A 140,804-nucleotide genomic window follows, 5' to 3' on the forward strand; every position below is an offset into this window, starting at 1 on the left:
AGAGGACGACTTGGGATGACCCCCAAGGTTGGACAACCCCGGGGTTCGAACCTAGGACCTTCTTGCTGTGAGGCAACTGCGCTAACCACTGCGTGACCATGCCGCCTATCCGTGTTGGCATGCTACATTATATGTGCGTGTGTGTGTGTGTGTGTGTGTGTGTACACTGAACAAAAATATAAACGCAACACTTTTGTTTTTTGCTCCAATTTTTCAGAAATTGAAATCAAAGATCGAAGACTTTTTCTATGTACACAAAAGGCCTATTTCTCTCGAATTTTGTTCACAAATTTGTTTAAATCTGTGTTAGTGAGCACTTCTCCTTTGCCGAGATAACCCATCCACCTGACAGGTGGTCATATCAAGATGCTGATTAGACAGCATGATTATTGCACAGGTGTGCCTTAGGCTGGTCACAATAAAAGGCCACTCTAAAATGTGCAGTTTTATTACACAGCACAATGCCACAGATGTCGCAAGTTTTGAGGGAGCGTGCAGTTGGCATGCTGACTGCAGGAATGTCCACCAAAGCTGTTGCCCGGGAATTGAGTGTTCATTTCTCTCCCATAAGCCGTCTCCAAAGGCATTTCCGAGAATTTGGCAGTACATCCAACCGGCCTGACAACTGCAGACCACGTGTAACCACGCCAGCCCACGGCCTCCACATCCGGCATCTTCACCTGCAAGATCGTCTGAGACCAGCCATCCGGACAGCTGATGCAACAGCTGGTTTGCATAACCAAAGAATTTCTGCACAAACTGTCCGAAACCGTCTCAGGGAAGCTCATCTGCATGCCCGTCGTCCTCACCGGGGTCTTGGCCTGACTGCAGTTCATCATCGTAACCGACTTGAGTGGGCAAATGCTCACCTTCGATGGTGTCTGGCACTCTGGAGAAGTGTTCTCGTCATGGATGAACCCCGGTTTTCACTGTACCGGGCAGATGGCAGACAGCGTGTATGGCGTCCTGTGGGTGAGCGGTTTGCTGATGCCAGCGTTGTGAATAGAGTGGCCCATGGTGGCGGTGGGGTTATGGTATGGGCAGGCATATGCTACGGACAACGAACACAGGTGCATTTTACTGATGGCATTTTGAATGCACAGCGATACCGTGACGAGATCCTGAGGCCCACTTTTGTGCTATTCATCCATCACCTCATGCTGCAGTATGATAATGCATGGCCCCATGTTGCAAGGATCATCCACGCCCTCCTCCTCAAGGTCTGAGAAAAGAACTTCCCTCAGCGCTCAGGGATGCTCTTAAGAGTGGCCATATTCAAGAAAGCGGACAAGGCGGAGCGTGTAAACTACAGGAGCATCTCACTCCTGTCGCAAATGGGCAGAATCCTCCCAAACCATCTGCTACTGCTGGCTGAGGAAGTATTCCCAGAATCTCAATGTGGCTTCCGCCCACCCAGAGGTATAGCAGACATGATATTTACAGCACATATTTATGAATGATTACATAACAGTCTGAATTTAAAACTGTCTTACCAGCTTTGCAGAATGTGTAACTAATGTTGGAATTTTGTTTTTTACCCGCGGCCCTGAGAACAGGATAAGCGGTTCAGGTAATGGATGGATGGACGGACATTATATTTCCTCGGTTTCGTCCCACAGTCCAAAAACATGTAAGTCAGGTGAATTGGCCGTACTAAATTGTCCCTAGGTGTGTGTGTTTGTGTGTGTGTGGGCCTTGTGATGGCCTGGCGGCCTGTCCAGGGTGTCCCCCCGTCCAATGACTGCTGGAATAGGCTCCAGCATCCCCGCGACCCTGAGAGCAGGATAAGCGGTTCAGATAATGGATGGAATGTGAACTGGTCTAGCGGAAGGAAAATGCTTGATAAGATGAACCAAAAGTCATCTCAAACATATTGTCCGCAACTGACCAACTGATCCCTCGACAGAAAAAAAAAAACAAAAACCTGCAAGCTAAATTCTTGGTTTAAGACCAAAAATTAAGGCTTCTGTGTTCTGTAAAGGTAGAACAAGTAGGATTTTCTTAAAAATCAGTGTTGACTCATACAAAACCAATCCCTCTCGGTCATCACTGATGACCCACTAGACGTGTGTGGCGGTGTCTATCTGCAGAGACCCAGTTGTCTGCCTGTATTGTCTTATTTTGCTGTGTACGGGACATTTCTGGGCGTTACTCTTTGGGCAGCAGGACTATAAAAATGTAGAGACCTGGGGCCTCGTGTATCAATCCTTACTATGGGCAAATTTGTGCTTACGCACCCATGGGATTTTTTAGCCCTGAGATTTGTCTCAGAGACGGTGTAAAACCTGGGAAACCCCCGGATTTAGACACCGATTGGCTAACACTGATGTCTTTGCAGGCCTGGGTGATTGTTCGTTGCAAGAGGTAGGCAATAGATGTTAGCAGGGCGGAATTACAAATAACCATCATGCTTTGCTACTATCTGTCAGACACTCCTAAGGGCTGAAAAATTCCATGGGTGTGGATGCACAAATTTGCCCATAGTAACGATTGATACATGAGGCCCCAGATCGAGATTGTAAGCACGCATCGAAGAGGAAGCTATGACAGTGGCAGACACGGCGCCGAAAAGACGCAAATATGTCAAACGCAACACCAAGTGGACAAAGCTCGTTCCAAAAGGAGAGCGGATGTGGGGTTTTGGTGAGCACTGAAGAAGAGGATGGCGATGAAGAGCGACGCGGAGTTGGCCCGTACACTAGGCTGTGTTCTGGTAACTGCGGTCAGGGGGTGCACGCTGCTGGCATCGCTGAGCTGGGGAGGACGGGCTAACTTTGAATGTTGCGTTTACAAACCGTCACTGACAAATCCTACTCGTTCTACCTTTTTAATTTTTTTTTTTCCATTTAACTTGCACAAGATGTGTTATGGGCAAAAGCAGGACCCTTACCACTTCCAAATAAAATGTGAACGTTGCTAACCGGCTCTTTGGTAGGCCTGAGGTTTGATACCATCTTTCCTTTACAAGCTCTTACGTAGGGTGCTCACGTTTCCTTTATGTGCCCTAGTGAAATTTAATTCAGCTTCGCTCATTACAGAGAGTGGGAGGCAGTGATAGGGGAACGAGGGAGCTAAGGGAGGGCAGAGAGAGAAGTAAAGAAGTAGTGAAAAGGAGGGAGGGCAGTGGAGAGCTGGAGAAGGAGGGAGCTCTGATCAGCAGGTCTTAACTAGGTCAGAGAATTGATGACCCGAATACCAAGAAATGAAGAAAGTGACATGAAAAGGGAGGGAGGGAGGGAGAGAGAGAGAGATGCAGATTTTGTTCAGGGAAGAAATGGTGAAAGGAGAGATGTGTTAGAATAATATTGCAGTCAAAGATGAATGGTGAAACATACCCCTGCCTCTTTCTACCTCTGGTTACCTTTTTGTTTTGTGCAGATCTTCTCAGCCTACTTTGTGTTCTGAGTGTAAGACATCCACCTTTCTCTGCTTATACACTGTTGTCGTCACACTCTCTCATCAGCAAAATATGGGCTTTCCCTGTTCTTCAACACCCTACACACATGCACACACTACTGGTAGCAACAAATAGGGCAGTGTGAACAGTATTACAAGCACTGAATCGCAGTTTAGTTTCCATAGCAACAACAAGAGGAGGAGAGAGAGATGATGGGGGTGTAGGTCCTCATATTGTCTGTCTTTGAAGAAATATTTGTTAATTACCTACAGCTTTTTGCTGATGCAGAGTCCCCCGTGTGCCCTGTTTTGTTGTGGGGTATATTTATGTAGTTTTTCTGTGTATGTATATTTATGGGACACTCACAACACACCCTGCAGAAAAACACTTTGATTGGACAGTTAGAAATTTACCATGGCAACTGCAGCAGAGAGCCCAGTGTGAGCTCAACATGAAAAGGGAAAACAGCACTTGATCCAGTGATAATACAGAACAGGTCTACCAGACCGACTGATCACCTCACCTCTGCAAGACGGCTGCAGATTTAAGTGGGATGTGTCTTCGTCTTATCGGGCTGGGATTCGTACTGGGATTTTGCAAATGAGGGTTTGGATCAGGCTCGAAACATCTCTCTCTCTCTCGCTAAATGAAATGCAAGGAAAACATGTTTGAGACAAATGAAAATGTAAAGGTCCTCTTTCTGAACAACACTAAACTTGACCTTCTTAAGCAGTCTGACTTAACAACGGGCAGCTTTTGCATCGTTCGTCATCATTGAGCTGTAACCGCCACCCGAGTCGCGCTCGTCTTGCCGCCAACAAAAGCTGCTGGTTTCCGTTGCGAATGTGAAAGACTGAATCAAGTTAAGTGGAAAATCTACCATGTACATGATGTGATATTGTGGATTCAGATTCTGTCCTTGGGATTTCTGAGCTCGTTCCTCGCTTCTCTCCTCTCTCTCTCTCCACTGCCTCCTGCTTATAAACATGTACTGCCATAAACATCCTTTTTGAACTTAAATCTTCTTGAGAAGAAAAAGTTAGTAATATTATAGAGAAGATGCTTTTGTCCACTTTTATTATAAAGATTAAGTCCAATATATCGCCACTAACCAAGGCTGTATAAAGTCGCCGTTCTCTTAAAGCAACTCTATACACCATTTACCTGACAATAGGCTGCAGTCACCTCTCAGTGTGTCAGTGTGTCTGCTAATTAAAAATGTCATAAATGAACTTGAGATAACATATTTCAATTCAATTTACTGTCATTAAAAACAATGTGCAGGCACATGTTAAAAACGAAATAAGGGCTGTGGCTTCGCCAAACAGTGCAAGACAGACATTGACAAACATAGCAAACATAGTACAAGTTATACACAGATGAAGACTAAAAGATAAGTTAAAAAAAAGTGTGAGGATGAACATATTTACTGACTTTCGGTGGGTGAGTGTGGTAGTGCAGGCTCTGAGACTCCTGTAGTGCCTCTCAGAGTCTAGGATGGAGAATAGTCCATGGTTGGGGTGGGTGGGATCTCTGCTGATGCTGAGACTCCTTCGAAAGCAGTATTTGTGATAAATGTCTTTTATGGCTAGGAGCTGGGTGATATGCTGGGCCACCTTGACGACCTGCTGCAGAGCTTTCAGGTTTACTGATGTGCAGTTGCCGTACCACACTGAGATGCAGCTGGTCAGGATGCTCTCTATGGTGCAGTGGTAGAAGTTATTGAGAATTTTGGGGGATAGACGGGCGCTCCTCTGCTTCCTCAGGAAATGCAGGTGCTGTCGAGTCTTTCACAAGGGCCTGGGTGTTTGATGTCCAGGAAAGTTCCTCGCTGATGTGGACTCCAAGGAATTTAAAGCTGGAGACATGCTCCAGTTCCACCCCACTGATGTGTATGCGGGAGTGGCTGCAGCTTCTAGACCTCCTGAATTCCACAATCAGCTCCTTCGTCTTCTGCACATTGAGGACATGATTGTTGGTGGTGATGTGAGGTGCTGAATCTCGTCCCTGTAGGCCGTATCATCGTGGTGATATAGCCTACGACTGTGGTGCCATCCACAAACTTAACTATTACATTTGAGGGGTGAGTTGGCAGGCAGTCGTGTGTAAATGGGGAGAAAAGGAGGGGGCTCAGAACACAGCTTTGAGGGGCACCTGTGCTGAGGGTCAGGGTGGAGGAGGTGTGGTCACCTAACCTAACAGACTGAAGTCTGTTGGTCAGGAAGCTCAGGGTCCAGTTACAGAGGGCAGGGGTTGAGGCCAAGGGAGGGGAGTTTGGTGGTTAGTTTGGCGGGGATGATCGTGTTGAAAGCAGAGTTGTAATCTATGAACAGCATCTGGATGTATGTGTTGTTAAGCTCAAGGTGAGTCAGAGCAAAGTGCAGGGCAGTGGCATCCTCCTTAGACCTTTTGGGACAGTAGGCGAACTAATGTTGGTTGAATGTGTGTGTGTGTGTGGGGGGGGGGGGGTATTTTAGATGTTAGCCAGAACCAGTCTCTCAAAGCACTAAATGGCTATGGGGGTGAGTGCTATGGGTTGGTAGCCATTCAGACATGTGTTTGTTGATTTCTTGGGGACAGGAATGATAGAGTTGGTCTTAAAGCATGCCGGGACTATGTATTGGGACAGTAAGAGGTTAAATATAGTTGTGAAGACCTCAGCCAGCTGGTCAGAGCATTTCCAGAGGACCCTTACCGGTATGCCGTCCGGTCCGGCAGCCTTCCGTGTGTTCACTCTGTGCAGTGATTCTCTAAACTCTGCGATCGATAGAGTGAGCACCTGGTTTTCTGGATGGGTGGGGATGTTTGTTGCTGGGTCAGTATTGTCCTTGTCGAAACAGGTGTAGAAATGACTTGGCTCGTCTGGGAGGGAGGCATCATGGACAGTGGGACTGCTATTGGAACTTCTGTAGTCTGTGGTAGACTGAATGCCTTGCCACATTCGCAGGGGATTAGAGTTATTGTGAAAGTGGTCCTCTGTTCATAGGGAATAGTTGTGTTTCGCTTTTCTGATGCCTTTTTGAGGTTGGATCTGGCTGCGCTGTAGGCCTCGCAGTTACCTGACTTGAACGCTGCATCCTGGGCTTCCAGCAGCTGCCAGACCTCACTGTTCATCCAGGGTTTCTATTTGGAAAGGTGCGCATTGTTTTTGTGTTGTTTTTTTTGTGACACTCAGTGCAAACGTTAATGTAGGATAGCACGGTGGATGTCTGTTCATTAATGTCTATATGGGAGCCATAGGTGGCTAAATGTGCAAAAATACTCCAGTCTGTGTTATCAAAACAGTCCTGGAGTTCAGAGACTGCTACTTCTGGCCATACAGTGATTGTCTTTACTGCTGGCTTGTTCCGTTTTATGAGGGGTTTGTAGGCTGGGACCAGGAACAGGCAGAGGTGGTCAGACTGCCCCCACCTGGTATGAGTACTTAATGTTAGTATAGAGATGGTCCAGGGTATCATCCCCCCCCCCCCCCCCAGTGGGGCAGGAGACATGCTGATGGAATTTGGGCAATACAGCCCTGAGGTAAGCCTGATTAAAGTCACCGTCCGGGTGTTTGGTCTGTTGTCTGCTGATGGCACATTGGAGCTGCTTAAGTGCTACCTTAGCATTAGCATGTGGGGGGGGGGTGTAAACAGCAGTGATAGTAATGGCTATTAGCTCCCTAGGCAGGTAAAAAGGCCTGCACTGAATCATAAGGAGGTCGAGATCAGCAGAGCAACGCCTTTCAACGACCTTCATTTTGTTGCACCAAGAGTTATTGACATAAATACTCAAACCTCCTCCGCGGGTCTTGCCGGAGTCCGCTGTCCTGTCGGCACGGAAGGCTGTGCGGCCCGCTAGCTCGGCTGCCGAGTCGGCTACGTTGCTGTTGAGCCAAGTCTCCGTAAACATCAACAGACAGCAGCTCTGCAGCCTTTTCTGAGAGGACAGCCTGGGTCTCATCTCGTCCATTTTGTTAGCTACCGATCGGACATTAGCCATGAAGATGCTGGGGAGGGAAACTCTGAAGGGAGCGCTACTTAGCTTAGCATGTAGCCCGTCTCGCTTCCCCCTCTTCTGCTTACGTTGCCGACGGGGCAGCGTTTCCACCGCGAGACCGGTGAGCAGATAATATGGATGGGGTAACGGTCCGTGATGGCGGAGGGAAGCGAGTAATCCGTTCTGAGTTTGGAAAGTTCCTGACGACTGTAGACGATCGCTTAACCTGCACTTGTAAATACATGTAAAACTAACATATTGTAACGCGCATGGATAAGAAGACACGCTGGCCGCTGGCTTGCGGGTCTGACCCTTTAGTCTAGTGGTTAGCGATGTCTCCTGCGGTGCGGGCGATGCGGGTTCGCTTCCCGGCCGCGGCGGTTCCTGTGGTTGCGTTGTTCCCCGAACTCGCTACAATATAAATAACAAAGAAAACAAGGCACCGATCGATCAGGGAGCCTCGGTAGCCGCTATCTTGGATATTATTTACCACAATTGTAATTGGTAAGTTTGCTGAATAATCATATTTAATATTTCTGGATTGATATGGAAAAATGTGAGTTAGCGACTTCATCTCGATAAATAATCACAAAAAGGTTAAAGGAGTCTGGTGCGCTGGAGAGGAAAAAGGAGGAGGAAGATGGGAGCTCGTTCCAAAGATAAAGTTAATGATTGTTAACTGGCGTTTCATAATATCATGAAATAGCGCATGTTCGCGTGACGTCACACGTTTTCAATACGAGACCCCGGCCATATTGGAGGACTTACCGTAATTGAAAACACGAGACTAATGCTATCTTAAGCAGATACACTCGAAGGAGAGATGAAAAGTCGCTACCAAGAGAAGATAAAAAAAGATTGGAATAGATCCACTGCTCATTCCTGCTCAAAAGTTCAGTCCAGAATGTTTAACACCAATTGAATCTTGTGACATTCTTTCATATTGTAGCGAGTTGGGGGGGCAGCACAGGAACCGCCGCCACGGCGCGAACCCGTATCTGCTGCACCGCGGGCGACAACGTTAACCACTCGACTAAAAGGTCTGTCTCCATATCTGTGCACGTTACACTCCCCCCCTTTCACACCAATGTAGCGAATTAGGGGGGCAGCCCAGGAACCGCCGCCACGGCCGGGACGCGAACCCGTGTCTCTCAAACCGCGGGCGACAACGTTAACCAGTCGACTAAGGGGTCCCACCGGGTCCCACCCCGGTAGCCGAGGGCTAACGTGTCTACTTATCCGTGCACGTTACACTTTTTGTGACGGCGGTTCCTGGGCTGCCCCCCTAATTCGCCAGAATTTGTATCCGAGGTGGGATGGTGAGATCGTGAAGGACCGTAAGGCCATCGGAAGTGTTTCTCCAAGGAGGGGGTAGTGTAACGTACACGAATAAGTAGACACGTTTTAGCTAACGGGTCGGACCCTTTAGTCGAGTGATTAACGTTGTCGCCCACGGTGCGGGAAATCCGAGTTCGCGTCCCGGCTGTGACGGTCCGGCCGAGCTGCCCCCCGAATTTGCTACATTGGTGTCACCTATCCGTGTACGGTACACTACCCCCCTCTTTCGGGAAGCCCGTCCGCGCGCCTCGGTATATCGACCCCCTCACGCCTCTGGGCGCACGCGCTTCTGACGACCTCACGGTCTCACCATCCCACTTCTGACACCAATGTAGCGAATTCAGGGGGGCAGCCCGGGTACCGCAACAGCCGGGACGCGAACCGAGACAACGTTAACCAGTCCACTAAAGGGTCCGACCCGTTAGCCAAGGGCTAAGATGTCTACTTATCCGTGTACGTTACAGTATTATAAACAAGACACATGTTTTGGTTGCGAAAGGTAGGCATTCTCAACAGATGAATGGTCCAGCAGTGGATCATAACAACTGAAGGTAGTGTAGTTCTTTCTGCCCACTGTACTGGTTGTATGGCCGGATTGGGTGAATGTTGCTCGCACATAGCAAGTGTCTTGTTTTATGTAGAAGTGTGGATACGACTTAATGGCAAAATATCATGCACTCAGGTGAAACGTACGTGGCTTTTGCCTTCACATGTCAAGCACATAGAGTATGCAGAGGTAAATGCCATTCGTTTTAAATCTGCTAAAAAACTGAAGGAAGATATGAACATCAATGGAGCTGCAACTACAGAGAAGAGCTCTAAGAAGGCAACAGAAATTAAAGAGCCAAGTAAAGCTGAACTCCATCTCTAGCATTTTGCTAGCCAGTGTACAGTCTGTTGGCAACAAGCTAGATGAACGCCACTGCTGTTATTAGCTCCCAACGGGACACGAGGGATTGCGGCACGTTCTATTTTACCGAGACGTGAGTGGCCTCGAACATCCTAAAGTGGTTTCGGCCGGGATTAATGCCTCTAGAAGGGCACTATAGGAAAGGAAGGCATGGGGAACATCAACTCCAATGGAGTTCAGCTTCTTAGAAAATGTGCTCAGTACGACCTCACCACCACTAACACCGTTTTGCCAGAAAAACAAATTTATGGCATTTTGGAGACACCCCCACTCCAAACAGTGGCATCTCTAGACTATGTCATTGTACGAACCAGGGACCGCCGTGACGTGAACATCACAGGGGCCATGATTGATGCAGATGACTGCTGGACAGATCGCCTCATCCGCTCCACAATGTCCATCAAACTCAAGAAGAAGAGGAGGGTTCAAAAGAAGCAGATCCGGCCTAGACTGAACCTTGAAAGCCTGAATGAAACTGCCAACCAGCAGTGACTTCAGGCCTCTCCTGGGGAAGCACTGCAGCCTGCTCAAATCCACCATCCTCAACACCTGCAAAACCACCCTTGGGCACAAGTTCAGAAAACACCAGGACTGGTTTGATGAGAATGACAGAGATAGAACAGCTCATCTCCAAGAAAAGGAAAATCTTTCTTGCCTGATGAAATTATGTGACCTGCGAGGCTAAAAGAGTGGCTCACTCCAGAGCCAAGGCGGACGTCGAGAGATGGTTGAGGGAGCTTAAGAACTCGTGATGAACAGAAAAGGCTCTGGAAATGCAGCGAAGATGAAACGACTGGCAAGGTAAAAGGTGGGGGAGTACGTTTTCTGGTTTACAACTCGTGGTGCACCGATGTGGAAGTAATCTCCTAGTCATCATTGATGGCATGCTCAATAATCCAGGTAAAAAAAAAAAGTCACAGAAAGTTGAATCAGTTCATATTGGTCACGTTTCATCACTCATCCAAGTAACCTCTTCAGTCTTAACTGACTGCAGGTATCCCCACCGTTATAAACAATAGAGTGGCATAACGACCAAAAACAACGATGGGCTTCATATGCAAATTACCGTGACCATTAACTAGTTTCATTAGCCATGTGTACTATTCAGAGGATTTGGGAATGGTTGCAATCACAGCCTTGTAAGATGGCGACAAATGTACTCTTAGCCCCCCCTCGGTTCAGGGATGGTTGTTCCCTCTTCACATAGATGGCCTCTGACTTCCCGTTCAAACCAGCGTTCCTCCCTATCAAGGATGTTCACATCCTTGTTTTTGTTTTTTTGAGATTACAAGACGATTAGATCTGTTGCAGCTGATGCGACGTGAGCATTGTTGTTTCAACTTCAGCTGACATGAGTAAAGAAGCATTATAAAGCCACAGGGGGGAATTTGAGATGAAGACAGTAAGAGCTGAGAGACGGAGTGGAGAGCAGAGTGATAGAGAAGTTTATTGAAAGACAGATACAGTTGACAGCAGAGGTCAAACTACACATACACAGAAACCAAACTTGGGCTCATTGGTAAAAAAGACACTTTTAATTTGTACCTATTTTGACTCATCACAAAAGAAACTAAAAGCAGATAGAAAATATACAACATAGAACAATCTCTGTAGCTGCTGAACACGCGGTGAGTTCAAAACACCCTTTTACCCATGAACTGCATGATAAATGACCGCTTGTTTCGAGAAACACAGATAGTGGTACAGAGATTCACCTCAGCTATTCTTAAAAAAAATAATAAAAAGACGGCAAAGCAATTTCTATGAGGTTCAAGCATAACTTGATAAACAAAAAGTTTTGCAGTAAAATGATCAAATAACACTAAAATCCAACCATAGACTAAAGGCACATGTAATTTGGTCCCAACTGGTCTCATCTTTAAGCCAATAAGACACCATAACCACATGTTAAAACCTTGATACAAAAAGATGTCATTTGCATGCAGTGTTTGTGTACATAGACTTGGGCTTAGGTTTTAAAGACTAAATTGGTTTGCAAAAGTGTGCCAAAAGACTCATTCATAGGGCCACCTTATTGTATTGTTTAACTGACATCAAAATCCACTGGCCATCTCACATTGCTACACTACGTGCAAGGTAAAATGGGCAGGGAGGTCGAACCTGGACTCATTACGTAACCTGAAAAGCCAAAAAATGTAGTTTGAGTCATGAGAAGTTGTCGAAAATGCAGGCTCAGACAGTTTGACAACCGCTGCTAAACAGTGACAAACACCCGAGAGAGAGAAGAAACATTAATAGAATGAACTTTGACTACCACAAGCAGTAGAGAGAGGAGGGCAAACTTCTCACCTGAGGATAAAATTTAAGTTCATGAGAAGCTCAACTGGCAAGGGACACTTTGAGCCCCAGGTTACATATTTGACAACACTATCCTCTTCCTTCTTTATCCCTCTAGCTTGGCTTTTAAAAAGATTCACCAGTTCCCACATACTTTTAGATGTTTTGTGCAGCACACAAAAAGGAACAGTCTATTACGGTCTAATAAACAACCCATTACATACTGTAAAGTAGTGTCTGCTTATATGATGATGACAAAGTGGCCTCGCATGCACAAAGGGAGGGAGGTCATTTCAGTGGACAAGGGATTACAATGGGAACTGCTATGGAGCTGTGAGAAAAGGACAAATGGTTATCGGTTTAGATGGTGGATCTGCAAAAGAGCTTAAAGGTTGGTTTTCTGTAGTGTTCTCATTACACATTATGCAAAGAAGTGCATGCTCCTTCGTCTGAGCATGGACTGTTAGAAAAAAACGGGGGCTTTTGAGGTGTAATGATACGTTTCAAGAATTAAAACTCAACCATGAATGAAGAATTAACCAGTCAATCTGAACTGGTCTAGTGGAAGGAAAATGCTTGATAAGATGAACCAAAAGTCATCTCAAACATGCTGTCTGCAACTGACCAACTGATCCCTCGACAAAAAAGAAAAAAAATCTGCAAGCTGAATTCTTGGTTTAAGACCAAGAATTAAGGCTTCTGTGTTCTTAAAGGTAGAACAAGCAGGATTTTCTTAAAAATCAGTGTTGACTCATACAAAACCAATCCCTCTCAATCATCACTTATTACTACCCACTAGACGTGTGTGGCAGTGTCGATCTGCAGAGACCGTCGTCTGCCTCTATTTTCTTATTTTGCTGTGTACAGGACATTTCTGGGCATTAATCTTTGGGCAGTAGGACTATAAAAACGTAGAGACCAGGTACCAGACCGAGACTGTAAGCACGCATCGAAGAGGAAGCTGTAACAACGGTAGACACAGCGCCAAACAGACACAAATATAGCAAGCAAAACGCCAAGTGGACAAAGTTCGTTCCACAACTAGAGTGAATCTGGGTTTTGCGTTCACCCGCTGGCGAGCACTGAAGGAGAGGATGGCGATGAACAGCGACACGGACTTGGCCTGTACACTGGGATGTGTTCTGGTAACTGCAGCCAGGGGGCGCGCGCTACTGGCACGTTGAGCCGGGGCTGTGTTTACAAACCGCCATTGACAAATCCTACTTGTTCTACCTTTTAAGTTGTAAGAGTTTATTTTCAAAGCAGGATCCTTACCACATCACAATAACACGTGAACCTTGCTAACTGGCTCTTGGGTAGGCCTGAGGTTTGATACTATCTTTCCTTTACGAGTTCTTATGTAGGGTGTTAAAGGCCTTTTTTTTTTTTAACCATGACGTTTGTTATAACGTGACACTTAAAATATACATGTTAATGGTTTGGTGCATTCATGTCCCGTTTGAGATTTTTCAACCCAGTTGGGATTTGATCTTTTAAAAACTCAAAAACATTACAAAAGGTCAACCAGATTTAATTATGGGCCAAGTGAGTTTCAGGCATCAACGAAAATGAATACATTGTAAAAAATGGAAGGTTAGGGGATCAAATACAATGAGTAATGGGGGTAAATGATAACTTAGAGAAGCAGGTAAAGATAGTAACGCCTGCCCATGTCACAGTTTTGAAGGATAGGGAGTCCGCTGTGAAGGTCAACGAGGGTTAGATGGTAGACTTGGAAAATGAAACTTTAAGATGGTGATTCCTGCCCATGTCATAATTGTGAAGCTCAATCAGCCCCTGGATAGCTTCTTCTACTGACGACATCTGGATCAAGGCCATTTTGCGGTCTCTGAGAGAAGGAAGAGGAGGATTGGGGAGAAAGTAATGGAGGAGAGAACAGTGGTGAAACTTGTCTATAGAAATCAAGCTGTTGAGTGTTTTACATTTTGTATTATTCTTAGTTACCCTTCAGTTTTCTTGGAGGCTTGTCTTTCCTACCAGTCTATTTTGTAACCCCTGGTATATTATGTTACAGTATACACCGATGAGCCAAAAGATTATGACCACCAGCCTAATATGCTGTTAGTCCTCCGTGTGCCACCAAAACAGCGCTGACCCGCCAAGGCATTGACTCTACAAGACCTCGGAAGGTTTCCTGTGGTATCTGGCACCAAAATATTAGCAGCAGATCCTTCAAGTCCTGTAAGTTGTGGCATGGATTGGACTTGTCAGTCCAGCACATCTCACAGATGCCCAATCAGATTGAGATCTGGAGAATTTGGAGGCCAGGGCAACACCTTGTAACACTTCATGTTCTTCAAACCATTCTCAAACAATGTGTGCAGTGTGGGAGAGTGCATTATCCTGCTGAAAGAGGCCACTGCCATCAGGGAATACCATTGTCATGAAGGGGTGTACCTGGTCTGCAACGATGTTTAGTTAGGGGGCACATGTCAAATTAAAATCCACATGAATGGCTGGACCCAAGGTTTCCCAGCAGAACATTGCCCAGAGCATCACACTCTCTCCACCGGCTTGTCGTCTTCCCACAGTGCATCCTGGTACCTTCACTTCCCCAGGTAAATGGTGCACACATACATGGCCATACACGTGGTCAAAAAGAAAACGGGCTCATCGGACCAGGCGACCTTCTTCCACTGGTCCAGTTCTGACACACACCTGCCCATTGTAGGTGTTTTGATGGTGGACAGGGGTCATCATGGGCACTCTGACCAGTCTGTGGCTACGCAACCCCATACACAGCAGGGTGCGATGCACTGTGTTGTGACACATTCCTCCCGTAACTATCATTAAAATTTTCTGAGACTTGTGCCACAGTAGACCTTATGTCGGTTCGGCCCAGACGGGATAGGCTTCCTTTCCCTCACGCATTGATGAGCCTTGGGTTCCCAACACACTGTCGCTTGTTTGTGGTTTATCCCTCCTCAGACCACTGTCAGTAGGTACTCACCACTGCTGACTAGCAGCACCCCACAAGCCTTGCCATTTCAGAGATGCTCTCGTCTGGCAGTAACAATTTGGCCCATGTCAAAGTCCCGCAGGTCTTTATTCCTGCCCATTTCTCCTGCATCCAATACATTTGACTACTAGAACTGATTGTTCGCTTACCATGTACATTTTTTTTCTCCCCAATTGTACCGGGCCAATTAACCCACTCTTCCCAACTGTCCCAGTCATTGCGACACCCCCTCTGCTGATCCAGAGAGGGCTGCAGACTACCACATGTCTCTTCTGATACACGTGGAGTCACCAGCCACTTCTTTCCACCTGACAGCGAGGAGTTTCACCAGGAGGACAGAGTGCGTGGGAAGAGCACGCTACCCCCCTCCCCCCAACAAATAGGCGCCCCGACCGACCAGAGCAGGTGCTAGTGTAGCGACCAGGACACATACCCACCCGCAGACACGGCCAATTGTGTCTGTTACCTCCGGCCCGACCAAGCCGGAGGTAACACGGGGATTCGATCTGACGATCCCGTGTTGGTAGGTAACGGAATAGACCGCCACACTACCCAGACACCCCCTTTACCATGTAATCTACCCAGATCTTGTTTGGAGATGATCAGTGTTATTCAGTTCACATGCGAATGGTCATAATGTTTTGGCTCATCAGTATATAACAATGATTTTTTTTTAAAAACAAAGGAAGATTTTCTCAGATCTTCCCAGATCTTTTTTTTTTTAAAAGTTCGTACTCAATATGGAAGGGGGAAAAATCTAAACTTTGAACTTGTCTTCAAATACGGCCATAAAACATACCGAAACAAAGTTCAAGAGACATGTAGAGTCCATTACCAACACAATCTTAGGTCAGCAACTCCCCCCTGCCCAAAAAAAAAAAAATCATATTTGCCACTAGTTTTGAGGTGGTTTGATAAATTCCTGCAAAATGAAATTGGGTTATGAAGCTGATAATATCTGCATTGATCACATTTCTGTCTTTCGCTACAACTCAACAGGGAAGCATCGACACCGAGAGAAGGTTTCTCAAATCATAACTTATCAATACGTCCATATTGCTGTTTATATGATGTGGTTTGAAAACATGTCAACAAAAAGTTAGCAACATCCTGGTTTATCTTAATGACAAAAAATCTGGCATTCAATCACTGGGAGGGGGGGGCAACTGGAAACTAGGATGCAACAGTCAAAATGATGTGGATTCCACAAAGGGATGGAATACAACGAGATGCATTGTCATTTTCACATGGTAGAGAGTAATGAAATTGGTCCCTACTGGAAAAACTTGAAGGCCTTGACAGTTCCTCCGCCATTTGAGAAGAGAAGACGCAGATCTTCCTCTGTTACACTTGCCCTGCACAACCAGAGAGACAGACACTATTATAGCTTTAAATTATTCTTTGTTTTGCCCAAAAAAAAAGAGAAAAAAAAGAAGAAAGAAATACACTTACGGTATGTTACAGAGGTGTAGCGTTGGTGAAGGAGGGAAGATGTTTTGAAAGTTCTTGGATCCAGGCTTCTTGAAGCGATGGAGTGGAGAGCCTGAGAAATCTACAAAAATAATTTTGAAATGATCAAAAAACGTCAATTCTTTAATTTTGCACCTTTTAATTTTTGGCATGGACAAAAGTTTTATGCCAAAACGTGCTTGGTTGGATACTGACAGATTTGCTCAACTTCAGCGAGAGTATTTAAAATGAGATATAAGACAAACACAAAATAACTTCCACTGTACTGTTCATCTATTTTGTTTAGTGCTCCTAAGTCTACTTGCTTCTCTTTAAACTAGGACCATTTAAAAAAAAAAACTTTCTGTCTTCGAGTAATGAAACACTAACTCACACAGGGCAGACAAGTAGCGTTGTACTGGCTTCTGCAGGTCGAGACTTTCAACTAGGTTGCACTGCTGCCTCAACCTTGATGCAATGGTAATGATTTTCCACAGGCGTCAACGGGGAGGAAAAACGTTTACTATTACATCAAGACTCGGGGTGTGGCCAGCAGGACCCCGTCAGATTGACCAGCACTGGTTTATGACACAGTTTAACTAAATTTAACAAACACCATCCAATACTTAATTATACAATGAATAAGGTCTTTGGGTCAGGTGCTGACCCTTCAGGTATGAGTGATATTTGTTCTGAAAAACTTCTACACACCACAGGTTGACGGTCACTAAAGAATGAGGTCACAGCAGATCCCGTCCTACCTTTTGTGAGAAGCTGATCATCCAGTCCTTCCCTGGGCAGAGCAACGGTCTGATGTTTAGAAAGTGTCACTCTCATCACTTTACCAAACACCTTCTGACCATTCAGATGGCTCATGGCTGAGAGAAGCAGGAGAGGGAACGTGCAGTAGGTAGGGAGGGAGAGAGTCAGAAAGCCAAAATCACTTCCGCTGGCGACAGATACTTAACAGCTCTATATCTTTTCCCAAAAGACTACTGTCAGTGATTTTGTAACTGACTGACATTCTAGGTCCATTACTAGGAGTTTATAGTCACTGGAAGCTGTGTTTAAAGTTGCTGGTAATAAGACTACTTGGAGTCATGATGGGGACAGAGCTGCTGCTCTCTGAATACTTTTTATAGAGTAGCTAGGAACTGTCCACCACACTGAGCCCAGAACACGAGGCTCAGGGACTTTAAGGATAGCAGTTTAAAAGCGGAGCTTTAGTTCGGCTGGATGTAACAACTGTAAATCTATGGAAATAAAATCAGATCTCGATCATTAAAGTGCAAACAGAACAAGCTGTGAATGCATACTTAAAAGATTTGTGAATTTGTATTAACGTGTTGTTCTGTATAAACCGGAGTCAAATTCCTTGTATGTGTAAGTTTACTTGGCCAAATAAAGATTGACAAATGTGTATTCAGAAGCTGGAGTGTCGACAGATTTGTGAATGTGTTGTCATATCTGACTAAATGTATAATAAAATGTTGTTTACCTTTCTAGCTCTCACTACATTCACAACTCAGTTCCCATATACCTGGACTTACAAATCAGTGCTTGGCTTTTTGGTAAATTCCTGGTCCAACTTAAACTGCAGCCTAATTTCTGCTGCTGCACAGAATCAACTACCCACCAGGCAAGGAAGCATAATTTGAGAGCTCGACAGGTACAAAACTTAAGACATTTTCATACAAATCTAGTTGTACATCAACAATTGTGTGTGCATTCAAAAATCTTCTAATGCAATTACAAATCTGGATCCTTTTTGGAGGTTACGATACAATGTACAGATCTGAATTCGCATTTACATATATAAATACCCACTCACAGCTTGTCTTTTACACATTCTCAAGAACAAAGTTCTGCATTTATTTATGTATAACTTACCCAGCTGAGCCTGGTTGCCATCTGACAACTGGATCAGTGCACTGTCCTTCTTGTTGTAGAGAATCTTCACACGCTGCACATCACCATAAACACCTGAAGACAGACAGAGAGACAACAGGCAGAGCAAGGCGGAGAGGAGGAGATGAGGAGGACAGGAAAGACAGAGCAGGAGAGATGGAGCCGACGGAGAAAGAAGAGGTGTGAAGGATGGAAGGAACAAAGTTAGTGTTGAGAGACACATGAAAGGAAAGATGGGGCCTTCAACGTGTGACTTCTGCTAACTTATCACATGTTTTCTACCAGACAGCTCCCAACCAAATAAGTTTTTTTGTATGAACGCTAACCGGCAAGAAAAGTTTGACTCCCCAGCTTTGACTTAGAAATGGACTTTTAACTGCCCTGGCTGTTTTATTAACATGCTTATCACCTGTTTGCCAATAACTGTCTGACTGCATGACTGATAAAAGTGAGATGCTTGCTGGGTGACAGGTGTATTCAGAAAGCTTCCTAAATGGCTTATTAATGGGCAGCTCGACACTGGCTCAACTGACTGATTAAAAGACTGTGTGGCAGAAAACTAGCTGCACATGTCTAACCATTTGACCTGCTCTAGAAAACAGGTGCTCTAGGACTGCACTAAATATTCACAATTCTTGAGACAAAGACGGAAGAAAGAACCATCTAGAGAGGTGTAGAAGAACTAAGCTAGAAAGAGTTCCTCTAGAGACAGAGTGGAAAACAGACTTTCTGAGACAGGCACAGAGAGATATAGAAATGAAAGCGATACAGAGCTCAAATATACTGGGGAAGCACAGAGACTTTGATAGAGAGATATATAGGTAGAATAGTAGAGGTTAAACATACCGAAGAGGTTAAAGAGACTTTGAGGCGTGACCATCTTTAGAGAGAGAGACCGCAGAGCAGAGGACAGGAGAGGAGGAGCAGAGGAGGAGAGGAGAGACGGAGGTAGAGAGCCATGGACAGATCAGATCGCCAGCAACGGAGGAGAGGAGAGGTGGTGGTTTCCATGACCATGGGGGGAGGGGTTGAAGTAAAATACAGGGCATGGAGATCAAATGGAGAAGCAGTCAGTTAGACCAATCCCATTAACGAGGTAGACACAGGGTGGGATCAGACAACAGAGGTGAGGAGACGGAAGTAGAGTGAAGAAAGAGGGGAAGAGTGGAGAAAGGGAGTACAGAGAGACGGAGAGAGACAAAGGCAGAAGGAGAATAGAGTGGGAAAGACAAGAGAGGAGCAGTAGGGTGTGGTTCAGAGAATGAGAAGAGATGCCAGTGGAATGAGAGGAAAGGGGATATTGACAAATGGAAAGGAAAAAATGGAGGAGGGCAGGAGGAAGGGAGGGAAGAGAGAGGAGGACAAAAATCAAAGCAGAGGTCAGTAAACAGCAGTGGAACATTAACGGAGTCTGAATGGTCGCTGAATTCAAAAACAAAACAAAACAAACAAAATAAAAAGAACACACACACACACACACCCAACTCCTTCAGCACTGGTAGCACACTCTCTGCTGGATGCATCAATGATGAGAAAAAGGATGGTGGGTAGGAAATAAAATATTGAAAATAAAGAGCAGAGGTAAAACCAGGGCTAAAAAGATGAGTGAATTAAAGAGTGGGTGGAATCAACAGCAAATGAGGTGGCAGCAAACATTGTGCAGCATACAGCCAATCAAACCCGATGTGGCTTCAGCGCCTCGATAGCTGCAGGCGCTGGGTTGAACAGTTCACTAACAGGTCTGATAATTGCTGCTATGTCAATGAGGGAATCACTAACAGGCCAATCAGAATAATGGACAATTAACAAAAAGGGGTTTGGACCTTAAAGCCATTAATAATTTGGTTTTCACCTTAAAATATTTTTTCTGATGCAATATTAGCTTTGGATTGTCCTTCCTGACTAAAACTGATTTCTGCATAGCAACATCAGCTTATTCTTAGTGACATTAGACCTGTTATTTAATTGGTAGAAATAACACAATAGATGGTTGTTATAACCTGTTCCGTGGGCTTACGGAACAGCTTCTGAAGGGATCGTTCAGAAATTGAACAATGAATCAACTTGTTCTTAACGGAATAAAATCACATTTTACTGCAGATTACCTTGACTTTCCTCAGACAAAATAGAGGAAAAACACCATCTTTTATGGAGACAGAGCTATTTCGCACAAGTTTTAAGTCTGTGGTTGCAGGTCATTCTTCGCCGTCATCCTGTGTGATGGTGTTGAGCATCCTTTCAATAGGATGCAGGGGAACGCTGATCTCAAAACTACAGCTAAAAATTAGTTATCGGTCTGAATACTCAGGTTGTCCGTGACATTTAACATTCTGCTGTAGTAGCAAGACATAACCGAACGGCAACGCTGTTGTGAAAACCACCACTGTACAAGTTAGTCAAATCTCCGAAAAAAAGAGAGGGGAGAGACACAGATATTGATGGAAATCAAACAGATAAAAATAGAAACTGACTACAAATTGGTCTACAAATAAATGATTGAAGTGATTAACAAATATAGAATTTGCAAGATGACAGAATATACAGTCTGAGAAATCTAATATACTGCATAGATGTACAATACCAACCAACACAAGTGTACAAATATAGATAACAAGATACAAGTCTAGAAATCCAAATTAAGTTAAATTGTACCATTACAGTTGTTGTAAAACAGACGATAAAACAACACAGACTAGTATGTCGTTTCCACACGTAACTATGCATGTACACACACATCAGGATAGCTCAATTCAAAATGGTAAAAAAACATTCATTTGCAAATAATGGAGCAGTCAATCTCACTGGTTTTGTAATAGATTAAGGATAAACCAACAGTTCTTGGAATAAAAGCAACCAGCCCTCTCTCGCTCTCTTTCTAATACCCCAAACATACACCATTTCATCTGGCACTTCCATGTGGTCTGAGTGGATCCATCCTAGATGGATCCCATTACACAAATCACCTCTAAAATGTCAGGAATCTAATCGGCCACATAAATGCAAGGGCGCTACATCTGACTGCCCTCTCCATTTCACAAATGTGTACAATAACAAAAGTTATTATTAATACATTTATGCATGGAGGCTCACACACAGCACCAGACGAGCAGCTCAGTAAGTTACTTAGGAGAGATTGAAGAGATAAAAACATGGTATTGTCATAATCTAGTCTGAAATAAAGTGAATGGGAAATACAAGATGAGGTATTGGCCATCAGTTTAGACTGAGGCAACAATCAAATACAATGACAGCTTTCTTCTCAGCTGTTGCTCACAGTACATGTTTTCTCATACACATTCTTCTCATGTTCCACAAGGAAAAGGCCTATGGAATATGGAATACTGCAGTCTATTGAAGGCTTGCCTGCATCCAAAATGAGCAATTATGAGGCAAAAGTGATCTGTGCAGAATTGTGCGTTTAAGCAGGAAGAACCAGTTCAATTTTGGTGTCGACTAGGGTAAATTTGGGTGTCAGTTTAACCCATTTGATTGCTCCCTAAACAAAATGTGGATGAAAGTTGTATAGTAACGCCAGGTGTATGGGGTAACACGCACAAATGGCTATGATTACATCAGTCCTAACCAGGGACTGACATACCAATGTTTTTGTATGACATGCATGGAAATCAACCAACAAATAATTAAGACCTACTTTATTAATCCCTGTGGGGAAATTCACCCTCTGCGTTTTACCCATCCTAGCCATGTAGCTAGTAGCATCAATTTTTGCAGGTCTGAATTAGCTTTGCAAGGTGCACAGCTTCTGGCGTGTTTCAAAAACATGACTTTGTAAAACTCAATCTTATATGACTTGTGTCAAAAACCAAGAAGTGAAGTAAAGAAAAAAAAAATAATAGACTTCTGCAAATAAAATATCTGGCTTACTGTTGGCAAACCATGTACTTGTTAAACATACATGGTATACACCAACTGAATAGAGTTCGATAGATAAAGCAATGCTTCAGTTGTCATTCAGTTGAAACAGGTACTCGTTCCACTTCAAGATCAACGCTGCCGTCAAAGCCTGGGTCTACGTGGCCGGCCAAAAGACTGAACTCCATCCCTTACGTCCAGCTTCAACCTGCTCCTTCTTCTGACAGTTCATGTTCATTTTTAATAAACATGTGCGTCAATGTATGTTTGACTTAAGACACTAGCAACACTTAGGGAAAAAAATGTATTTAGTAAACTACCCAGACTATTTCAGTCACATGGCCGGCAGAGGTGGAAGGTAGATCATTGTTTCTTACCTTCTTATTCAAATGTACATTGAGTATTTCATATATTTTGTTTTTCATTAAAGCATTGCATATCAAGGGTAAATATTAAACCTAGTCCCTTGAAATTTCCCCGCTGGCTGATAAAACGTGTAAAGAATACTGACAGAATTCATTTAATTTATCTAGCTCAAGTGGCGTGATTAACAAGCGGCGAAATTTGTGAGTCAATCATTTGTTGGCATCCCTACTACCATTTGTCAATGAAAACGAATTGGCGCTTTTATCTACAAGAATTTAAGTGGACTGAGCGAAGCCCAGACCATCTCTCTCTCTCTCTCTCTCTCTCTCTCTCTCTCTCACACACACACACACACACACAAAACAAGGTTAGGCTAAAATGTAGTGTACCTCATCATTAAGGTTGGATGCCAGCAGGACTCCTGATACTACAGACCCAGACAGAGCAACACGGCCGGCAGCAGCAGCCGCAGCGGCAGCAGCGCTCAGTGGACTGATGGCTCCTGGAAGGTGTACAGAACAGAATACATCAGAATAAAACAGACAACACGACAGCATTATCACAATATAATGACAGATAATAAAGAATATAATAATGAAAGTGTCATGTTAATCCCAATTTTCACTTTAGCTTCAACACAGAGCTTGGTTCACTTAACATAGATAATTGCCAGAGTACAGAAGCTTATAGGCTCCATTCATGTACATGTTGCTCACAAGTTAATGTACGACACTTTCTAAAAGGTCAACAACAGGAGCATGCTGTTTCAAAACTAGATAAAATAAGCCCTTATTTACCTATTCTCATCCTCCCCAGTAGTACAACTCTGTACTGTCTCACATTAATAGCCAAATTATCACAGATTTTTCAGCAAAATGTAGATATAAAGGTGAAAATAAATTAATAAGGAAACTCAGGGGCTTATTTGTAATGCGGTACCCACAAAATAAAGTCACAAGGTGGGTGGGTGAGTGGGTGGGGATTAAGATGATTTGATGGAAGTGGCTACAATCCTGCCATATTCAAACAAAAAACCAAATTAGCTGCCGAGTGAGCTGAAGTTCATTTAGAAGGACTGCTTGTAAAGCTGGATTGAGAGGCAAGTAACATGTATCAGCCAATTCAATAAGATACGCATATGCGCACACGGATGGATGAATGGAAGAATATTTCAATACACAGACAGATAGCTAAGTTTTGACTGATGTGGCCCTCGAACAAATGTAATATTACTGGAAACTGACAGAAAAGATTTTTTGAATCAAACGAAACATTCAGTCCATTTTAAAATAATTTCCACTCATGTGAACCCTTACTCAATTTCTGCAACTAATCTTGTGATTTGTGTTTGCATCAGATTTAAAAATCTAAAAGATTTGTCATGTTGACCCCCCCCCCTTCTCCCCAACTGTATTCGGCCAATTACCCCACTCTTCCGAGCCGTCCCGGTCACTGCTCCACCCCCTCTGCCAATCCGGGGAGGGTTGCAGACTACCACATGCCTCCTCCGATACACATGGAGTTGCCAGCCGCTTCTTTTCACCTGACAGTGAGGAGTTTCGCCAGGGGGACGTGGCGCGTGGGAGGATCACGCTATTCCCCCCAGTTCCTCTTTCCCTGTGAACAGGTGCCCTGACCATCCAGAGGAGGCCCTAGTGCAGCAACCAGGACACATACCCACATCCAGCTTCCCACTCACAGACATGGCCAATTGAGTCTGTAGGGACGTCCGATCAAGCTGGAGGTAACACGGGGATTCGAACTGGTGATCCCCCGTGTTGGTAGGCAACAGAATAGACCACCACGCTACCCGAATGCCTGTCATGTTGATATTTTAAACTTTTTTCAGGCGTTAACTAACCGTTTTTGACCTATGTACCAAATATGCTGGACCAATATTAATTTGCTTTGACCAATTTTCCATGCTTGGCAAGCAACGTCAAGTTCATTGGTTAATGGCAGCCATCATTTATCAAATTTGGTGGATTTATTGAACATTTTAGAAACTAGGTTTCATTGGACTAGCTTAAAGAAACCAGAGGAGACATGGACACCCAGAAATTGATATTGTTATGACAGGTCTCTAAAATTCTTAAGCGACTTAACTATAATGAGCAGATAAATAAATTGCAATTAAAATTCATATCAATGACCCATGTAAAAATTAAAGATTTCACATGCTAGAAAAAGAACTTGAATTTGTCGTTAAGATTAAATCAATTGAAACAAAAGCTGTTTTTAACAATGAGTATCCCACCATGTTATGAGACTGAATTAAAATATTTGTACCCCTGGAATATGGCACAAGGGTGGGGTATATGTATAGGCCAGTTTTTAAGACTGAGTGGCCACACAAGGGAGTAGAACATTTCTGAATTTGTTGGCTCCCCAATTGTTTGGTTTTGAATTGCCTTTGTCTAGGTGTCCTGTTGAGTAATTTCCACTGATCTTTACTGAACATAAATAATAGCTGCCGTGTTCTTTCATCAGTTAAAAATTGCCCACTTATAAGTCAATGTTAAAGGCTACAAAACTGACTTGGGAAAATTTCTTTATAAAACTTATAAAAGCAAATCTAATGCAGCAATATGGACGGTCCCCACTGTCTATGTACACTGAGCTGTGTGTCAGTCGAACTTTGCGATAAGATGTGGACATACTTGTGGCCTACTGAATTCAAGCTTGTGTGTTATCTGATCACCATTAGCTTCCATTTTGTAAAAATTAAGTCACGCACTCATTTTATGGGCAATTGCCAGTATATTGGAGAAAAAACAAAAAATTGGCACAAAAACAATGGTTAAGCATGTAAGCGTCAACCCATCAGACAATCATTAAAAAAATCAACAATCAAATGACAATCACAGAGCACCCATTCTTTACTCTCCTCTCTGCCTGCTCAAGAAATCTGAAATTGTGCGACTGCAGATTTTTCTAAAGATAACTACATTCCTGATCAAATTTACTAAGCCCTTTTAAAACATTATGCTGCATTTTGTGCAATGCAATCGATGCATCGCTATGAGAATGTGTTAATGTTACCATAACTGCACTGGTGAAAATTCATCTGACTCAAGTTGTGAAGGCTGTACTTGCAACAACTCCAAAAAAAAAAAAAGGTAATCAGTGATCCCTAACTCTTCCTGCGAGCCTGGAAGGATTGTAATGTACACACAAATCTGTTCACACTACTGACCCTAAAATTCATCTGAATATTGTGAATTTTCCAGTCAGATATACCAAGAAAATTCTCAACCCAAATCCATATAAGGTTTGTGGGTTCTTGTGAGTTCCAAAAAACATGTTTGGCAGGCATAATGGCAAATGGCAAAAAGTAGGCGCTGATCTAGGGTATCGACCATCCACTAATGCAGTCAAGCTAAAGTTAACCTATTTAGAGTCAGACTAGCATCCTGCCCTGGAGCATGCACATAGCAACTATAACAAGACAACAAGAAACAATAGTAGAAGCAGGACACAAAAAATGGAGACAAAGAAAGAGGGGGGGAAAGGAAAGAATAGATACCTCCACCCTGCGAGAGGGAGAGAGAAGACGAGTAACCTCCTCCACTAGAGTAGGAAGTTAGAGCTCCGGATGGGGTACCTATAAGACAACAATATCTAGATTTACACCACAAAATATCTAACCTGAACTGGCAATGAAGAACACAACAATCACAGGAAACCCAACTAAGCTGAGTCAAGAGAATGTTTAACCACAAAATTAATTTTACACTTGAAATAGATTACATAGGGAAACAAATATTATCACAACTACATAAATTTAACGTTCAATATCCATCCAAATGACATGTGTATGAAGCTGCTGCTCTCTAGTTAATATCTGCATAAAAACTCACCCATACTGAACAAACGATGTTTGTTTTAATGCACTACTTGGTATAAATAGGTAACATAGTTAACCAGGACTAAGAGACAATAGAATATTATGGCTATGTTTACACAACTGAGCATCCATCCATCTATTATCCAAACCGCTTATCCTACTCAGGGTTGCGGGGATGCTGGAGCCTATCCCAGCAGTCATTGGGCGGCAGGCGGGGAGACACCCTGGACAGGCTGCCAGACCATCACAGGGCGGGCCCACCCACCCACCCACGCACGCACGCACTGGGACAATTTATTTAGTATGGCCGATTCACCTGACCTACATGTCTTTGGACTGTGGGGGGAAACCGGAGCCCCCGGAGGAAGCCAACGCAGACACGGGGAGAACATGCAAACTCCACACAGAGGACGACCCGGGACGACCCCCAAGGTTGGACAACCCCGGGGCTCGAACCCAGGACCTTCTTGCTGTGAGGCAAGGATGATTAAACAATGAATGCAAAAGTTACAGGAAATTTGGTCCAGGTAAAGCAACAACTACACACTGGAACCTAATTAAACCTAAGGTTCACTATTTCTATGTACAAACCCTAAAGTTGTAGGGCAAAAAATTTACTTTGGGTCCCAAAATATACTTTAAGAAATCACACACTAGATTGTTTAACTTGAGTATGGTACAAAAGACTATCTTCATAGCAGTTATGTACACAGTATGTTCACACTACTGATCCTAAGCCAGGGAAAATCAAAATGGTCTTATCCAGTCATGAATGCACTGAAACTGGCCTGGTGAATTCAGTTTTCAGATCTTTATAATGCTGAATATGTCATCATAGCATTATTACAGAGAGCCACCAGCACGCCCGGGCTCTACAGTGACAGGTACACCAGAAAAACCTGACCAAACTCTTCCGACAAATGGCTTGAGATCCATATGTCTTTAGATATATATAAATAGCTCAAAATACAATTTCATTAAAAGTATTTAGTGTAAAGAAGTGTAGTTTTGCTCTTGGATTCATTATGAATACGACGGAGTTTGTTGGTCAGTGTGTACTGCTTCTCCTGTTCTAACCTAAGGCATTACAATGAACTCAGAGACACACTCAATAATCCCTGCAAAAAGATGCCCATCTGCTGGCCTTTAGTGTCAATAGTCTCCATTTAAGCATTCTAGAAACGACTTTAAATCACTTAAGGTTTCTTTTGAGGCCATTTAAACCTCTTAAAGCAAGCAATCTGTCTCTGGCAGGTGTGGATGCCACTGCATACATAAAGGGGTTCAAAGTCTGGAGAACGTACTAGCAAAGACTACGTATGCTAGTCAAGGTTACAGACATGTTCGACTTGGCAGATGTATACCATTAGATAAAAGAGGAAATTCAAACAGGCATTTTGGCTTGGCAGGGGGGAGGGGAAAAAATCATGGAAAACAAAAGGCAAACAAGGGCATCTATCACCCCCCTCCCCCCCCCGCACACACACACGACTGGTTCTATAGTATGAACAGGGGAATGTACAGAGCTTAATATAAAGAAAAACCTGGTTGGAGATGGGGCTTACATGGTGAAAGTGAAAATAAAATGGCTCCCCAGTAAAAAAAAAAAAAAATCCTCACAGCCTTGAGGCTAGTTGGTTTAATCATCCCTATTGCTGTTGTACTATTGCATTACATCACACTTCATGGTCCGCGCTGACTAGAATATTACCAACTTAATGCGAGCTGACTGTGGAGGAGAAATGAGTGGTATAGAATAAAAAGCAAGGATGGAATGGAGGGATGAAAACAGACAGTAAACTATTTCCAACTGTTAGTCTCTGCCTTCATCATAATTAGAGATGCACCGATCGATTGGCTGGTGACAGGAATCGGCTCATTTTCAGCTTGATTGGCCATGACCAGTGACCGGCCAGTCAGTCTCAGATGTCAGATTCTGTGCCAGTCAATTTTACACACATGCGCCACACGATGGTTCATGTCGCACACACAACAGATCATTTATTAAAACACATGGTTAACACGATGGTTCACTTCGTTTACTGTCCAGTAACCTGGAGCACTTTTATTTTGAAATTTGTTTGAGTGAGAGAAAGACCTGTAACCTGGTGCCATTTTGGAGAAAATGTAAACATTACTTAAATCTGGGGTAGGCAGTTTTCTGGAAGAGACAAAAAAAAAAAAAGACCAGAATTTGAAAATACAGCCCTCCTCTAGCAGCTCTCCCCCTCCCCCTCCCCCTAAGCCCATCCCACCAGATGAGCATGGGCACATAATTCCAATGTGCACAACCAGGAAATGTCAAAGCGAGACTCGTGAAACTTGTATCGTAGTTGAGAACTTATCCATGTCAAAAACATTTTTTTTCCAACGAATCGTAGTTACACTAATATTGCTCATGTGAAGCAGCCATTTCACGTTGGTCTTATTAATTTTTTGAAAATATAACACTTCTATGGGGGGCTGGCAGAGAATGGATAACTAGTCAACACAACCACAAGCAACCTGTGGGGCAGGATGGATACAAATTGAATCCGTATGAAATGATTGGATGAGCTTACTACTTATTACTTCCTGAGCAATCAGAGGGGTGCCAGCCTGTCCTGCCCCCCCCCCCCCCCCCGACCATACAGCATTAGCCCAGCACAATGATACTACTATTCCGTGGTCTGGGGGCCTCTCTACCCTGGAGGAGGAGATGTGGCTCAGCCTTGGAGCAAAACCTAAGACCAAAGTTTGCTCAAGTCGATAACGGACAGCATACATGCCCTGAGGAGACTGTCGTGGGGCAGAGCGGAAGTGGCAAGCCTCTAAACTAACAGTGCACATTGAAGTTTTAAAAGATACTATGAGAGAGTTTAATACAAAGATTAAAAGTGCCAGAGCAGGGTATTTTTTGGACCTTATTGAAAAGAATCCTACACAACTCCAGGGTTTTGGTCAATGTAATTAACCACGCCACGGGGGCTCCTCCGAGTGTCAGTATGGACTCCTCCCCTGAAAAATGTTAAGAATTTTTCATCTTCTTTGTCAACAAAATGTCTAGCATCAGAATTCACCCCCCCTCCCTCCTGCACAGTACACAGCAATTTCTTTTAAAACTGCTACCTTCTTTGACTCTTGACACTGAGGTGATTAATAAACTGAAGCCCTTCTCTTGTGCTCTTGACATCCTGCCTGTGAGATTTCTGAAATAAGTATATGATCTGTCAGCCCCTTCATTGTCTCTATAATCAATATGTCACTATTTACTGGTTCTGTCCCTTCATGCAATTATTCAACCCCTTCTGAAAAACAATCTTTAGACTTTAACTCGCTAGATAATTTCAGACCAATTTCCTAACTCCCCTTTACTTCCAAGATTCTTGACGAGTTGTTGCTCAACAATTGATTGTTGTTGTTTTTTTTAAACAGAAATTAACAGACATTTTAGTCAGGATTTAGGGCAAACCACAGTACAGAGACTGCACTCAAAGTGATGAATGATGTGCAGGTTGCCGCTGATGTTGGAAAATGTTCAGTTTTAGTTTTGTTAGATCCAAGTGCTGCATTTGACACAGTTGATCATTCTGTTTTATTGGAACATCTCAAACACTGGGTTGGCACCGCTGGTTCAGTTTTAAAGTGGCTTTATTCATACTTGCAAGATAGATCTTTTAGGTTAGGTCTTGGCAAGTCAGTCCTCCTCTGTAAAGATGACCTGCAGGGTTCCCCCAAGGGGTCTGTCCTGGGACCATTCTTGTTCCCTCTCTACATGTAACCCCTGGGGCATGTCACTCACAAGCATAAAGTGAGTTTCCATTCCTATGCAGATGACACTCAATTGTAACTCCCTTATAACCCTAATGATTTTAATCAAATTAACACACTTCATGACTACATGCATGACCTCAAATGCTGGATGGCCCAGAACTTCATCTAAATACTTATAAGACTAAGGTACTTATCATTGGTACTGATAGTTTATCCTAATACTTCAAAATATCTGGGCTCTTTGTCTCAAAATACAGCCCCAAACTGCAAAAATCTTAGTGTCATCTTTGTAACCTCCTCAACTTAAACAAGCACATTAACTCAGTTGTCGTTTTTTTTTTTTTTTTTTTTTTTTTGCAGTTCAGGACAGTCCAAGATCAGTTCAATTTTATCTAATAGCCATTACACAGTCTAGGCTGAGGACCAAGGGTGACCGCGCTTTTTCTGTAAGGGCCCCTACACTCTGGAACAACCTCCCTGAGAAGATCAGACTGGTGAGCTCCGTATCCTTTATTAAATCCGTCTTAAAAACGTACTTTTATAAGTGTCTTTGTTCAGGATTTGTGGACAGAATTTATCATTAATATTTTATTACTATTTATTGGATTGGATTGTCTTTATTGTCTCCGAGGGGCAATTTGGTTTGCAAACAGTAGTCAACACAACCAATACACATCATGAAATACATTTAAAAAAAGAAATACATATACAGCAGATGTCATCATAATAAAGTTGCAATGAGCTATAAAAACACAGAGTCCATCAGTCTTTGTTAAGGTGTGTGTGCAATAGTAACTAGGCCTACAGCTTGTTTAAAAGCCCAACAGCCAAGGGAACAAATTATCTCAGCTTCTATGTAATGGCCAGAATGGCCTTTGCCCTCTTGAGTGGTTCTCACTTGATAAACATGGCCGAGATCATTCAAGTTAGGGCAAATGGCCTTTGGACAAAGTTTAGCAATCTTTCCCAGCCTATTTTTGTTAACCATGTTGAGGTTGCCAAACCAACAAATCATTGCAAAAGTTAAAACTGACTTGATAAAAGATGAATAAAACATTTTCAAGAGCGATCTGTCAACATCAACACCTCTCAACTTTCTCAAGAAAAAGGCTGTGATTGGCATTTTTGCAGATGATGCCTTAGTACCTCTATCTCCTCAGTGGCTCAGTTGAGTTGTGGTATCCCTCAAGGCTCAGTTTTTGGCCCCCTTCTCTTCTCTATATACATGCTGCCCCTTGGCCAGGTCATTCAAAATCACGATGTGCTCTACCATTTTTATGCTAACGACACTCAGTTATAGATGCCACTAAAACCCACTGATCCTAGCGCCCTATTAAATCTCACAGCTTGCCTCACCGACATTAAATCCTGGATGTCCAAAATGTTCTTAAATTTAATGATGGTAAGTCTGAGGAGATTCTGTTTGGTCCCGAAAATTCCATCAGTTCGTTTGCTACTCATCTTGGTGGTCTGTCAGGTAGTATTAAACAGGCTGCTAGGAACCTTGGGGTAATATTTGATGCTAACCTCAGTTCTGACAATCAAATTAAACATGTTGTTCAGTCATGCTTTTTCCAACTCAAGCTAATCTCCAAAATTAGGTCATTTTTATCAATTGCCGATTTGCAAAAGGTTGTACATGCTTTTATCGTTTCTCGACTTGACTTCTGTATTGCACTTTATTCTGGCATCAGCAGGGGCTCACTCCACCATCTGCAGTTGGTACAAAATGCTGCTGCTCGGCTCATTACAGGGACAAGGAGGCATGACCATATCACTCCTGTGCTTGCCTCCCTACACTGGCACCCTGTTATATTTCGAATTGATTTTAAAATTTTACTGCTCACGCTTAAGGCTTTAAATGGTATTGCTCTTTTATACATTTGTGATTTATTGACTTGGTATGTCCCCCCTCGACCATTAAGGTCTGCAAATGGAGCCCTGCTAGTTATTCCCAGGTCTCAGTTGGTTTCAAAGGGTGATTGGGCTTTTGCTGTTAGAGCCCCCACACTATGTAACTCTCTTCCTGCTGTGCTAAGACGAACTAAGTCTCTAGCTGCTTTTAAATCTCGTCTTAAAACTTTTCTTTTTATGACAGCTTTTACAAATGTTTGATATTTGTTTTTATTTTTACTGTTTTTATTTTTACTCTTATTTGATCTTACTCTTATTCCTGCCTTGTCTGATTTTATGGGGGGTTTTTTTGTGAAGCACTGTAACATTGTTTTAGAAAGGTGCTATATAAATAAAATTATTATTATTACCTATGTATATTGGCTTACTGTCTCCACAGCTATGCCATTGATAAGAGTTGGTGCCGTGACAGGAGGGTTTCAGCGAAAGTCGATAAGCATCTCTTTTGTCTTAGGAGACGTTGAGTTGCAAGTATGAGTCATCACACCATTTGAAGAAACTGTCCAAGGCTGGACCATGACCCACCCCATGGTCTTGCGGGAGGCTGACAATCACCGAATCATCAGCAAACTTGATTATGAACCTTGACTCAAACTTATTCTGGCACTCATTGGCGTAGAGCACAAATAAAGGTGACAAAACGCACCCCTAGGGTGATCCTGTATAACACATCAGGGTTTCAGACAGTGTCATTAACATGAATTCTCTGTGACGTTACTATCATGAAGTCGACCAGTTGGCATAGAGTGTCAAAGTCAATGCCAGATAGTATTTTAGAAAGCCTGTGAGCTAGAATATGGGGCTGCATGCAGTTGAAAGCTGACGAGAAATCAACAAAGCATAAGCGTTCATGCGTCTTTTTGCACTCCAGCTGCCCAACAATAAAATCCAGCAATGCAGCAGTGGCATCCTCTACCCCCTTCTTTGACTGATAGTCGAATTACAGTGGGACAGTTACACTGTGTCAGGGCCAGTAAGCTCCTCTTCATGATTCGTTCAAAACCTTTCATAACTAATGAGGTAACTGAATCTTTTAATAAAATGTGCACTGTTAGTTTAGAGGTAATGAGGAAAATGATAGAGAGCCAGAAAACAAATGTGAAAATGCCACACAAGAACAAAGCAGTTTTTAAGCAGTTGCCCGCTGATGCAGTCAGTCCCATGACTTTTCCTCACATCTCTCTGTTCCAAGAATTGTCTAGACGTCCATTTCCTCAATCTGGACCGGACTGCCCTCTGAAGCAACTCTAAGGTCGACCAGTTCATCACTAAAATCACGAGAATCAAATCTCAAGTAAAACCGATTTAACTCCCCTGCCAGGACGGAGTGAAGACTTATCAGGTTTAAACACCACTTTTTCCTCAGTTGGCACTGTGAAAACAGCCACTCAGTTCATGAATAGCACCCTCTGTCCACACAGCAACCTTTTTGCACTTTCCCTCTCTTTCTCTAGACTAGGGCTAGGAGGACATAGTTATGGGTAGAAGAGTGTAATGGTGCTATTACAAAAGATTTATAGGCTGCCTTTATGGTGCCATAAAACAAGTCCAGCACTTAATCATATCTTGTTGGACAGCTTACATACTGGTAGAAATGACCAAGGGGCTTCTTAAGACTACAAGTGTTAAAATCACTGAGTATAAATGTGGGACATCAGGGGAATGGTGGATGTTGCATCTACCATGTTGGAAGAAAATAAATCACCGTCATAAATACTTGTGAAATTTCTCATGGCAAGTAGATCGGGCGCAATGAAATGGACAAACATTCGATATGAGGGCTACAAATAAGATTACCTTACTGTGTCTTACACCAGCGTGAATTAACATACAAGCACGTGCCCCCTCCCTGTGCTTTGTCGGTCAGCTGTGTGTTACAGTCAAGCTGGATGGGCTTACCAAAGCAATTGATTTTGAAATCCTGGCTCAAATTACAATCCGTTAACCAGGTTTCAGTCAATACGATCACAAAAGCGTTCTTGTACACCAGTATGCACTTAACAATCGCTTGCAACTCGTCGACTTTATTCCTCAGTGACTGCGCGCTTCCGAGGATAATACAGGGAAGTGGCAAGCAGTGCAGCCCGAGTCTATGTAGCCTCTGTCACACTCCTCCTTTCTGGCCATGCATCCTAAACTTGTACCGCTGTCTGCCATCTCGAATGAACGCGACGTTTAAAAATCTCTAGCGGAATGCTGTCGGGTACAGTCCCAGCAACAGAATTCCCACATCGGATGAGAAAGTCACAATTATAATGGTGTCTGTGAGGCTGGTTGCTTTGTTGAACGTTCACAACACTCCCAAGAGCTATCAACAAAACACTCATTACATCCATGATGACTCCACATAGTAAAAGACAGAAAAAAAAGACGAAAAAAAACACCATTCATATGACAAAGGTTAAAACATGACAGATGCATTAAGAAAATCCACATTGAAAGACAAGACAAAAGCAAACGCAACTACTGCTTCTTGTCACCGCAACAGGTGCAGTGCCATGAGATTTAGTTTTTGATTATTTTTATTGTACTCATTTTATTTTTCCTTATATGTAGCTCCTCTTGCTTTTATATTTTCTTACCAATGGTGTTTTAACTTTTAAAACTTTCTGAAATTTTTTTTTCATTGTTTGTCTATCTTTTTCTTTTTTTTTTGTAAAGCACTTGGTAACTCTGTTACAATTTTGTTTTGAAAAGCACTAGATAAATAAAGCTATTATAATAATAATAATTATTATTATTTTTCAGAGCATTTTATTTATCGATTGCTGTCGGTAGGTAAAGACAATAGGAACAAATAAAAAAATGCTTCTACAATGAATTGCCTACCCTAGATTTAATAGTCAATGTTTTATTATGAACATACAATTGAAATTTCCATTAAAGAAAAGTTACAAAAATGTTTGTTGTTTGTGTATGCTGTCAATTATAGTTCTCGGGGGGGGGGGGGGGGGGAAATCGGCCAAGAAAATCGCTATCAGTGCATCTCTAATCATAATTGTATGACATTATTTAAGTGTGTTGCCCTGTTTTTTACTGACCCAGGGCTACTGAAGGAGTAGAGTCCTATGTAGACAGACAACTGAGTACTTACCCAGTAAAGATGAGTGATCCTTGCTGCTCATGTCTCCATCTCCAGCGGGCAGGTCAGGTCTGGTGTAATCTCTGCTCTTATCGTTGTTGTACTTGACATTAAGGCTGACCAGTTTACTGAAGTCTATCCGCAGAGTACAGCAAGAGTTATAAATGTTCTGTCCATCCAATGACTAGAGAAGAAGAACGAGGAAGATATAGAAGGGAAAGGAGGGCAGGGAGAGGGATGTAGTGTTCAGAGACAGGAGAGGTCAAGAGAGAGAATTAAAAAGGTCTGGATTTTTTGTTTCTAAGGTAATTTTGCTTTATGCCAAGAATTCTGAAAAACCTGCGTGAATCGTAATTGTAAAGTCTAATGTGATCCTACCAGTTTAGCCTGTTGAGCATTGACAGGGTCGCTGAACTGTAGCAGAGCCTGAAACTGGTTATTCTTTGTGAAGGTTATAATCTTCAACACAGTTCCAAATTTACTGAAAATCTGGAAGGAGGGCAGGGTCAAGATACAGAGAAAGAGAGAGATCAGTCATTTGTTATTTGAGACTGTTTACCGACTCAAACATGCCAATGATCCTTAGATACAGACAGAGACACAGGGGTTTATGATTGCAAGAAAAAGCTGTGGCTTCTTTGTGTGTAGTTGCTTAATATCTAATGCTTGAGAGCATTTAATTGGTTCGACATTAAACATCAAACAAAATAAACTATACAGCTAAAGAGAACAACACACACACACGCCTGCAAGGTATTAAGCAAGTGATAGTGTTGGAGCCATTTTTGTTAATATATAGAAACTTATACTGAAGATGAATATTTTGATAACTGAATGCATAGTACTTTGAGTATGTGCGTAGGCTGCTAGACGTCTGCCCACGGCTGCTTGTCAAAATTCACTACAACACTGTGAGAAAAGTGAGGAGAGGTGTGGACATGATAGAAGTGGTAAAGTCTCGTGACCTGTTTTTCATTTGCTTTGTTTCTTTAGCTGGCATATTTCAAGCTTTTTTTTCTTCCTTGCAGCTAAGCCAATTGTTATTTTTTTATGGGTAAGAGGACCCAAATTTCTAATTATACCTGTTGTAGAACATCCAGTGTCACAGGATAGAACATGTTGTCAATTATAATTCGAAGGACAGGGCTTGGGGGAGGAGCCAAGTCCAGAACTCCAGTGTCAGAGGATGGCGAGCTTCCATCCTGAACTGCTGACACTGCCTGCAGCACTGCCTGGGCCCTCTGGGAGGTAAAACAAACACATCAATTGTACCATGGAAAAGTGCAACTTTAGAACGTGGAAAAACAAGAAATTTTATAAAGTAATAACAAAAATCAATTAATGGAAATGTTTGTTGCAAGATTATGAGCAAGTGTAAATGTGGGCTGAAAAGTAAACCCATTAAAAAAAATAGGACAATAAATTTTGATCTAAATTAACAATTCATGCTAATAATTGAAAATAAACGGCACATACAACTAAGATATCTAACTCTAAAAGTCAGTTGTTTAAGAAGAATTGCCGAGTTCATGGGTGCCACCACTGAAGCTATTAAGAACTCAAAAGAAATCCCCCAGCTCACATGTATTAATGCTCCAATGTGATATAGTATGTGTTACATACAACGATTAAGATTTAAAGCACATGCCCTCAGGCCATTAAATCAAACTTTTTTTTGTTTACGCTATCCTCCTGCACTTAAGGACACAGTCTGCCGACACTGAATTCAGCTTATGTGTTTTGTCCTTCCAAATAAAGTTGAATGAGTTCATCTGGATACGTTTATTGACAGATACGTTTCATCACTCATCTAAATTACCTCTTCAGCCTAAACTAACTGCAGGTATCCGCACCCTTATAAAAAATAATGACCAGTTTCATATGTAAATATGGGCCTGACCATTAACTACAGTTTCAATGGCCATGTGCACTATTCACAGAGGATTTGGGAATGTTTGAAATCACAGCATTGTTAAGATGGTGACATCTTACAATGATGTTTTGTCCTTTCTGTACTAAACATCTGACACCAGTGGAGTTCTCAGCATTGAGCCTATGGAACAAAATGCAGCAGGAAGCATGGCAGCCCCCTTGTGGCATTAGAATAATAGTACAAAACGCTCACAACTTTCTCATTATGGGCCTGGATATACTCCGGAGCGGATGCGTACGTGGACAGCTGCGAACTCCGTTGAACGCATAGTATTTCTGTTTATACTACTTACTGGAGTCCGCTTGGAGTACGTGTTTCGCACATGTGCAGTAGTTACGTATTCCCGGGCAAAAGGGCGACATACATGCAAGAAGAGCTGCTTTGTTTGTTGTATTTAGCACAACTGGAGAAAAAAAGAAAAAAGCAGAAAGCAAGAAAATTGTGTGTGCAGCCGCTCAATCACAACAGGACCAAGGAAGGGGAGTTCAGCACGTTGGTGTAGGAAATCGTGTAACGGATGAGGAAAAGCACCATCAGTATTTTCGGGTGTCCGCTGACAAATTTGATTTTCTGGCTCGCAGCATTGGTTAACGAATCCAACACTGGAGAACACACCAAGCTCCAATCAATTTGGCGGAAAGATTAGCTGTAACTTCACGCTATTTAGCCACTGGATCTTCTCAGGGAAGTGTAGCTGCAAGTTACAGACTGGGCAACTGCACTGTATCCAAGATAATCCCCGAGGTGTGCAAGGCCACTTGGGACACGCTGCAGCCTGAATTCGTCCCCGTCCCGTCCCAGACACAGTGGAGGGACATTGCACAGGATTTCTGGTGAATCTGGAACTTCCCACTGTGTCCTGTTGCCATCGAAGGGAAGCATGTAACCATCAGAGCCCCCCCCAAATTCAGGTAGTGACTTTTTTTAACTACAAGGGGAGTCACTCACTCGTACTGATGGCTGCATGTGACGCTCATTACCGCTTCACGGTGGTGGATATGGGGGCCAATAGTCGTGAAAGCGACGGAGGTATTTTCAAAGAAAGCATTTTTGGGTCCAAGCTCCTGAACAGGACTTTGGAGCTGTCACAACCAGCCACGCTGCCAGGCACAGATGTCACCAGCCTGCATGTGTTTGTCGCCGATGCAGCTTTTCCACTGCACCCAAATCTTATGTGCCCATTCCCAGGTAAAATATTTTTTATCAGAATTTACAAATTCATTCATTCATCATCAGCCGCTTCTCTGGGGTCAGGTCGCAGTGGCAGCAAGCTAAGTAGGGCACTCCAGATGTCCCTCTCCCCAGCAACACCCTCCAGCTCCTCATGGGGGATCCCAAGGTGTTCCCAGGCCAGATTGGACATGTAGTCCTTCCAGCGAGCTCTGGGTCTACTCCGGGGTCTCCTCCCAGTTGGCCGTGCCCGGTAAATCTCCAAAGGAAGGCGCCCAGGAGGCATCCTAATCAGATGCCCGAACCACCTCAAGTGGCTCCTTTCGACGCAAAGGAGCAGCGACTCTACAAATGAATTATAAAATTATATTTTGTAGTAATAATAATAAATGCTATAGTTGCATCTGGTTATAGTGTTCATAAATGTGGACTGTAACTAAGTACATTTACTCAAGTGCTGCCTTTATATACAAATTCAAGGTACTTGTAGTTTATTTCCTTTTTATGCAACTTTATACATCTACTCCACTAAATCTCAGAGGCAAATATTGTAATTTTTACTCTACTGCATTTGTCTGACAGCAGTAGTTAACAGTTACTTTTCACATTGAAATTCTTCACACCCTTCCTGTCCAGTGAAAACTACACATTTCTAAATCTGGTGATTTTGAATTTGAATGCTTGTGTTTGTTTATCCCACAGGTTCCAACCTCACAACAGCAAAGCAGGTATACAACTACCGACATTCTCGGGGCCGAAGGATCATTGAGAACATATTCAGCATCATGGCATCCCGATGGAGGATTTTTGGCCAGCCAATTGACTAAAGCCCACACAATGTTGTACACATTGTGAAAGCCTGTGTGGCTTACACAGCTTCCTAACTCACACTGATGCAGCAAATCCAGGGATATCTGGATCTCTATATCCCATCCAGCTTCACCGAGAGCAATGCTGCAAATGTAGACATCCAGCCAGGCGAGTGGAGGCGGCATGTAGCAGGTGACAACAACCTCCTTGAGTCAAGGCAGCTGTCTGCTAGGACAGCAACACGAGTTGCGCACAACACAAGTTACAACTTCATGGCTTTTTTCCCCAAACACTAGTGGGACGGGTTCCATGACAAGACCCCATAGTTAGGAGGGGTCTCCAGAACATTTAAAGTCCCCCTCTACTCAAAACTGTGTTTTTCTTCTGGCTCCTTCAGTTGAATATTTGAGCTTACTGTGCAGAATGATGTAGTCACAAAGTTTGAGACCTAAAGGCATCGGCCAAGGGGGGGATATTTCCATGTCCTCACTGAAAATCTGATTTTGCCTATAGGCATGTTTTTTGACCCCATAACTAGTTTTGAAGTCTATTCTGGTCTGACATTCAACTTAGTGTAATAGTGTGATGTGGAAACTTGAAGCCTCCAGTGCACAAAGACTCAGAATGGACTTTACATTTAAGTAGGAGACATCTTGTGTCCAGCTGTGAAACCTCTTGAAATTACAAATATATGCACAGTCATAGATTGTGGTACGTTTAATGAGGGGGAAGATGCAATTTTTGTGATTTTAAAGTGGCAATAAGACTTTTTGTGGAAAAACCATATCAGACACATATTGTTCCAAGCAGAGTGTCTTTGTATGTCATAATACATGTCTGGAGGGGTTCTTTACAATAATTAACATTTCCCTCTTAGCTATTTTCGGCTAGCAGTGATGGAATGTAATGAAGTACTTTTACTCATGTACTGTTCTTAAGCACAATTTTGAGATACTTGTTTATTTTTGTCCCATGCTACTTTCTACTCCACTACTTTTCAGAGGGAAATATTGTACTTTGTAAAGTAGTAACTAAAGCTGTCAGATAAATGAAGTGGTTACTTATATTGATTTATATAAAATACATACAACGGGCCAATATCAGTGGAGGGCACAGTATATTTCTTGTTGTATTTGCATTACAGTAACTGCATCGCTTATGACATTTCTGTAGTTAAGCTGCTAATAAACAGCTGTTTGGGATTAACAACTTCTGACTGTTTTTCATTGAAGACCTGTAAGACCACTGAGAAGAAGATATACACCACATTAAGTCTTCAAAGTTTTATTCAAAAAAACAAGTTAAAAAAACTAACGCTAACACGATTATTTACATTATTGTTTAGTCTGTTGGTTATTTTCAAATAAGTTATTAGTTCTTTGGTCCAAAAAATGTCAGAAAACTAGTGAAAAATCACTGTTTCCCAAGGGCCAATGTGACATCCTCAAATGTCTTGTTTTGTCCACAACAATCCAGAACACAAAGCTATTCACTTTACTATCAAAGAACTAAAGAAACCGAAAATATTCACTTAAGGTTTGTTACTGGTTGTCTTTTTCTAACACCTGCATCTGGTGAATTGCAAACTGTGTCTCCATGCACTCAAGTGCTGGAAGTTTTGCGAGCTTGTCCGCCACCATCATACCAAAATGATGTTCTTCACTCTACTTTTCCTTGGATCGATCCATTTGCCGTAGCCGGTGGAAGATAGTATCCTCAACAGGTGTGGAAGGCACTTTATGTTTGCGAGATCTTGTGGGGGTAGTCAGGATGCTTGTTGATGCTGAGGATGGTGTACTGAATGTTGATTTTGGTGGCGGTGGCAGAGGAAAGTTAGAGTGTGTGTCCCGGTGTTTAATGAACTCAGAAAGCCAGATCAAAAGGGAAACAATGGTGGGAACACAAACATTCACGCCTGGTGCACTGCTTCTTCCCTTCAGCTTCTTTCTTGCCTTCACGAATCTGTCTCTCAAGTACTTCCATTTTCTGTCAGGACACACCTTCTTTTTTCCCCGAAGTCTTGGCAATTTCCTTCCAGGAACTTGTGCAGATTTGGTTATTTTTGTAGTGTTTTAATGACGAATTATAAAGATGAGGGTAACAACGGACCTCTTCACACAGCCTCTCTTCAAAGTCGGCGTCCATTTTTGTTTACCAGTGCATGCATAATTGCGCCCACAAAAAATTGGAGGTAGGCGTAGGGTCCACGCATCCCTCTGATGATGAAATTTACGTCATGTTGACCCTTGCATACTCGGAAAGTATAACCTGCGCTTAATTGTCAAACTCGCCTGAAACTTTACCTATAGGCTATCAACATTACAAGCTACTAATCCATGCATGTATTTATGTTACATTTACTATACCTTTAAGTGTGTGTACGTGAACAATCAGCCTAATAAAACTGACCGCCTTTCTGTGTACAGTTGTCTGCACAATTAATGTTAGTTTTGTTTTCTTTTTTTTGGGGGGGGGGGGGGTTTGTCTGTATATATACCTGGTTCAGAGCAGAGTCAGTCTTCAGTGCCTTATGGTTAGAGTACTGTATAAAGACAGGCGTGTTTCTGACCTGTGGGGAGATAATCATAATGTCATGTAAATGCAATGTTTGAAAATACTAATTTATGAGGCATACAAATTGTAACGTCTATTATAAATACAGACAGGGGATTCTCAAACCTGGGGTGTGACGGCTGTGTAATAGTTGACCATTGTGATGGCTGCTTCCTCTGTACCCAACTCCAGAAATGCCTGCAGCACACATGGAAGATTTTAATAAAAATAAAAATAATATCCTTCTCTTTATAGGAATGTAATGTTTGTGTTAGCTGCTCGAGATCACTGAGTGCATTATTCATACTGAATCGCATCCTAGCCATATAAAGTAACAATATGAATTTTGTTTTGCACATATAGAGGGAAATAACCCCCTGGATGTTTGTTATTGTAGAGTAAAATGCAAGTCATTTCATTGTGGTAGGTCATTGTAAAATGTTTTTTTTAACTGTCCTGGGGCTGACAATAGGTTCTACCTGGTTCTTCCCCTTTAGCATCATTATGTTGGTGATGTAATTTTTTTTTTAACTGTCATGGGGCTGACAATAGGTTTTACCTGGTTCTTCCCCTTTAGCATCAGTATGTTGGTGACCTTTCCAAAGGGCAGCCCAAGCGCAATGACCTCAGTCTCTGAGACTTCATTTGGAAGTTTCCTGATGTGTAGAACTCTAGATGGAGGAGACTCATCCAAGCGCTGTTTCTTACTGTCACTACCGTTTGCTACACACATTAAATCCGACATTAGAATCAACACTTGAAATTTTCGGTTGACATTGTGATATATTGATGCTGTGACAACAAGTATTCGGCTCCCATCGTTAACAAATTACTATTTTCTCCTTTTAATAACAAAAACCCCAATATGGCTAAGAATAATGGCTTTTTCAAAAAAGAAAAAAAAACCTTAAGCTATACATATTAATTAGATAGGTTTTGCTTATCAGTTCAATTTTGTTTAAGTTTAGAACTTACCAGTCAAAGAGTTAGGGCTGCTACCATACATGTTGAGCTCATCTGAGCTTCTCTGGAAAAGAAATACAACCAATAGCCTATTCAGCATTTGCCATTTATTTTACTCTTTTGACTTTTAACTACATCACTAGTACTACCACAACCTCACCAACATCCCTCTACTACTCACCAACACAGCTTCAATCCACCTCTAGAGAACAAGACAAGGTTAAAACCTTGTATATGGCTGGACCGGGACTACATTTAAAAAGCAGCTATACTGGACAGCAGTTTCCAAACCCTGATTACAGTTAAATAGCGCGAATTAATTTTTAATATGAAATAATTACCTGGCTACAATCAGCGCTGCCATGATCACTGGAAAGTCTGGGCGTGACACCCCTTATGAATGCGCTTCAGTTACCACCAATTATCTGAAGATGCTAATATGTTTCACTTTATCTGCGTGTGGCTATTAGCATTGGGGTTTGTGAATTGGACTTTTTTTTTTATTTTTTTGGCAATGACGCATTTCAGTAGTATCCACGAGCAGCAACATATTACTTGATGCATGCTCAATAATCCAAGTATGGAAATCCCAAAAAGTTGAATCACTTCATCTGGACACGTTAACTGAGAGTAACGTTTCATCACTCCTCTAAGCAACTTCTTCAGTCTCAACTGACCCCCCCCCCAATTTTAGCATAACCACAAACTTTAAATCCGCCACTCATGTGTTTAAATTTACTTTATTCAAACCTCCCAATCCTATCATCAAATCATACTGCACTGTACAGTCAATCTACAACTTTGGAGAAAACAAATCATCAGCCAAAGAAAAACCTGATGTGATATGCAATGATGTGTGTATGACTGTGCATGGACGTTTATGGAGGAATTAAATTGGCTTACCTTCACACCAACCGCAATATCACTGTCATTGTAGGGAATATAAAAATGACACAGGACAAAAACAACACAAAAGAAAGATTATACAATTTTGCTGATGTCTACATAGAGGCAAAACAAACTCAGGAATTTTGCGTAAGATTTCCAAATTGCACTGAGGTATTAGTCTATGTTTATGCAAATAATAATAAAAATGGATTACATTTATATAGCGCTTTATCTAGACATCCAAAGCAAATGCAGAGTAAGACTGTGCAAATGGCATAAACAAGGTAGTTTGTGCAAAATCTCTATTCAGCATGTCAAGATTTGTCATGAAATTTTCCATTTTCCTTGGATAACATCCTTAAAGTTAGCCGCAAAAGTGCGGTCTGATTTATTACTTTAACAAAGCCCCATTTATAAATTCTGTATAAGTAAAAATGTCTTTTGTAGTGGGCCAGACCAAATTAATGCATATTCATGCATAGCTATAAAGTTTCTTGATATATATTTGATGTATAGTTGTCTATGTGAACTACATTGGTTTTGCGATGCCCTCCTTTGAAAGGTCAAGACTTCAGTTATTACTCGACAGTCATCTTAAAATGGGGAAACGGAATACTTGACAAAAATATTGGTAATAGTCTGGAATTTCCTGGGACTTGGAAGTTTACACTCGATTCCAATCGTGCATTGTAATTAAATTCAGATTACACTTGGCGTTTGCTAACGAGTTGGTGTGTGGATGTGAAGCCCATTAACGGCGCCATTTGACCCAGCTATGTTACCGTAGATCATGTCACCTAACTGTATCACACGCCGCCATGCTGATTTCACTCAATTTGCCTGTATTAGCCCAAGTGCTAGCCAGCGCATCTCAGGCGGTTAGCGAGCGTTTGACCAAAGACTGTCCCCCTCCACCGCCACTACGATCCACACTATAATACACCACTTCTTTACTTGAGCTTTGACCTGGGAACGGCGTTCACGGTTGGCACTTGTGCCAACGTGAGTGCCGGCAGACAGCAGGTAGCTAACTTCAGACAAAAGCGCGCCCCGCATCAGCATTAGGAGCGACGGACTCAAGGCTAGGCTCCCCGGCTGACAACGCCAACGCGAGATAACGCGTAGCAGAACATTTTTAGCTATAGTCCTGTTGGTAGGTTCAACGTGCCAGACCAATGGCATCTAAACTTAAACAATTCAAGCTTAACATTACGCTAAATTAATTTAAACTTCAACTCCATGTTTTAAACTGACCACTGCTAGCTGTACCCTAGCGCTAATCATAGCCACTGCCAGCGCCAACAGCGAGCGTATCGCCCAATATATGGATAACTAAAGCGCCCAAAGGCACACAGACCGTACAACCTAATGCACGTCGAACGACTGCTTCCACAAGAGATTACAAATGCAACCCAAAGCATTGTTAAAAAATGAAAATTACCCGTCCATCGCAGCTCTTTGTCCACTTCACTCTGTTCTTAAACCAACGCACGGCTCGCTTCGTCCGAGTAAAATGGGCGTATATGTATTTTTTGTATTCTCTAACGACGGTAAGAATCCAACGTTAATAACCACTTCCGCCATCTATTGGTTTGGAGTGTGAACGATCACTGGACGTGGATGACTGAAGGCTGCTCCCTTCTGCAAAAGCCAAGTACTGCACCAGTGGGTCTCAATCTAGTACTGGAGTGCCACCAGTAGGCCCACTGCTGGTTTTCTCTTCTGCCATATTGTAACTTACATTCATCTGTTGTGCCTAAAAACTCCCTGTTTGGAGGCTGGAATAACAGAACAACAGGTGAATGTACCAGGCAGAATAGAAAACCAGCAGTACTGATAGTACACGAAGAGCAGATTTAGTAGATTAATAGAACTTTGCTTCATATCATAACCTTTTCTGGGTAGTAAAACGTACTTGTAAAGTCCATTACAGTTACAATACCTATTTGTGTATCTGATTAGCATGTATATATATACACATATATACATATATATACTGCTCAAAAAAATAAAGGGAACACATAAGCAATGCAATGTAGCTCCAAGTCAATCACACTTTTGAGATATCAACCTGTCCAGTTAGGAAGCAACACTGATTTGTGAATCAATTTCACCTGTTGGTAAATTGTCTAATTTCCACCAGGTGGAAATTAGACAATTTGCAAGACAACACCTATAAAAGGAATGGATTTGCAGGTGGTGGCCACAGACCATTTGCCTGTCCTCATCTTTTCTGGCCAATCTTTGGTTAGTTTTTCATTTTGCTAGTGCCCTCACCACTAGAGGTGGCATGAGGCGGTATCTGCAACCTACAGAAGTTGCTCAGGTAGTGCAGCTCATCCAGGATGGCACATCAATGCGTGCTGTGGCAAGAAGATTTGATGTGTCTCCCAGCACAGCATCCAGAGCATGGAGGAGGTATCAGGAGACAGGCCAGTACACCAGGAGACGTGGAGGGGGCCGCAGGAGGACAACAACCCCGCAGCAGGACCGCTATCTGGTCCTTTGTGCAAGGAGGAACAGGAGGAGCACTGCCGGAGCCCTACAAAACGACCTTCAACAGGCCACTAATGTGCAGGTTTCTGCTCAAACAGTGAGAAACAGAATGCATGAGGATGGTATGAGGGCCCGACGTCCACAATTGGGGCCTGTGCTCACAGCCCAACACCGTGCAGCCCGATTGACCTTTGCCAGAGAACATCTTGGTTGGCAGATTCGCCATTGGCGCCCTGTGCTCTTCACAGATGAGAGCAGGTTCACACTGAACACATGTGACAGACGTGAGAGAGTCTGGAGACGCTGTGGAGAATGTTCTGCTGCCTGCAACATCCTCCAGCATGACCGGTTTGGCGGTGGGTCAGTGATGGTCTGGGGAGGCATATCCTTGGAGGGCCGCACAGACCTCTACGTGCTAGCCAGAGGTACCATGACTGCCATTAGGTACCGGGATGAGATCCTCAGACCCATTGTCAGACCATATGCTGGTGCAGTGGGCCCTGGGTTCCTGCTCATGCATGACAATGCTCGTCCTCATGTGGCCAGAGTGTGTCAGCAGTTCCTGTATGTCGAGGGCATTGATGCTATGGACTGGCCTGCACGTTCCCCAGACCTGAAACCAATCGAGCACCTCTGGGACATCATGTCTCGTACCATCCGCCAACGCGATGTCGCACCACAGACTGTCCAGGAGTTGACCGATGCCCTGATCCAGGGCTGGGAGGAGATCCCTCAGGAGACCATCCGTCGTCTCATCAGGAGCATGCCCAGACGTTGTAGGGAGTGCATACAGGCACGTGGAGGCCACACACACTACTGAGCCTCATTTTGAATCGTCTTGAAGAATTTCCACAGAAGTTGGATCAGCCTATGTTCTCATTTTCCACTTTGATTTTGAGTATGATTCTGAATCCAGGCCTTAATGGGCTAATGATTTTGATTTCCATTGATCATTCTTAGGTTATTTTGCTCTAAACACATTCCTCTGTCTAATAAATAAAGATTTTCAGCTGAAATATTTCATTCATCGAGGTCTATATTGTGTTTTTTAGGTGTTCCCTTTATTTTTTTGAGCAGTGTACATACATATACATACATACATACATACATACATATATTACTTACTTAATTGCTTAAGGTTGTCCGTCGTGTCTGATGATGACAATCCTGCCTCTGTCACTTGTGAGTCTTCTTATGGCTGTAAAGCCCAATCCGCGATCCACACTGTCTGCCACAGACAGAACAGGGGAGATCACTTCCTGGGGGTGTAGGTGTGGTACTGGCTTCATGTCTCTTCAGACGACTCCTGGTCCGTCGATCACTGCGGTCCTTCTCGAGCTTTTGCACCCCTTGTTGACAGAGCTGCCGCCAGATGGAGCGCTGGGCGGCAGTTTCCTCCAGCTGGCTCGGGTTCAGGCTGCACTTTTTTATGATGGTCTTCAGTTGGTCTTTGTACCGTTTTTCTGAACCCCTGCCAAGCGGCGGCCAAGATTTAGCTGGCCATACAGCACTTTACGCGGTAAGCGCTCCTTTGGCATCCTGATGATGTGACCGAGCCATCAAAGTTGGTGCTGGGTGACGGTAGCCTCCATGCTCCATCCTCCACATTGGGGTTTACAGGAAACCTACACACACAGACCAATATCTACTTTCGACTCACACCACCCGCTGGAACACAAACTGAGCGTCATCAGAACTTCGCAACACAGAGCTGACAATCTGCCCAGCAGCACCCAGGCCCTACAAGAAGAACACAAACACCTGAGGGGAGCTTTAAAAACCTGCGGCTACCCCAGTTGGACCTTTGTGAAAACTGCAACACGTTCCAAAAAGACCAACCAGGTGAGCGACGAGGAGAAAAGGAACAGAAGGAATAGCACAGTCATCCCGTATGTTTCTGGGGTCTCCGAGAAACTCAGGAGAATTTTCAACAAACACCGCATCCCGGTATACTTCAAATCCAGCAACACACTCCGACAAAGACTGGTTCATCCCAAAGACCGTGTACCACACACCCGGAAAAGCAATCTGGTGTATGCCGTACAATGCAGTGAGGATTGCACTGACCTATACATAGGAGAAACCAAACAACCACTACACAAACGGATGGCCCAACACAGAAGGCCAAACTCCTCAGGACAAGACTCAGCAGTCTATCTACACCTAAAGGAGAAGACACACTCCTTCGAGGACAGCAATGTACACATTTTGGACAGAGAAGATAGATGGTTTGAAAGAGGGGTGAAGGAAGCCATCTATGCGAAACTGGAAAAACCATCCCTCAACAGAGGAGGAGGTCTGCGTCACCACCTATCTCCCACTTACAATGCTGTCCTTTCATCTCTACCCAGGAGACTCAAGAAGCCTAGCCTCCAAGAACAACAGTCGGTCACTAACGGCTCCAACGACTCTCATGACCACTGAACAATGAAGTCGAAACTAACCCCCCCCCCCTCCATCGACCGTCGCTGCTAAACAAATGCAAATCAATAGCTCCGATGGCGACGGGCGCGGCCATAACATCGGTACGCAAAAGAGCCACTCATATCTATGGCTCTGTTAGCGACGGGCGTTGTTAAACATCGGGACACAAAGAGCCACGCATATCAATAGCTCTGACAATGACTCCTAGAGGATAAATATCTGAGTCTCATCACCATCGGTCATGCCAGGTTATCCTCAGGATGCATTGTAGGCATCTGATGTGGAAGGCCTCAAGCATCCTAAGGTGGTGGCTGTACAGGGTCCATGCCTCACAGCTGCAGAGGAGAGTCGTGATGACAATTGCCAAGTAGACAGATATTTTGGTGTGGAGGTTGAGGTCTTTGTTTTGAAAGACCCTTCTCCTAAGTCTGCCAAAAGAGGATGATGCTTGTTTAATCCAGTTTTGTATCTCCCTGTCGATGCTGCAGTCGTCAGAGAGGAAGCTACCCAGGTATTTGAAGGACTCCACTGTTGCAAGTGGTTTGTCGGAGATGGTGAAGGTTGGTGAATGAGATGGAGGAGTAGATGCCCACTGGCATACTACTTCAGTCTTTACCACGTTTATAGAGAGCCCCAGCCTACCATACGCCCTTGCTGCAAGGGTAGCTTGTAGTGCCTCCGATGTGTGGGCCACAACTGCACAATCATCTGCATACTGTAACTTGATGATGTGCTCAGATGTCATTTTTGTGACCGCTTGGAGCCTACATATGTTATATAGGTTTCCATCTAGTCTGAAGTCCACAGTAACCCCACTATCCTTCCTGATTTCCTCGTGGAGCAGCAATGTCACACACAGGAGGAATATGTTAAAGAGAACTGGAGTAAGGATGCACCCCTGACGTACCCCAGAGCACACCCTGAAGGGCTCGGATTCCTGGCCTCCAATGGTCACACATGCCATCATCCCCACATGAAATCTTTGAAGGATGTTGACAAACTTTCATGGGCAGCCAAACTTCAAACTTCAGGTCGATGAAGGCTATGAAGAGGTCCTGGTGTTGCTCCCTACACTTCTCCTGAAGTTGCCATGCTGTGAACACCATGTCCATAGTACTCCTATTCCTCCTGAACCCACACTGTGACTCAGGCAACAGCTCCTCTGAGATGTGTTTTACCAGTCTGTGTAACATGAGTTTGGCCAGGACTTTTCCAGCAACAGCCAGTAGTGAAATGCCACGGCTGTTGCCACAGAGGGACTTGTCTCCTTTGCCTTTATATATGGAGATGATGTTAGCATCCCTCCACTGCTGAGGGACAGTTTCATTCTTCCATACGTGTGAGATGAACAGGAAAAGTGCACGGGTGCAGAGGTAGCCTCCCTGTTTAAAAATCTCTGCAGGGATACTGTCAGGGCCAGGGGTCTTGTTATTTTTCAGCGATCTAACTGCACAATGAACCTCTTCAAAGGTTGGTGAAAGTTAAAGGTCTTGGATGGTGGGGCGGACAGGTAGTTCATCCAAGATTGAGGGATCTGTTGTGGAGGGCTGGTTCAAAAGAGTCTCAAAGTGTTCTGCCCATCTTTTTGTGATGAGTTTCTGATCCTTTATGAGGGTGGTACCATCATCAGACTTCAGGGGGGAGTCAGAGCAGTTTCTTGGGCCGTAGATGGTTTTCACTGCATCATAAAAGTTGTGCATATAATTTCTATCGGCATGGGTTTATATTTCATTTGCCTTCGATATCCACCACTCATTCTGCAGGGCACGCAATTTTGAATGCACCTCTCTCCTGGATGCTTGCCATTGTTGCCGGAGTGTAGCTGATGTGGGATTGTTGAGGACAGCACTACATGCTTTATGCATGCCGTTGAGTATGGTAGTTATTGTGCCTGTGTTGTCACTGAACCAGTCCTGGTGCTTTCTGCTCTTGTAACCGATGGATTGGGATGCTGCCGTGTAGAGTCTGGAGCTCACGGAAGACCATTTACTATCAATGGAATCATCTGTGCTCAAGAGAAGCTCAATGTCTTCCAGGTTTTCAGCCAGAGAGAGGCGGAGATTGTTCTGGACATCAGCCTTTTCTAGCCAGGTACAGTCAAGCCTCTTCTTTCCTGAACTTTGGAGACGAACAGCAGGGCGTACCGCCACCTGGAGCCTGGTCATGATGAGCCGGTGATCTGTCCAGTACTCAGCACCTCTCATTGCACGAGTGAGTAAGACGTCTTTTATATCAGTGCGTCTCACAATGACGTAGTCCAAGAGGTGCCAATGTTTGGAGCGTGGGTGCATCCAGGATGTTTTGTGCTTATTTTTTAATTGGAAGAGGGTGTTTGTGATGGTCAAGCCATGCTCAGCACAGAGGCTTAGCAGGCGCAGTCCATTTGCATTGACTTTCCCAATGCCATGCCCACCAATGACACCACTCCACACCTTGTTGTCTCCCCCACTCTGGCATTGAAATTGCCCAGCAAAAAGATCTTGTCCTCCTTGGGTATACGACGGAGAGCCTCATCTAGTGACTAGTAGAAGCGGTCCTTTACATCATCCTCTGATGGTAGTGTTGGTGCATAGGCACCTAGGAGGGTGGCATAGTGTTTCTTGGCCAGAGGGATCCTGAGTGACATGAGCCTTTCACTTATGCCAATCGGTGTTTCAGTGAGTCTTGGTAGGAGGCTGTTTTTTATTGCAAACCGTGCTGATGTTGTCCTCCTGCAGGGTATCCCTTCCAGAAGAAGGTGTAGGTGTCCTCCTTCAGGGAGCCTTCATCCAGGAACCTGGTTTCGCTGAGTGCAGTGATGTCAATATTGTAGCAGTTGAGTTCCGCTGCAATGAGTGCAGTCCTTCGCTGAGGTCTTTCAGCATTAACGTCCAGCAGAGTTCTTATGTTCCATGTTGCCAGTTTAAAAGGGATTATTTTCTTTTGTTTATTTCGACCGCAGAGTGGAATGTCCCGATAGGTGCGGCAGCCTATCCAGGATGTTTTGAGTGGGCAATGTTTAGGCCACCTTTTCTAGGCCCCTCCCCAGTTGGGGTGAGCAGTGTGGCTCCTAAATAGGGCTGCTCAGACACACAGGGGTCTGTCGAGAGCAGCTGCCACTCAAACCAAGCTGCTGGCGACCATGAATAGCCCTGTGCCGCTGGCGTGCAGGGGTCTGATTTGGAGCTTCCAGTGCATTCATACCTGCTCCCGTCACCAGACACCCCATTGCCGCCAGACTTTGATCATATTCCGGTTGTTGGTCTCACCGAGGCAGAGGTGGATACCTGCACAAAGAGATTATTTACAGTGCCGCTGGGAGTGTGCATGTCCCAGCAGCACTTCTTCACTGTGAGAGGGTGGGATCCGGTGGCAAGGGGGGCCCAAGACGACCAGCACTCTTCCACAGCTGCAGGAGGCTGCCGGAACTCCAGTCTGTCAGAGGACCGCTTATCGTGCGCCGCCATGCACGTTGCTTTTCTCTCAGGGTGTGCTCCCCTAGCCTTTGTCGTCCTACACTTACCCACAAGGCAGTGGGACAGTGGTTGGTCAATGCCAGGGCATATCCACTTCACATGGGCCTGCGCATTAGACCTCTGGGGACCACGGGACCGCAAGGTACCCAGTTACCGTGTGTGGCCACGAGGAGGAACTGCAGGAGTCTTGGCAGTAGAGAGGCTATGGCCCGGCAGGGGAGACTTACGCACTCGGCTCCTCTTTTCACCCCCACAAAGGAGGGCTAGCCAGCGGCAGTAGCTGAGAGCAGAGAGTAGCAAGCAGAAGCAGCATGCAGCATGCACTAACTACAAGCACTACTACCCCAGTACTACTGCACTGACGCATCACACATGCCCTGTGCACTGCACACACACACACACACACACACACACACACATATATATATATATATATATAGTGTTTTTTCTCGAAACCATCAATGGTGTTGTGAGTGCTCAACTAATGAGGAGTGGAATATCAACATTGATACAGGAGAAAAGATTTTAATACATTGCAGTACAGGCCTGTTTCGTGCGTCTCGCACTCATACAGATGCAGGGAAAAAAGTTTTAATACATATTTAAACTTTTTTTATATGTATTAAAACTTTTATTAAACGTTTTAATACATATGTATTAAGACTTTTTTCCTGCATACGTATTGATATTCCGCTCCTCATTAGTTGAACACTTATAACAACGCCATTGACGGTTTCGTAAAAAAAAAACGCTATATACGTATATATATATATATATACACACACACACCTGATACATGTGTATTGACTTTACACATAATCCCTCCAACCCAGTCAACACTAAGATCAGTGGTCATGAGGTTGAAGTTGTTGAGTCATACAAGTACTTGGGCACTATAATTGATAACAAGCTGAACTTTGATTATATACCAATTTGCTTTGCAAAAAAAGCCAGCAGCGCCTTTTTTGTCTGAGGAAGCTGGCTTAGTTCGGTGTCGACAGGTCCCTGTTAACTTTGTTCTACAGATCTTTTGTTGAATCGGTTATTACTTTTTCTTTTATCAGTTGGTATGCCTCTCTCAATCTTTTATCCGAACTGCTTATCCTGTTCTCAGGGTCGTGGGGATCCTGGAGCCTATCCCAGCAGTCATTGGGCGGCAGGCAGGGAGACACCCTGGACAGGCCACCAGGCCATCACACCCCCCACCACACCACACCACACCACACACACACACACACTCCTAGGGACAATTTAGTATGTCCGAGCTACCTGTCCTACATGTCTTTGGACTGTGGGAGGAAACCGGAGCCCCCAGAGGAAACCCATGCAGACACGGGGAGAACATGCAAACTCCACAGAGAGGACGACCCGGGACAACCGCCAAGTTTGGACTATCCCAGGGCTCGAACCTAGGACCTTCTTGCTGTGAGGCGACCGCGTGAACCACTGCGCCACCGTGCCACCCCCAAGTGTTAGCTTTTACAAGCAAATTCCATCCAAAGGACAGAACAAGTACCCAACAGAAAAGTCTGTCTGATCTATATAACAAACAGATGTTAAGGAAAGCAGAACCCATCCTGTCTGACAGCACCGACCTCCTGCACCTAGAGTTTCAGACCTTGCCTTCTGGTTCCCGCTTCAAATACCCAGTAGTCAAAAACAGTAGATAAAAACACTCCTTCATTCCCTCAGCCATTTCACTGCTAAACTCCAACAGTAAGAGGTAATACCAGCTCCACCTTGATAAACACTGTTAACACTGTTTACTGTTGCATTGCTTTTTGTTGGCTTTGTTCTCCTCACTACACATTGTATTTATTTGCCTATTTGCCTTATGTGTTCTGTGGAGTGTTTGTGTGTTTAAATGTTGCTGCTGCTACACAACAATTGCCCATCTGAGGACAAATAAAACCTACTTGCCTTGATACACTAAACCCGCAGTTTGTCTATAGACCAAACTGATCCACCAACGACACCGCTGCCACCACGCAGCACACTGCCCTTTCCCACCTGTACAAAAGGAATATATGTGAGAATGCTGTTCATTCACTACAGTTCATCATTCAACACCGTCTTCCCCTCAAAGCTCATTGCCTACCCCTGCAACTGGATACTGGACTTTCTGACAGACAGACCCCAGGTTGTGAGAATGGGCAGCATCACCTCCTCCTCACTGATCCTGAACACTGGTGTCCTGCAGGGCTGAATGCTAAGCCCACTCCTGTACTCCCTGCTCACCTATGACTGTGTGGCCCACCACACCCCTAACGCCATCCAAAAGTTTGCTGGTGACACCACCATCCTAAACCTTATCACAGACGGCAACGGGATGGCCCATAGGGAAGAGGTGGAAGCCCTCGTGAGATGGTGCTTGGACAGCAACCTCTTCCTCAACAAAGCCAGAGCGAAACCAAAGAGATGATCCAAGTGTGTCTGCTCCTGAAGCTGTGTCTTCAGTCAACGTACTTCACATACAGGGGGCAGTGCTATAGGCAGAGGCATGGGTGTGGTATGGGTTCCCCAGTCTCACCTATAGTGGCCAACTTGTACATGGAGGAAGTGGAAAAGAGGGCTCTGATGTCCTATCCAGGGACACCACCTAGCCATTGGTTCAGATTTGTGGACAACACCTGGATTAAAATTAAATCTCAGGATGTAGCACGTTTCAGACCACATTAACTCTGTGGACAACCACATCAAGTTCACCAGGGAGGATGCGAAAAATGACAGGTTAGCCTTCTTAGACTGTGAAATTGCAACTGGTGATGGGGACATTTGATTGTTGATGTTTACCATAAACCAACACATATGGAACAGTACTGTATCACACTGTACAACAAAGTACATTCAGTCTTCATTGACTTTTTTTTTTGCACATATTTTCATTACCTTGTTCTTGCACTTTGACTTCTCTTAAGTACTTTTATTTCCCACTTGTGTGTTGAGCCAGCAAAACAAACATTCCATTATAAGAATAAGTGTACACTTGCTTTCATATATGATAAACTTGAAACTCTGATTATTGCAGCAATCAAATCCCATTGAGTTGTATCATGAAGCAGAGAGAAGAGATTTATGCATAAGAAAACCTTTATTTAAAAGCTCTTTCATGAGATCAATTCAATGTTAAATATGCTAACCTTGAATTACTAATGATTCATATTGAATGTAAACGGTGCAAGAAAAAAATGCAGCAATAATCTTTTACATGCAATTTCCATTTTATGTTGAGCTGCTATTGATTTTTCCTTCATACCAGACATTATTACTACATTTCTCTCCTGTTTTTTACCTAGTGACAAACACTGGTAAACCTATAGCAACATTTAAGTATACTCTAGTTTGCTGCAAATATACTAAAACCTTTAAGTGTTGGCTGTCTGTGATGGAGGTTTGATTACATTGTACATAAACACATGCACTAGTATATTAAGCAACATTATTACCGTTTACTTAATTTCTATTATTTTAACCAAAATCCCCTTTAACTCATAGCCAATTAAAGCTACACTCTACTGTTACAGATAATAACATATGGGGAAAAAAAATTAAAACCAAGCTGAACTTAAGTGAGGATTGCTTTTTAAATGCAACCATATTGCCTTCTTCATAGATTTTATTTGCCCATCAGTCCTCAATGTATGGACCAGTGAAACAAAAATCATCATACTATCCATCCATTATCCAAGCCATTTATCTGAAGTTGGGTCACGGATGCTGGAGCCTATCCCAGCAGTCACTGGGCGGCAGGCGGGGAGACACCCTGGACAAGCCGCCAGTCCATCACAGGGCCGACACATTCACACCTAGGGACAATTTAGTGCAGCCGATTCACCTGACCTACATGTCTTTGGACTGTGGGAGGAAACCGGAGCACCCGGAGGAAACCCACGCAGACACGGGGAGAACATGCAAACTCCACACAGAGGATGACCCAGGATGATCCCCAAGGTTGGACTACCCCAGGGTTCGAACCCAGGACCTTCTATCATCATTCTAGTGACCATTTAATTTGGAGAACTCATCGATTAGAGTGCATCCCCATGTAAGGTACTGTAGGCTGAACAAAATACTATCAAATAATAAGTTGGTAAGCAATATCCTGTAGGGTGAATAATGAACTGTAGTTTGATGTTTACAGTCAGCACGCAAAAGTGAAACGATGTTGAATGGTATGTTAGAAGGCAATGTGTGGCAGACTGAACACTGTAAACCATAAGGCTGGTAGCCTACAAGCATGTTTTTATTTCACAATCCAGAGACCTGAGTCAAATTATCCAGTTTATTCTGAATATATGGGTCAATGGTCAAATTCAGGGAAACTAATGCAGGAGATACATTATTTAGACATTGGTTTGGAATCAAAACATCACTGACAGAAAGTGAAAATGGTCACCTGGATTATGAGGAAGTTGCAGGTGGCTACAACATCCGGTATATATCTATTTTTTACTGAACGAACTTCACTAGCAGACAGGGTTGATGGGCACACCCCTCTTAGGTTCGTAGCGTGTGCTCCTGGTAATCATCTTGATGCAGTCTATGATTGGACAGACGCTGAAGCAGAGAGTACAACCAGTGCAGCTGTCGGTCACAAAAGGGAGGTGGGTCTCTGGATCAAATGTTATAGCCTGAGAAGACAGGGACAATGTCTTATTAGCGGCCCGAGTATGCATATAGAGTTTCAGTAAAGCTACAGAGAAAGAAAAACACTAACGACTACAGAAACCAGGGAAGCAAAAAGGGCTGGAGGCCATTAGGGCAGATTGCTACAACTAGCCCAGCATCTCTATAGATGGGCCTCTACCTGCAGGTGCTGGGAAAGGAGCCTGTAACCGCTCACTGTGTCTGAAAGCCCGTAAAGTTTTTTTATCCCCCCGTTCCCCTCCTTTTCTCCCCATTTGTATCTGGCCAATTACCCCACTCTTCCAAGTTGTACCGGTCACTGCTCCACCCCCTCTGCCGATCCAGGGAGGGCTGCAGATTACCACATGCCTCCTCCGATACATGTGGAGTTGCTAGCTGCTTCTTTTCACCTAACAGTGAGGAGTTTCACCAGGGGGACGTAACGCGTGGGAGGATCACGCTATTCCCCCCAGTTCCCCCTCCCACCTGAACAGGTGCCCCGACCGACCAGAGGAGGCGCTAGTGCAGTGACCAGGATGCATATCCACATCCGGCGTCTGACCTGCTGGCACAGCCAATTGTGTCTGTAGGGACGCCCGACGAAGCCGGAGGTAACACGGGGATTCGAACCGGGATCCCCATGTTGGTAGACAACAGAATAGACTGCTATGCTACATGGACACCCCTGAAAGCCTGAAGAGTTTGTTTGTTGGAAAAATGTGGGCATTGCCAAAAAGGGGAGTTTTTATTTATAGACCGTGGACTTATCCCAACATATGTTAAAAGACAATAACTGAGTACAGGGGGAGTGTGATTTTTAATTTGGTCCCCAACAAAATTTGCACAGTACACTGACATCCACTTCCCTCCAAGGGTTTTCCTACCCTGGTCGACTGACTTTATTACAAAAGACAGAAGTAACTGGATCATAATGATAATGCTGAAGACCCAGAGACATAGCAATAAAACCTGTATAGAACTGTAGCACTGAACCTGATTTTCCTATAGAGATGGTGAAGAGAGAAGTAAATGCTAAAACTTGAGCACAGTCCTCAGGCTACACATTGACAAATTTATGAGTCTGTTGCCAGGAAGACAGACAGACTGACTAACAGACAGGTGACAAGACAGACAGACAGACAGACAGACTGACAGACAGGCGGAAAGACAGACTCAAAGACAGGTGGAATGACAGACTGACAGACAGGCGTAAAGACAGACAGACAGACAGGTGGAAAGAGACAGACAGACAGACAGACAGACAGACAGACAGACAGACAGACAGACAGACAGACAGACAGACAGGTGGAAAGACAGACTGACAGACAGGCGGAAAGACAGACAGACAGACAGGTGGAAAGACAGACAGACAGTCTGACAGACAGACTGACAGACAGGCGGAAAGACAGACAGACAGACAGGCGGAAAGACAGACAGACAGACAGGCGGAAAGACAGACCTGATATCCAGAGTCATTACAAGTCATGTAACATTTGCCACAGTTGATGCACATATCCTCATCTATCAGAGCCTGGACCTGAGAATGCAAAGAAGGAATATTCAGATTTACATTTATTTATCTTACTTTTCATTTTATCTTATAATTACAAATATATTGCAATTTTACTGTAAATGTGTTTCAGGTATTTTTAGATTTTTGAGTATTTCATCATTAAAGGAGGATCATTAAAGGATTAAAGGAGTAAAACTGGCCTTACACAAATCAGGTAGAGCGGGGATAATATGGATGCCTAAATAAGTAGATCCTGATCTTATCATATTTTTAATTGCTCCCTCTGTTTGGTTTTTGATAGCAGAATTGTTGTTGTGAGGTGTCAGTAAGTACCAAGAAGCGCTGCACGGCGCGTGTCACATGGCTGTAATGTGTGGGTGTGCCTGTATGTTAAGCTGCTGATGAATGGAGGAATTGGGGTACACACTTTTATTTTCTCAAAGGCCAAGTGCTGGACTTGTCGTGCAAGTGGAAAAACATACACTCAGGATTAAAGCCCCAGCAATACTAACTTGCAACATTTCACTCATTTGCCATTGAATGCCAAGAGTTTGCAAATATTCATACCATTCGAGAACTCTCTAAAGTGATTTTGCCAAATGGCACAACTTCAACTGGAGAGAGGAGACTTATCAGTGAACGCAGCTGGTGTAGCGCTTGGTTTGAATGCAAGTCTGCAGAGTCATGGCCTTCAATGAGATGACCACTGCTCTAAACACTGAACTAAACTCTTGGGAGCTTGAATCCGGTGTGGATGTGTTTTGCCACTTGTGCCTCCACCCGCTGATGGCTGCCTGTCTGTTACGCATGGTTTTTTGCTGTCTAGAAAAATAGCATTGGTGACACTAGCCCCTCATAAACTGTACAGCAATGGAATGCTATTAGCTGATCACCAGCTTAGTTAAAGTAGCCTATTTATTTCCCTGCAGAATTCAAGATATGCTCATAAGTCAGGAGCACTTAACAGTTCTGTCCTTTGGATAGAATTTGCTTGTAAAAGCTAACACTTGGGGGTGGCACAGTGGCGCAGTGGTCAGCGCGGTCGCCTCACAGCAAGAAGGTCCTGCGTTCGAGCCCCAGGTTAGTCCAACTTTGGGGTGGTCCCAGGTCGTCCTCTGTGTGGAGTTTGCATGTTCTCCCCATGTCTGCATGGGTTTCCTCCGGGTGCTCCGGTTTCCTCCCGCAGTCCAAAGACATGTAGGTCAGGTGAATCGGCCGTACTAAGTTGTCCCTAGGTGTGAATGTGAATGTGTGTGTGTGTGTGTGTGTGTGTGATGGCCTGGTGGCCTGTCTAGGGTGTCTCCCTGCCTGCCACCCAGTGACTGCTGGGATAGGCTCCAGCATCCCCGCGACAGCTGGATAAGCGGTTTGGATAATGGTTGGATGGGGTATTTTATCAGTATGGTGCAAAAATCTTGTAATTACTCAAAACATTAATTATCACATATTTTGTACATGTTACGAAGTGTTACTGATGACCTTTATTTCATAATGGGGTTTGAAACATTTTGCACATTTCTGCAAGGTTTCCTTAAGAAAGTGAACCTGCAGCATTGTAAAATTAATGTAACCATATTTAAAATGGAAACCAGTACAAGGTTGCAGGGTACATTGTTTTGTCGATAGCCCACTTCATTGGGAGCTGTGGTGTATAACTACTTCTATTTACAGTGTGTCCTGAGATCACAGAGAGGTGAATCAGTTCATCTGGACACAACGTTTATTGAGAGAAACATTTCGTCACTCATCTAGGTGACCTCTTCAAGCTCAACTGACTGCAGGTGTTGTGTCATCCTCTTGGCCAGTGTCTGTTTGGTTTCCCCAATATACAAGTCACGGCAACCCTCCCGGCATTTAACAGCGTACACCATATTGCTCTTTTTTTGCCGGGGGACCATATCCTCAGGGTGGACTAATTTCTGGAGCAGTGTGTATTGGGGTTTGAAAGCAACTGAGAAACTTAACTGTATAATTCAAATACAAAAACTCATTTATACCTGTTCCTGGTTGTTCAGTTCATGGTATGCTCCAATGTGGCTTAGCGCTCTTGCGATCACATCCTACACACACACACACACACACACACACACACACACACAAAATCAAGTACACAAAATATAACAGTAACAGTATAAGCACTGGAGAAACCCAGTTCTCATGTGAGACTTTTATTTGCTGACTTCTCTTCGGCTTTTAACAAGATGCAACCTCACATTTTGATAGAGCGGCTTGCTTCTTATTTTAATTTACCTGAACAGCTTTTAATGTTGCTTTTAAACTTTTTAACAGGCAACCCAGCAGGTTTTAGTTAATGGAGTTATGTCCAATGTCCTGGTCTCAAACAAGGGCTCACCGCAGGGTTGTGTTCTTTCCCCCCTGCTTTTTATCTTGGAAACAGACAGCTGTAGGTCTTCTAAAGAGGGTTGCTACCTGGTGAAATTCTCTGACGATACCGCATGTTTGTCTCTTCTTCGGGGCTCGGCATCAGATCCCGGTTGTGCCCTACCTGCCTTTGTTGATTGGTGCGATAACTTCCTTGACCTTAATGTATCAAAAACTAAGGAACTTATCATTGATTTTAGGAAGAACAGTGATAAACCCAAAGCTAGCACTATACATGGCGAGGATGTTCTAATTGTTGACACTTATAAGTACTTGGGAACTGTGTTCAACTCCCAACTCAAGTTCAATGTGAACACAGATTCAATTGTCAAGCGTGGACAACAAAGAATTCACTTACTGCAGAAGCTTAACTCCTTTAATGTCTAACACCATCTCATGTATTTTCTACCAGTCATTTATTGAAAGTCTTTTAACTTTTTCCTCTATTTGTTGGTTTAACGGGTTGTCTGTGAAGGACAGGAGTAGCCTAAACAGTATCATTAAGGTCTGCTCCAAAATAATCGGAGTCTAGCAGAGAGACTTGTGCTCCCTCTGGGAGAAACGTGTGGCCCAGAAAGCAAAAGGAATTATTAGCCAATCTGACCACGTCCTGTCTAGTGAATTCACTGTAATGCCCCCAGACCGGCGCTATAAAGCGGCCTCTAGGAAAACGAATCACTATTCTAAGTCCTTCATTCCTTCTGCTATCAGGCTGTTAAATGCTGAGAGTAATCATTTTAAATGAATGCTTTATTTTGTTTTAAACCACAATAGTTGGTTTATACCTTGTTTGTTTTTCACATGGCTTGTGGGCCTGTATGTTCACTGACTGTTGTATTGGAATGTAACGTGCATTGCATCTTAGGATGTATTTATTTATAATTTTAACCTATGCGGATTTTTATCCTTCGCCTGGTCCTTGTGTGAGTCTGCATGCGTGCCAGACGAGGGTGACAGTGTGCATCTCTTGCCCATGTACTGATCTGTCTATTGTCTCTGACATACTGAAGATTGCCACTTGTCTGTGAGTTTGTGTATGGTCTGGGTAGATTTTAAAACTGAATTGCCCTTTTGTGATAAATAAAGTTGTCTAAATCTGAATCTGAAACACAACTGGGGAAAAAAAGGGGGGGGGATCTTCATTGTATAATAAAGTGACGTCCTGGCTGGTCAGAGCTGATTAGATTGATATCTAAAATAAGATTCACTCTTCATAATTGGGTACATACAGTATGGACATGTAGATGTCTAAAACTACCTTTTTGACAAATTAAAAAGTTCACACGAGTTTGTGCAGACCGAAGACTGTGTTCGTACTGTATATATATGTATGTGTCTGTGTTTGTGTGTCACACCTTTACAGCAGGAACAGATTTTTTGGGCTTGTTGACTCCGATGCTGTTGGTTTCCACATCAATACTGGTATAGGTGTCTCTTAGTTTTTTCTTGTACTCAGCAATGGCATCAGTCTTCTGCTTGAGATAGGGGCCAAAGCTAGGCAGGCTCTGTGTACAGACATGCAAGGGCCCATTTACACCAATAATAGAATATACAAACAGTATTCCTGGAAACAAATTTGGCAAAATTTGCATATGGAAAATAATGGTGATAGTGATGATAGTTAGCCCTACTACTACTACTACTACTACGACTAATACTACTACTACTACTACCACCACCACCTTACCTTTCCGACCAGTTCTTCTATTCTGGGAATTGGTTTGCCCTTTTGATGTTTCAGTGTTGGAGGTGACTGGCCATCCCAGTCTCTTAACTCTTCCAGGCTCTTAAGATACAGCAATGCCTTCAGACCTGAAAGAAAGAATGACACAGAAAAAGAAAGAAAGACAGTGAGGAAGACAGCCAGCCAGCCAGGCAGACAGGAAGGCAGGCAGGCAGACAGATAAGTTTTGAAATGGGTAGCAAGTTGAGAATACGCAATCTACAAATGCAACAATAATATGAACTACTACTACAACTACGACTACTACTACTAATATTACTACTACTACTACTTTTGACTGCTCCCATTAGGGGTCACTACAGAGATCATCCATTTCCATTTCTTCCCGTCCTCTGCATCTTCCTCTGTCACACCAGCCACTTGCATGTCCTCCCTCACCACATCCATAAACCTCCTCTTTGGCCTTCCTCTTTTCCTCATCCCTGGCAGCTCCATATTCAGCATCCTTCTCCCAATATACCCAGCATCTCTCCTCCACACATGTCCAAACCATCTCAATCTTGTCTCTCTTGCATTGTCTCAAACCGTCCATCCTGAGCTGTCCCTCTGATATACTTGTTCCAGTGGCTCCAACATAGCTATTTAGTGGTTTGACAGCCTCATAATCCTGACTTTCGGGGGAATATTGAGCTCAATTGGGGCATCATAGTTTAACCATTCCTCACAATGATGGCAATGCCTTCATAACAGCACCAACAGACCAGCTGGATCTTGAGGATTCACACAGACTGTTGTTTGATTGAAAGTAAAGCAAGTATGCACAAATAGAGAAACACGTGGATCCATACCCACACAGTAGTCCTCAATCACTGTAAAGTCCTGATTCTGTACTGCACTGCATACCTGCGGGACAGAGACAGAGACACCGACCACGAGAGATGAGCAAAGGTTCAGAGAGACATAGACAAACAAGCAGAGACAAACAGAAGAAAAGAGTGTGTGTGTTCACAAGGCCGTCACCAACCAAATGAAGTCACCAATTCAAAATTTCTTGACTTGCAGAAATGACTGACAGATCTGAGCTTGTTGCTCTTTGTGATGGATGAAATCTCCCTTTTTTACGTAATTTTGTTCTCTATGTTGCATTGATATTTCTCTCATGTTAAACGCTAGGTCTTTAAAAATGTAAAACAAAGGAGTTTCAGAGTAACGTGGTGGTCTATTCCGTTGTCTACCAACACAGGGATTCTGGTTTGAATCCCGTGTTGCCTCCAGCTTGGTTGGGCGTCCCTGCAGACACAATTGGCCGTGTCTGCAGGTAAGAAGCCGAATGTGGGTATGTGTCCTGGTCGCTGCACTAGCGCCTCCTCTGGTCGGTCGGGGCGCTTGTTCGTGGGGGAGGGAGAACTGGGGGAAATAGCGTGATCCTCCCACGTGCTATGTCCCCCTGGTGAAACTCCTCAATGTCAGGTGAAAAGAAGCGGCTGGTGACTCCACATGTATCGACGGAGGCATGTGGTAGTCTGCAGCCCTCCCGGGATCAGCAGAGTGGCTGGAGCAGCAATGGGGATGGCTCGGAAGAGGGGGGTAATTGCCGAATACAATTGGGGAGAAAAAGAGGGAAAAATACCCCCCAAAAATAAATAAATACATAAATAAATAAGTCAAACAAACCATGGAACAGCCAAAGGTGCGGCATATCTCAACACTATCTCCTTTGTTCAGGTGTTGGTTTAAAGTTAATTTTTCAAACTCACTGACTGACTCAACTTTGTTTGAAAGAAGGCAGGAGTTGTACTAATGGCATCATTACCTGCAGCACCGAGGCCCCAGCGTGGAGGAACTGGAGACCTGCCTCTGCTGAGTCGATGCCACCGGTGGCCAGAATAGGAAAACCAGGAAGTGCTTTGCCAATGGCCGATACTGCCTTGAGAGCTATGGGTCGTATTGCATTACCTGGAAAAGAAAGATGGCATTAGTATCAGTAGAAAACTAGTGGTGACTTGCGGTAACAGTAACAGGGAAATGCTCTGCTGATGGCCGATATCGGTTTCTATCTAATAGCTTGACATCACTGAGATTTATAAATGGATAGTAAGGATGAACCATGTCAAGAAAAAAAATCTGAGTTCTCCACTAACTTTGCTACACAAAGTGTGCACTAAACTATTTTTCCCTCCAAAAAATTGAGTGGCAATCCACTCCGTTTACAATTTTTATCTTTTCTTTAGACAGTGGACAGGTAGAGACAAAAGGTGAGGAGAGTCACAGGAGAAAAGCCTTGACAGGACTGAGTCATAGGTAAACAGGGGCATGCATATATATGTGGCTCAATGAGAGATTGCATCCTTCTCTGTGTAAAAACACTCGAAGAATCTCCACATCGTTCATTAGAGAGGGGTTTTAAACAGGTACTGGCCTGATATCAAACACTAAATGGAGTACTGCACATCTCTAATGAGTGAGTTAGTACATGTTTGAGGTGAAATGATGTTAAACAAATATAACAAAGATTCTCAACATTTAACTATGGTGTGTGTATATGTGTATGCCTGTGTATTCTGAGTGTATGCATGTGTACATGTGCATAAAAGTCTGTAAATGTACCTCTGTGTGTGTTTGTGTGGTCTTCTAAGAAAATCTAGTCTGAACTAATGATATTTATATTGGACGAGATGTGAAAAGTGTGTGTGCAGGCGTGTGTGTGTGTGTGTGCACTGACCAGACACGCCTCCATATGTTGTGCGCTTGCTCCTTCCAACGCCTGGCCAGGGGGATCCATCTGCCTTCAATTCCATCAGGCCTGAGACAGTGTTGGTGGCTGTTACTCCATCTGCCCCGCCTAAAAAAATAAGAAGTCAATAACAAAAACAATATCCACAACAGCAGCAAGGTGTGCCAAATTGGTTTTGCGGGATGATCTGCATCCCTGTTTTCTTATTATGATAAGAGACAGAGTATGAGGAACAGATGGAAAAAGAAAGGGAGTCATAACTGATTTGTCCATCCATCCATTATCCAAGCCGCTTATCCGAATTTAGGTTGCGGGATGCTGGAGCCTATCCCAGCAGTCACTGGGCGCCAGGCAGGGAGACACCCTGGACAGGCCACCAGTCTATGACAAGGCCGAACACATTCACGCCTAGGGACAATTTAGTACGGCCGATTCACCTGACCTACATGTCTTTGGACTGTGAGAGGAAACCTGAGCAGCTGGAGGAAACCCACGCAGACACAGGGAGAACATACAAACTCCACACAGAGGACGACCTGGGATGACTGCCAAGGATGGGCTACCCCAGGGTTCGAACCCAAGAACTTCTTGCTGTGAGGCAACTGTGCTAACCACTGTGCTACCGTGCCGCACCTATAACTGATTACTAAGAAATATACAGGAACATGTGTTGGGGACATGGGTGACAGTTTGCTACATTAGTTATCACATACATCTGCCTCGTTCCTCTATCCATTTTACATCTATTTGTTCCTCTATCAGTCTACCAATGCCTGCATTAAAGATAGAAGACAAGGGCGTCTCGTTGGCGTGGCGGTCTATTCCGTTGCCTACCAATACGGGGCTCGCCAGTTTGAATCCCCATGTTACCTCCAGCTTGGTCGGGCATCCCTACAGACACAATTGGCCGTGTCTGCGGGTGGGAAGCCGGATGTGGGTATGTGTCCTAGTCACTGCACTAGCGCCTCCTCTGGTTGGTCGGGGGTATCTGTTTGAAAGGGAGAAGGAACTGGGGGGAATAGCGTGATACTCCCACGCGCTACGTCCCCCTGGTGAAATTCCTCACTGTCAGGTGAAAAGAAGCAGCTGGCAACTCCACATGTATCGGAGGAGGCATGTGGTAGTCTGCAACCCTCCCCGGCTGGGCAGAGGGGGTGGAGCAGTGACCGGGACGGCTCGGACGAGTGGGGTAATTGGCTGAATACAATTGGGAAGAAAAAGGGGGGGAAAATCCAAAAAAGAAAAAAGATAGAAGACAAAGGTATACTTAAGTTGAGATGAGGTGTGTCCTACCTTCATGAGCAGCCTTGGCGATGTCAACAATGTTGGTGACATTTGGTGTTAGTTTGGCAAAAAATGGAATAGAAATGGCTGCACGCAACCATCGACAAATGTTACGCACCAACTCTGGGTCCTGAACACACACACACACACACACACACACACACACACACACACACACACACACAATACACAGTCGATGATGCCGATATGGAAGAAGATATCCCTTTCATATGCATGTATATGGTGAATTTTTTTTACTGTGTGTGTCTATTGGTGTCTGTATGTGTGTGTGTGTGTGTGTGTGTGTGTGTGTGTGTGTGTGTGTGTGTGTGTGTGTGTCTACCTGCCCACAGGCCAGCCCCATTCCTCTCTCTCCCATGCCATGAGGACAAGACAGGTTCAGCTCCAACGCGTCAGCTCCAGATGCCTAGACACACACACACATTTTCGTTGTTTAGAGTTTCAGTTTTAGCTTAATTTACATATGATGCTGCACCATTGGCGATGCCTGAGTATGGGTGTCATATTGCTGGCAGGTTGAGGCTGCGATGCGTATTTTTACCTCTGCCATCTTGGCCAGTTCAGTCCAGTCAGTCTTGTTATAGGCACACATTATACTGGAGATCACCACCTGAGGGGGGGGGGAGGAGGGACAGAGAGAGAGAGAGAGAGAGAGAGAGAGAGAGAGAGAGAGAGAGAGAGAGAGAGAGAGAGAGAGAGAGAGCGAGCGTTTGAGGAGTATACAACATAGAGGTTTGTTTGCTTTTTTCCAACATAAGCGTTATCAAAGTTATTAAGAAGCCATCTGCCAGTTAAGTTACTCTCTTCAATCTTCTTCTGATACTGAGGACTTCAAACATGAATATGTCAGTCCCATATAACATATTGTGTGCTGTTGTGTGTAGTTTAACCATATCAATATATTCTTTTGAATAAAATATGTCAAACTGCATCCTGCTACAATTACACTGGATAACGAAGAGTTTGCTTCCTGAACATTTTTTGGGTGCATTTTATGGATTTTGGGCTGCTGATCACGTAAATCCCCTTAAACTTTTCCTATAACATAAACATATGTTTGTGATTTCCCATCATATTTTAAGTCTACGAGGATAATTCTTTTATTTTGAGATACTTAATTGATCCCTGTGGGGAAATTACGCTCTGCATTTAAGCCATCCTAGCTGTGTAGCTAGGAGCAGTGGGCAGCCGCCCTGCAGCACCCGGGGACCAACTCCAGTTTGTCTTGCCATGCCTCAGTCAGGGGCACAGACAGGAGCATAAACCCTAACATGCGTGTGTTTTTGATGGTGGGGGAAACTGGAGCACCTGGAGAAAACCCACCGCAGACACAGTGTGCCCACATATTGGCCACAAAGCAAGCTGTTTTGGTCAGTCCAAGCATGCCTGTTCGAGCCCAGGACCTTCTTGCTGTGAGGAAACAGCGCTAACCACTGCGCCACCATGCCACACAAGATGCAGTTTGATGCACATGTTCTTCAGGCAGTAGCATAGTGAGTATACTTAACAATAGGATTTAATGTCTTCAGGAAGATTTAATACAGCAGAAATGTCGTCAATGTTGCAACAGCTGCGATACATTGTTACATCTGTGGCGAGGATGCGCTTAAGGCCCAAAGACGCACCATGACTGCACTTATTAGGAAATCCTATGTGCTCTACTTTGGATGCAAAATTGGTGATCAAGAGAAACCCCGGGCTCCTCACATTCGTTGTGCAACATGTGCAGTCAACCTGAGAGCTTGGCTCAGAGGTACTTGCAAGTCAATGCCACTTGCAGTCCCAATGTAATGGCAAGAACAGAAGGATCACGTGACAGACTGCTACTTCTGTCTGACCAATGTATCTGGCATCTCTACCAAAAATAAGAAATCTATTGAATACCCCAATCTGCCTCAGCCATGAGACCAGTGCCATATGAGACCAGTGCCATATGAGCCAGTACCGAAGCCACCAGAGACATGGAGCCTAGATGATGAAGATGCCACAATGCATGAACCAGATGTGGAAAATGACACTGATCCAGATGCTGTACCCCTTATGCCTGGTTATCCTCATCTGCTGACAGCCAGAATTAAATGACCTGGTCAGGGACTTAAAATTTGTCAAAAGCTAAAGCAGAACTACTTGTTTCATGTCAAAGAAGGTTGAATCAGTTCATCTGGATACAACGTCTATTGACAGATACGTTTCATCACTCATCTAATGCCCCTTTTCCACTACATGGTACTGGCTCAACTCGATAAGGGCACACTGTAAACATAGCTTGAGTTAACTCCTTTCAAGGTCCATGACTTACTTTATGCATTAAAACATGAAGGGAAAGTATGGATATAATTATGAAAAAATGAATTAACCTAACAATTCTTAGTCAAGTTATGTATGTCGTATATGTCTGAATCGCAAGCCATTATGTAAATATCCATTATCCAAGCCATTTAACCCAATTAGGGTCGCGGGATGTTGGAGCCTATCCAAGTAAGCTCAAACTCATTAAATGTGCCACCATGATCAAGCCATGTGACTCGCATCCCCCACCCCTGGGTACTAATGTCATTAACTTCTACCAAAACCTAAAATTGATTCATATGATTTGATGTCAGTTTAGTAATAAACAGCCCCAGCATCCCCGCGACCCTGAGAGCAGGATAAGCGGGTTTGAATAATGGCCTGCAATCGTTGCTCCGCCCCCCTTTTTCTCCCCAATTGTACTTGGCCAATTACCCTACTCTTCACATCCAGCTTCCCACCTGCAGACACGACCAATTGTGTCTGTAGAGACGCCCGACCAAGCCAAAGGTAACACGAGGATTCGAACCGCCGACCCCCGTGTTGGTAAAAGCAATCATTGCTGGTTGACGTAAAACACATCACTATGCATCACTACTGGTGCTCTAGCGCGGGAATGTCATCCCAGACACCAGATTTAAAACTCTGGCACAATGCGAAATACAGAGCTTTACCTGGCAGGGACAGGCTCAATCAGCATTGTGTGAACTCTTTTGGCAAGGACTTGAATGTCACGGATGTTCGTTTATATGTAAATGTCTCACACTCTAGCTTTATGAAAGTTGTTGTGGTTCTGTCAGAGCAGAACCAACACAGATGGACAACTTACATTTTTTGGGAAGTCCCGCTTGAGCTCAGCTACTGTCTGACACCAATAGGCAGCCGTCTTCTCACTGATGAGCTCGATGTTGAGGAAAGAGCCCTGGCCTGGTCCAAACAAATGGCTTGAGGTGGTCCCACGCACTATACGAGGAGACACATTGGTCACCAGGTCCTTGAAAAGGACAGGGAGAGACAGAGAGACAGAGAGACAATAAGACAGGAAACAGTGAATGGGAAAGACGGAAAGGCAGCGATGTGGGGGAAGCAAGAAGAAGGAAGCACTTTTAAAAACTTATGTCATTCACGGCTACACGCTAAGACTTCAACATGAATGTGTGCAATGGCATGCCTAAAGGGAGCGTTCAAGTGCACCTTGTCCAGTCCAAATGTTTTGGTCAGAGCGAAGCCCCATCCTTGTTCAAATGCTCTTCTGATCATTGCTGCGCTGGTGGTGGGAGGAGCAGACGCCAGACCAAACGGATTGGGAAACTTAATCCCACAAACCTCAACACTGATGTCCACTTCATCTATAGCACTGTAGAACAATGGTAGCTTGGGAACTGAGTCCACCATCTGTCCATACAGGGACTAGAGAGAGCGTGGGAAGGGGACAAAAAAATCAGATTTGAATTACTTAGACTACAGTATTCCTTGGACAAGATGTGAACACTGCTGATTCTTCAGCATGTTTTTAAGTGATGTGCATGAATTCAGAAACAAAAGCTAACAGTCTGCTTGTTTGCCCCATATTCCTCTTGATGGTTTCAAAAGTGTAAACTGTTCAACATGAGCTCCCTGCACCAATACTTCAGGTGTAACACTGGCCAGCTCAAGCTTGGTGTACTTATATGAAGCATCCTGGCCTCCTCAGGTGCTTTGGATAAGTCAAGAGGAAGATAAATAATAGTAACAATGGATTACATTTCTAAAGCACGTTATCTAGACACCCAAAGCGCTTCACAGTCAAGAAGGAAACTCGCCTCATCCACCATCAATGTGTAGCACCCACTGGGTGATGCACAGAAGCCATTTTGCACCAGAATGCTCACCACACAGCTTGTGGTGGAGAGGGAGGAATCACTGAACGAATTAAACAGGGGGATGATTAGGTGACCAGATGGAGAGAGCCAGGTTGGGAATTTTACCAGGACACTGGGGACCCCCTACTCTTTACAATAAGTGCCATGGGATCTTTAATGACCACAGCGAGCCAGGACCTCGGTTTAACGTCTCATCCGAAGGACAGCATCTTCTACAGCTCAGTGTCCCTGTCACTGCACTGGGATTTTTGTTGTTTATTAGGACCAGAGGGAAGACTGCCCTCTACTGGCCTAACACCACTCCCAGCAGCAACTAATTTTTCCTAAGAGGTCTCCCATCCAAGTACTAGCCAAGCCCACACCTGCTTAGCTTCCATCATTCAGCAGAGCCAGGGTACATGTTGGTATGACTGCCAGCAAATCCTTTACATTTACCACTCTTGAGAAAGATGTCCCTGTTAATCCTTTATTGCCACAATTGGCAGCTGGGTAAACAGCAATGATTTCAAATACCCCCCCCCCAAAAAGGATGGAAGGAACAAATGAACTAACCTTTTATTGCCAACACTGAACAAGTTAGCTACTGATGAGATTACCAAAATCCTTCATATCCTCTCGAATCTGAGGACTTGATATAATACAACTGGTCAACCAGTTCATCTAATTGGTCAGTTGTGTGGTAAGATGTAACTTGTCTCCTTCAGTGCCCCTATTCTAAAATGATGCACTTCCATTACTGGGTTTCATACCAGACTTAAAAAAAAAAACAGGGCTTAATGAAGGTTTCTAAACTTAAAAGGACCATCTTTATTTCCATTTGATTGCTAAAAGATCAACAACAGTTCAATGTCCCAAACTAAGACTTTTGATTATTTATACTTACATTATTTTTATATTGTTATATTTATATTATATTATTATATATAATAAATAATAATTATAAAATATAATTAGAATATATAATTATATAATTTATACTATATTATAATTATTATAATAATACATATTATTATTGTTATTTATTATTTATATATTATATTCAGAAAAGCGCTATATAAATGTATTGATTATCATTTTCATTATTATTATTATTATTATTATTATTTACCTGTATATATCTGTGAATATGCCAGGAGGCCTGTTTGCCATCATTGACAGATTCCACAGTGGTGTTAGCCAGACCAGCAATGTCTCCCCCTGCGAATACCCAGGGTTCACTGGTCTGCATGGTGTCTGTGTCCAGCTCTGGAGTACCCCAGCGGTTCAGCTTTATGGGAGCCATGGCCTCAGTCACTGCGCATACACCAGAGAGAGATCTGATAAATGTATTGAAGCCAGCAATTCAGTTTTAGGAATAAAGCTGCAAATATTTTGCAGGTTATTACTCAAATTATAATAGGTACTTTGAGAAGCAGAGCCGTAAACAAACGTCTCTGTTACTGCAAAAAAAAAAAAACTAATAGGTAAACACATAAATTCAGTATAAATACTGACACAGATAAGTATGTTGTTGTACATGTACTTTCAATTCCCTAAATTTTGGAGGCTGAATTTTTTCAACTTAAAAGACTGAAAATTTTTTGCACTACAACACTGTCTGTCAATACTACTGAGAAATACCTTGGGAATGAATGTCTCCTCATTTGCTAATGAACTGGGGTTTAAAATTTTATTTTAAAATGAGTGATTTGAAAGTTGTTTGAGGCCAACTTTTGTGATAAATGGCTCTGAAGGGTTTAATGATTCAATATACAGACAACAACAGAGCAGGACAGACAGACAGACAGACAGACAGACAGACAGACAGCTAGCTAGCTAGCTGGCTAGATAGATAGATTTTTTTTTTTAGTTTTCCGCCTTTTTCTCCCCAATTGTCGTTGCCAAATACCCTATTTTCCAAGCCGCCCCGGTTGCTGCTCCACCCCCTCTGCCGATTCGGGGAAAGCTGCAGACTACCACGTGCCTCCTCCAATACATGTGGAGTTGCCAGCTGCTTCTTTTAACCTAATAGTGAGGAGTTTCACCAGGGGGATGTAGCGCATGGGAGCATCACGTTATTCCCCCCACCCCCGCCCAGGCTGACCAGAGGAGGAGCTAGTGCAGCGACCAGGACACATACCCACATCCGGCGTCCCACCTGCAGACACAGCCAATTGTGTCTGTAGGGACACCCAGCCAAGCCGGAGGCAACATGGGGAAGACAGACAGATAGACAGACAGACAGACAGACAGACAGACAGACAGACAGACAGATAGACAGATAGATAGATAGATAGATAGATAGATAGATAGATAGATAGATAGATAGATAGATAGATAGATAGATAGATAGATAGATAGATAGATAGATAGATAGATAGATAGATAGATAGATAGATAGATAGATAGATAGATAGATAGATAGATAGATAGATAGATAGATAGATAGATAGATAGATAGATAGATAGATAGATAGCGAGATAAATAGCGAGATAGATAGATATTTACCTTGCGGGTCATTGAGCATAGAGCCAAAGGCGCTAATGATGTAATCAGCTTTTAACTTGACAATTTGCTCCTCATCCTCCAGCCAATCACCTTCCTCCGTCTGCTCTGTGCGACACAACAGTAGGCCAGAAACACGGCCGTTTTTCAAAATGACCTCACGAGGAGACACGAAGGGAAGGAACTCACACCTCTCCTCCTTAGCAAGCTCCATCTGAAAGAGAAGAGGAGTAGGAGAGGAGATTAATCCATCCATCCATCCATCCGTCCATCAATTTATCCATCCATCCATCCATCCATCCATCCGTACCTCCTCAGGAACAGCTCGGATGTTAGTAAACCCCTTCCTGAAGCAGACAAAGACTCTCTTGGCTCCACAGCGCAGGGCTGATGTAGCACAGTCAAATGCTGTGTCTCCTGCCCCTAAAACTATCACCACTCCATGAAGCTGGGGGAGAGTCGAGCGACAGCTACACATCCCTGAGAGACAGAGAGAGAGAGAGACAGACAGAGACAGAAACAGAGAGAGAGAGCGATATGGAAGAAAATTTAAAAAAATTAGGATGAGAGTCGACGCTTCATTTACTGTTAGGAGATGAGTAGTGGTGGTGAGGAGGAGGATGGAAACTAGCTCAAGTTCATGTTTACTGACTGCCAAGTAAGTTTACACATAGTAGGAATTCATGACTTATGTATGGTTAGCATAAAGAAAAATAGACTTAGACTGCTTTTATTTGTCATTGCCTTATATGCATGTCTCATACATACAAGAAAATGAAATTATGTTTCACAAGGACCTCAGTGCCACATAAAAACAAGTAACACACAATAAATATTAAAAACAAAAAGTGCATTAAAAACAAGAATTACTTCACAGACCTAAACATCACAAGCACACCTGACACAGACAGTAAAAATACATGACCACAGCCTTTTAACGGTAAAACAAGAAAAAAACTAAGAACATCTTACATCACCAAAAAGTGTGTGGAAATATCTAATTAATCTAGTTAGGATATAAGATATAAAATAACTAAATAAAAAGAAAGAGAGACATACAGATAAACAGACAGCTTGACAGACACAGACTGCATGCATGCTTAAATGTATAGCAAATCATTGTTTGTGTGTATTACCTGGCTTGCTGGCTGTTGCCACCATGGGCAAAAAGTCTTTGGAGGTGAAGAATCCTTGTTCTACAGTTAAACCATGGAAGATTGTAGCCCTGTTGGCCTGAGGAAGACCTATAGAGTGACAGTGAGAGGAAAAAACAACACCGACAGAGAGAGAGACATGGAGTGAGAGAGAGAGACAAAAATTGAACATAGTACAGACTATGGATATATCGATAAAGCATTTCCTACTGCATAGTTTTATGTGAACGATGACATCTCAAAGCATCAAACCCATAAACATCATCATTCTGATATTTCACCATGTTTCCTAGTTAGCCTTTTTGCATGTATTTACATGCAAAAATATAAGTAGTATACTTACATTTACAGTATTTACATGCAAAAATATAAGTCAGGAAATGAAGTTTGGACTTGGCCCTTTATCACTCAGTTATGGTACAAATATTTGGGCGATAAATGTAGAATTAAACCATCTACCATTGAGACATCATGCTGCTGCTGCTGCAGAGATTCAACAGCAGGTCTTTAAGTAGTAAAATTATATTATATTAAATGACTACAGGCAGTTAGACTATTACTATGACTATTAATGCTTAATACTGTCAAATAAATCCAACCATTGCGTATATACTGTACTGTACATTGTATGTATACTGGTACTCTCTGTCATGTCCATCTACTTCAGGCATGTATGTAAGTAACCTGCTAACATCTATTTCAGCATCTCTGATATATTCTCTGTACCATTGCACTTTATCACCTCTTACTTTGCATATATAAGTCAATCAATGTGTATATATCTGAAGATTGTAGTGCTGTTATTCTATGTTAAGTACACTGAGAGAGCCATGAAACTGGAGTGACATGTATTACACATACATTCCATGTATGTGTAATACATGGAATGGCCACCTACATGGCCAATAAATATGATTCTGATTCTGATAATGTTCAGCGGGAAACAAACTTTTCAAAGACCTCACACAGACTTCACCTGTACTTACCAATACCGATGAAGACTGCCTTGAATCCTTCCTTTTTCAGGGAAGTCAGATTCATGCCATTAACACCTAGACCCTTTTCACACATGACCTGGATCACACACACACACATACACACACACACACACACACACACACACAAACACACACACACAATTACAAGCATAAACACAAATGAAAAAACACATCATCATCATCATCGTCGTCGTCGTCATCATCCTTCAACCACAGTCGAGCATGCATTCACAACGTCACGCCAGTATTCTCTGTTTTCCATTTGATTTGGTAGGTCTTTAAAATTTATTCAAAAATCACATAGTAATTTGCTTGGCTGGAAATCACCTAAGAGGTCCTACTTTATTACCTACCATATTACTGATTAATAGTATCAGACAAGACAATATACTTATTATAATAAAACAATGCTGAAATAAATATACTGATCATAGTAAAAAGCTGTATCAATGTGTACGGTAATCAACAGGAACAAATGTAGTAAACTTGGTCAGTGATTCAAGGCCCCGTCGGATTGCATTTTGTCAAGTGATCTTTAGAGTTTCCCGATTTGGGGTGTCTGGGTAGCATAGCGGTCTATTCCATTGCCTACCAACATGGGGGTCGCCAGTTCGAATCCCCATGTTACCTCTGGCTTGGTCGGGCATCTGTACAGACACAATTGGCCATGTCTGCGGGTGGGAAGCCAGATGTGGGTACGTGTCCTGGTCGCTGCACTAGCACCTCCTCTGGTCGGTCAGGGCACCTGTTCAGGGGGGAGGGGGAACTGGGGGGAATAGCGTGATCCTCCCACGGGCTACGTCCCCCTGGTGAAAATCCCCACTGTCAGGTGAAAAGAAGCGGCTGGTGACTCCACATGTATCAGAGGAGGCATGTGGTAGTCTGCAGCCCTCCCCGGATTGGCAGAGGGGGTGGAGCAGCAACTGGGATGGCTCGGAAGAGTGGGGTAATTGGCCAAGTACAATTGGGGAGAAAAGGGGGGAAAATTTTCCAAAAAAAAAAATTCACGATTTTCAAAAACAGTAGCCTATATTATTGAATCAATGTTTATCTATATTATTGAATATTTATATTTCATTTCATCATCACAATTTTGATAAAGGAAAAAAACCCTGATTGTTGGCAGCGGTGCATCAATACACCATTGTGGGATATTTCACTGCAATATTATTGCCCACCCCCGTCCATCTTATTGGAAATTTGGCTTTTATGTGTGTCTGTGAATTTGTGTCTTTATGCATATGCAATAATTCAGGTTAAAAAAAACCCAAAGAAAGTTGAATCAGTTCATCTGGACACATTGTCCAGATGAACTGATTCAACTTTGACCTGTGAATTTGTGCTACGCAATCAAAGACCTGTACTCTGCCCAGGTTGACTGCATTGTTTACATGGTTGATACAGCTTGTAGTGAGATGTCACTGACCCATGTTTTTGTATAAACATTCATGTATGATATTAGAAAAGTGCAATGTCCAACACCCCTAAAGTAGTTTCTACAAATGGAAAGCAGAGAGACGTCCTTATCCTAGAGATCAATGTCTCCATTTGAACATTAACTTTCTTTGCATGTTTGTAAGCTAGTTTCCTCATATGCAGTAGCCTTGAACATGTTCACAAACCTGCTATTACAGCATGTGAGCCAAAAAGGTTATTTAAGAAAAGGAAAAAAATTAATAGTATATTGTTTTTCAATCTCTGCTGTAATTGTAGGCAGGCGATGATGCACTATTTTGCCCTTATTTGTCAGTAAACCTTTTTGGACTCGAACATAATAGTATTCTGAATGTGATTTGATTTAGAAAACTGAAAAAAAAGGCCTTGAAAATGCGTGCCTCTTAGTGTGTGTGTGTGTGTGTGTGTGTGTGTGTGTGTGTGTGTGTGTGTGTGTGTGTGTGTGTGTGTGTGTGTGTGTTTGTGTGTGTTTACATGACATATCATTACCTTGATTCCCAGGTCTTTCATAAGGTTGAGCTCAAACTCAACGGCCTCGTGGGGCAAACGGAACTGAGGGATCTCTGAGGTGCTGCAGGGGAAGTAGACAGGTTTACATCAGATGGTTTAAAATGTAACCTAACCCTGATCCATTTAAGTGAGTTTACTGACATCTGCAGGTTAAAAACAATGTAAAGGTTTAAAACAGGTCAGGCTGGTCTTGGTATTCTGTGATGTTAGCATAGCAGGCTAAACACAGCTGCAGCTAATAACATTAATAATGGGTCTGTTTGATTTCGGTGTGGCAGCCCAGCACACCCATCAGTATCAACAGACACTAACACTAACAACTGTCAATAGTACCACCAATGCTGTTTTTTCTGGCACACCTACATTCAACAGACCCATTATTCATGTTTTTAGATGCAGTGTTTATCCCACTATGCTTACATCAGAGAACCAATACAAGTCTGGCAAGTTTTTAACATGTAGATGTCAGCAGTAAGTGTAAAATTGTTTATGTAAAAGTTAATTGTTAATTAATCTGAAATTATTTAACCAACTACTGCTTTAACTAAAAATCTAGAGATGTTATCAATAGACACACTCAGCAGTTTTATAATGTGCATTCCAAAAACATACAACCCTTGTGCAACCCTTAAGACTGCTTGTAGTAGTAGTAGGTACGTTTAATAATTTTACCTCAGTCCTCCAATGTACTTTTGTTTCTCAAAGATGGTGATGTTATCATATCCAAGGCGAGCCAAGAAAGAAGCACAGCTGATTGACGCAGGGCCACAGCCAATCAGAGCAATAGGGGCGTGATAAGACTCTGGCATCTCGCTGGGCGGTGGCAGCTCAGGGTTCCTAACCTGAGGGATGCCCATCTTACTGAAGACCTAAAAAAATAATAGAAATAGTACCAGGAGTATGTGAACACACATACACGAACATGCGGTTGAATAGTGTTGAAAGCTGTGTCTTTGTTAGGTCACAATTATCCACAAAAATGCGTTGATGCATACTCAATAATCCAGGTAAGGAAATCCCAGAAGTTGAATTGGTTCATCTGGACACAACGTTTATTGGGGGAAATGTGTCATCACTCATTTTAGTTACTTTTTTAATCTCAACTGACTGCAGGTATCCCCACCCTTATAAACAATACAGTGGCATATTCAACCGAAAACAATGATCAGTTTCATATGCAAATTGTCGTGAGCATTAACTAGAGTTACAATGGCCATGTGTACCATTCACAGAGGATTGGGGAGTGTTTGCAACCGCAGCATTGTAAGATGGTGACAGATGTACTCTTAGGCCCCCCCTCGGTTCAGGGGTGGTCGTTCCCTCTTCACATAGCTGGCCTCTTTGACTCCCTGTTCAAACCAGCATTCCTCCCTATCAAGTATGTGCATATCTTCATCCTTGAAAGAGTGGCCGCTGGCCTGTAGATGGGTGTAGACTGCGGCGTTCTGGCCTGATGCATTAGCCCTCCTGTGTTGTGCTGTCCTCTTGGCCAGCGTCTGTTCGGTTTCCTTGATCTACAATTCATGGCAATCCTCCCGGCACTTAATGGGGTTTGAACAGGGAGTCAAAGAGGCCATCTATGTGAAGAGGGAACAACCATCCCTGAACCGAGGGGGGGCTAAGAGTACATCTATCACCATTTTACAATGCTGTGATTGCAACGTTTACCCAATCCTCTGTGAATAGTACATATGGTCATTGTAATTCTAGATACTAATGGTCACAGCAATTTGCATATGAAACCAATCATTGGTTTCAGTTGTTATGCAACAGTGCATTTTATAAGGGCGGGGATACCTGCAGTCAGTTTAGACTGAAGATGTCACTTAGATGAGTGATGAAACCTTTCTCACGATAAACGTTATGTTCAGATGAACTGATTCAACTGCTGGGATTTCCACACAAATGTCACTGAGGTAGAAAAGACAAGGTCATTTGCAGAGGAATTGATAAAAAAAACCGCTACGTACCTCTGTAGCAAACTGCTGTAACCCTCCTATATTAATAGGCCCTTCCTCAGAGGCATACAAGTTGCAGCCCCCTACACACAGTTCTGAGGTGGGGCAAATCATCCCACAGGTCAGACCCAGGGGGTTGTCAGATAGAATGGCCCGTGCTGCCCCATAATAGTTCTAAAGTAACACAAAAACACACACACACACAGGGATATTGAGTAGGATTACAATCCCGTAATGTAGTAGTAGTAGATTACAATCCTGTGGCTGTATGATTTTTAATTGTAACATGTGGAATTACGCATTCAATTCCAGACTTTACTCAAAAAAAAATCAAACATCTGGTTGTAACAGTTGAAAGAACATTTTTGTAAAGCCCCACACCTGTTTGTGTGTGTATGTGTGTGTATACAGTACCTTATTGGAGATACTGGTAATAAATGTTTTGATATCCAGATTAGTAGGACAGCTCTTCTGACAGGGGGCATCAGCACATTTTAGACACCTGGAAACAGATTTTTTCATTTTTTACATTTTAATCTAATTCACTCGTGTTAGCCTTGGTTTAAGAATTTCTCTTTCTAGAGGAACTTGTTCAAGAACGCGGCACCATTAAAGGTTAAGCCATACAACCAACCTCAAGAAGAGCACGTATGTGAGAACCACTGAGGATTTTCAAGGGAGTACATAGTAGGTTGTATTTGTAATCCACTGATGAGATTACAGTATTTGGAATTATGTAATATATGTATAGATACATAAGGACAATTTTTTTAAGAAAATTAGGTTTTAAAAAAGGTTTTAAATGCTGAAAATAAATGATGTTTGGATGTGATAAGGATGGCTATGACCCTTTATTGGTTAAATATTTTTCTTGTATAACTATTGCAGTGATTTGTTGTGTTGGTTGTTTCTTTGTGATCTCGTGTGGTGTGGTGTGGTGACAAAAATGTGTCATTATAAGCTTTAACCCAGCCACTGAGGATGCACAAAGCCAGTGCATTCTTAGTGCCGGTCCCAAGCCCAGACAAATGGGGAGGGTTGCGTCAGGAAGGGCATCCGGTGTAAAACGTTGCCAAATCAAATATGCGGATCATAAATAGGATTTCCATATCGGATCGGTCGAGGCCCGGGTTACCAATGACCGCCACCGGTACTGTTAACCAGCAGGGTGCCAGTGGAAACTATGCTACTGTTGGGCGAAGGAGAAGGAGAGGGGGAAGGCATGTCCAGAGGCAGCTAGAGAGGAGGAAGGGTCGGTGTGTGGAGGTGAGAGTCAGAACTTTGACTGTTGGCACTATGACTGGTAAAGCGAGAGAGGTGACTGATATGATGGAAAGAAGAAAGGTAAGCATACTGTGTGTGCAAGAGACCAGGTGGAAGGGGAGTAAGGCCAGGAGTACCGGAGGTGGGTTCAAACTCTTCTATCATGGTGCGAACGGGAGGAGAAATGGGGTAGGGGTAATTCTGAAGGAAGAGTATGTCAAGAGCGTGCTGGTGGTGAAGAGAGTGTCAGACAGAGTGATGAGTATGAAGCTGGAAATTGAAGGTGTATTGCTGAAGGTTATCAGTGCATATGCCCTGCAAGTTGGGTGTGAGATGGAAGAGAAAGAAGAATTCTGGAGTGAGTTGGATGACGTGGTGGAGAGGGTACCCAAGGAGGAGAGAGTGGTGATTGGAGCGGACTTCAATGGACATGTTGGTGAAGGGAACAGGGGTGATGAGGAGGTGATGGGAAAGTATGGAGTCAAGGAGAGAAATGTGGAAGGACAGATGGTGGTCGATTTTGCGAAAAAGATGGAAATGGCTATGGTGAATACATATTTCAAGAAGAGGGAGGAACACAGGGTGACGTACAAGAGTGGAGGAAAGTGCACACAGGTGGACTATATCTTATGTAGAAGGCGCCATCTAAAAGGGATTGGAGACTGCAAGGTGGTGACAGGGGAGAACATAGATAGGCAGCATTGGATGGTGGTCTGTAGGATGACTTTGGAGACCAAGAAGAGGAAGAGAGTGAAGACACAGCCGAAGATCAAATGGTGGAAGTTGAAGAAGGAAGACTGTTATGTGGAGTTCAGGGAGGAGTTAAAACAGGCACTGGGTGGTAGTGAAGAGTTGCCAGATGGCTGGGCAACCACTGCAGAAATAGTGAGGGAGACAGCTAGGAAGATACTTGGTGTGTCATCAGGACAGAGGAAGGAAGACAAGGAGACTTGGTGGTGGAATGAGGAAGTACAGCAAAGTATACAGAGGAAGAGGTTGGCAAAGAAGAAGTGGGATAGTCAAGAGAGATGAAGAAAATAGACAGGAGTACAAGGAGATGCAGCGTAAAGTGAAGAGAGAGGTGGCAAAGGAAAAGGAAAGGGCATATGGTGAGTTGTGTGACAGGTTAGACACTAAGGAAGGAGAAACGGACTTGTACTGATTGGCTAGACAGAGGGACCGAGCTGCGAAGGATGTGCAGCAAGTTAGGGCGATAAAGGATAGAGATGGAAATGTGCTGCCAAGCGAGGAGTGTGTGCTGAGAAAGTGGAAGGAGTACTTTGAGGGCTGATGAATGAAGGAAATGAGAGAGAGAGAAGGTTGGATGATGTAGGGATAGTGAATCAGGAAGTGCAGTGGATTAGCAAGGAGGAAGTGAGGGCAGCTATGAAGAGGGTGAAGAGTGGAAAGGCAGTTGGTCCTGATGACATATACCTGTGGAGGCATGGAGATGTTTACGAGAGATGGCAGTGGGGTTTTTAACTAGATTGTTTAACACAATCTTGGAAAGTGAGAGGATGGCTGAGGAGTGGAGAAGAAGCACACTGGTACCGATTTTCAAGAACAAGGGCGATGTGCAGAACTGTAGCAACTACAGAGGTATTAAGTTGATCAGCCACAGCATGAAGATTTGGGAAAGAGTAATAGAAGCTAGGTTAAGAGGAGAGGTGATGATCAGCGAGCAGCAGTATGGTTTCATGCCACGAAAGAGCACCACAGATGCCATGTTTACTTTGAGAATGTTGATGGAGAAGTATAGAGAAGGCCAGAAAGAGTTGCATTGTGTCTTTGTAGATTAAGAGAAAGCATAGGACAGCGTGCCAAGACAGAAGGTGTGGTATTGTATGTGGAAGTCGGGAGTTGCAGAGAAGTATGTAGGAGTGGTGTAGGATATGTATGAGGGAAGGTTGACAATGGTGAGGTGTACGGTTGGGATTACAGATGGATGCAAGTTGGAGGTGGGATTACATCAAGGATTGGCTCTGAGCCCTTTCTTGTTTGCAATGGTGATGGACAGGTTGACGGACAAGATCAGGCAGGAGTCTCCATAGACGATGATGTTCGCGGATGACATTGTGATCTGTAGCGAGAGTAGGGTGCAGGTTGAGGAGAGCCTGGAGAGGTGGAGGTATGCACCGGAGAGAAGAGGAATGAAAGTCAGTAGGAGCAAGACGGAATACCTATGCGTGAATGAGAGGGAGGACAGTGGAATGGTCAGGATGCAAGGAGTGGAGGTGACGAAGGCATATGAGTTTAAATACTTGGGGTCAACTGTCCAAAGTAACGGGGAGTGCAGAAGAGAGGTGAAGAAGAGAGTGCAGGCAGGGTGGAGTGGGTGGAGAAGAGTGTCAGGAGTGATTTGCGACAGAAGGGTACCAGCAAGAGTTAAAGGGAAGGTTTACACGATGGTTGTGAGACCAGCTATGTTACATGGTTTGGAGACAGTGGCACTGACGAAAAGACAGGAGGCAGAGCGGGAGGTGGCAGAGTTGAAGATGCTAAGATTTTCACTGGGAGTGACGAAGAAGGACAGGATTAGGAATGATTATATTAGAGGGACCGCTCAAGTTGGATGGTTTGGAGACAAAGCAAGAAAGGCAAGATTGAGAAGGCTTGGACATGTGTGGAGGAGAGATGCTTGGTATCTAGGGAGAAAGATGCTGAATATGGAGCTGCCAGGAAAGAGGAAAAGAGGAAGGCCAAAGAGGAGGTTTATGGATGTGGTGAGGGAGGACATGCAAGTGGCTGGTGTGACAGAAGAAGACGCAGAAGACAGGAAGAAATGGAAACAAATAATCCGCTGTGGCGACCCCTAACGGGAGCAGCCGAAAGTAGTAGTAGATAAGCTTTAAACCTGTCTTACTGCTTAATTCAATTTATATACTTGCATTTGGTTTGATATCATGGTGAAACATTTAGTTTTTTCGTCTTTTTTTTGGGATTTCCCCCCATTTTTCTCCCCAGTTGTACCTGTCCAATTACCCCACTCTTCTGAGCAGTCCCGGTCATTGCACCATCCCCTCTGCCGATCCGGGGCGGGCTACAGACTACCACATGCCTCCTCCGATACATGAGGAGTCACCAGCCGCTTCTTTTTACCTGACAGTGAGGAGTTTCACCAGGGGGATGTAGCGCATGAGAAGGTCATGCTATTCCCCCCAGTCCCCCCCCCCAAACAGGCGCCCCGACCAACCAGAGGAGGTGCTAATGCAGCGACCGGGACACATACCCACATCAGGAGTCCCACTTGCAGACACGGCCAATTGGGTCTGTAGGGACGCCCGAACAAGCCGGAGGTAACACGGGGATTCGAACCACCAATTCCCATGTTGGTAGGCGACAGAACAGATCGCCACACCACCCGGACACCCCAACATTAATTTTTTCATTGAAAGTATAAAATATATGAATAACTAACGGCATGAGTTTTCACACAACGTCCATTTCCATTTTTTAATATCTTTATGAACTGTAATGTTTACAAGAAAGGAGATTTGCAATGAGGCATAAAAGGAAACATAATAGATATCCCACTCACGATTTCCATTAACAGAAATATACTGCTCAAAAAAATAAAGGGAACACCTAAAAAACACAATATAGACCTCGATGAATGAAATATTTCAGCTGAAAATCTTTATTTATTAGACAGAGGAATGTGTTTAGAGCAAAATAACCTAAGAATTATCAATGGAAATCAAAATCATTAGCCCATTAAGGTCTGGATTCAGAATCATACTCAAAATCAAAGTGGAAAATGAGAACATAGGCTGATCCAACTTCTGTGGAAATTCTTCAAGACGATTCAAAATGAGGCTCAGTAGTGTGTGTGGCCTCCACGTGCCTGTATACACTCCCTACAACGTCTGGGCATGCTCCTGATGAGACGACGGATGGTCTGCTGAGGGATCTCCTCCCAGACCTGGATCAGGGCATCGGTCAACTCCTGGACAGTCTGTGGTGCGACATCGCGTTGGCGGATGGTACGAGACATGATGTCCCAGAGGTGCTCGATTGGATTCAGGTCTGGGGAACGTGCAGGCCAGTCCATAGCATCAATGCCCTCGACATACAGGAACTGCTGACACACTCTGGCCACATGAGGACGAGCATTGTCATGCATGAGCAGGAACCCAGGGCCCACTGCACCAGCATATGGTCTGACAATGGGTCTGAGGATCTCATCCCGGTACCTAATGGCAGTCATGGTACCTCTGGCTAGCACGTAGAGGTCTGTGCGGCCCTCCAAGGATATGCCTCCCCAGACCATCACTGACCCACCGCCAAACCGGTCATGCTGGAGGATGTTGCAGGCAGCAGAACGTTCTCCACAGCGTCTCCAGACTCTCTCACGTCTGTCACATGTGTTCAGTGTGAACCTGCTCTCATCTGTGAAGAGCACAGGGCGCCAATGGCGAATCTGCCAACCAAGATGTTCTCTGGCAAAGGTCAATCGGGCTGCACGGTGTTGGGCTGTGAGCACAGGCCCAAATTGTGGACGTCGGGCCCTCATACCATCCTCATGCATTCTGTTTCTCACTGTTTGAGCAGAAACCTGCACATTAGTGGCCTGTTGAAGGTCGTTTTGTAGGGCTCCGGCAGTGCTCCTCCTGTTCCTCCTTGCACAAAGGACCAGATAGCGGTCCTGCTGCGGGGTTGTTGTCCTCCTGCGGCCCCCTCCACGTCTCCTGGTGTACTGGCCTGTCTCCTGGTACCTCCTCCATGCTCTGGACACTGTGCTGGGAGACACATCAAATCTTCTTGCCACAGCACGCATTGATGTGCCATCCTGGATGAGCTGCACTACCTGAGCAACTTCTGTAGGTTGCAGATACCGCCTCATGCCACCTCTAGTGGTGAGGGCACTAGCAAAATGAAAAACTAACCAAAGATCGGCCAGAAAAGATGAGGACAGGCAAATGGTCTGTGGCCACCACCTGCAAATCCATTCCTTTTATAGGGGTTGTCTTGCAAATTGTCTAATTTAAACATGGTGGAAATTAGACAATTTACCAACAGGTGAAATTGAGTCACAAATCAGTGTTGCTTCCTAACTGGACAGGTTGATATCTCAAAAGTGTGATTGACTTGGAGCTACATCGCATTGCTTATGTGTTCCCTTTATTTTTTTGAGCAGTGTAGTTCATATCATATGGAGTCATTTTGTCCTCAGATTCCCAACAGAGAGGCCAAGACATAGTTCCATTAGCGGGCAGCATAATGAGCATAATAACTCCTCTCCCAATTAACTTTTTCCACCAATGTTAGACTTTTTTTTGTTGTTGTTATGTTGCCCTCAAATACTATGCTAAACTGACTAATTTGACACTACCCATGATGTGGCCAAAGAATGGAAACTTAAATTAATGAAAGAAATGTGAATCGGTCCATCTCTCACCTCAGTGCCTCTCGAAGGGCCCCGCGTTCACTGAGCGTTGTGTGTTTGATATCATCAAAGTTGTTCTCCAGCTTCACACAAGACTATCAGAGAAACAGGGGAAATGAGGAGGGATAAGGAGGGGGGATAAGGAGGAGGGATAAGGAGTAATTGAGGGTAAATGAAGCGAGATAAGGATAAGAGGTGAGAGGAAATGAGGGGAGTGTCAATGATTTAACGGATTAATGGATTGAACTTGACTGTTGAATTTCATCCTCAAACAAAGAAAAACCCGTGTGTGTGTGTGTGTGCGCGCACGCATGTGTGCACGTGTGTGCATGTGTGCGTGCATGTATATCTGTATGTATGTGTGTGTTTCATGTCTTACATCACAGCTCCTATCAGGGTTCCTCTTCCAGTGTTTTTTCTCTTTCTTCTTTGCCGCCGTGGAAATGGCCTGCACGTCACTTTTCACCCTGGGATTCAGAGCCAGAATGCTCTACAAAACATGAAAGTGAAATAGATGAACACACAATAAAAACATGACAAGACAACAGTGAGAGATAAAGACAGATGAGAGCGAAGCAGTGCAGAGCAGAAGAAACGCAGACGACAGGTAGCGGGTAGCGTAGCGGTCTATTCCGTTGCCTACCAACACAGGGATCACCAGTTCAAATCTCTGGCTTGGTCGGGCGTCCCTACAGACGCAATTGGCCGTGTCTGGGGTGGGAAGCCGAATGGGGGTATGTGTCCTGGTCTTTGCACTAGCGCCTCCTCTGGTCAGTTGGGGCGCCTGTTTGGGGGGGGAGGGGGAACTGGGGGGAATAGCATGATCCTCCCACGTGCTACGTCCCCCTGGTGAAACTCCTCACTGTCAGGTGAAAAGAAACGGCTGGCGACTCCACATGTATCAGAGGAGACATGTGGTAGTCTGCAGCTCTCCCCGGATCGGCAGAGGGGGTGGAGCAGAGACCGGGACGGTTCGAAGAGTGGGATAACTGGCCGGATACAATTGGGGAGAAAGGGGGGGGGGCAGAAGAGGACGACAGAGGAGAAACACAGAGGAAAGAGCTGTTGAATTTGCCGTCTCTTTCTTTGATGGACACTGTTCAAATTGAATATGAAGAGGCTGCGGGACACTAAAGCCAGTGAGCAGACAGACACACACAGAGATGAGTGAGACAGGGAAATAACTCCATCTGAAGTGTGTAATTTCCAAACGAAACATCCACCATTTAACAACAACGCCGTCCATTCTAACACCGTCTGCTGGCATTACAGTACCGCACAGTAAGGTCACCTGCCTGAGGTCTGTCACTGGCTTCTGAGAAAGCTGTGGTTTTGAGGATGGAGTCATCTCTGTTTTCGAAACATCAGCAAACTTCAGATAACAAAACTCTTCCAAAATAGTCAAAATAGTCACATGTGACGATATTGAGTAACACATACACACATGCACGCACACATGCACTAATGCACACACACACACACAAAACAGCTGGACCTCATGACTTCTTGGAACATTCCAGGAAGTGAGAGTAAGAGCAAGATAAGTTAATGACTGACCACGTGGTCAACGTGCTGAGGTCAGGTAACCTGTAGGACGAACACCTGTTTACACTGGAAAGTATTTACAAAGGTCCACCGATGGAAAGAAAAAAACATACCCTACCAGAAAAGTATTCATATTACGGTAATGTCTGCTCAGAATTCCTATGAATGTATTCACTGTGATATAAACTGTACAGTCCGCTGGTCTGATCAGAGGCCTTACCAGACAGTCCTACCACTGGAACAATTTTCAGATTTTGGTACAAGGAGCATCATATTCTTTAAACTGTTTCTCAACACCTCTGTTACAAATTGCATACAAACTATTTGGACCTTGAAAGATACAGACGACAAAAATACACAAAAAAAAGTAATGACTATATTGTATAGAGTCAGTATTGCAGGACAAGGTTTTTACTTTACATTTTATTTTGCAAACCTGTAGCTTTATTTCGAAGTCTTAATTGCACATTCTGCACACTTCCAAGTGAAAGCTGCATTCAGCCTTGCATACTCCTAATGCTAAATATAACTGGAAAGACCGAACTTCCTCAAAGGCATCAAAATCATGCTAAGATACAGAACAAAAAACGCTCATCTGGGGACAAACACCGCAAATTAGTATTGGCTGTAAATTCTAGCATATGGGAAAAAAGATTATTTGTTGAGTACTCAATTTTTATGTATTTGTGCCTATTTAGGTAAACATTAAATGAAAACCAATAAACACTTCTGGTAAGGTAACAGGTGGAGGTGACTGTAAAACACAGTTTAGCCAGATAAATCTTACATCCATCTTCAAAATCTTTGCAGATAATCCCACTCTTACTTTTGCCCCATTATATTTTAACAAGATGGGTTGAGAGATGCTATGCAGTCCCCTGGACTGGATGGACAGGAATGCACGGGCATGTATGGCTAAGCTCTCTATGTATACAAAACTTTGAAAATAAATAAACCTCTATTACAGGTATGCAAACTGGGGTTGCAGCTATTGAACATTTTCTGGCATGAAATGTGCCACCTATGGAGCGTGGCTTTGAGTAACCTGAAAAGCAAAGCTACAGGCTCTTGAAATGAAACCTTCTGCCCAGGCCTATAATGGCTCCATAATATAGTACCTACATGCATAAAGCCATTTTTACAATATGGCCATTTAATCTCTTACATCACAGTCTATAGCCATTGGGGAAAAAAAGTTTTTTGTTTTTTTGTTATACAACAGCAATACCTTACAAGGACTACATTATTCTTGAAGTTCATTCAGCTGCAGGGTCACCTGAGTTTTCACTGGGAGTAGACTGAGTTTGCTTCTTAAAGGGCCGGCGCAACAGAAAATAGCGGACATGCTTTTGCATAGTAACACAGCAAAGCATGATGCAAATAGCTCGGTTGCTGAGTTAAAAGAGATCAGTACAGTCTCTAACAACGTTTAAAACTCTTAAAAAACTCCCTTTAAAAAAAGTCCTTTCCCTAAATCGCTGAATTGCTGCTACTAGGCTATTTTATCTTAGCCTATATTTTGTTGTTCTTTCATTCTTTTATCTATCTATATATAGATATGTATATATTCTTTTTTTAATCTTATTTCCATTTTAATTGCTTTTATTTCATCTATTTTATCTTACCCACTTATTTCATTTTTGTTACTTTCTCACTTTTGACTATTTTACTTACTGTTACTATTACTATTATTATTATTATCATTATTAATAGCTGTTTTTTTTAAAACCATAAAGAGTTGGTGAAACACTGCTCAGTAAAAACTATTCAAATTTATCTAATCTTTTCTATTTTTGATCATCTTATCTTTAGCTCTGTGGGACTACATTGTGATTTAGGACTACACCAGTAAATCTGACATGAGCTGACTTGACTACACCGGAAACAACGCTCAATTCTGTCGGGCTTTAACGAAAGCACTTCCGCTGTATGTACACACTTGCACAACAACCAGCCTACACACAGATGTGCTGTCTAATGGGTGACTTTTGGAATCGCTTGTATTAGACCAGCCTCAAACTTTGCTGAAATCATAAATGTTGTCCTCTATAATGTCGGACGAGATTATTGTACTCCCCTCAGCATTACACTTGCTTAATGACATTTTCTAAGCATCGGTGCCCTGCTGACTGGGTGGATTTAAGGTCTCCCGAGTGGTGCAAACGGGAAGCGCTGTCTGCAGTGCTGAAACAGTTCAAACCAGGCAAGACTCAGTTTGAAACATACAGAAGTCAGCCAGGCACGCACGCAAGGCAAAATGGAGGAAAAGTTAATATTGTGCGTATCACTCTCTAATATATAACATCCCAAGGAAGAATTTCGTTAAATACCTGCATTTGAGGAGTTTTATGTCCTCTATGCAAAACTAGTCATTGGTAATTCCTACACTTGTCACACTTGTCATCCTTAGAAGAAATTATTACCAAGAATTGCAATAGTAATAGTTTGATTTGATTTGCATCTGGCTGTAATGAGACCTCAGTATCCAAACCTGATGCACGGAGGGCAGATTTAAAAGAGGACATTTCAAATAATAATTGGAACATGGCCTGTGAGGAGGCTCAAATACAAACAGCCAACACTAATTTAAAGCTACTTCAACACAACTGGTTGATGTGGACTTATGTAACCCCCATCAAATTGAATAGATATAACAGTAATATACCTGCCACTTGTTTTAAGTGCAATGAGGCTCAATGAACATTCATACATGGAATTTGGGAGTGTGACAAAATTAAGAAATTCCGGCGGGAGGTCATCAATAAAATCATGATCGTTTTGTCTGTGAATATTCCACTAGACTCCAAGATGATATTGCCACACTTGTATCCAACAGATCTCAATTTGAAAACCAAAGAGAATAAAATTTATTGATTTTGCTACATTGCAGGCAAAACCAATGACAGCTTAAACTGTGGCACACGCAGTTGGTGCTTGGATCAAAGATATGACCCAGTGTATGTCCAATGGAGAGAATAACATAGTTTGAAAAACAAACGGGATGTTTATGAGGGATTCTGGAAATGAGGATTTTATAAAATGGGGAGAGCTTCTACAGGAGGGAAACTCAGGACAGGATACTTAAGAAATCAAAGTTGTGGTAAACCCCAGAAGGGGATGGAGGCATGTTTTGAAAATGTGCTGCAACGGTGTCTTTATGCATGCGCAATAATCCAGGTAAGAAAATTAAAGAAATTTGTTGCAATGGTGTAACTTTTTGTTAATGTATATCCTTACTTTGTGAGAGGTGCGATTGAATAGTATGATCGATATTGTCATATGCTTTATACTGACTTTGGCTCTGAACACAAGGCAGATGTTAAGAGAGAGGCGTGTGCGTGTGTGTGTGTGTGGGGGGGGTGTTGTGTTTGTTAATGTTAAAATTTGCAGTGTAATATATTGTATAATAATGATAAGGTTTGTATGATGAAAAATAAATTCAGACATTGTGCAAAAACAAAAACATTGTGTGTGTCCGAATTCCCTGGATTGCTGGGAGACCTCGGGAGGAACTCCCTATCAGGGAAACACGTTTCCAGCCAAGTGGGCATATCAGGGGGACAGATGCGTCTCCTGGCAACGACAGAATGACCAACTTGTCTTGGTGGGTTTTAAACTCCGCCCATTTTGATCTGGTCCGTCTACATCGGGCGTTATGTCCGAAAGCCCCGTAAGAATAAACTTCCTCCATGTCCGCAGACTCTGTATTATCTGCCCACCACGCATATTCTCCGCAGAATGACATAAGACGCGAGAAAGTAACCTGGTGTGTTCTGGTTGACCCAACATAACTGCCATGCTAGTCAGAACTCTGCTCACATTACTTGGTACCTGTGTGGAGCAAACGGTTTGCCCCACTTTAGAAGTCAGTTATCTAGACTCGGTAACTCTTAATTTATTGTCTTGGCCGAACAATTTTTTTTTCTTATTGTAGATAAACTCTAGATTGAATTGTAAATTGTCAGTTATGACGCAGAGGTTTGGTGGGCAAATGCCTGAGAATAACAAACAAACAAATTAACAAAACAAAAAGAACAAACCGAAAGTATTATTACCTCGATGTCAGGAAGATCCTTGCTCAGCATGATGCTTCTCCCCAGCAGGAACTGGACGGGCAAGATGTCTGGAGCGTCTGTGTGTTTAAGGTGAAGAGAGAGGGGCTGATTAGCTAGAGGTCCGAAGCACTGTCCGGGACAGCTCTGCTCTCGAGTGAGGGGGGGGGGGGGGCAAACGTCAAACCTTCAAAGCTCTGAGTTGTGACAGACAGACGGGGTTTTATTAAGCGCGTTGCATTTCCAGTTATCGCGAGATTAGTGGTTTGCCAATCCCCCTGACTCTTCGGACAGGAAAAGCCGCAGAGGATTTTTTTCCTTTCTTTTTAATCTCATGCTGTTAATGTTTGTTAAGGTATAACCGCTGATAAGTATGTTTAGTGGTCAAAGTTCTCTGTGGTTCAAGTTCACCAAAGGCCATTTCGCAGACAGGCTACAGGTCGGGTCACGCCCTCCAACCCGGCGCACGAGACAGGAAGACTGTCCGGTCCATTCTCATCGTGGGAGAACGTGAGCCCCCTCACAATATAGAGAATACTCAAGAAGGCAATTTCACCTTCACACGAGACTGATCCCTCCAATATTTTCTGCCTCACCCCAGTGTTGTAACACGTGTGACAGTAGGTTTCGTAGTGTTGTGTGTCGTTGTAGTCACCCTCATCAGGTTTTACACAAGGTGTGTAGGTCTGCTTGGAAAGATGGTAGGGACACGCTGGCGTCACATTTTACATGAAGGGCGAGCCTGTGGTCCCCAGTCACAGAAAGCATCCAGGTCATGGTTATCCAAAGGAATTGAATCAAGTGCAACTGGACTTGGTTTAAATACCAAGTCCAGTTGCACTTGATTTTTTTAATGCATTTTATCCAAAGGAATTGAAGTCCAGTTGCACTTGATTAAATTCCTTTGGATAAGATGCATAAAAAAAGACATGGTCCCCAGTGTTTGGGGGCCTCGGCAGCCATGTTCCCCCCGGACATTTTTCCACCCCCTTTCACTTCCATTGAGAAGCTATAAAAGCAATGCATATTTGAACTAGAACGACGCAGATAAAAAAAAAAACTTCACATAATGGAGCCCCCATGTACCCAACCATTGAACAAAATAATTGTGCCTGTCTGCAATTACCAATAAACTATTTTTCACAGGCCCAACAGTGCAAGTATCAGCTGCAAGCTACACTCGTGGCCACTGTTTGTTTATATAATTTGTGAACACGGAAGTTGCATGGGAGCTGTTTTAAAGATGTTCATCCCTGGTTGGGTTTTCATCCTGCATATAGACGCTGACTAACCGGATAGCTCCTACAGTTAAAGGATACGCAATACAGACTAGAAACACTGGAACTTTTATAACTTTAAAATGGATAATTACAAGAAGCAAATCAGTTCTCTGTTACAAAATATGCTCCAAAAATATATGTAAATATGAATAATAAATATATATAGTGTATAGTGTATAGTAATGAGTGAGCGAGCGAGAGAGAGGGAGAGATGATGCATTTGTGATGTATAACAGGCTTGTATGGAACATATTCATATGTGAAATGGGCAAATGAGCAGCTTCCAACCTGCATCATGAAATGTAAGATCTTTTCTAATTAAATCAGGCTTATGTCTAAGGTAATGCTTTCTATCAGTTTACCTTGTTGTCACACCTACCTGTCTGCCCTGCTTGCACACCTCATAATTAATAAAGGACTCCTATGACATACTCTCAGTGTAATAAGCCATTCCTAACAAAACCATAAGTCAGAGGACTCTGCATCAATTGTAGTACTGCACTGACAACAGCAGGGTGACCACTCTCACACCCAAAGCCATTTGAACGGAACCCTCCCTGGTGCAAGCAAGCAACACAATTATGTACAGTATGTTGTAGGTCTAATTGTAAAAATGAAATGTTTAACAAAACACAGTGGGACAGTATATTTTCTTTACACTTACCCAACAATATTCATATAGCTAGCTACACATTTGTTATGAGAATACGTAAAGGCTAAAAAAAAAATGCTTGCAATACTCTCTCCCTTTGTCATCTCCTCTCCTCTCCATTTACGAAAAGGACCCAGACACTTGTCTTCTTCTGTCATTTGCTGCTACAAATTGTCGGCAGATTTCTTTAAGTCCAATCTTGTCAAGCATATCCTGATGGACATGGCAGACGCTGCGAGATGATTTAGACAGGCTTGTGACATAGTGGATCTTAGCCATGTTTTAAGCCTCCTCAATGCACTAAAACTTCTTTTGGCTTCTGCTGAGGGCACAGGGATGACCAACAGAAGTCTAACAAGGGCCTCATCTTCTTCAAACAGGCCTCTGTATTGGAGTGGCAAGTGTTCCTCAACCGAAACAAGCCTAGTTGTATTTTCGAGAAGAAAAGAAGAATAAAGCCGCTTTATTTTGTCATTTTACAGTTAAAACAAAATTTGTCCTCTGTATTTAACCCATCCTATTGTATAGGAGAGGTGGGCAACTGCAGCACCCGGGGACCAACTCCAGTACTTCTTTCCATTGCTTTGGTCAGGGGCGCGGGCAGGAGTATTAACCCTAACATGCATGTCTTTTTGATGGTGGGAGGAAACCTGAGCACCTGGAGGAAACCCACACAGACACGGGGAGAATATACAAACTCCACCCAGAAAGGACCCGGGATGGACTGGAGTTCGAACCCAGGACCTTCTTGCTGTGAGGCAAGTGCTAACCACTGTGCCGCCACATAGGATGACCAGATCCCAACAAACCAAATGTGAGACAAAGAGTATGTTTGTGTGGGATAATGTGGGACACATTACCAATGCTGAGAGGTAGTCTAAAATGTTGATATAATCTCTATCGAAATTTAAAAAGAAATAATCTATTCTGCCCCTTAGCTCTTACAGCATCTCTATGCTTTGCCCTCTGATTGATTAAGCAGTACATGATACACTATGCAGGTAACAGGTTAGGCCTTTAGCATGTGAAGGACTTCATGTCCAGTCGCAGGTCATTTTCTTTGAACTTGTTCGTGATCTGGCGGTGTATGTTAGCAGACGACTCATCGCTATCCACATAAAAGTCAAGGATCTTGCTTTTCAAACCCAACTCTGGTGTCCAATATCTAACAGACAGTGGGGAAAGGTTTTGTAGTGCCATGGTTAGAAGCATCTGAAGCCACTGGAAAAAAAATGGCATGTGTGCGTTTTTGTCACTTTGGAGTTGAACCATTGGTGTTTTTAATTCTCTCAAACAAGTCTCCACGGAGCGACACAGTGGCGCAGTGGTTAGCACGGTCACCTCACAGCAAGGAGGTCCTGAGTTCAAACCCTGGGGTTGTCCAACCTTGGGGGTCATCCCAGGTCGTCCTCTGTTCTCCCCCGTGTCTGCGTGGGTTTCCTCCGGAGGCTCCGGTTTCCTCCCACAGACAAGTAGGTCAGGCGAATCAACCATACCAAATTGTCCCTCGGGGTGAATGTGTCGGCCCTGTAACGGACTGGCGGCCTGTCCAGGGTGTCTCCCCGCCTGCCGGCCAATGACTGCTGGGATAGGCTCCAGCATCCCCACGACCCTGATTTAGATAATGGATGGCTGTATGGAAGTCTCCACAGTGGCAGGTGCGAGCACATCTGTAACTATGAGCGCTGCTTTTGTGCAACCACATGACTTTTTTTTTTTGCAATGTCCAAGTCTGGAAAAATGACCGGTGCTAGCTTACTACCACAGTCTGTCTGCTGACCTGGGTGAGTGGGAGTGCTGTACAGTGTGGTAAACGCTGGTTATTTGTTATTTCATATGTCTGACAATCATCTTTTTTTGAGCCCCATGTTTCTTGTGAGACTCACACATCCCGTGTTGCTTCACATCGTATTCGCCTCTGTGTGAAACTAAAAAAATAACTGGCAAATCTCGCAAAATACTCCCCGGGACTCGCCTTGCAGTGGCTTCGACTAGTCAGAAGTTGTCACTCACAATTTTCCAGTTGGGCGTAGCCTGTGACAGAAAAGACCTGCACTTGATCCACGTGTACCCAGTTTGACTGACGTCAAACACCGCCCTGTGACGACAGCCTTCCCTGCTTTCTTCACAATCATTGGCTAAAAGCCAGATTTTAGAAAAGTGTCTGTCCTGCAGTGGTTTGAATTTTTAAAACTACAGCCAATCAAAATGCGGGACATCGTCTCAATATGTGGGATGCGGGACAAGGGATAAAAATGCTGTGCAGTCCTGCATAAAGCGGGACAGCTGGTCACCCTACCGCCACAGTGTCCTTATTAAACTCTTCATACTGATCAGCTACTATAGCCGTTCCCCCACAGTGAGCAGAAGGGTCTCAGGTTTCGTTAGGACCCGCGAGTCTGCCTGACTGAACCCCTCTGAAAGCTGAAAAGCTTATTTTGTTTATGACTTTGTAAAACTGCTCTCTGTAGTCCTCCTCAAGGGATGCTGGAACATGCTGTTCTGCTGTTACCAGTAAAGCTGCTAGGTGGCTGTCTCATACAAGGCATTTGGATGGGCTCAACACCAAAAGAGTCAACCATTTCCACAGCTTTGTCAAACACATCATGACTCATTTCCTTTGGTTCGGAGAGTGGTCCCAGAGATGGTTTGTGTCTGCTTCTGCCGTGACAAGGCCCAAAAACAGTCTTCCCCTGCTGAAATTTGTCCTGCAGGCCATTTGCCTTTGCACCTGTGTCTGAGGGAGTTTTTGCCATTTCCTCTTGGCTTGCTAAAACCCGTGGATATTGCTCAAGCACCACATTAACAGCTGCATCTCTGATCAACCACCTCAAGGCTCCGTGTTGCACTGTATTCACCTCGCCATCAGTGGTCACCTTGAACTTCCCTGAATGCCTCGAGAGGACTCCAAACAGATGAACCCATTGCAAGGCATCACAAATCAATGTAGAGGCTGTGCACCATGCCTGTTCAATGAGATTTACCCAGTGGGCTCCACAATGTACACAGAGCTGAAGGCTGCTACCTTTTTATTATTGCTTGAGCTCCGGAATACCTTCCAGACATACTGGCATGCCAATATGTCTGTTCCTGACACCGTGCATAATCCAATGAACACTTCATGGGGCATTAGATTATGATCAGCGTATCTCAGATACACACTCCTTGTTCTTTCCCTGCAATATCATGGGTGCCATCAGTTATAAGTGCATACTGTAAAACTGTCAGAGACCTGATGCTGTCTGCAATATCTCTTATGATTGTATTGCCAAACAAGTTTAAAACCTCATTTTGGGCCTGATATAGTCATGGCAACGAGTTAACCAGGCAGAGTGGCATCATCCTTACCTTGGAATTTCAAAAGCTGATTTAGATCCCCCTCATTTGGCTCATGGCCCCGTAAGGATAGGCTTTACATTGTTAGATACATCTAAAGCCCCTTTTATTCCTTGGAACTTACTCACATTAAGTCCACATTGCTCAGAGTAACACATTAAAAGTTCGCTAATGCTTTACAAGATCCTCAGTAAAACCGAAACACCATGAGCTCACCTGGGGCGCTAACGTTGCACCTGCCTCGGTAGGCCTATCTGTCCCTGGCTGGACATCTTCATTGTCCTGTTGAAATAATTCAATAATGCATGCCACTAAATTCAGCTGGTCACAAAATTGCACCCAGAAATCTGAAGAAAACACCAGTTTTTATTTGCACACATTAAAGACACATCTGCATCTCCAAAGACGTCCAAATTTTCATTATTTTCACAACCATTATGATCTCACATGGGACCCTAATGCCGACCTGCCTCTTTACTTGTCCCCGGCAGCACACTTTAATTGTGTTGAAATAATTAAATGACGCCATGATGATGTCTATATTAGCAACATAGTAATGCTGAAGTTATTAGTTTAACTGACAATAAAAGCACATCTCATAACTGAGTCTATTATCTTTAGCGAATAATGGTTTTATTTGGCCTAGGCTGATTATTAATTCTGATTAAATTCGGCAATTCATATTACATATAAAATTAATGTGAAGGTGCCTCTTACACACACACACACACACACACACACACTACAGGTGGTTATGTGAACAAAACCTTAAACTAGCTACCGTGTTAAGCTAGTGGATCATTTGGTCTTGGGGACATGGATAAAAACTCACATATCAGTGATCAGCCATCTAAGTATCGGATTGGGCCGGGTGTGTAATAAGCAAGCAGGCGGCTGCTGCACTGCTGCTGCGAGCATCCTTAGCCAATCACAGTCGAGAGTCATAGCTTTGTTTTGAGACGCGTCCTGTAATGCGATAGAGTGTGTGTGTGTGTGTGTGTGTGGGGGGGGGGGGGTTCTGAAATCAGCGTGTAAAATGTTGGTCGGGATATTTCAACAACGTAAAATGTTGGTGGGGACAAAACACAACCAACCCGACTCAAAACTACGCCTACATGTTTAGGATTTTTTTTTGCTTCATCCAAATCTGTTTAACAGGAGCTCTTATCTTTGTCCCTCTTTCTCTCTCCATTCTAGGGGGAGGCAAACCTACGTCATTTCTGTAAAGACATGTGAGGCAACTGTGATTGCTGCATATTACTGAGAAACACACAAACCGGTCCATCACCATTCTGCTGACTGACTGACTATTTCTATTCATTCTGACCTTCCCTTCCAAAAAAAATAAAAATGTATATATAGCATTTTTTTCAGAAACCGTCAGTGATGTTGATAAAAGTGTTCAACAAACAAGGAGCAGAATATTGCACAACACGAATCAGGCTTGTACTGCTATGAATTCAAGTTTTTTTCCCCCTACATCTATGTGTGTCCAGGAATTATACTTACAATAATTAAGAGAAATTATATAGCTGCAAGCTGCAAAGAGTGGGTGCCAAGTGGAATAGAAGGTCATAGACAACTTTGACCTCTAGGAAACATTTTGTGCGGCCTGCGGAAAATCCTTCTGATAATCACTGAACTGTTGTTGTTGTTAAAGAGACAGAAATATAAAGTTTGGTTCAAGTAAGACAAAGAGTTTAGGAGCAGGAGCCATTTGAATGTTTTTTTTTCCTATTTGTGTCATTTATTCATGTCTTCCACCCTGAACTGCGTTCCCTATGGTGAAAGACACAACACAGTCCTCTGTCCTGCATGTCACTAGCGTCAATCTGGACTCCTATAGAGCCGTGGGTGCATAGCAACAATGTGAAGCCAAACAATGACTAATAAAAAGACTTTTGATTTGTAACGCTTGTTCTTGTTGTACAACAGAAACTTCTAGGATGCATTATAAATCCACCAATAACTGGTGATACACGTGCGTTACTCAGTTTAGGACTCATTATGTCCCCAATGTAAACAATGCTAATAATCATAACTGCCCGGTCAATAATGACAAACACCTCAAATATTTCTTTCTACAACAATTCCGGCATCCTATCTTAAACGTTTGTCACTTTTTCCAGTCTATGTTTCAGAAGGAGGTAAGTAAAAACAGTTAAAATAAAACTAATTTGCAAGATGTAATTGAAAAGTCTTGAATTCTTTATTAGTAAACTGGATGTAAGTTAGGATCAGACTCTACTGGCATAGCACAGATAATGTGGATAAGACTGCCATCTACTGGCGAAGAGTGTGAGGAAACCCTAAATTGAAATTGCATCAACAATCCAAAAAGACAGGCAAAGAACAGACAACTAATTTTTGGTTTGGACATTAACTTCACAAAAAGGGAGGTGAACTTGAACCCCATATGACATCTGGTTTATTGTTTCCCCTGATTTTAATGTAAAGCACTTTGAGCTGCATTTTATGTATGAAAGGTGCTATACAAATAAAGTTTATTATTATTATTATTATTATTATTATTCCATTGGGAATTTAAGGACTGCACAGAAACCATGGCTTTCATTGACCTCTGGTGACCTTTATGTCTGGACAACTCAAACTACTTGTGATCATTTATGAACTGCAGTGTCAGAGGAGTCAAAAACAATAAGTTTGGTCCCATTGGGATAAACAGTCTAAGAGGAGTTCCAAAACAGGGGAGGCACACTTTTTGGCCTGCATGGATGTCATGGCTGTCATTGTTCTCTGGTGACTTTTATGTGTGGAGTACCAAAATGTTGGGGATATTTTGTGATCAGCGACATTAAGTTTGGCTTATTCCATCCATCCATTATCCGAACCGCTTATCCTGCTCTCAGGGTCGCTGGAGCCTATCCCAGCAGTCACTGGGCGGCAGGTGGGGAGACACCCTGGACTGGACTGGACAGGCCAGGCCAGGCCAGGCCAGCCCCACACACACACCCACCCACACCCACACATTCATACCTTGGGACAATTTAGTATGGCCGATTCACCTGACCTACATGTCTTTGGACTGTGGGAGGAAACTGGAGCACCCGGAGGAAACCCACGCAGACACGGGGAGAACATGCAAACTCCACACAGAGGACGACCTGGGACGACCCCCAAGGTTGGATTACCCCAAGTCTCGAACCCAGGACATTCTTACTGTGAGGCGACCGCGCTAACCACTGCGCCACCGTGGCGCCCTAAACTTGGCTTGAATAGGAAAAAATAGAGGAGATTAAAAAAAGGAGAACGTGAACAAAACTCATTCTAATTGGCCCAATTTAACCCCACTGTACAGGTCCTGAAAGTTGATTGGACGAGTGCTGGCCTGTGGTTGCCATGTTCTTTTGATAATCAACTTCATCTTAAGTGGGTCCATAGTCACAGCGTCACAGAGCCATGAGAGTCAAAAAGTTCTTTGTGTTCAAGTCGGACACACTGTCTGGGAGCAGGGGCCATTTTGATGTGTTTTCCAGTATAGTGCCCCCATAAGGTGCAACTGCTCCATCAAGTAGACGTGGTCTCAGGGCCTAACACTGAACTTGCACACAAAGTTTTGTGACAATTGGACCAACTGTTTAGAGCTACAACCTAATTTTCACCAAAACGAGCCGTCCTCCAAGCTGGACAAATAACACTGGTTGGCCGTTACTCTTAGACTCCGTGGCAGAGAACCCTCACCAATGCCTTCATCACCTCCCGCCTGGATTACTGCAATGGAGTCCTGTCTGGGGTACCTAGCAAAGCCATAGACAGGCTCCAGTATGTGCGGAATTCAGCTGCCAGGGTGATCACCCACACCAAGCACTGGTAACACATCACCCCACCCTTGTCCACCCACACTGGCTCCCGGTCAAATCCTGCAATTCTTATAAAATCCTGCCCCTCACCTATAAATCTCTCCATGCCCTTACCCCCCAGGACCTATCAGACCTCCTCAACCCCTATATTCCGTCCCAGAATCTGTGGTCCGCAGACACGGGCCTGCTGTCCGTCCCCCACACCAGCCTGCGGACTTTTGGGGAGAGAGCCTTTAGTGTGGCCGTCCCACCCTTTGGAACTCTATTCCAGCAGAGATCTGCAACGCTGCTTCTTTGGACAGTTTTAAAAGACAACTGAAAACCTACATTTTTACTAAGGCCTATGGTCTGTAGACTTCTGATCTTTGTTTTAATCTTTTTTTCTTTTTTCTTTCTTTTTGTTCTTATCTGGTGTAAAGCGTCCTTGGGCTCCTTGAATAGCACTATACAAAACCAAGTTGTTGTTGTTGCTGTCTATGTACAGCCGGCTGTGCCTGTGAGACGAGTGCGCAGGGACCGTCTAAAAAGTGCAGCACCGAAAAGAGATACAACAAAAATATTCAATAATGTCACTCTTATACAGTGTTGTGTCCCCAATCACTTCACACATAAATGGTGTCCTGTTGGTTATACTACAACACTTAGTTTGGAAAAATCTGCTTTTGCATAATTTGGGGGAATTTTTATTGGGAAACATATTCAATAACTTCACTCTTATACAGTGTAGTAAATTATGCAAAAAAACAAAAAAACAACAACAACCCATCAATATCAAGTGTTTTTCTGAAAATAATCATGCTGGAGAAATTGCAGGGACCGACTGTAGTGGCATATTTCTTTATCCTGTTATTCCCATAGGTTAGCCAGCTATCAAATAATAAATAAAGTGTTGTTGAGAGCAGGCCAGAAATTTCTGAACTTTTCATTCATGACATTACTGAAATCATTTCCTGTCTACATCACGTGAAGCCCAACTTTTATCTGCAGAAGCGAAATTGCTATGCTTTTTAACACAAATGTCCAGAAAGTCCACCAGCAGTATATATGCGGTCTCTTTTTAATGAGACTGGCAAGATACAACATTTGCTCGTTTGTGAATGTCATGTCACCATATTTAAACAATTAATTATCATATAAAAAGCTCTTAGGAAGCTTAGAAACAGGTGTGTGTGCACAGAGCACCTCCATGGTTGCTAGTTTCTGTTATCTCTGTTCCAGAGATTTTTTTTTTGTTGGATTCCCCCCCCCCCAATTGTATCCGTCCAATTACCCCACTCTTCTGAGCCGTCCTGGTCGCTGCTACACCCCCTCTGCCGAGCCGGGGAGGGCTGCAGAGTACCACATGCCTCCTCCGATACACGTGGAATCACCAGCCGCTTCTTTTCACCTGACAGTGAGGAGTTTCACCAGGGGGATGTAGCACGTGGGAGGATCACGCTATTCCTCCCAGTTCTCCCTTCCCCCAAACAGGTGCCCCGACTGACCAGAGGAGGCGCTAGTGCAGCGAGCAGGACACATACCCACATCTGGCTTCCCACCCGCAGACATGGCCAATTGTGTCTGTAGGGACGCCCGACCAAGCCGGAGGCAAAACGGGGATTCGAACAGGAGATCCCTGTGTTGGTAGGCAATGGAGTAGACCGCTACGCTACCCGGATGCCCCTGTTCCAGAGATTTTAAGCCCCTTTCTGGCCAGAGGATGGAGCAACAGCTTTAGAAACAAGCTATATGGCACTTTATGATCGTGGTATTTAATTCAATATCTGTCCCAAAAGCTCCTGGCAGGCTTACTTCAGTCAGCTAGAAAGAACCAGTCAGTCGGTCAGCCATGGCAGTATTTGCTGGTAAAGCTCAGCCATTTTGATTTCCTGGAACGCTTCTGTCAGCTCTGAGACCGACTGGTATTCCTTGACAGTAAAACCTGGTGGACTGAGAGAAGAAAGGAGAGAGAGGATGAGAGAGAGAGAGAGAGAGAGAGATGAGGGGTGACATTTTCAGAACTAGGGAATCACAACACTGTGAGCTGAGAATGATGGTTAGATAGTATTGGGACCACTCTGGTGATCCTCAGCCTTTGAAAATAATTTCTTATTACCAAATGTGCCACAATCATTACAGTAAATTTAATTTTCTACTGCATCTATTGTACTCAATGTCACATCAGTGGCACACGCACCCAAATTCCGAAGAGGATGAGGGTGTTTCGCAGAGAATCTTCATCATTCTCTCTTTGCACTTCCTGCCCGAAGAATCAACGTCCACCTTCACCGTCTTCAATAGGCGACAGAACTCCTACACAAAGAAATAAACATAATTGGAAAATTCAGCATCCACAACAACACAGAACTCTGGACAGTTGTTCTAGAACTGTTCTGGAGAGATGAAGGCTCTCTTTGAAATTACATGGTAAGGTCAAAGGACCTCCATAAATACCACTGCACACTCAAGCCATAAAAGACCTGGGGAGGGACAAAAAGCTCTGGCTACACGAAAAAACCAGACCAAAAGGCAGCATGTAAGGACAACAGAACACCCATGCATCTCCAAACACAGATTAAAGACACCTGTCATTACTGGAGTCAAATGTGGGATGTTCAAACAAAAACTGTTCACTTGCTTAAACTATGTTTTCTAGTTTGTAAAGAGCAGAGGTAACTACGAAACAATTTCTTTTACTTTGACTGAGGACAACTTTCAATAGGTGTGCACCAATACCGATACTGAACAGAGTGCCGGGGAAGAGGAAAAGAGGACGGCCAAAGAGGAGATTTATGGATATAGTGAGAGAGGACATGCAGGTAGGTGGCTGGTGTGACAGAGGAAGATGCAGAGGACAGGAAGAGTTGGAAACGCTGTGGTGACCCCTAAGACCCCTGACAGGAGCAGCCGAAAGTAGTAGTAATAGTAGTAGAAGATGCTCCAATACCGATACTGGTATCGGATATTAGGCCAAGTATTGGTATCAGAGATTTTACCCAAGATTAGAATCCAATAGCAAAAGCCATGAGTAACCTGTCATAAATAAAAGCAAAGTGGCCTGATCTATTATATTTTTGGCATATGGAAACCTGTATTTCTCTAACGGTGAAAAAAAAACTGATTCTATCTGTTATTTTCTCCGTTGACTCAAAAACAATGGTCCAAGCCTGCGCTTTTCAACAAAAGTCCAGACGATTACGAAAGTGATACAATACTTGGTATTGGCCGATACTTAAAAATTCGTACTCAGAATTGGTGTCAGTAGTGAAAAAGAGATATCTGTGTATTCTTAGTTTTCAATAAGCACTGCAAAGTTTTTTAGCTGTCTGTTGAGGACAGCAGTGACATGTCACCCTCTGTAGCTGTGTCAGTAATTGTCAGTAAATCAGTTTAGTTGTGGTATGTTCTTTGTTTGCATCTCAAGAGGTGATTGAGTTTTGTAATAATCAAAGATATGATGACTCAATTGACCACAAGCCGGAGAAGTTTACTGACATATACTATAATACATGGCATATGTAATAATTGTATTACTGGATGTTAGCAGAACAACAGCAATCACAACGAGAAAGAAAGGGAGGGCTAGCTCCTCTGTCACAATGTTATATAATAATTAAAAAAAATCATTAAATTTTTGTCCATATGGAGCAATACCTTGATGTTGGGTCGATCTCCCTTCAAAATAATAAGTATGTATCGTCCTAGCAATAACCTGCCAGTAAGCTGCAACTGGTGAGTCCAGCGGTCCAGCAGTTTCACGTAACGGCTTCTGGAACGCATGTGGTCCAACAGCAGCACTGTTGTCCACTCCTCTTTCCTGCTCTCGTCCTCTTTTCTCTCCTTCATCTGTTCCTCTTCTCCTGTCTCATCCTCTATCATCTCCCCAGACTGCTACAAGACAGCAAAAAACAGATTAACTCACAATCACAAAAATGAACAAGCTTGGCAAATCACATTCTCTTGCACGAGTCAAATTAGCTTACGACACTGGCAGTGAACTCCACTCAGGAAAATGAATTAGTTCTGTGATAATTTATCTTGTTTTGAGGCCTTTTATATAGTTATACACTACCGTTCAAAAGTTTGGGATCACATTGAAATGTCCATATTTTTGAAGGAAAAGCACGGTACTTTTCAATGAAGATAACTTTAAACTAGTCTTAACTTTAAAGAAATACACTCTATACATTGCTAATGTGGTAAATGACTATTCTAGCTGCAAATGTCTGGTTTTTGGTGCAATATCTACATAGGTGTATAGAGGCCCATTTCAAGCAACTATCACTCCAGTGTTCTAATGGTACAATGTGTTTGCTCATTGGCTCAGAAGGCTAATTGATGATTAGGAAACCCTTGTGCAATCATGTTCACACATCTGAAAACAGTTTAGCTCGTTACAGAAGCTACAAAACTGACCTTCCTTTGAGCAGATTGAGTTTCTGGAGCATCACATTTGTGGGGTCAATTAAACGCTCAAAATGGCCAGAAAAAGAGAACTTTCATCTGAAACTCGACAGTCTATTCTTGTTCTTAGAAATGAAGGCTATTCCATGCGAGAAATTGCTAAGAAATTGAAGATTTCCTACACCGGTGTGTACTACTCCCTTCAGAGGACAGCACAAACAGGCTCTAACCAGAGTAGAAAAAGAAGTGGGAGGCCGCGTTGCACAACTGAGCAAGAAGATAAGTACATTAGAGTCTCTAGTTTGAGAAACAGATGCCTCACAGGTCCCCAACTGGCATCTTCATTAAATAGTACCCGCAAAACACCAGTGTCAACATCTACAGTGAAGAGGCGGCTGCGGGATTCTGGGCTTCAGGGCAGAGTGGCAAAGAAAAAGCCATATCTGAGACTGACCAATAAAAGAAAAAGATTAAGATGGGCAAAAGAACACAGACATTGGGCAGAGGAAGACTGGAAAAAAGTGTTGTGGACGGATGAATCCAAGTTTGAGGTGTTTGGATCACAAAGAAGAACGTTTGTGAGACGCAGAACAAATGAAAAGATGCTGGAAGAATGCCTGACGCCATCTGTTGAGCATGGTGGAGGTAATGTGATGGTCTGGGGTTGCTTTGGTGCTGGTAAGGTGGGAGATTTGTACAGGGTAAAAGGGATTCTGAATAAGGAAGGCTATCACTTCATTTTGCAACGCCATGCCATACCCAGTGGACAGCGCTTGATTGGAGCCAATTTCATCCTACAACAGGACAATGACCCTAAACACACCTCCAAATTGTGCAAGAACTATTTAGAGCAGAAGCAGGCAGCTGGTATTCTATCGGTAATGGAGTGGCCAGCGCAGTCACCAGATCTGAACCCCATTGAGCTGTTGTGGGAGCAGCTTGACCGTATGGTACGCAAGAAGTGCCCATCCAACCAATCCAACTTGTGGGAGCTGCTTCTGGAAGCGTGGGGTGCAATTTCTCCAGATTACCTCAACAAATTAACAGCTAGAATGCCAAAGGTCTGCAATGCTGTAATTGCTGCAAATGGAGGATTCTTTGACGAAAGCAAAGTTTGATGTAAAAAAAATCTTATTTCAAATACAAATCATTATTTCTAACCTTGTCAATGTCTTGACTCTATTTTCTATTCATTTCACAACATATGGTGGTGAATAAGTGTGACTTTTCATGGAAAACACAAAATTGTTTGGGTGATCCCAAACTTTTGAACGGTAGTGTATGTCTTACCACTTCGCAGCTAATTAGTAAATAAGGTTAATTACATGTAACCACAAAAATTACTGTATTGGGCTTTAATGATATTGCAACCAGATCACTTAGTTGATTTTGTTATTTGTGTGTAATCGGCTATAACATTAAACTGCAGTATGGGTGGTATTAGTAACACTGCTGCTAGTTAGTAAGCTAAATTGGTTAATTGGGGCGGCAGTGGCTCAGGAGGTTGAGCAGGTCATCTGGTAACTGGAGGGTTGCTGGTTCGATCCTCGGCTCCTCCATGCAAGTGCTGAGGTGTCCCTGAGCAAGAAACCTAACCTCCTAACTGCTCCAGATGAGGTGGTTGTTGCCCTGAATGGTTGACACCGCCATCGATGTGTGTGTGTGTATGTGTGTGTTTATGCGTGTGTGTGTGTGTGTGTGTGGGGGGGGGGGGTAAACGTGAGGCATTCATTAATTGTAAAGCACTTTGAGTGGCTGTTGCAGCTAGAAAAGTGCTATATAAATGCAGTCCAATTGCTGATAACCAGTGGGATTATTATGGGCTCATAAATTAGTTCATTTATTTACCTGTAACCAAACAACCAGGTGATGAACCATTGGTTCCTGGGGTAAGGCGGCAGCTTGTTCCAGAAGCTTCTGTCTGATGTTCTGACATTGTCCCCTGGAGAGGAGGAGGGAGGAGACGGAGATGTCGGGGGGGCTGAGAGGGTAGAAGGGGGGCAGACAGAACTGCAGGCTCACCTCCCCCCTCTTCTGAACTCCAATAGTGGTGTTGATCTGTACAACTATCCCATCCTCTGCCAGAAGAGAAAGAGAAATGTTGTCATCTTTTTTCATGTGCTCTGCTTGCTTGCAGAATTTCTGAAAACTGAAAATGAACACTGGTTTTTACCACACTGAAACTGTGAATAAAAATAAACGCATTCATAATTTCGTTCAAGTGGTTAAACAGAAACAGGACTTAAGTTGATTTATTGGTCAAATCCATTTTAGCACTTTGCATATCTCATTTTGATTGACCAGGTCGGCTATCTAACCCCACCCATAAAGAGGCGATATTATCTTTCTAGTTAACTTAGACCAGTGGTTCTTAAAATTTAGTGATGTATGCCCTGAGACACACAAATACTCGATGTTGACCAGCTAGCCTCGCAAAGAAAAATAACTTAAATTTAGGCATCAGATAAAACTAAGAGGCTATAGTTCAGACTTTTATCAATCATTTTCAATCACCCAGAAACAGAGAAGTGGGCCTGGGATGAGGCACATAAAACTTTGACATCAGCTTTTATGGGGGGTGAGTTTTAGCCTCAAATCGCTACACGAGATTGTGAATAGACCAGTGTATTTCCGATTAAACTACATTTTATTTGAAAGGACTAAAAAAAATAAAAAAAAACCTATTGAGAAGCAATTGAGAAAAGAGAGAAATTGTGAAAGGATTTCATTGTGTTGTATTCTGACTGTAAGAATAATTGAAAAAAAGAGAGAAATGGGTGGTGGCAATAAATTTGAAAGAAAGCAAGTGTTTCTATCACATGCTGGGTTGAGCATTTTATCTTAAAATCTTTTTGGTTACGTTATGTTTGATTCATACCATAAGAAAATGTATTGGTGGTCCCTAACTCAACTCAGTTGGTATGTTCATGTGTTTCTTGAGTCCTGTACCAGATTCTGACAAATTTCCACACTGCATCCTGTATCCAAATGTCTGTGAATGTTCTCATTCATCCAGGTCATAGTTATCCAAAGGAATTGAATCAAGTGCAACTGGACTTGGTTATATATATATATTGATCTGTATCCAAATGAAAAAGCAAAACTTGAGAAACACAAATTAAATCATTTAAGTTCCCCTCTTAAAAAAAAGATAATCTGACATTTAAAAAATAAAAGTTGAGGAAGAAATGCTGATGAAATAAATTAGAGATAGCACGAGTCCCCATTGTTGGCTACCAGTGCAGTTTAGGGTTCATTTTTAAAATGTCACGATTTACCTGTAAGACATGTTCCCTAGTTATATTCCCGAACCTTGAACAAAAAGGACAACTTCATGCAAAAATCTTGACGTTTGTTTCAAGAAGGATGTCCCCACACTGTCCAATGGAAAACACCTGCATTCATGTTAGGGGTGCGCGTGATTGCAATATTATCATCCCCCACCATTCACAGCGTGGGCGTCAACGAAGTCCTATTTGGGCATAAATTTAAGCGTAACCATCACACAGCTAACTTCCCAGGTGTGGGGATAACTGACAGGGTAAAAACAATGAAAAGCAACAATGTATGCATCGTCTAAAAAGGAGGTCAAATGATGACGAATGCTGACTCTTGATATTTAATGCAGCGGACCTTGCCGTGGATATACTAACGGCTTTTACAAGACCAAGCTCCTACCGGACTGCTGTACGAGCTGGTACTCGCCCTCTCCGCAGTATATCGAGGATAAAACCGAAACTTCCTCTACAGCCGCCTCGGACATACTGCACGCTTGCAACTACACTATGTATTAGCTTAAATGGCCATATTTGGTTCTCAAGTGACGTCGTATTGCCTTTACCGACAGCTCGTTTCGGTAGGAAGCGTGACTCCACGGACACGTCGTGTTTACATGTCCGACGTGCTCCGGTTACGGACGCGTTGGTTCCGCCGGTGGGTCAGCTCCCCCGCTCCCCCCTCATGTTTCCGTTCAAGTCCAAATATGTTATTGTTATCGAAACGGACAATATCTATAATTACTATTATGAACATGGCTCAGGCACAGTTTTGCCATACATTTTACTAACGATTCAGTTGACTTTAAAATCTTTCTTATTTCATCCCAGTGTTGTAAATCTGGGTACTTTGCCTGATTACTTTTTAGGCCTAGTTTACCCTGATAACCTTAGATTATAAGCAGCAAGCTGCTGATCATATCAAATATATTAGTTTGTAAAACATATTAAGCTCTTCTGGCTTTGTCCTCAAGTGCTTTCACTGCCTTGGCAAAACAAGAGTAATATATCTCTGACCAATATGTCTCTGTGTTTAATCTTTATATTTATATGTTTAACTATATGATACAAGAGGTTGGAGTGTCTTGATACTGACATCATGTCAGTTGGGGCCTTCCCATAGTGTTCTTTGTTTGAATAGTTTGCAACCTCTACTGACAGTTGACTCCGTTCTCAGTCCAGTCTTCTCCGTCATATCAAATAAAGCTAAATAATTTGTCTGATGAGGTGTAGCTTTTGATTTGGTTTGCAAGGTTAAGGGAACCACAGGTGCCTCATCTGGGTAAGGAGATGTTATGTCTTTTCATACAGTGCCAGTATTCAAATATATACACAGTATTCTTCTGATCTATTGTCATCATTCCTATTCACAATCCATACCACTTCTTTTAATGGACAGGATGACCAGGTCATCTATATAAAGCATATGTTCTTCTTTTGTTGTGTGAGACCTTAAACTTTTCCATTTAGTTTGCCATTTAAGGATTACCAGTGATGTGAAGATAACTGATAATGAATGCTGCATGTCTTGTAAATTAACTGCAGTCTCTATCTAAAGAGAAGTGAGCCAAATCCCTCTATACACACATTGCATAATTATAACGTGAAAAACCACATAGACACCAGAGACAAAATAAATATGTTTACTATTGGAATACCAAAGCACCAATGATGAATCAACAATCGCACTGGAAAACTGTACAGTAATGGTGCACAATGTAACACAAAAAGCAGCAGGTAGACTGAGTGTGTATAGTATGTCGATGTACCTGTGTGTCGTTTCATTGTGAGTGCTCAGACCGCGAGGTGGCGGGTGTAAATGAATAACAAATGTGGCCAATGCACAGTGGAAAAGTACTGAGCAAATGAGCAAACTTCACAAAGTGGGAAAATACAGTTAAAGAGTGTCTCAGCGAGTACAGTTACAGAGATTTACTTACAAAATTAACTACACAGGAATGGGAGTGGTGTGCGATAAGACAAGACCTCATACCATCCCTTTGTAGTTACACTCAAGGCTGTTCTGTTTGTCTGTGGTGTAGCTCAGAAAGAGTATAAAGCAGGAGGAAAAAACAAACAAGCGAGGGCGCGCACTTGGGTATGCTTGACGTGTGCCATGCTTAAGCATTAATAATGTGTGATAATACTGCGATGAACTTGACTCTGAATCCTCTGTGATAGTCTGGTAAAACAATTGCCATGACTGGGACAGATTCTCTTTAACCGCTATCTAACCCCACAGATCCTATCTTCAACAATAAAAGGAATGGAACAAGTTCAAGTTTAGACCACATTTTTTGTTGTTGGATATAGTTTCTATCTTTATCCATTATTAGCCAAAACTGTCACGTGGTTGGAATTGACTTTGCAAGGTTACCTTAGTATATCATATTTTACAGCAGAATGCCAAAAACACAAGAAAGAAGTAATGAATGAGCTCTCAATCATGAGTTGTAATTTCCATTTACATGATGAGATTTGTCTGTGATCTCATTGCAATATAACTTCTGAGGCAAAGAAAAACTTCGTGAAGAGAGAAGCATCATCCATGGGGACTAGACTATTACAGAGTTGTAGCGTAGCTTTTCTGGCTTGGCATATACTTTGACCTTGCCATTCTCATGCAATCCCAAATGGCAGTAGGTTGAGAGCTATGGGTAAGGTGTGAGGTGGTACGAGTATGAAAGGTCAAAGGGTGAAGCGTTAATGTGTCCACCTCCACCATGTGACTCTCATACGGTCCCAAATGGCACTGAGAGAATCCAGCGCAGGTCGGACATCTAGAATAGTGTCGCCTTGGTTTTTCTGGTTAAGGGAGCTGGCGTCATAATAATCGATGACATAACGAACTTCGGTCCCACAGCGGTTCACAATCCAGTCATGTCTGTCAAATGGGAGCTCGTAGCTAAAGACCACACAACACAAACACACAGAAACACACACAAAATGCATCATGACTTTCAAATTTACATTTATTGGTGGTAAAACAAGCAGTCACACAGTAGTTTTTTTAGTTTGTTTTTTTGTTTGTTCCCCCCCCCCTTTTCTCCCCAATTGTACCCGGCCAATTACCCTACTCTTCCGAGCCATCCTGGTCGCTGCTCCACCCCCCTCTGTCGATCCGGGGAGGGCTCCAGGCCTCCTCCGATACATGTGGAGTCACCAGCCGCTTCTTTTCAACTGACAGTGAGGACTTTCGCCAGGGGGACGTAGCACGTGGGAGGATGATGACATTCCCTCCAGTTCCCCCTCCCCCCCGAACAGGCACCCTGACCGACCAGAGGAGGCACTAGTGCAGCGAGCAGGACACATACCCACATCCAGCTTCCCACCTGCAAACATGGCTAATTGTGTCTGTAAGGACGCCCGACCAAGCCGGAGGTAACACGGGGATTCGAACCGGTGATTCCTTTGTTGGTAAGCAACGGAATAGACCACCATGCCACCTGGATGCCCCCCACACAGCTGTATTTTATGGGTTTTAATTCATCCTAACATTCATGCTCACTCCAAACTGGGACATGGACACACACACGGACACACACAGACACACACGGACACACACGGACACACACACAAAGCCATACTAACCCCATCCAATGTCTTAGCCTGGCTCTTGGAGTCAGCTCTTTAGCTTTTCCTCCAAAACGTACAAGTGATGGACCGCATGGACATTCCCTTCAAAACAAAGCATTTGATATGTTCTGTTAATTTCTTTAATCCTTTTCTACTTCTGGACTCGCAAAAATACAGAACCGTCAGTCATTTCTTTGTGCTTACCTCAAAATAAAACCAGAGGGACCACATTTACAATCATAATATTATATTTTTCTCTATCTACTGTCTAGCTTTTACAGCAGAATAGTAATGACAGTATGTTATAATAGTGTATTTCTTTACATTCAAATGATAAAAGTTATTTTCTATATGAGTTAACATCCCAATGAACATTTCTGTTTATGAAATTAATCATAATCTACAGTATAAACACAAAGAAAAATCTGCAGGTATGCATCATAATTGGGCATATATGAAAAGACTGAGTAATAACATCAGTGAACTACAGCATCCATTAGACCCTTATCCATGTGTGTGTGTTTGTGTGTAAGTATACACCTCTTATGCAGTGCCTCCCATCTCAGTATTTCCTGCCAGGCAGCCTCATTGTTGTGGTTGTGAATTTGAATGATGTTACTCATGTCTTTTTGATTCAGGTCCCCGTCAGCCCAACGCCACCTAGAGAGAGAGAGAGAGAAAAAGAGAGAGACAGACAGAGAGACACAGTCAAACAAGATTTGGTAAAAAAAAAAAAACCTCAACACAGCATATACATGTTATCAATCTACTGTATATTAACTGATGAGAGTTGTGAATGGATGGGTGTGGAAAGTTCTGGCCTAATTAACTAATGCAACTACAGTGATGAATTGCTAGCCAATAAGAAGACACTTTCACCATCAGCTTCTCTTCAGCAAGGCATTGCAGAACATTTGCTGTTTTTCCTCCAGTCTCTTTGACTGACATACAAAACATGGATTTGCCAAGCATAAAAATAAAATAATTCACACCCTATCCTCAAAAGTGTGGACCCAGAGATGGGTCCCATCTACCTACAAATTTCAATTCAACTAACTCAACCAAGACTGAGATAGAGTGAAAGAAATGCGTATCACTCCTATCCTCGATTATCACCCTTACCCTTTCCTCAGCATGGCGTTCCAGAACATCTGTTCCGATGGATAGACCCAGTTCTGCTCTGAACCTGCTCTCGGTATCCCAGACTCTTGTCTGCTCAGAGACAGCTGGAACGGCTGTCCTGCAGAAGGCTGCTGATTGGGTGGCGGCATCTGAGGAGGATTTCAACATGTTTAGGCTGCTTGTCATTGGCTAGGGCACCTGTCAATTTATGTATGCGAAGTCAAATTTACATCTCAGTGAAGTGTTAGTGTTTCTTAAAGGTTGGAAAAACAATTTTTACAGCTGAAAGTTAGTTTTTCAGCACTGGCTGGTCCCTTGAGATTTGTGTGGCTTATGCAGTTGTCTCTGGAAAAGTCTGACAAAAGAGTTGAACTATCATATAATTGCCCTAGTAAGGCACTGCTCTCTACAGAACTTGTCAATTACAAATCAGCCAATCATATTTTTCACTGTAGTTGCTCAATGGCAACCGTGTTAGCTCCTCAAACCTGCTTGATGGCCATAGCTAAGAAACCTAAGATTCTAAACCAGATCTTCAAGAATGCTGGGCATTTACTTACAAAAGTTTTTATTAAGGGTATTAAGGGTGTTGTTATTAAGAGAAAAGAAGAAAGAAGAAAAAATGCCACATTATTTTCGTCATTGTACAGTTGTTTGGTTACTGTGAAATTTGTTCTCTGCATTTAACCCATCCTATTGTATAAGAGCAGTGGGCAGCTGCAGCGCCTGGGAACCAACTCCAGTTCTTCTTTCCACTGCCTTGCTCAGGGGCACAGACAGGAGTATTAACCCTAACACACATGTCTTTTTGACGGTGGGAAGAAACCAGAGCATCCTGAGGATACCCACGCAGACACAGGGAGAACATGCAAACTCCGCACAGAAAGGACCTAGGACAGCCCGGGATTTGAACCCAGGACCTTCTTGTTGTGAGGTAACAGTGCTAACCACTGGGCCGCCGTGACTAAGTCCACTTGCTCTGTGGGTGGAACAAAATGGACTTGGAAAAATGAAGTAAAAACGTTCACTGTGCGAGTGTCGTCAGTAGGTGAGGTTGATAAGATTGGGCTGCCATTTCAAGGAGAAGAAAATTGGAAGGACAGATGGTGGTGGATTTTGCAAAAAGGATGGAAATGGCTGTGGTGAATACATATTTCAAAAAGAGGGAGGAACACAGGGTGACGTACAAGAGTGGAAGAAAGTGCACACAGGTGGACTATATCTTATGTAGGAGGCATGATCTGAAAGGGATTGGAGACTGCAAGGTGGTGACAGGGGAGAACATAGCTAGGCAGCATTGGATGGTGGTGTCTGTAGGATAACTTTGGAGACCAAGAAGAGGAAGAGAGTGAAGGCAGAGCTAAAGATCAAATGGTGGAAGTTGAAGAAGGAAGATTGTTGTGTGGAGTTCAGGGAGGAGTTAAGACAGGCACTGGGTGGTAGTGAAGAGTTGCCGGATGGCTGGGCAAGCACTGCAGAAATAGTGAGGGAGACAGCTAGGAAGGTACTTGGTGTGTCGTCAGGACAGAGGAAGGAAGACAAGGAGACTTAGTGGTGGAATGAGGAAGTACAGCAAAGTATACAGAGGAAGAGGTTGGCAAAGAAGAAGTGGGATAGTCAGAGAGATGAAGAAAGTAGACAGGAGTACAAGGAGATGCAGCATAAAGCAAAGAGAGAGGTGGCAAAGGAAAGGGCGTATGGTGAGTTGAATGAGAGGTTAGACACTAAGGAAGGAGAAAAGGACTCGGACCGATTGGCTAAACAGAGGCACCAAGCTGGGAAGGATGTGCAGCAGGTTAGGGCGATCAAGGATAGAGATGGAAATGTGCTGACAAGCGAGGAGAGTGTGCTGAGAAGGTGGAAGGAGTACTTTGAGGGGCTGATGAATGAAGAATATGAGAGGGAGAGAAGGTTGGATGATGTGGGGGATAGTGAATCAGGAAGTGCGGTGGATAAGCAAGGAGGAAGTGAGGGCAGTTATGAAGAAAATGAAGAGTGGAAAGGCAGTTGGTCCAGATGACATACCTGTGGAGGCATGAAGGTGTTTAGGAGAGACGGCAATGGAGTTTTTAACTAGATTGTTTAACACAATCTTAGAAAGTGAGAGGATGCCTGAGGAGTGGAGAAGAAGCATACTGGTACTGATTTTTAAGAATAAGGGCGATGTGCAGAACTGTAGCAACTACAGAGGTATAAAGTTGATCAGCCACAGCATGAAGATATGGGAAAGAGTAATAGAAGCTAGGTTAAGAGGAGAGGTGATGATTAGCAAGCAGCAGTATGGGTTCATGCCATGAAAGAGCACCACAGATGCGATGTTTGCTTTGAGAATGTTGATGGAGAAGTATAGAGAAGGCCAGAAGGAGTTACATTGTGTCTGTGGATTTAGAGAACGCATATGACAGGGTGCTGAGAGGAGGTGTGGCATTGTATGAGGAAGTCGGGAGTGGTAGAGAAGTATGTAGGAGTGGTGAAGGATATGTATGAGGGAAGTGTAACAATGGTGGGGAGTGCGGTTGGAATGTCAAGACGGGTTCAAGGTGGAGGTGGGATTACATCAAGGATCGGCTCTGAGCCCTTTCTTGTTTGCAATGTTGATGGACAGGTTGACAGACGAGATCAGGCAGGAGTCTCCGTGGACTATGATGTTCGCAGGTGACATTGTGATCTGTAGTGAGAGTAGGGTGCAGGTTGAGGAGAGCCTGGAGAGGTGGAGGTATGCACTGGAGGGAAGAGGAATGAAAGTCAGTAGGAGCAAGATGGAATACATACGCGTGAATGAGAGGGAGGACAGTGGAATGGTGAGTATGCAAGGAGTAGAGGTGATGAAGGTGTATGAGTTTAAATACTTGGGGTCAACTGTTCAAAGTTAACGGGGAATGTGGAAGAAAGGTGAAGAAGAGAGTGCAGGCAGGGTGCAGTGGATGGAGAGGAGTATCAGGAGTGATTTGCGACAGAAGGGTACCAGTAAGAGTTAAAGGGAAGGTTTACAAGATGGTTGTGAGATCAGCTATGTTATATGGTTTAGAGACAGTGGCACTGAAGAAAAGACAGGGGGCGGAGCTGGAGGTGGCAGAGTTGAAGATGTTTTGGGAGTGATGAAGGAGTACAGGATTAGGAAAAAGTATATTAGAGGAACAGCTCTGGTTGGATGGTTTGGAGACAAAGCAAGAAAGGCAAGATTGAGATGGTTTGGACATGTGCGGAGGAGAGATGCTGGGTATACTGCGAGAAGGATGCTGAATATGGAGCTGCCAGGGAAGAGGAAAAGAGGAGGGCCAAAGAGGAGGTTTATGGATGTGGTGAGGGAGGACATGCAGGTGGCTGGTGTGACAGAGGACGATGCAGAGGACAGGAAGAGATGGAAACGGATGATCTGCTGTGGCGACCCCTAACGGGAGCAGCCAAAAGTAGTAGTAGTAGTAGTAGTAGTAGTAGTAGCAGTAGTAATTAAGAGACCTACTACACGTTAAAATCTTTAATAATAATAAGGGTCCATGAGTATCTTAAGAGAGCAGCAATGAAAAGCCAACAATTCACAGTTTAAGAATTTCACTGATACTCTTACTTATGCTAACTTAGTGATTACAGCAGAAGAATGAATTGTGAACCCCATCTTCATAGGCTACAAGCCAAGTAGGATCTAAGGACAACTACAGAATGCTTAGAAATAGAGATGAACAGAAGAAGCTGATGGGTGGATGCCTGTCAAGTGTATCATGTATCATTTGCATTTATATGTTTTATGTTGCTGTCTATATATACCTTTTTGATGTATAGTTCAACTACAATGTTAAGATATATGTCAGCTCTTGTGTTTCCATTTTTACACATTGTTATAATTCATATGCATTTATTAGACAAGTTGATGTATGTGTGTCTTCTGGATGTTGTTTTACCATATTATCAGGGTTGATATCTGTTGTCGTGTACTTGTCTCTGTTTGCTGCCTTCATGGGACATTCTACAAACTCATAGGCTCTCTCTTGGTGGCTTGGTGCAGGTGGAGTCTTGAACCAACAGAAAAAAAAGCCATAAAAACAATGCTCACATCAAAAACAGAGTAACAAAGGTACAAGAATCTTGTCAGGACTTACACTGGAGGAGGATGCTTCTGACTGGTGCATGGGACATTCTGATGGAGGACAACCTGACAGGTCAAACAAACACTTGTGATATCACATGACAAGCTGGGGCTCCTTTATCAGGTCTTACAAAACACAAAAAAATATTTACAACAACCCTTGATCAACCAACTGATTGATGCATTAAAAAAAACACACATGCAAATCCAAGCACAAACACATTGAATATGAGAGAAAGTGGAGAAGAAAAAAAAAAGAGAACAAAGGTGGGAAGCAGAAACAGTGAGATCAGGAGTAGATTAAAAAAATTGCCATACTGGTGTGTTTTGCCTCCTGATGCTTGATTGGACATCCCTGGGTAGGGGCAATAAGACCCTCTGCTGCCACAGTGGGAACTGAGGCTGTCATGGCAACTGCAAAATAAATAAAAAATAATGAAGGGGTAGGACAGGTAGAAGGAGTGGGCTTGTACCTGGAGGATATCTATCAGCTTGCATCCCTGGAGAGACATTTAAATGAACAGGTAAACATATAGATAGATAGATGGATAGATGGATAGATAGATAGATAGATAGATAGATAGATAGATAGATAGATAGATAGATAGATAGATAGATAGATAGATAGATAGATAGATAGATAGATAGATAGATAGATATAACAACCGTTTTTATTGTGTAAAGCTTGAAATTCAAGTACATCCTAAACCAGGGCTTCTCAAAGTCTGGACCTCGGCAAGTCAATCCAGACAAAGCCCATACCTCGTGTTATGAATACAATACGTTATGAAGCGTAACGTTTTCTATTTGGTGTGTTGTTGCTGCCAAGCTCACGCATTAATGGTTCACCAGAGAATTTGCCTTTGGGGGTGGTGCGAAGCTTTTATTGTACTTAAGAGTAATGAAACGAGTGTAGTTGTCATCTCAGGTAAGACTATCTTCACTTCACCTGGTTCACGGTCTCTCCTCTGCTCCGCTCTGTGTGTGTGTGTGTGTGTGTAGGGGCTGAGCCCTGCTCTTGTTGAAACACAGAGAGCAGAGGAGAGGAAAGAAACTATCACGACCATAAATGACAGTAAGGAGTAGCCTACCAGTACATGTGTTTTCGTTAGGGTTAGAGCCAATCAGAGGCAGAGTAGGGCGGGTCTTCGCAGAACATTATAAACGTGATAACTTATAACAAAAGTTATAAGTGAGCTGATTAAATGTTATTTTGTTATCGCCAATTGTTCCAGACCTCTGACCTTGAATAAAAATCAGATGTGGATTTTTGAGTAATAAGTTTGAGAACCCCTGTCCTAAACCTTATATAAATACTTTTTTTTGGGTGAGAATTGTGATGTCATGCCTTGAAAATCACTTTTAGCAGGAAAAGATCAAAGTGTAAACACATGGTATATACAGACAGGTGACAAATTAAAGGGAAAAACCAATACAAAAGTATCTTAGTAAGGTGTTGGACCACCAGAAGCCTCCAGAACAGCTTCAGTGCTCCTTGTCATAGATTCTACAAGTCTCTGAACTCTACTGGAGGGATGGAGCACCATTATGCCAAAAGATATTCCCTCTTTTGGTGTTTTGATGATGGTGGTGACGAGCACTGTCTAACACGTCGGTCCAACAACTCCCATAGGTGTTCATTTGGGTTGAGATCTGGTGACTGTGAAGGCCAAAGCATATGATTTACATCATTTCCATACTCCTCAAACCATTCAGTGACCCCTCGTGCCCTGTGGATGGGGGCATTGTCATCCTGGAAGACACCACTCCCATCAGGATAGAAAGGTTTCGTCGTAGGATAAAAGGTGATCACTCAGAATAACTTTGTTAATGATTTGCAGTGACCCTTCCCTGGGACAAGTGGACCGTAGCCAACCATCAACGCTGAAGTTAGCTTCCAATTTGCAGCTTCCGATTCGGCAGTTAAGTCGAATGGTAATGGAAACTTAACTTACAGCGCTGAGCAACCAATCCTCCATTTTTTTTGTACCTCTTACTGTCATGAAAAGTCTTAAGACATTTAAGGTCAAGCCTTAATGCTGTCAGAACACCACTTTCAGATTTGTGAAACCTTTATTCCATTTGTGAAAATGCAAAAAAATTGAGATGTCACTGCTTTTTTCACATCTAGACGACATTGGACCAGGTCAGATCAAAAACTACAATACTTAAAACTGGTCAAATCTGGACTAGATTATCCCAGAGAAATCAGAGACTCTTTAAAACCTAGTTTTAGATTTGTGAAAAGCTTATTCTATTTGTGCAAATGCAAATAAGGGACGATTTCCCTGCTTTTTTAACCCCTACACCACATTGGACCAGATCCAGGTTAAAAACCACTGTACCTAGACTGGTGGAATCTGGACTAGATTATCCCAGAGAGGCTAAAGATTCTTTAAAAGATGGGTTCAAATCTGTGAAACCTTCATTCTATTTGTTAAAATGCAGAAAAGGGAGATGTCGCTGCTTTTTTGACATCTAGACCACATTGGACCAGGTCCAGATCAAAAACCACTACAGTTAGACTGGTCAAACCTGGACTAGATTATCCCAGAGGTTTCACGAATCTGAAACTGTGTTTTGAATAGTCTCGGGCTTCTCTGAAATATTCTAGTCCAGATTTGAATCGGAAACCGATTTCAGGAAAATGCCCCCTACAGCATGACAGAGACCCGGACCTGGCAGGGGTCAGTCGTTCAAGTTTTTCCTTTCATTTGTCCCCCGTCGGTACGTTTCAAAAGCATCGCTGTTGATATTTTAACGATTAAAACACTGGAAATAGTATCGCAGGGGTCATTTAACACTGGGAACGAAACGTCAACATGACAGGTGCCATACCGTGGGAGTAATGAGTGAGAAAGATCAATATTAGACCAAGGTCTTGAATAACGTCGCCGTTTATCAATGAGCGAGCTAAACGGTTAGATAACTGTTACTAATGCCCCAGTGGCAGCTGCTAACGTCACCTTTTTATCAAAGTAGTGTAAAAACCATTCTGGGCATCTTAGTCTTACCAGACGTTCGTAGTTCGGCAGTGTCCTCGTCAAAGTCATGTCAGAAGACAGCGAACACCGGTTACCCACAATGCACTGCGCACTGCGGAAGTACAGGGGGACCCGCGCGTATTTCTGGTTATTGTTGTCCAATTATTTTTTTTTTCAAAAAAAATTTTTTTTTTGTTATTGACACGTTCAAAAAAACATACAATAACTCGCAGACGAAACATAAGCCATATAACACGTCACAATATTTCTAACATCAATACTGTAAACTACTAATAAGATAAGTTAGCCCCTCGCTAACGGGTCTAATCCTTTAGCCGAGCGGTTAGTGATGTCGCCTTGTGGTGCAGTACACTTCGCATCGAATCCCGAGCCGGGCAAGAAAATAACCGGTTACATTACAAACAAAACAAAATAGGGGGGAATCTACAAAGGTACATATACAAGTTTATGAACAAAGTTAACTTATAAATCACTGGGCAACGAAGCAAAAGGCTTAAACCATGGGGACACAAATCAAAACAACAATAAACGAGACATATCCCCATAAATCTTTCTTGCCATTTTGTTAGAATACATTCTTTTAAGAGATGAGAAAAAGGATTTGAAATCATTTATGAACCAAACAAAAGAGGGCTCACTGTTTCTCCATTTACTACAATGAATATGATATTTACCCATAAGAATAACGATTAATCATATGAGAAATAGATGAGTTTAGGTTATCCATGTAAAACATATGAGAAATGTCAAAGAAAGGAAAGTCGTTTACCTGAAGTGGTACCCATTTTTTTAAATCGACCCAAAATCTTTTAGACATGGGGCAATAGAAGAACATGTGCTCTACAGTTTTGTCTGTTGCATTACAAAATGTACAAGGATGCACTTCAAATTTAAACCTTTTCTTGAGAAAATCTGCACCTGGGTAGTGGGTAGACCTTATGAATTATTTTAAAGTGGGTTTCCTTTACCTTTGGGGAAATGGGCCATGTAATACATTTAGAATGTGCATTCACCATAGTAGACAAGGTCTCCACATTAGGACCATGTACATACGGCTCTCTATTATAATCATGAAACACTTTGGATTTCAGAATAGCATTGATCACCTTATTATTACATTTGTTATTACATAAAGTACAAAAGTTAATCACTAAATTTGGCAATACCGATTTAACATTTGAATATATTAAGGTGTTTTGGATTAACTGAATCAGTGGTAAAGGGATTGCTTTGCAAATTCTGCTGTACTCCCTGTGAGGACAATTTAAATTGTATTTATTTAAAAAGGCCATATAGTCCAAAAGGTTACCGTTGCAATCCTATAGATCAGTTACGAACGAAATCCCTTCATCATACCAATTACTTAAATATTGATTTCCTATTTATTGTAATCACTCTATTGTTCCATAAAGTTGAACCACAAGGAGAGAAATTATGGGTAAATATCATTTTCCAAAACTGAAGAATTTGTCTATGGAAATTTGAAAACTTGATAGGAATCTTGCCTACCTCAAAATCATACTTTGTTTAAACAAGGACCTTGGTATGTGAAACCACATAGAAGTTGGCTGTGTCAAGAATGCTTTTAGCCATGTTATCTTAAGAGTTCCAACTACTGATTCAAATTCTAAAGCTTTAATACCACCCTTATCATGCTCTTTAACTAGCTGTGATCTTTTTATATAATGTGTTTTACTTTTCCATATGAATTGGAATATAACTGAGTTGGCTTTTTTAATATTATTGGGAGAAACATATAGGGAGTGACACATATAAATTAATTTGGAGATACCTTCTGCTTTAGATAAGATGGCTCCACCAAAAATAGTAAGATCTCTGGTTGGCCAGTGACTGAGAGATTTCTCCATATCAGTTATACTATTAGAAATATTAATGTCTTCTCTTCTAATGACATTTTTAGAAATTGTTATTCCTAGATATTTAAATTCAGACTCAATTCTAATTGAAGCAATTTGAGAATGTGTGCATGAATGAATGGGAAGTAATTCACATTTTTTAATATTAAGGTATGGTGTATGGTTTGGAGACGGTGGCAGCGACGAAGACAGGAGGTGGAGCTGGAGGTGGCAGAGTTGAAGATGCTAAGATTTTCATTGGGAGTGATGAAGAAGGACAGGATTAGGAACGAGTATATTAGAAGGACAGCTCAGGTTGGACAGTTTGGAGACAAAGCAAGAGAGGCAAGATGGAGATGGTTTGGACATGTGTGGAGGAGAGATGCTGGGTATATTGGGAGAAGGATGCTGAATATGGAGCTGCCAGGTAGGGGGGGGGCAAAGAGGAGGTTTATGGATGTGGTGAGGGAGGACATGCAGATGGCTGACGTGACAGAGGAAGATGCATAAATTAAATATATTGTTAGTCCTGTTACTAGTTTGTGGCTGCTTATTTGTTGTTGAAATATCGAGACTGAGTGCAGAGCTGTCCGGGGACGGAGGTCTCCAGATGGCGCTGCTGAAGCTGGACTGTATTGGAAATGTCAGCAACAACAGGCACTTCTAGGCTGCCCTTTAACACATGCTCCTTGTTGAGGCTGTGGAATTATTATTTTTTTCCTTCAAATAATCGTCACAATTAACCCAAATAACGGCTTCCACACTTTTTTCAATAATTGACATATATTTTAGGAAATAAAGATATCATTTGGGAGTGAAATGTGTTTTAGATTAAAAAAAAGGTTTCTTTTGATATTCTATTTGAATACTAATGTTTCACATTTGCAAAAGGTACTCATGGGTAAGTTACCTGATCCCATGTGAATTCATTAGGCCTTAAAAGGGTAATTCTAATATATATAAACACTACTTTCGGCTGCTTGATTGGCGTACAAGTAGACTCGGTATGTAAAGCTATCGGCCTCATGTCACCCGGTTACTTTTGTTTTAATACACCAGCAGTTTTTTGGTTACAAGCTTGTGTGATCATTGACTCACACACAAGTGAACAAATTTCCAGGAAACTCATCCATTTTTTTAGATCAAGGACAATGACGCAAATGTTAATTTTTCTTAAAACATTTGTCATATATGAAGGTTGCATAGCAAAGTAAATAGTAGCATCGGTAAGGAGCAGGCCTGCTAAAGTCTGTGTAATTTGGCAGGAGTATTAACCCTAACGTGCATGTCTTTTTGATGGTGGGAGGAAACCCACGCAGAGAACGTGCAAACCCCACACAGAAAGGACCTGGGATGGCCTGGGGTTCAAACCCAGGACCTTCTTGCTGTGAGTTAACAGTGCTAACCCACTGGGCCACTGTGCCGCCCAATCAAAAGCTCTGAAATCTCATGATCAGATGGGGAGGGGAGGAAAAGAAAAGAAAAAATATCCAAACACTTACACAAAACCAGTTTACCGCCAATTCGCCTGCTAGTGAGCAACCATTTAATGGTGAACATATGCGCCTTTAAATAAAGTGTTGCCAAAATACATATGACTAGTACGTTGTTGAGTCCGCTCCCTGGTTACTGCCAGCAGTTGACAAATACATTCTGAGGAGAGAAATTATGTAAGTGGTAATAAAAGTGATTGATTTATTGAGTCTGGACACGACTGAGCAGTGCTGTATGTTGTTACTCCTGCTGTGAGAAGGAATGGTGAATCAGGTTAGGGTTATTAAGCACAAGTCTTGTGGGGCCAGATAGTCACCAGCCCTGTTTATCCTGGCCTGAGCTAGACTATAACAGCTCAGAGTGAGTATGACGGCTGTGTTGGGAGTCTGTCTGTCAGAGTCCGTGGCAGGCTATCATCCTAACACCACCATGTCAGTGGTAAAGGTCGTACCGGGTTAAAGGAAACACCTGTCTATCCCCACTATTATATACGCCGGTGTTCTTCAACGAACAAATATTACATTGGTCTGTGGGGAGAAAGGGCATCTGCAATACAGAACGGGTGTTATATTCTGTTTTGGATGGTCAAAACTTTTTCTTTTTTTTTTTTGCGTCTCATGTGTTGCTTGAAATTTTTTTTTTCTGCCGACCCTGTTCGTTGCCGTTTGTTTTTCCATCGGCAAGAATCCAGAGCTCTGAACGTGGGACTCGCTGACCAGGCCGATGTCCACGCACCGACATGACCCACGAGCAAGTCATACAATCCATCCAGCCAGCCAGCCATCATCCAAGCCACTTATCCCAGTCCGGGTCACGGGATGCAAGTCATACAATCCAGCCAGCCATCATCCAAGCCACTTATCCCAGTCCGGGTCACGGGATGCAGGTCATACAATCCAGCCAGCCATCATCCAAGCCACTTGTCCCAGTCGAGGTAACGGGATGCAAGTCATACAATATTTTATCAAAAAAAAAAAAATCCAAACTATCTTTATTTTTTAACTGATTTTTTTACTCAACACATTTATTCAACACGGCACAAAGAACTTACAACTTGAAGGAGCTGCGTATGCAATTACACTTGTTTTAACAATACTTTACATAGTACATACACATGTATAGCACATGCTCACACCTGAGAATAAAAGAAAACACAAGAAACAAGTGCAATAGGACTAGAAATACAGATCAAAATAAATACAATGAAAAACAAATAAAGAAAAAAAGTGGTGAGTAAAGTTCTGGCACTGCCTGTATGGCCGTCTTTCAGCCAACCTATCTGTTTTCAGTTGTAATCTTGTTGTGGTTGTCTCCATGATGAAGACATTTTTTACCCTGTCTCTCCATTGTGTTATGCGGGAAGGGGGGGGGTGCTGCAGCTTCAACCAGCAAACTTATCTTTTCTTTTTCTTCTTTCTATTAAAAGCAGAATTCCCAATAACGAATTAAGAGTTTAAGACACTACCTGTCATGTTGTCAGGAAGTATGCCCCATATAAAAAGTGCTGGATCTAGATTAACGTTTATACCCCAAACCTGTTTAATCTCCATTTGGACGTCCGTCCAGAAATCCAGGAGCTTTGGGCCATCGCAGAATATCAGAATATACTATGTGTGCAGTCCCCCCCCCCACACCCGCCCCCCAGCATACTTCAGATGTATTACTATATTCTGAAGTGATATCGGGTCTCAGGTCCAATGGCAGTGGTCTTTTTACCACCCCTCATGCTAGGTCTAGAGCAGGGGACGCTGCATTTTGTATTTACGCCTCAAGTAGTTGGACTGCCCTGCCTGAGGACCTGAGAGAGGCTCCCACACTTGACACATTTAAAAGCAGGTTAAAAACCTGACTTTTTAAAACAGCCTACAGCTAAGTTCCTGGTGTGTGTGTGTGTGTGTGTGTTGTATATTTTGCCATTTTTATACGTTCTGCTCTGATTGCTGTTACTTTTAATTAATCGGTTTTTATGGCACTTTTACTTTACTAACTCAGTTTTAAACTTGTCTGTACTTTTATTTTTCTTATCTTATGTTTTTATAGTGCTCCCCCCCCCTTATCTTTTGCCTGTAAAGCACTTTGAATGACCTCTGCGATGATAAGGTGCTGAAAAAACAAATAAACTTGCCTTGCCTTGCCCATATGGGGTGTTACAATACCACATTTTCCTCCTCCGGACAAAGTCTCTCCATGCTGGGCTGCTGGTTAGTTCATGTCCTGCTTTCACTGTTTCTTCCCATTTTTCATCCATCCATCCATCCATTCATTATCTGAACCATTTATCCTGCTCTTGCGGGGATGCTGGAGCCTATTCCAGCAGTAACTGGCAGCAGGCGGCTGACGCCCTGGACAGGCCACCAGGCCATCAATTCAGCTGACCTACATGTCTTTGGACTGTGGGAGGAAACCGGAGCCCCCGGAGGAAACCCACGCAGACACAGGGAGAACATGCAAACTCCACACAGAGGATGACCCGGGACGACCCCCGAGGTTGGACTACCCCGGGGCTCGAACCCAGGACCTTCTTGCTGTGAGGCGAGTCAGGCGACCGCGCTAACCACTGTACCACCGTGCCGCGCCCATTGTTCATCTGTTATTATAATATTTGTTTCCAACTCCCATTTCTCTTTGACATCCATATTGTGATTGATAGATTCATGTTGTGGTGCTTTATACTTCTTTTGATATGTCTTTCTTTGTCTCTTCCTCTGTATGTGCCAGTAACAGTTTCACTAGTTTGGATGGCGTCTCGCAAATATTTCCCCATTCCTTTTGTTTCTGAAGGTAATGGCTTAGTTGTAGGGATTTATGAAAGCCGTGGGCTATCAAGCTATCTTCTCAGAGTAGACTTTAACTGCAGGACCCGAGCACACTCTGTGTCGGGCTGCATGCCATCTCACAGGGTAATTATAGAAAGGCCCTTAAATCCCCTGACGGCTCGACAGCCAGATGTAGAGTTTCACTTGGCCAACATCACATCGAGCACTGCACAAAAAAAGACTTTTCTGGAGAAACAAAGCGTCAAAAAGTCGCTGATAAGCCACTGGCAGGCCATCAAAATAAATTAAACTGAAGTGCCCCCTGGGAGTTGGTCTGTCTGAATTACTACCCAGAGATAATGTCAGGGTCAAGGTCATGTTGGCAATTTTAATAACCAGGGTTCGGTCTGTTGGGTTCGTAAGCTCCCTTCCCATGCTGTGATGCTATCCTTTCTTTTGTTTACCAAGCCACTCACAATGCATGTCTGCTTAGAGGTAGGAAGAAGAGTGAAACGAGAGAGAGAGAGAGAGAGAGAGAGAGAGAGAGAGAGAGAGAGAGAGAGAGAGAGAGAGTGTTCCACAAGTGACCAAGGTCATTTTTGTCCAATGCAGTCATGAGGCAGTTTCAAATTAGTGTGTTTGTGTGTGTGTGTGTGTGTGTGTGTGTGTGTGTGTGTGTGTGTGTCTGTGTACTTTATGCGCACATGTAATTGTAACCAGTTTCTGGACCAGAAACAAACAGCATAGAAGAGCACAGAACAAAGTAGAAAAGGCAGAATACGACACCATGAAATACAAGAACTGAGTGAACAAATAAAAAAAAAAGAGAGAAGGGAGTGAGTGGGAAGGGAGTGGGAATAAAACATGACCTGAACAGTTATGAACAATTTGTGTGTCACCTGATGAAATTCAGGAAAGTTAACCACGATGAAATGCATGGCTTGGGCTTAGAGAGAGCGAGAGCGAGAGAGAGCAAGAGAGGGAGCGAGAGAGAGGGAGAGAGTGGGGGGGGGGACAGGGCGTGTGCAAGAATGTTTTTGGATGGAATGAGGGTTTATGTGAGAAAATGAAAGACAGATTGGCCTAAAATGCATGTAATGGCTGGCGCCTAAGACAGTTGGAGGATTGAGAGGGATGAGAGGTTTTGTCAGGGGGGAGTGTGTAAGGTTGGAACGAGAGAGAGAGAGAGAGAGAGAGAGATACATCTATTACTGTACTAATGTTATACTGTATATATATATATATATATATATATACAGTATATTTATATATTCTTTATTTTTATTATAAATGTAACAATTTTAATGTCATTTTATTTACACACACACAAACACATCTGTTACTGTGTTAACTGTTCATGTACTGTGCAGCTCTTTAATGTTAATAATGTTAGTTACTATCACTTATTGCTATTTCTACTTTCTTTTTCAATTTACATTCATTTTAAGGTATCAAAAGCTTTGGCAACACAGATAAACAATTTGTCATGCCAATAAAGCCAACTGAATTGAATTGAATTAAAAATTGAGAGGGGGGGAATTAATATATATCATTAATATGTCTGTTTGTTTGTTTTCGACTGTCTTATATTGTTTTTTTTTTTTTTTTAATTTATTTCTGATTTTCCCCTTTTTTCTCCCAATTTAGTGGCCAATTGATCCCTATTTTAATTCAAACACCCACCCTCGTATTGCATGCGTTCGCCAACTGCATCTCTCCGGCCGGCAGTCTCGAAGGAAAGCGCCTCCCCACTTTCGTGACAAGGCGAATCCAAGCCGAACCACTGTTTTTCCGGCACACACAGAGACGCATTCACATGACGAACACAAGCCGACTCCGCCCCCCTCCCGAAGACAGCGTTGCCAATGATTGCTGCTTCATCGAGTCCGGCCATAGTCGGATCTGACGAGACCGGGGCGCGAACCCCAGTCCCCAACTGTCTGTCTTATATTGTTTGTATTGTTTATTATGACATTAAGTATTTTGTATCATATGTTATTAATGCTTTGGCAATATGAGAACGCATGTCATGCCAATACAGCAAATTTGATTTTGAATTGAGAGAGAGAGAGAGAGAGAGAGCGGGAGAGACACACATTTTGCTCACCTCTTGGAAATAGCACAGTAGATTACATAATAACCGACATAGACCCCTTGTCAATTACAGCATTCACTGTCAAACTATTGTAACCGGTTATTTTCTTGCCCGGTGCGGGATTCGATACGGGGTGTACTGCACCACAAGGCGACATCACTAACTGCTCGACTAAAGGGTCAGACCCATTAGCTAGGGACTAACGTGTCTTATTAGTAGTTTACACTACTAACCCCCCTTTCTGATCACAGCCAAATCACTGTGTTCATCAAAAAGACAGAAATCAACAGTATCAAATCACAGCCCAGTAAGCTGCTCCACATAAAGAAATCGTACACATGGGCTGAAAACAGTACAGAGGAATTCAAGAAAGCCATTGACAATCACGAAATCCAAAATCTTTTAGATACATACCTAGATACCCCTTATATCCCCAGGAACGATGGTGTCAATCAGGCTGTGGAAAAATTAACAACATATTTGAAAAAAAATAGCAGAAAAAGCAAGATTAACAAGATCAAGATCTTGGGGTCCTCGGTGGTGTAGCGGTCTAAGCGTCGGCTTTGAGTCGATGCAGTTGCCCACTGGGGACCGGGGTTCGCGCCCCGGTCTCGTCAGATCCGACTATGGCCGGACTCGATGAAGCAACAGTAATTGGCAACGCTGTCTTCGGGAGGGGGGCGGAGTCGGCTTGTGTTCGTCACGTCTCTGTGTGTGTCGGAAAAAGCAGTGGTTCGGCCTGGATTTGCCTCGTCACTTCCGTGACAAGGCGTCTCCTTCGAGATTGCCGGCCGGAGAGATGCAGATGGCGAACGCATACAGTACGAGGGTGGGTGTTTGAATTAAAATAGGGATCTATTGACCACTAAATTGGGGGAAAAAATCAGAAATTTATAAAAAAAAAAGATTAAGATCAAAACCCAAATTTAAGAAAGAAGATACCTGGTTTGATGCGGAATGTCAATCAATAAGGAAAGAACTTTGCAAGTTATCCAATCAGAAACACAGAGATCCAAATAACACATCAATTAGACTTCTATATTGTGAGACACTAAGACTATATAAACGCACACTCAGAAATAAGAAAGCTCAGTACACCTGTAAGCAACTGACATTGATTGAGGAGTCATTAAACACCAAAAAATTTGGGGACAATTGGAATCGCTTCAAAAAAAACAAAAAAAAACAAATCATGAAGAATTAGTGATACAAGATGAAGATATCTGGACAAACCATTTCCAAACTCTATTTAAGAAAGTCCAATCAGATCAAAACACGGACCAATGTAACATACTAAGTAAACTGGAAAAATTAGAACTATCAATCAAGGAATATCAAAACCCACTCGACTCCCCCATCACTGAGCAGGAACTTTTAGACCAAATTGGAAAGGTGAAGCCAAAAAAGCATGTGGACCTGATAGCATTCTAAATGAAATGCTAAAATCTATGAATGAAAGTCTCAATGTGCTACACTTAAGTTATTCAACCTAGTTCTGAGTGTGGGCTATTCCCCTGATACCTGGAATCATGGATTAATTGCACCAATTTTCAAAAGTGGAGATAAATTTGACCCCAACAACTACCGAGGCATTTGTGTGAACAGTAACCTGGGGAAGGTATTCTGTGGTATTTTGTAGTATCATTAACTCCCGGCTAATAAACTTCCTTATGAAACACAATGTCTTGAGTAAAAGCCAGATTGGATTCTTACCAAATTACCGCACTACTGATAATATTTACACCCTACACATCTTAATTGAAAAACATACTCAAAATAAAAACAAATTATTCACTTGTTTTATCAACTTCAAAAAAGCATTTGATTCTATTTGGCATTACGGATTGTTCTACAAATTAGTGTAGGGGGAAAAATATATGATATTATAAAATCAATGTACTCGGGAGCTAAGTCTACTACTACTTTCGGCTGCTCCCATTAGGGGTTGCCACAGCGGATCATCCGAATCAATGTACTCGGGAGCTAAGTGTGGAATCAAAATAGGATCCGAAAGAACTCACTATATCCCTCAGGAGTGCGGCGCGAGATAGGGCTGCCCTTTAAGCCCCACTCTATTTAACTTGTACATCAATGAGTTGGCAACTATGCTGGAAAATTCACCAGCGCCTGGTCTTAGAATCAATTCTAGAGGAACTTTCAACATGGCAGTGAATGAACTAGGAGACAAGGCATGCAGGGCTTTACTTGCCATAAAAAGACAAATCCCTTTTGAAATTCCAATTAGAATCTGGTTAAAAACATTTAAATCAGTCATAGAACCAACTGCCCTTTATGGCAGTGAAGTGTGGGGTCCACTTGCAAGTCAAGAACTAGATTACATTACAGTCATTTAGCCGACGCGTTTATCCAAAGTGACTTACAATAAGTGCATTTAACGTAGGAACTCGGGAGAACTACTAGTCATCAGAGGTCATAAGTCATCTCTCTAGATAAATGGGAAACACATCCAATAGTAACCCTGCATGTTGAATTCTGTAAAAACATTCTTAAAGTCCATCGGAACACCACAAACAATGCATGCAGGGCAGAACTAGGCCAATATCCTCTTCTGATTAAAATTCAAAAAACAGCAATCAAATTCTGGAAACATTAACATTCAGCGACCCACACTCTTTCCATTATAAAGCCTTGCAATACCAAGAGTTGAGCAAAAATAGGAACTCTCCTACCAACCTGGTCTTCAGCCATCGTGTTCCACTAACACATACTAACACTTTAGAGGCACAAGACCAGGTCCAAACTACACAACATATTCGGCTTCAACAAATTCCCTCAAACCTAAAAGGCAATTATTATGAATATTGGCAATCTAAAACAAAATCCAAAAGCAAGATGCAATGCTATTTGGCCTTAGACAGAGAGTACACATTAGCAGATTACCTCTTTCAAATAAAAGAAACAAATTTGAGAAACATACTGACGAAATACAGACCCAGTGAGCATCGCCTAGCAATAGAAACAGGCAGACATCAAAAGACCCGGATGCCAAAAGACGAACGTTTCTGTCAACAGTGTGAAGACAAGGATGTGGAGACAGAGCTGCACTTTTTGGCTGAATGCAAGGCTTTCCGGGAAATCTGCGATTATTACTTCCAGAAATTTGAGGAGAGAACCCCAAATTCATTGCCCTGCCAAACGCCAGAAAACTGCCCTACATACTAGGTTAACACAGAGACAGCTGTACTGTGGCTGCACAGTATGTTCTAGCCTGCCGCCATCTGAGGGACAGTGAGTGATACCCCGTACTCCTTCCGGACGGGGAAGACGGGGACAACACTTGGGGATACACACACACACAGCCCCCCCCCCCCAAACACACAGTCACATAAACACACACTACACACTCTCTCTCTCTCTCACACACACACATTCACTCACTCACACACATCTTCACACACACACATACATGGACAGCCCCACCCCACACACACACTCACAGACACACAGACAGCCCCCCCCACACACACAGTCACATACACACACACTACACACTCTCTCTCTCACACACACACACACACACACACTCACTCACACACATATTCACACACACACACACACACACACGCGGACAGCCCCCCCACACACACACTCACAGGGCCACACAGACGATGGCAAAAAGATTTTTATTGCATCTGTTGATGTTTGTGTTCTGTATTGTATACTGTTCTTGTCCTTTATGTGAACATACTCTCACACACACACACACACACACACACACACACACACACACAAATTCACACACAATCACTCACACAGGATCTTGTTGCCATGACGTAGCTGTGCAAGTTGTTTTACTGCATGTGTGGATGTGTATATGTTCTGTATTCGTGCATTCTTTAGTCCTTTATGTGAAAATGCTTTGCAATAAAAATGTATATTTTTCATGCTAATAAAAGCAAATTTGAATTGAATTGAGAGAGTGAGAGAGAGAGAGAGAGGGGGGGGAGAGAGAGAGAAAGAGAGAGGGGGAGAGAGAGTGAGAAAGAGACAGAGAGAGGGGGGAGGTTGAGAAGATGTGGATGCTATGATTAGTAACTTCCTTGTGTTCTGTGCTGTGACAGTCCTTACTGTTACCAAGCACATTCTGGATGAGGCCAGCCCATACTTTGTGTCACGAGGTCGACTCAGGCACGTATGACTGACTAAATCTTTAAGCCAGCTAAAGCCCATGATTACATGTAATGGACTTACACAAAAAAGAAAAAGAAATAAAACCTGTACTCTGTCATATGCAATTCATTACTAAACAAAAATAAGTAAAAATGTATTCAAAACAGAAATAAAAAAAAACATTTGATAAATCACTCTTTGGTGAAGTCTAAAACAAGAGCGAAGGACAACAGTCACGAGAGTCTGGGTGAAACAGTTGCATCACATTTACTCATTAGTTTAAGATAAACACTTATGAGGAGTCATCCTGTTACATAGAAAATCTCAGTTTCTCCATGGACGAGCCAGGCATTTTCTCTTCCTTAAATGAACAGTGACATGCTTTTCCACATCAACAGATTTGGGAGTTACTCAGATAAAAAAAAAAAGGGGTTCCTTGTATATCACAGAAAAAGACCAAAGCTGGGCTAACTGGTACACTTCTGGGCATTTGCATTCCTCAGATAAGAGCTCAGAGTGACACATCCTGAGCTGAACTAAACACATCCTTCTGACTCCTCAGGTGACGCTGTGACGTCCATGCTGGATGCAGATATGGTCATCACTGTATTGCCATACAATACTAAATAGTTTGATGGATGGATGGATGGGTATGTTGTTATGTACATATGTATATACCTAGATAGACAAACAGACACAGTTAGCTAGCCAGACAGACAGACAGACAGACAGAGATAGATAGATAGATAGATAGATAGATAGATAGATAGATAGATAGATAGATAGATAGATAGATAGATAGATAGATAGATAGATAGATAGATAGATAGATAGATAGATAGATAGATAGATAGATAGATAAGATGGACAGACAGACAGACAGATAGATAGATAGATAAGATGGACGGATGGATGGACACACAGAGACAGACAGACAGACATATAGATAGATAGATAGACAGACAGACAGACAGACAGACAGACAGACAGACAGACAGACAGATAGATAGATAGATAGATAGATAGATAGATAGATAGATAAGATAGATAGATAGATGGATGGACAGACAGAGACAGATAGATAGATAGATAGATAGACTGATAGACAGATAGATAGATAGATAGATAGATAGATAGATAGAGCATGTATTCATAGTATAACATGTAATGTAATGTATCTAATGTACTTTTATAAGTCAGTGAAGTGGAAGAAAGGTCTAATGGGTAAATTTTAATGAGGCTCTGTAAAGCTTACAGAGACAGTAAACAAACCAACTCCTGAGGTCTACTCACTCTACAGGGAGCAGGGAGTGGAAAATACACAAGCAACCCAATACTTGGCTCTTTATCTTGTTTTTTACTCTCATTCCCTTGTTTTCTTGTGTTGTATCATCTGTTGTAATAATGAAACGTGTTTTGAAACAAAATGGGCTTTGAAAGGAGTTTGTTGTTGGTCAGGGTCCTCCCCGGGATCGAAGCCTCGGCCTCAACACAACTCAGCAAAGCCACAGCATCTCATCAACACTACGGGTCTTTTTTTCCAGCTGTCAGGCACACTTACTGTTACTCCAGTGATGAAACCTGCTTCCAAATGTTGAATGTTTACCATGTATCTTAAGACTGGCAATAAAACCCAGGCCCGGATTCTTCTGTGATCCAAAGCAGATGTCACTAGGGTTTCAGCTGGGGCGAAATCATCATGCCAGCGGAGTCAGACACACAGTCCACCCAAAAACAGAATTTTCATTTTCATTCCCAGCTTTCTTTCAGGTCCAATTCTCCTTATTAGTAGTTAAACCAATAAATTCTGTTGGCGCTGTACTGGAACCTCTTACTATTATTATAGGCACTATAGTCAAAACAGCCACATCCTATTTTGTCCTAAATGTATGTAACTATACAACTGCATGCATCAAAATGCATTAAAAAAAACAACCTTCAAATGCATCAACTTGGTTTAGTGACCATGACTTGATCTTATCTGAGTAAACAGGGAGAATTCAATTCCATGCGGCATGTCACCCGAATCATAAGGAGTTAAAAACCAAACCCCCGCTGTACTCGTAGAAATGGAGAGCAGCTGGGAAAACAAGCTCAGTGTGAAAAACGCTGTACACGCTGGTTTGTGCCGGACAGCCCAAACAGTAACTGTAGCAAAATGTATTTGTGGAGAAAAGTAGGCAATGAGAGAGAGAGAGAGAGAGAGAGAGAGAGAGAGAGAGAGAGAGAGAGAGAGAGAGAGAGAGAGAGATTATCTCTTCTAGATAATCTGAGTTCTGCAGAGTTGACTGTGAAAACAACAATGCGAAGTCACTGCCATCCACCATGACCACTAACCATGAGATTGTTCTCCACAATTGAAACCAAATCTGGACTTGGATGGAACTTGAACACAATAAATTTGTATATTTTTGCCTCCAGAGTCTATCATCCTAAGCAGCCGTGGTGTCTGACGCTGGTGGATAAAGGAGAATTTAGCTGACTTTCTCCATGAAATGTAAACCAGCGCATAAACAACCAGGAAAATAAAATAACAACCAAAGTCCGTCAGACATCTTCAGTATACACTCACTGGCCACTTTATTAGGTACACCTTGCTAGTACCGGGTTGGACCCCCTTTTGCCTTCAGAACTGCCTTAATCCTTCGTGATATAGATTCAACAAGGTACTGGAAACATTCCTCAGAGAGTTTGGTCCATATTGACATGATAGCATCACGCAGTTGCTGCAGATTTGTCGGCTGCACATCCGTGATGCGAATCTCCCGGTCCACCACATCCCAAAGGTGCTCTATTGGATTGAGATCTGGTGACTGTGGAGGCCATTTGAGTACAGTGAACTCACTGTCATGTTCAAGAAACCAGTCTGAGATGATTCGAGCTTTATGACATGGCGCGTTATCCTGCTGGGAGTAGCCATCAGAAGATGGGAACACTGTGGTCATAAAGGGATGGACATGGTCAGCAACAATACTCAGGTAGGCTGTGGCGTTGACACGATGCTCAATTGGTACTAAGGGGCCCAAAGTGTGCCAAGAAAATATCCCCCACACCATTACACCACCACCACCTACAGCCTGAACCATTGATACAAGGCAGGATGAGTCCATGCTTTCATGTTGTTGACGCCAAATTCTGACCCTACCATCCGAATGTCACAGCAGAAATCGAGACTCATCAGACCAGGCAACGTTTTTCCAATCCTCTATTGTCCAATTTTGGTGAGCCTGTGCGAATTGTAGCCTCAGTTTCCTGTTCTTAGCTGACAGGAGTGGTACCCGGTGTGGTCTTCTGCTGCTGTAGCCCATCTGCCTCAAGGTTCAACGTGTTGTGCGTTCAGAGATGCTCTTCTGCATACCTCGGTTGTAATGAGTGGTTATTTGAGTTACTGTTGCCTTTCTATCAGCTCGAACCAGTCTGGCCATTCTCCTCTGACCTCTGGCATCAACAAGGCATTTTCGCCCACAGAACTGAGATGGTTGTGCGTGAAAATCCCAGTAGATCAGCAGTTTCTGAAATACTCAGACCAGCCCGTCTGGCACCAACAACCATGCCACGTTCAAAGTCACTTAAATCACCTTTCTTCCCCATTCTGATGCTCGGTTTGAACTGCAGCAGATCGTCTTGACCATGTCTACATGCCTAAATGCATTGAGTTGCTGCCATGTGATTGGCTGATTAGAAATTTGCGTTAACAAGCAGTTGGACACATGTGCCTAATACAGTGGCGGGTGAGTGTATTTTGCTCACTTTGTGTTTGGCCCCGTCTTGGAAGAAGCATCATGCGGCGCTGGATGTGTGGGAAGACTTGTCCATAAACAAGGAGCAACACCAAATGTTCAGGTGCCAATGGCAAGTATCTACTACCTGCAGATATAGATGGAAAAATATGAATATATCACTAGCAGTCTAATGTTCACAAAAGCTTCTAATCTGACATTGTTTTGAATCCACATCTCTCTGTCAGTATGCCAGCAACGCAAATAAGATGAAAACAATCAAGCATTTTTAAACCTAATGTGCAACTTTAGACTTTCGAGCTGCCTCCTCTGCACGGACGGCAACCCTTACCAATCTCAGTCAAGGTCAAACTCCTCCTACGTCACGGGTCGTTTATCTAATTAAAATTCTGATTTCGAAACGGCAGCCCAATCTTATCAACCTCACCTATTGACAACACTCGCACAATGAACGTTTTTACTTCATTTTTCCACGTCCATTTTGTTCCAGCCACAGAGCAAGTGGACTTAGTCACGGCGGCCCAGTGGTCAGCACTGTTGCCTCACAGCAAGAAGGTCCTGGGTTCAAACCCCAGGCCGTCCCAGGTCCTTTCTGTGTGGAGTTTGCATGTTCTCCCCCGTGTCTGTGCTGGTTTCCTGCGGGTAGTCCGGTTTCCTCCCACCATCAAAAAGACAAGCATGTTGGGGTTAATACTCCTGCCTGTGCCCCTGAGAAAGGCAATGGAAAGAAGAACTGGAGTTGGTCCCCGGGCGCTGCAGCTGCCCACTGCTCCTGTACATTAGGATGGGTTAAATGCAGAGAACACATTCCTTGTAAGAATAAAATGTCAAATAAAGTGGCTTTCATTCTTTCTTCTTGACGTGTTTCGTCCTCGGTGGTTTGAGCGCAGCAGTAATCGGTCAGGTCCATGATTCTCGCCGTTTGTGCTCTGAAATGACAACACACACAAAATGATGATGATTATGTTTTTTTTTCTTCTTCTTTAATGAGTGGTCCTCGGAGCCCTGGCCTCACCACATTGCCTGTTCTGCAGCATCGAGTGTGAGTTCTGTTTACTGTCTATAGATGTAGTGGGTGGGACTCTACCACGGCTCGCCATTAGCTCATTATGTCTGTGCGGGTGTGCTACGTGTTTCTGACAACCTCGTACACACCCAGAAAACAGCTTATTTATGGGAGCTGTTCTCTACACCCACAAATTCAAAATCTAGAATTCAATGAATCACTGAATATAGACAATGAAAGGTCTTCACAAATATACTCATACAAACACAGTACGTGCCTGAGGCCACATCTGTATCTTCACAGATGTACCAGTACACAGATGTGGCCTCTAACAAACATGTTTGTATGAGTCCAGTGTGTAAAGAAATGTTCTGCATGTGTATTGTTTTGCATGTGTTCTGTATGTAGACTTGAACGAAGTTACATAAGGCCAACAGTTTATAATTGATTTAAAATTGGAGCCTGGATGTTTCCTCCTGATGCCACAAGTTGCCTGCGGGGACATTCCCACACATTCCTCTTCATTCTTTGGCGGATTTTTTTTCCTCCCGTGGAAGTTCCTGAGTTTGAAAAATGTCCATGTTTAAGTTATGTTTATTTCAACATACGCATGGTATATGTACTAGACCTCTTCTCCTCACTCCTCTCTTTTCCTCCCTCCCTCCGTTCATCTGTACTGCCACTCCTATCTCTGTGCTTTCTACATCGTCGTCTCCCCCTCATTCCTGTCTCATTCCTCCTCTGTTTTCCAATGTCCCTTGGGAAAGATACCGAGGGGAGCTGCTAACTTCATTATGTACCGGTTATGTACACAATCCCATTTCCAGTCAAGATGAAGACTTGGACTGATGCCCAACCAATTATATTATCAGATCAAAAGACACAAAACAAAAACATGCTGCCAGACAGAGGTGTCACACTCACGCCTTATCTACAATGTGACTGTCTTGTAAATGACCCAGAGTTGTGACCAAGTCACTGTTATGCAAGTCATAAGTAAGTCTCAAGTCTCAACCTTCGAGTCTCAAGTCAAGTCCCAAGTCATGAAGGGCAAGTCTCAAGTCAAGTCCCAAGTCACCGACCTCAGGTCAAGTCAAGTCACAAGTCCCTAATTTCAGGTGTCAAGTCATCAAGTCACAAATGTATGGTATTTTATACCAATTTAACACATTTTTTTTAAATTCAGGTAATATTAAATTGTTTCATTACAATAGTACATAAATAAACCCCAGATAATGTTAGAAATAACTTATTTTATTGTGTTCAAATTTGGACAACAGTTGGATTTTGTTTTACATTTAAGAAATAATAAAAGGCACACTCTAAATCACAAATGAGCGCACAACTCTTAATAACAATACAAAACACATTGATCATTCCAATACACAATAAACAAACACTCTCTCTGCTTGCCTAGTTCGACCTACAATTCATTGCACTTGCAAAATATCAAGTTGGCTAGGACTTTATCGCTCATTTGAGCGCGATGAGGCCGCATTATTATCCCCCCATGGCTGAACACATGCTCCACTGGAGCACTTGATGCTGGCACAGCCAAGACTCTCACTGCCACATGGAAAAGTGAAGGAAGAGTCTTCTTGTTCAGAGCCCAGAACAAGAGACTGCTCTGTCCTTCACATTGGTCAAGGTAGTGGCTAAGCTGACATGCAGGACTTCCACTAACTGCTTTCCTGGTTTTCTTTCGATATGCTGAAAAAAGCCCTGCTTCTTTCAAAGCAACATCTTCCTCAGTGGTGGTTGGGGTGGCAGGAGGTTGTTCAGCATCTGAAGAGTCTTCCAGAATCAAATCTGACAAAAGCAAGTAAAAATTAAAAAATTAAAAAGACAGAGACAAAAGGTTAGCATAAATAAAATAATTATTAAACTATTATTGTTATTAAAATATATAGGTGTCTATTTGGAAGATACAGATGGCAAGTTAAGTGATTAGGTAGTGTAATAAATCAAACCATTACTATTTTTTCCCACGGGGCTTTGGACAGGTAAGTTCTAGGATTTGCTTCGATTTCTCTCTACAGGTATGACAGGTAAGTATGGGAGTTGGGCTTATCAGGAATAGGCATTTCTTAGGGTATTAAAACTCTTCATTCGGCTGCAGAAGAACTTGACTAATTCTGACAATAAATACATAAATGAATGAATAAAATCAGATAAAATTTTTACATTGAAATTAAGACCTCATTAATTCAAATTTAAGACAATTCAATGACAATGAAGTACACTATCAATTTTAATAAGAAACAAGTATAAAAATGGACTTACTTTTTACCATTTCGACCACCTGCTCCTTAACCTCATCACCAACTAGGACATCATGGTCCAGCCACATCATGGCAAAAGAGGGATCCAGCACCGCTGCTTTGAGATATACTGTGTCCGAGAAGGGTGCAGTCGCTCCATCTCTGGATTCCCTTGCCATCTTCACGTTCACAAATATTCTAAGGAATCTTCTGTTTAGTGATCCTTGGAGGCTGTGGATCAGGTTGCCAAGAAAGCGCACTTGTGTCTTCAGTTTCTCCAAGTGATGGTTTAGAGAAAGAACACAAGGGAGGACTGTGCTGATCGTTACCACCTTCTCTCCTTGGGTTAGACCTGTTGCCTCTGCAAAAGGCTGCAGAACATTGATAAGCTCCTTCAGTTGGCTCCACTCTCTAGATGAAAATGTAACCTGCTTGTGGCCTGCAACTTCAAGTACCTTACACAGTTGTGGGTAGTCACAGTCTATCACTGATTTCACCTGCCTAAACGTTGAATTCCAGCATGTATTTACAGAAGCAGGGATTCCACGCAGTCCAAACGCATTCTCAAATGCTTCTTTAAAAGTTGTGCTGGTTTTGAAGCAACGAGCTCAGCCTCGATGCCTTTGCAAGAGCTAAATGGATTACTTTAGTATCTTTTAAGCCATCTCCCACCACTAGTTCTAGGGTGTGGGCAAAACACTGCAAACACTGTTGACCATTTTTACCCAGAGTGTCATTGAGGGTTTCCTGTTCTTCCACTGAGAGGTCGTTCCATAAGTCTGCATCATCAAGGTCATCTTCATAATCAGTGTCTTCATGTTCTTTTGGAAAACACACTGTGAAAGCCTTTTTCATATTAGCGGCATTATCACAAAGGATATAACCTAGGGTACTTTTAATGCCATATTCGTCACAGACTGCTTCAAACTCCTCGGATATCCTCTCCCCTGTGTGTGCTCCTCTAAAACGGTTGCATGCCAGCAAATTGGACCTCAATTGAAGGGCCTCAGTCTCCATTTCCATCCAATGGACGGTAACCCCCAGGAATCCTCTCATCTTGTGATCAGACCATATGTCCACTGTGACGGAGACATGACCTGCTTGTGCTAACTGATTTTTCAGTTTCGTCTGCGTTTCAGCAACCAGGCTGTCAATCTTTGAATTCATGGTTCTGCGACACACTGGAGCATACTTGCTGTCCACCACCGACAAAAAGTGACGGAAGCTTTTATTTTCAACAATGGACAACGGCATGTTGCAATTGATGATGAGGTCTGACATTATGGCACTAGTGATTGCCTTTTGCTGTGGGTGGTTTGTGTTATATAATTTCACTGACTGCGACTCTATGAATTGTGAGATGTGTGGCTGCTGTGGGTCGCTGCAGATAAATAAATAAATACATGGGCTGTGTGTGACGAAAGGCGCACCCTACTTATGTACGCTTATTAAGTACCGATGTACGTGACGATGTGTACTTAATAAGCGTACATTAAAATATACAGGGGTGCGTTTTTGGTCACAGCCATGGAGGTTTTAGAACCACTGGACTAGACACAAGGGAGTATTTCAGAAAGCTGGCTAACTGAGTATGCCTGACATCTGCACAAAGTAAACCCTGGAAACCTTTCAGATCTGGAACATGGATTGAAGTAAAAAGAGCTGTTCCGGGGTTCACTGCGCAGAAGTGAGGCTTACTTAGTTAGCCAGCTTTGTGAAATAACCTACCACCCCATGGCTCTAATCTAAGCCTATGCTTAGTAGGCTATGTTTCATATTGGGCGCAGTGCACTGTGTGTCATGCTCTGAGCATTATTTCAATTGCCATTGTGCCATACAAAAAGTGTTGTAATATAGGAAATTATAGGTATTAATTTTGGTTTCATGAAACAAGTAAATGTATTTATAAATGTTTATAATTCAACGGAGAAAAATCTTTGCAATG

At 43.1% G+C, this 140,804-nt stretch overlaps 4 protein-coding genes across 6 annotated transcripts; all 4 read right to left on the reverse strand.

Moving 5' to 3' along the window:
• Positions 1-13,436: 13,436 nt before the first annotated feature.
• Positions 13,437-44,916, reverse strand: LOC130124557 (polypyrimidine tract-binding protein 2-like). 2 transcript variants are annotated; one of them, XM_056293960.1, is made up of 17 exons: positions 44,852-44,916; positions 43,426-43,447; positions 42,535-42,586; positions 42,119-42,282; positions 41,686-41,757; positions 41,504-41,575; positions 36,176-36,334; positions 35,472-35,582; positions 35,106-35,277; positions 26,024-26,101; positions 22,887-22,999; positions 19,105-19,138; positions 18,241-18,333; positions 17,112-17,228; positions 16,354-16,453; positions 16,179-16,256; positions 13,437-13,770 (listed from the first exon to the last, which is right to left on the reverse strand). In XM_056293960.1, exons 1-17 carry the CDS (start codon positions 44,857-44,859, stop codon positions 13,641-13,643), a joined length of 1,575 nt encoding a protein of 524 aa, XP_056149935.1. In that variant the 5' UTR covers positions 44,860-44,916; the 3' UTR covers positions 13,437-13,640. The 2 variants fall into 2 exon arrangements, with proteins under 2 accessions (XP_056149935.1, XP_056149936.1); XM_056293961.1 differs by lacking the exon at positions 26,024-26,101.
• Positions 44,917-54,685: 9,769 nt separating this feature from the next.
• Positions 54,686-91,133, reverse strand: dpydb (dihydropyrimidine dehydrogenase b). 2 transcript variants are annotated; one of them, XM_056292837.1, is made up of 25 exons: positions 90,990-91,133; positions 85,769-85,879; positions 85,402-85,484; positions 79,155-79,242; positions 78,753-78,914; positions 77,455-77,651; positions 76,762-76,843; positions 74,806-74,893; positions 73,802-73,909; positions 72,976-73,145; positions 72,669-72,879; positions 71,289-71,473; positions 69,513-69,728; positions 69,148-69,312; positions 66,571-66,639; positions 66,352-66,435; positions 66,018-66,138; positions 64,713-64,832; positions 63,804-63,946; positions 62,839-62,893; positions 61,994-62,118; positions 61,662-61,811; positions 59,922-59,984; positions 57,871-57,948; positions 54,686-56,416 (listed from the first exon to the last, which is right to left on the reverse strand). In XM_056292837.1, exons 1-25 carry the CDS (start codon positions 91,017-91,019, stop codon positions 56,252-56,254), a joined length of 3,069 nt encoding a protein of 1,022 aa, XP_056148812.1. In that variant the 5' UTR covers positions 91,020-91,133; the 3' UTR covers positions 54,686-56,251. The 2 variants fall into 2 exon arrangements, 1 of the variants encoding a protein (XP_056148812.1); XR_008811338.1 differs by lacking the exons at positions 54,686-56,416; positions 57,871-57,948; positions 59,922-59,984; ... (4 more) ...; positions 64,713-64,832; positions 66,018-66,138 and having other exon boundaries at positions 66,367-66,435; positions 69,148-69,281.
• Positions 91,134-100,754: 9,621 nt separating this feature from the next.
• On the reverse strand, positions 100,755-108,328 carry rwdd3 (RWD domain containing 3). The gene is made up of 5 exons (XM_056292662.1): positions 108,137-108,328; positions 106,307-106,536; positions 103,709-103,945; positions 102,252-102,367; positions 100,755-102,004 (listed from the first exon to the last, which is right to left on the reverse strand). Exons 1-5 carry the CDS (start codon positions 108,219-108,221, stop codon positions 101,890-101,892), a joined length of 783 nt encoding a protein of 260 aa, XP_056148637.1. The 5' UTR covers positions 108,222-108,328; the 3' UTR covers positions 100,755-101,889.
• A 1,049-nt stretch (positions 108,329-109,377) lies between these two features.
• Positions 109,378-119,590, reverse strand: LOC130123486 (holocytochrome c-type synthase-like). The gene is made up of 8 exons (XM_056292661.1): positions 119,530-119,590; positions 116,834-116,929; positions 116,529-116,581; positions 116,331-116,441; positions 112,432-112,580; positions 111,850-111,969; positions 111,325-111,411; positions 109,378-110,638 (listed from the first exon to the last, which is right to left on the reverse strand). Exons 2-8 carry the CDS (start codon positions 116,922-116,924, stop codon positions 110,437-110,439), a joined length of 813 nt encoding a protein of 270 aa, XP_056148636.1. The 5' UTR covers positions 116,925-116,929; positions 119,530-119,590; the 3' UTR covers positions 109,378-110,436.
• Positions 119,591-140,804: the final 21,214 nt, after the last annotated feature.

This window comes from Lampris incognitus, chromosome 14 (assembly GCF_029633865.1).
Source record: "Lampris incognitus isolate fLamInc1 chromosome 14, fLamInc1.hap2, whole genome shotgun sequence".
Lineage (NCBI taxonomy): Eukaryota > Metazoa > Chordata > Actinopteri > Lampriformes > Lampridae > Lampris > Lampris incognitus.

What these genes read in the sequence shown, in the direction of transcription:
- LOC130124557 (XM_056293960.1), bottom strand. An exon ending in CAGCCCTAACTCTTTGACTG is followed by an intron (nt 42,283 to 42,534) that starts GTAAGTTCTAAA and finishes TAATGTGTGTAG; the next exon opens with CAAACGGTAGTGACAGTAAG. An exon ending in CATCCAACCTTAATGATGAG is followed by an intron (nt 19,139 to 22,886) that starts GTACACTACATT and finishes CTCTCTCTAAAG; the next exon opens with ATGGTCACGCCTCAAAGTCT.
- dpydb (XM_056292837.1), bottom strand. Translation starts at nt 91,019, where the DNA reads ATGCTGAGCAAGGATCTTCCTGACATCGAG. An exon ending in GCCCTTCGAGAGGCACTGAG is followed by an intron (nt 79,243 to 85,401) that starts GTGAGAGATGGA and finishes ATCTGTTTCCAG; the next exon opens with GTGTCTAAAATGTGCTGATG. An exon ending in CGCCAAGGCTGCTCATGAAG is followed by an intron (nt 64,833 to 66,017) that starts GTAGGACACACC and finishes TTATTTTTTTAG; the next exon opens with GCGGGGCAGATGGAGTAACA.
- rwdd3 (XM_056292662.1), bottom strand. Translation starts at nt 108,221, where the DNA reads ATGTCCGAGGCGGCTGTAGAGGAAGTTTCGGTTTTATCCTCGATATAC. An exon ending in CCAGCTCGTACAGCAGTCCG is followed by an intron (nt 106,537 to 108,136) that starts GTAGGAGCTTGG and finishes CTCTTCTGGCAG; the next exon opens with AGGATGGGATAGTTGTACAG. An exon ending in GAGATCGACCCAACATCAAG is followed by an intron (nt 102,368 to 103,708) that starts GTATTGCTCCAT and finishes TTCTTTGTGTAG; the next exon opens with GAGTTCTGTCGCCTATTGAA.
- LOC130123486 (XM_056292661.1), bottom strand. Translation starts at nt 116,924, where the DNA reads ATGACAGCCTCAGTTCCCACTGTGGCAGCAGAGGGTCTTATTGCCCCT. An exon ending in TCAGGAGGCAAAACACACCA is followed by an intron (nt 116,582 to 116,833) that starts GTATGGCAATTT and finishes TTGACCTGTCAG; the next exon opens with GTTGTCCTCCATCAGAATGT. An exon ending in TGGGAGGCACTGCATAAGAG is followed by an intron (nt 111,412 to 111,849) that starts GTGTATACTTAC and finishes TTTGTTTTGAAG; the next exon opens with GGAATGTCCATGCGGTCCAT.